Here is a 138,178-nt window from a genome sequence, read left to right on the forward strand (position 1 = left end):
TTCCAAAGAGCTGTGTCGGTTTGGGGGCGGGGGGGGGGCTCTCTACATATGTGATGGTTTTATAATTGCTGTCCTATATAATTTGAGGCTGAGATTTTAAAAGCAGCCTCCAGGAGTTGGATGCTCAATCCAATTAAATGCATGCCTGGACCCCTCAGTGACTTTGGACAAATCCTCCTCCAAAAATTTTTACAATGTTACATTTTTTCCACTTTCTAAAATTAATTTCCCCTTCCCACTGACCGAAACTCTGTGGAGTCGCTCCAGATTCACTGTGGTATCTGTCAGAACGGGACCGGGCCATTCCCCTTACACTGCTGTGTACCAGGAGATCGAGCTGGAGCCAAAGAACAGATGCGGCATGTGTTGCAACAATGCAAACTTCCCCAGCACACTGCCCTGACCCAGGCAGCCATCTTCTAACCAGAAGAGGGAGCGTCAGTCCGTCTCCAGGATCCATTCTGTCCTGTGCCTTCTAGAACTGCCCATTAACTGATTCTTGTTTTGACTGGTAAACTGGAACATCTGATCTGGAGATTATTGGCACAAAATAATGACAGGGAACTTTCCCCATTGTGAGCTTAGTAGGAACATCCAGTTTAGGGTGAATTCTTGAGGATAAAGGTGAGTCACCCGCCAGAATGGGTCAGTCTCCCACGACACAAATTCTGGATTAAGAACTCCCTAGAGCTCCAGATGGGGTTGGTGGTGGGAAAGTCTCAAAAAGCTCAGATGAGCGTGCACAACTGATAAGAGAATATGCCTCCTCACTACAGCAGGTCAGGAAATGTTTTCCCATCCTGAGACTATTTTTGAGATTTCAGATATTTTTCCCAAATCAGGATGAAAAATCAAAATCCCCAAACTTTTGCAAACCAAAAATCATAGAATATCAGGGTTGGAAGGGACCTCAGGAGGTCATCTAGTCCAACCCCCTGCTCAAAGCAGGGCCAATCCCCAATTTTTGCCCCACATCCCAAAATGGCCCCCTCAAGGATTGAATTCACAAGCCTCGGTTTAGCAGGCCAATGCTCAAACCACTGAGCTATCCCTCCCCCCCTTAAATCTGGGGGAGCGGAATTAGTTTGGATCAGTAAAAACATTTCCTTTGGATAATTTCAAAATGTTTCATTTCCATTTTGACCATTTTTTAAATTTCTAAATGAAAAGTCATTTTGAACTGGAACCGTGACATTTTTCATTTCAAACCTGTCAAAATGGCACCTTTTGATCATTTCAGAACTTCTTTTTTTTTTCCAAAATTTTTTTGGGTCTCAGACTTTATAGACTCAGAGACTTTAAGGCCAGAAGAGACCATCATGATAATCTAGTCTGACCTCCTGCACATCGCAGGCCACAGAACCTCTCCCAAATAGACCCCAAACCTCTGGCTGAGTTACTCAAGTCGAGAAATTACTCAAAACCAACCTGTTCTTGCAGAAAGTTTCAGTTTCAATGAATGTGTTGCTTTGATTTAAAAAAAAAAAAATTCTCCAAAAAACCCGACCAGCTCTGCTCCTACGGGCCCCTGAATGTCAAATGCCACCGTTCGGATTTGGTGCTGTTTATACTCATGTAAATGATTGTTCAAGGCTGAAGGCAATGGAGAATCAGGCCTCAAGCAAACAAACTTGCTGAGCTAACACTGTAGGTTAATGCAGGCTGCTACAGCCACTAGAAGGAGACATAATCACCACCACTTAATACGTGCTTTGCACTTTCGTTTCCAGTTCTGGGTGGAGCCAGAAAAGGGGTGGGTGGATGATCAAAAAGCCAATCCTACTCTTCCCTGCCCTTGAGAGAGGCTCCCACGGATGGGATGTTTGACACCTCGGAGTGGTTGGTCTGTAGCTGACCCAAAGCTGGTCCCCCTCATCCCTACTTTGGATCTATCTGTGCATGCTCTCCCATTAGGACATCATGGTGGCTCAGATCTGCCTGGCATGTGAAAAACTCCCTGCACCGTGGAGAGAAAATCAGACGGTTTCCACTAGTCCTCTCAAAGCAGCTGCGCACAATGAGATCCAGATGCCATGCCTGAGCGTGCATGTTGGGAATCGGGTGGGAAAAGGGGGGGAACATATGTGGGGGGGGTCTCCTTTTATCTCCTTCGCTTTGTTTATGAAAAGAGAATTAGCCAGAGGTTGTTAATGATTCATTCTGGCATTGGCCTCACAATTAACAGAGAAGACTGGACTGGCTTGGTTTCATTTCTGGGTTTTTTTGGTTCTGTTCCTGTCTCACAAGATGCTGGGAGCTTCCTGAAAGCTGATAGTAACTGTCCAAGGCTGTTTCCTAACGACAGACTAATATGACACGCTCTTCCCAGCGCAGCTGCAGAGCACAGCTTTGCGTCTGCACTTGGCTGAAGACTAGAGTGTATTCCTAGGACTCCTTGCGTGGCATCAGTTCTCTTTCGTAGCTGAGCTGGAATTTCAGGGCAGGCCTGAAGAACGGCCAGGTGAGATGGTGGAAGAGGTAGGAGTGGATTGGACAACACAAGTTCTGGGTTTGATTCAGAAATTACTGGCTTGAGGGTCTCTGGCCTGTTTTATACAGGAGGCTGGGGAGGTTAACATGATGAGCCATTCTGCCCTTAAAAATCTATGAATAATAAAGGGTAACTCAAGTGGTCTCCATCAGAATCATCCTCCGGTGATCATCTTAGCCTCATTCTAAGATCTGACCATGGAATTCCGAAAGTAGAGATGCTTAGAGCAGTGTGGGGATGGACTTGTGACTAAGGGCTTGTCTACGCTACCAGCTGGTTCGACGGGCAGCGATCGATCCAGTAGGGGTCGATGTATCGTCGATTCCCCTTGCGCTTCTCATTGAGGTGGAGTACCGGAGTCGACGCTAGAGTGATCGGCAGTCGATTTATTGCGTCTATACTAGACACGATAAATCGACCCCCACTGGATCGATCGCTGCCCGTCAACACACTGCAGTGAAGACACTGAGGTAAGTAGATCTAAGTACATTGATTTCAGCTATGTTATTCACAGAGCTGAAGTTGCGTAACGTAGATCAGTCTTCCCCCCACCCCACCCCGTAGGGTAAACCAGCCCTAAAGTTCTGACCTGTGTCTTCAGAGTACTAGCTTCAGTTCCTACTCTGCTATAAGTATCTCGTGGGATCTTGTGAAAATCGCTTGGGCTATGTCTACACTGCACAGTTAGCCTGGGGTGTGAGTGTCCCCATTGCGAAGCCCTACCCAAGTTCCTGGTCCTCACTGTTTCTGAACTCCTCTGCAGGGCATATCCTACGGCTCCTTGTGCTGAGACATTCTATCAATGAAGGGAGCACTTGTCAGCCTTTCGGGGGGAATTGTGGAAAGGCATCAGAAGGCTAGCAACAATCAGGTGTTGCAAAGTGGATGGCCACGTTAAAGCAGAACTCAGGATCTAATCCAGCCCACCAGCTGGGCCAGCTAGCCTGGGCTTAAGGCACCTCCCAATCTGAGCCAGAGGTTTTCTAAGCGGACAGTAGGAGGGTTAACTGTGCCGTGTAACCACACCCACAGGGCATGTCTTCACCGCAGTGTTTGCTCAAGGTATAGCTCAAGTGTTGCCCCTAACTCAACTCCTGTCCATACACAGAAATCTCCAGCTTGAGTTAACCGGCGCTTGAAACCCAAGCCAGCTGGCCCGACAGCGGAGTGGGTTGGCACTTGAGCTAATAATGCAGCGGGAACGCAGCTACAGCACAAGTTAGCACAACTCACCAGCTGCTAATCCCACCAGGGTGCGGCTGAACTGCAATCCATGGCGAGACTGCAGCCCGGGCAGACGCACTCACGTTAGCTTTACCCGTGGCTAAACACAGCAGGGTAGGTGCGGCTGTATGGTGTGACACAAGTACATACCCAGGGTCCCTGACAGGCTTGTACAGCCCATGCGGACGCCCACACTACGACCCTACACTGGTTATGAGCAAAAGACCCACCCTCAAGTAAGTTGGGCAGTGTCCTTTTCCCCTCAGGGTCTGAAGTCCAGCAACCCCAAAGTCTCTTTAACGTGCCCGTCCCTTCTCTTTACCCCACTCACAGTTGCTGTCCTTGGCCAGCGCAGCCCCAGAGTTCAGAGGTTCATCCGCAGAGTTCACCTCCTATCCTGTGCGGAGGGGGGGAGAGGGAAAGGAGGCACCTTACACGCTCCACTGCTCGGGCACCCGTTCATTGCCCCAACAGCCGATTGCCGTGCCTCTCTGCGGGGCTCCACTCTGGCCCTCTCCACCAGCCACCCTGCTGGTGGCTTGGTACACCTCTCCACCAGCTGCCTGGCTGACCACTCACTAAGATGTCTTCAGGGCCTCCCCACTTAACACAGCTCTCAGTAACTTCAGCTGTTAGTAGGGAAGCCTCACTGCTAAGGCACACTGTCCCAAAGCAAGTCTAATACTTAGACCTCTAGATATCAGCTCTGCCGGATGTAACAACACTCTCACTTGAATCCAAATTAGCTCTTTTATTATACCATGGAGAAAGGAAGGACCAAAGAGCATCTAGTACCTTTTAACAGAACACAACTGACCAACCAACTCTCTCAACTCATTAGACTTTAGAACCCATGTCCTCTGCCTAGCGAGTGCCATTACGTTGAGGGTGAGGTATGCCAGGTACAGTTCTGCCACCCTCAGTTCACACAACCAGCTTTATTACTCCTGCCCCAATAACAAGGAGACTGGGGGTCCAACACCATCCACAAGTGATCATTTGGACAAACAATCCCATCATGCTGAGCACCTAGGCGGGGTAGGTGTGTCCATGCAAATGAGATCAGCTTCTGAAGTCTTTTTCCACAGCTCACCACTAGATGTCAGGGGAGAGCTCATTCAGACTCTGCTTACAGGTACAATCAGTGTGAGCCCCCAGGGTTAGCTTCACTAGTGTAATCACGGGGAATCTGGCATTTACACCCTTAGTGCCTGCCACGCCTGCGACACCTCAAAAATTAATTTACCCACTTCTTTTTTTACCACTGCCAGCGACCTTAGCCAAGTCACTTCCCCTCTCTGTATCTGTTTCCCCTCCCCTCCTCTGTCTATCTGGAGTCAATCGCAACTCCTTCAGAACAGAGACTGTCTCTGGCTATATGAATGTGCACTCTGGGATCTCTACGCATTACCATACTGTCATTTTTTTAATGGCAAAGAAATGATGTCCAGTATTGGCTGCATCATATTAGTCAAAGACATCAACGAGCTGGCACCTAGACAGCAGGTGCATGGCAGTGTGCAGGGCCCATCCAGACAAACGCATGGGTCCCATGTGTATTAGCAGCTGTCAGATGCCACTGAAACGGGTTGTCATAAACATACAGCTAAGGGTAGCATAAAATCCCTCCTTTACTCGTAAAGGGTTAAGAAGCTCAGATAACCTGGTTGGTATCTGACCAATAAGGGGAGAAGATACTTTCAAATCTGTGGGGGAAGGTTTTTGTTTTGTGTTTCTTTGTGTTCTCTCCGGAGACAAAGAGAGAGACCACGCAAGTAATCCAGCTCCTACTGAATGATACATCTAAATTTACAGAAATAGTAAGTAACAGCAAGGAAATGCATTAGAGTATCTTTTGTTTTAGCTTGTGAATTTTCCCGGTGGTAAGAGGGAGGTTTATCCTGTTTCTTTGTAACTTTGAAGTTTTGCCTAGGGGGGAATCCTCTATGTTTTAAATCTTATTACCCTGTAAAATTACCTTCCCTCCTTATTTTACAGAGGTGTTTCTTTTACTTTTTTTTCTTAATAATAAAGTTCTGCTTTTTAAGAACCTGATTGGTTTTTAGTGTCCTAAAAACCCAAGGGTCTGGTCTGTGCTCACCTTGTTCACCTATCTGGTTGGTAGATTATTCTCAAGCCTCCTCATGAAAGGGAGTGAAGGGACCTGGGGGGATATTTTGGAGAAACAGGAACTCCAAATGGTCCTTTTCCTGAATCTTTGTCTAACTCACTTGGTGGTGGCAGCAGTACTCATCCAAAGACAGGGAAGGATTTGTGCCTTGGGGAAGTTTTTAACCTAAGTTGATAGAAATAAGCTTATGGGGTCTTTCATGCGCGTCCCCACATCTGTACCCCAGAGTTCAGAGTGGGGAGGGAACCCTGACATGGGACATTGGTCGTGCAGAGCTGGAAACTTACAGTCAAAGATTCTGACCAAAGTCGCTGTCTTCTGAAGCAATGTTAAGGTGGGAGGTACCTATCTATTGGTCTATCAGCACCATGCATACCTGAGCCTGTCTGCCCATCTAATCTATCTATCTTTCTGTCTGCTGGTGAAAAGGGCCAAGGTGAAAGCCCTGGAGAAGAGAGCCAGCCAATGCCCAGCATGGCAGTGGCTTTTCTGAGGTGGACAATGGGAACTGGACCGAGACCCATTTCTCACAGGAGCTCCTACGACCATAGGATGGCCCTGACTTTCAGTCACGGCAGGGCCTGAGTTCTAGACAGAGAACAGGCCTGCCCTGGCAAGCTGCTGAGGGCTCTCAACAGCCACAGGCTGACGTGGGGCTGGAGGACTCTTGGGCCCAGATCCACCAAGGTGCGTAGGCTCCTAACTCCCATTGATTTCAGAATTTCCACTGAGTCAGGACTCAGTTTACCCGTTCATTGTGGCCTCAATTCTTTTCAGGATTCCACAGTAGGTGACTGTACCCACCAGGCCTGAGCAAGACTTACAGGTTTGGTTCATATGGACCACCAGAACCAGAACCTGCATGGTCCATTCACTGCAGGACTAAGCCCAGGAGGTTTCAGCTGATGGTCTGGGTCCAACAAAACATGAGTCCCCAAGGACTTGTATCCCATCTTGCACTCCTAGGGCACCTCTACCTTCTCCTCCGTGGCCACGAATTCCCCCAAAGCTCAGTAATTCCCCACCTTCGCACAGATGATAACAGGAGAAGACCCAATGACCTTCCACCCCAGCTACCACCACATGTCCTGAGATAGGGCGCTCCCGCCTCAGAGCATCCAGCTGGGCCGCTGGCAGTGTGAAGGGGTGACCTGCTCATGGCCACTTCATCCAAATAAAAAAAAAGGGTCTCTAGCATCAGCCCAGATTCAAACCCCTTTACGGCAAGGTTCAGGTTAGGAGGCAGAACCCGAACCCAAACCCCTTCATTAGAGGGGCGGCAGAACCTTTGGCCCATCCTTCACAGCTGCTCCCAGGAGCTGAGAAAGGCGCGACAGGTGGCTAGATGGTGGGGGAAATGATTACAAACCAAAACCACCGAAGCCCCAGGGCCTAGGTTGCGAGCTCAGAAGCCAGGCCCAGGCCCCAGAATGAAAGAGGAGATTAGCGTAACCATTGTTATAGCGCCATCTAATGGGGGCTTGGTGTAACTGTGCCATAAACTTGGAGAGAAAAGCTTGAGAGATTATGGACTGGCTGATAGCAACCCGCTTGCAGCGGTTATGTCTTATTACAAGATAGTTTCATGAAGCCACTTTTCAAGACTTTAAGTGGCTTTGTCTTGGAGCATGAAACAGACAAAAATAGAAGGGTACCTGCCAAAGGCAATGACAATGGGTAGAAGTAAGGACATCATTAGTCCGTTTTGATTGTAATACTTTTTAGGATTTTTTTTATTACCTTGGCACAATGGGGCCCTAGCTGAGTTGGACCATCAGCTTTAGTGTGATAATTAATAACAACACATACGTTCAGACATCGCATAGACATTAACTGATTAATCTCCATGGCACCTCGGAGAGGTAGGGGCATAAGAATTCTTATCCCCATTTGGCAGCTGGGGAAACTGAGCCAGAAAGGGTCCAAGGCCAATCTGCGCATCTGTGGTAGAGCCCAGATTAGAACTAGATTTGCATTTACACTGATGCCCCTTTCTACTCTTCCAGCAGTGTAAGGAGGGGCGGGGGCGGAATTGTGACGGAGAATTGGGCCCCTCAATTTTTGTCTTGATATTGTTGCTCCTAAAAAGGAAAATGATGAGCAACACCTTTCTCGCAATCCAGATGTGCACTGCGGGAGCCAGATATGCCCGCCTTCACCCCTTCCGCCTGCTGCAGCTTTAACAGGATACATTGCACCTTCTGATTCTGCCGGGCAGCTGATTCTGAATCAGAGCCTGTTCGCACCTGTGCTGGTGTAAATCTGGACTAAATGCACTGATGCCCGTGGATTTACACCAGCATAAGAGAGAGCAGGAGCTGGCCTTCTAAATTGGATGAGAACATCTTGAGGCAATTTTGATCTGGAATAAACTCCCTGCATGCCTGCCAAATGGGCAGAGCTCTGCCTCGGGTTGGGAAGGGTGGGAAGGAGTGATCCCAGACCCCTCACCAGGAGCTTTGCTTGCTATTCACCCCTCTTGGGGGGGAAAAGAGGGGGGAATTGCATGGAAATATCATGACAGGTTCATTGTTGCTTCTTTTTCTTCCCCAGCCAAGTGGGGTGGCTTCCAACCAGCCCAGCGGCACCCTGGCAGGTAGGGCTGGCATAAAAACGTAATCTAGATGTGCAGGCAACCCCAAGGGCTAAATTCAGACCTTCCGTAAACAGTCTATGTCACCCACTGACACCCTGAGAGTGGCCCAGCAGCCCTGAGATCATTGCTTCAGACTCCATCATCAGGACCGTCCCATTTGATAACACCTGATCTTCCAGCCCTGGTTCTGCAGCCCAGGCCCGTCTGTTTTGTGCTACGGGGCCACTGGGTTTGCAGGTGATAACAAGAGCTCAGCCTATCTCTCCCATTTCCGTTCCTCAGCCCACCCCCAGACCCACCAAAAGTGTGAATATATTCTTGAATGGGACCCAGCTTTTGATTCATACCACCCGTGTTTCCCCTCATGCCTTCCAGCCCTTCTTACACATTAAAATCCAGATGTTCAGCAGCACCCGATGGGAAAGCTCCCAGCCCGAGCCTATCGCCATAAATTCTTCAGGAGAAGGGGAAAAGGCCATTGTCTTTTGAAGTGGGTGGATCAGAGATGGGCTGAAGGTTTGGCTGGAATCAACTTACGCAAAAGTTAGAACCTTCTAGCAACCTGCTCACTCACCTCCATCTTTCTGCCAGAAAAATCATCTGAGTGCAGTTGTATAGCAAGACCTGGCAGTGTCAGCCAAGATCAGGGCCCTGTTGTGCCAGGAGGTAAGAGACAGTCCCTGCCCCAAAGTCGTAAAAACTCTAAATAAACAAGACAGCAAGAGGGCGTGAGAAGAAACTGAGGTGTCAGCTCCATGTTCTTCTCTCAGTCCAGGATACTCCCCGTGGGAGCTCAACAGGCCACTGTATAGAAAGAGGGGAGGCAATCCCAACCATTCTCCATAGAGCGTTGTCAGTAGGCGTGGGGTGAGCTTTTGTACTGACTTGGAAGGCACCATTGTGCTGAGTCAGCCAAAGCCAATGGCTATTTCCAAAAGCTAACGAACCCTGCAGGAAAAAGGCGACCTTGACCCAGGGCTTGGAGTGAGCAGCAGGAGCATTTGCAAGTTAGGTGCCCAACTCCCATGGGAAGCCCCTGACTATCGACCTCCTTCAGGCCTCTTTGAAAATCACAGCTTTGTGCTTTGCCCAGCTCCAGTCTGCACTGGCAACTTTCCGGGCGGCGACATTTAAACTGAGTCCAACACCTCCACCCCCTCTAGAATCAGGAGGAGAACCCCACGGGTTTGATACCCAGGCACATGCAAGCTCCATCTTGCTGACCCCAGATGGAGCACTGCTCTTCGTGTCGCCGGGCGTCAGTGATGAGCCCGGAGCCTCTGTCAACTGCAGAGAAGGGCATGGACCATTTCATGAGATGCTGGTTGCACCATCTTGCTTGAAATCCTGACCCCTTTGAAGTCAATGGCAAAGCATCCCTTGACTTCAAAGGGGCCAGGCTATTTTCACCCCTCAAGCACAAATAGACCCTCCATACCTGAAAACCAACTGGAAAAGCCCACAGCTTTCTCGTCTTCCACTGAGGTTCCCACAGGACTGGCCCAGCCTTCTCTGCACTCATTCCCCACACTGAGAAGCCCTTAACACTGCCGTGACCGCACTGCCCCAGGAAAGCACTGCAGACTGCCTAGCTCACGTGCGCATGACCAGAAGCGAGCAGGGTCTATCAGTTCCAGTGCCGGCTGGAGAGCCTGCTGGAGAATGAAATGGGTGGGTACCAGGCAGCACGAATGGGCGTTCTGATATGGGGAAGAGTGAGCCGTCTCTCGCTAAGGTTAATCAGGGTAGCCCTCTATGGGCCAGCTGGTGTTCTGCTGTTCCTCCTTTCTCCGTAACGCCAGAGGATTTCTAGGGAAGAAATTCTTCCTCACTCGTGCAGCCATTCTTTTGATATTTTAGACGGCCGTTTGGCATTTGCCGATGCCTTCATCGCCGCTTTATGGGTTCTGTCAGAGGGACGATGCAGCAGCTGCTTTTGCTCAGAATAAAAATAAAGAGCAGCTGGACCCCAAACAAATGACAGGCGGTTCCGGGGCATAAAACAAGTCCCACTGGGCATTAGTCTATTCTTCTGAAGAGACTTGTTTGGTTGGTGAGTGCTTTACATTGAGTTATCGTGTACGAGTGGGTCATGGGAGGAACCCCACGGAGGATGTTTGTGTAACACCGACAGACCTCGGGTCATTGTCGGGTGGGATCGAACCTGGGACCTCTGGAGTAAATGCATGAGTCTCTACTACATGAGCTAAAAGCCCCGTGGCCCTTAGCTAAGGCTGTAGCAGACTCAATCTCTAAGAGGTCTCAGTGCCACTAGGGGGGGAAGAACACCACACCCAGGAGAGGTGTGGGTTACATTTGCCTGGGTGGAGAAGATGGGTCTGATGGGGAATAGATCCAGAATTCCTCTCCGAATACCTAGGTTGCCTATTACAAGCACTCAAGGAGCCCTGCGGCTGCATCTCTACAGGGAGGAATCGTGAACCTTGGTGGAAGCCGAGGTCCCTTCCAACTCTGATATTCTATGAATCTATGAATGTCTTACAGCGGAAAGGTGAACCTGACCCACTGAGGTGCTTCTCAGAGCCAGCTGGTGGCAGCTGATAACAGGGCAGGGGAGGCTCCAGGAAGCTCAGAGTGCACACGATGTCTCTGGTCTTGGTGGATCCCCTGGGAGCCATATGGATTTAGAGGGATCGACTGATTTGGGGGCTCACCCCTCCGTGTGTATGCAGGGAACAGACTTCTGCCGGCATGGAATGATGTCAGGGAAAGAGCATGAGAGAGAGTCTCATGGAGCTCCCAGCCCCCGGGCACAGGCAATTCCTGTGTAGGGGACAATCCAGCCCCATGGGTCAGTTTCACTTGGGCTTGTTAAAGAATTAAAGGGCCCCTCCTGTATCTGCCAGGTTCTCTGAGAGGACCATGCTCAGGGATCCCTTTGCCAGAGCAATAAATACTTTTGATCTCTGATCAAAGGCTGGTTCTCAGCTGGTGAAATTGGAAACCAGATGAGCTGGTGAGGGGGCTGTCGGTTCCAGCAGTTTTATAGAGAATTTCCTCTCCTAGGCCCCATGTTTGTAAATCATTCTCAGCTCAGCTCAGCTTTCTTTCGCAGCAGCTCGGTAGGCCCCGTTCTCTCCCTGGGAAATGCTTGGTTGTGAATTGCAGTGTCCAGCTAACCTCCCTGGGCAAGAGACGTTATCAGTCCCTGCTGCCCCATGCCAGACTTGCTGCCTTGCAGGGTGAACACCAACGATGAGCAATGAGTCGCGCTGCAAGACATTCCCACCAGCTGGACTTGACACTGACGTGTACTGCTCTAATACCCTTCAATACCTGAACACGCTGGAGTAAGTACTGACTGGGCTGTGTGGGAAGGAAGTTCCCTCATTGCCAATGGGAATAGAGCAGCTACATGCCCTACTTTTAGGTACATATACAGCAAGATAGAGGGGTTACTTCCAGGACAAGGGAGTGACAAGCTAGTTGGGCCATTCCATGTTGTGTAGGTTCTAAGGTCAAGCCTTGCCCTCTGTTTGCAAGCAGAGCTCCACATTAAAATCAACAATACCCTCAGTGTTTTGATGCCTCTTTCCAGCGCTACTTCTTGCTGTTCAAGCTGGAGCCAAGCAAGGAAGTCCCTGCAGCTGGGCTGGGCTGTCAGCCCCGCCAGGTATTTAAGGACTGTTACAATTCTATTTACGTTGGAGCCTGACGAGACATCCTGGAGGGTGAAGAATTTCATCACCATGACCCCTACCAAGGCCAGATCTGTCCCAACAGTCGTAAAACGCGGGATTTAGCCATTACCATTGTTGGAGGGGAGCCACGCTCCAGGCAGGCAGAGCTGCCAGCCTGCATTCAAGTCGCTGGTAAGTGCATCGGCAAGTCAAGAGGCTTGCAGAAAAAACAGCAAAGACAAGATAGAGGAAGAAAATGTCTCTTCTGGAGCACATACCCTTTCGAAATCAAAAGAGCCAGGAGTAAAGTGTTTCCCATCAACTGTCTGGACGGCACCAAGGTTCGGAATGGGCCAGACAGCCACTGGATGGAAAGGCACCAGGGATTTTTTTCACTGAGCCTGAATTCAGCAGAATTTCCAGTACCAGCTGTTATCCTCCCATTGGCATTTTGGAGCGGGCCTCTTCCCCTAACTGAATCCTCCTTTCTGGGAGCTGCTAATCTCCAGTGGCCAATGAAAGGTCATCACGGATGATTCAATTATACAGTGTTCCTGTCCCTCCATCTGTGCCCACTCCAACAAAAAAATCCACCCCGCTAGACCCTAAACAGCTGAAAGGACAAGCCCTCCTGATTGTTCTGTTGTGGCTGGACCCCAGATTCCTCCTGGCTCATGCCTGGCCTTTTCCAAACGGATGTTTACCCTGGAACGTGAAGAATGCTGAATGCGTTTCGGTGGAAATCACATGCCCCAGGCCAGATCCCCTCTTCTCATTCTCTGCTATGGGTCTGCCCTGTGACTTACAGTTCCCATGGTGTGTGTGCACGCATGTGGTGCTTGACATCTGAAATAACCATTTGTGATCTCTCTGGTTTATCCCCGCTTGGCTTCCAACCAAGCCAGAAATGATATGCTTAGGATGTTTTCCTCCTTCATTAATCCAAATTGCCTTTGAATCCTCACTGGCGGATGTCCTGGGTTCACCGAAGAAACATTTAGCCTTCCACATGGCAGCCAGAATTCATGCACAGTTCAGGGTTTGTTTTTCCCAGTCAATGTTACAGCTTTTATGGGGCATGTTTTGGTTTCATTGCTCAGCTGTGTCTTGGGCTGTCTCCATTCCTGACTTTAACATACGTTCTTGGGGATCCTGTCATATTTAATAAAACCGTTATTGCATACGCCCCGATGTGCTGTGTAGGCCAAGATGGTGCACTATAAAAATGCTCACTGTGACCCCAAGAGCTCCCCAATGCCGGATGGCACACTGGTGTCATGATATTTACAGGGGATGGATCACCTGATGATGACCTGTTCTGTTCATGCCCTCTGAAGCACCTTGCATTGACCACTGTTGGAAGACAAGATACTGGGCTAGATGGACTTTTGGTCTGACCCAGGATGGCCATTCATATGTTCTTACCCAAAAGGCGGCAGCTCTCCAGCCTAATGCTTATAGGTAGCAGTTCCCCTGGCTGAGCCACAAGGGGGAATTGCCCGGCTGCTTGAGCTTGTCTCATAAGGAAGTTACTGTGGGCACCTTTCAAAAGCCCATAACTACCCATCATGGGTATTTGCACTCTAGAGGAACAGCGACACTGTGGAACTTTTGGCTTCTGATTAAAGCTTTCTTGGGATATTAGCTAACAGCAGATCAGTGAGGATCCTGGTCTAAATGACAGGAGGTTTCCTTCTCCTGTGACATAGCTACTACAGTGAAAGGCACATTAGAAAAACCTTAGAGAGACTAGATTGGGTTCATCCTTAGGAAGGCTCCATGGAACTGCCTACAGGTCTCTTGCTCCTGGGAGGAGTCCCATAGAGAACAGGAGGAGGATAGAAGGGCCTGATCTGGAGCATTTGTTAGCACTTGCAACTCCCTTTGAGGTCAACGGCAAAATTGCCAGCGCCTTGCCTACAAGACTGGCCCTCTTCTGGAGGGATTTGCCCGTCTTGTGTTCATAAAGTGTGACAAAGCTCTGTCCTTGTCTCCCTGGGTCCCACGTTTCCTGGTGGATTTCGCTAGCCTCAGAGGCTCACTGTGACCCTCCACGTAGCCCTTCTCTCTCTAGAGGCAAGGGTCACAGCCTACTGAACCATTTTCATCATAAGCTAGCGAGGGAGGTGGGAAGAAGCCACCCTCCCTTGCATAGTCTCTGTTGTCTCCCAGTCTCAGTGATTCATCAGGGGACAAAAGGGGGAGCCCGGGCCCGCCCTCTACTCCAGACTCCAGCCCAGGGACCCTAATATTATCAGCTATGGTAGCTGACTTTTTAGAAACATGACACGTACAATTCCCTGGGCTACTTCCCCACAGCAGCCCCCACTTCCTCAAGCTCCACTTCACCCTTACCTCAGGGCCTCCTTCCTTGTGCCTGATATGGTGTGTACTGCTCAGTCTCTCCAACAGCGCAACTTCCTCCTATAGCTCCTGACATGCGCGCCCACCTGACTAACTGGGAGGCCTTTTACTAGTTTCAGCCAGCCCCTGATTGGCTTCAGGTGTCCCAATCAAGCTAGCTACCCTCCCTGAATTCTGGAAAGATCTTAATTGGCCCCAGGTGTCTTAATTGACCTGGAGCAGCTGCCATTTGCTTATTCTGGTAACAGGGATTTGTTTAGCCTGTGACTAATATATCTGTCTCCCATTACTTTACTATCGCCATCTGGCCTTGCCCCGTCACAAAAGCTAAAGCTCTTTTATGGATCTCCTGGCCAAAGCCCAATGGGGGCTGTGGCACAGTGTTCCCCATAGACTGTACAGATTCAATTACTCACATGGGCATCTTAATTAACCCAGGATTGGCCTTGCCTGTATCTTCTATTTAATCCAGCCATCTCGCTATGCACAATTTAATTCATTTTAGTATTGTTTCTTTATAATGCAGTAAAGTGTAGGCACCCTCAATCATAGACCATGACTGTTGAGTGAGGTGTCACATGCTAGGGGTAGAAACACTCAGGGTTATTAATTCAACCCTTTCTTTGAACCAAAATCAGACCTGGGGACTACTAAGGTGCCACAACTACTCCTGTTCTTATTACAACAGTGAATGACAGATAGATAGAAAAAGATAAGGCTCACTTACCTTCTCGTGTGTAGGCCGGTCATGATGGATTGCTACTGCAATGGTCCAACATATATATATACATCCATGATGTATAACCATCCAATCAGCATTAAGCGTTGTGTCTTATATAACAATACAATACACAGGTGCAAGCATCCGTTTACATAAATACTGCTGTCCACACTGTGTTTGTGTTGCATGAGTTTTCCGGTTGGGTTATTTCCATTGCTCACGGACAGATCACGCATGCTGACCAGGCCAGGTACCACTTACTCAGTGTAGGGACTTGCTTGCTTTTCCTTGCTTGCCCTCTGGCAGTACATTCAGTGCATCAGTTGTACTGATAACTTCCTCTTACCTGTGTAACCTCCTCCAACTTGGATACATTCTGTGGTCAAAAAGTCCCCGTTATCCTACTCAGCAGTGTAAAGGGCTTCACTCACCCCAGGTGTGCCTCCTTGTGTCAAGGCCTGGGAATTAGCTTTCGCCCCATAGGGCACCTCCTGTCACTGGCAGCTTGCACTGTGGTTCCTCTCCTCTTTTCATGACTCAGCCCTCTGACCAGGTCACTATACAGCCCCCCTTCTGGGTGCTGCCTCAGACCGTATTCTGTTCCACCTCTAGGTCCCGTGCCACTTCCCAGTGAGCAGTGGGGGAACCTGGGCTGCCCACGACTCTGGGTTCTAGCCCAGGGACCCTGTGACTAGCAATCTAAATCTGCTCAGTCCCTCTTGCTGGTTCCCTGGACTCCTTCCCACTCCATCTCCCTATCTCCTGGTCTGTCCTCTGCTCCCCATGGCTACTTCACCCCCTTGGCCTCTTGCCAGACTCCCTAATCCAGGGCAGGAGTCCAGGGCTTACTCTGCTCCTCGACTCCCTCTTTGTCCCTGACCAACTCCCTTTCCCTCTAGAGAGTGCAGTCCCCTTCCCTGCAGCCTCTTCCTGGTCTCACTTCCTGACTTTCGACTCCTAGCCCACCTCCTCCCCCTGCAGAGCTTCATCTGCAATTAGGCCTCACCAAAACCTGGCTCCGCTCCAGGTGCCCCACATAAGGTTAAGTGGCCTCTTCCGACCCCCATTAACGCCCTCAGTGCTGGTGTGGGGCGAACAACTCCTTGGTAAGCAGCTGGACATATCACTGAATATGTTTACATAAGGACAGGTCAGCAAGGCAACCCCGATGCCAGTCAGCTTAGCAGCAATCTGACCCTGGCCTGTCCAAACTTCTTCACTGGACTTGCCCCTTGCTTGGGATGTTCCAATGGGACTCCCTTGTGCTAGGTGCTTACAAACATAGAAAGAAAGATGCTCCCTGCCCCATTGGGCTTCCACTATAAGTAACTGGATAAGGGGCCTGGTTCTCCATGGCCCTGCCCGTTGTGCAGTCAATTGACACCAGGGCGATGCAGGGTATAGTGCCAACAAATTCAAATGAAGGTGTGGAGGGTGAATAGGCAGTGAAGGGGTTAACTAAGAACCAGCATGGTTTCGGATGCCCGACAGTCCATAAGACCTTTTTAGTTAATGCATCTGTCATAAATATAAAGGGAAGGGTAATCACCTTTCTGTATACAGTGCTATAAAATCCCTCCTGGCCAGAGGCAACATCCTGTTACCTGTAAAGGGTTAAGAAGCTCAGCTAACCCGTCTGGCACCTGACCCAAAGGACCAATAAGGGGACAAGATACTTTCAAATCTTGGGGTGGGGGAAGGCTTTTGTTTGTGCTCTTTGTTTATGTGGTTGTTCTCTCTTGGGACTGAGAGAGGCCAGTCAGAAATCCATCTTCTGCAACCCATCCCAATCCAAGTCTCCAATATTGCAACCGGTATAGGTAAGCCAGGCAAGGGGGATTAGTTTATCTTTTGTTTTATGTGAATTTTCCCTGTGTTAAGAGGGAGGTTTATTCCTGTTTTCTGTAACTTTAAGGTTTTGCCCAGAGGGGGATCCTCTGTGTTTTGAATCTGAATACCCTGTAAAGTATTTTCCATCCTAATTTTACAGAGGTGATTCTTTTACCTTTTCTTTAATTAAAATTCTTCTTTTAAGAACCTGATTGATTTTTCATTGTTCTTAAGATCCAAGGGTTTCGGTCTGTGTTCACCTGTACAAATTGCTGAGGATTATTATCAAGCCTTCTCCAGGAAAGGGGGTGTGTAGGGCTTGGTGAGATATTTGGGGAAAGACATCTCCAAGTGGTCTCTTTCCCTGTTCTTTGTTTAAAACGCTTGGCAGTATACTGTTCAAGGACAAGGCAAAGTTTATACCTTGGGGAAGTTTTTAACCTAAGCTGGTAAAAATAAGCTTAGGGGGTCTTTCATGCGGGTCCCCACATCTGTACCCTAGAGTTCAGAGTGGGGAAGGAACCTTGACAGCATCTAGTGAAGATCCTGCAAATTCAGGCCTAACATGGAAGCCACATGGCCCGTGCCCAACCCCTGGGACTTTTGTCCTCCAGACTCCGCAACATTCTTCTGGTGACTCATCCCCCGCGCCAGCGAACTCCTGATTTAGACAGGCCCCCTGTTTACACAGAGCAGCAGTAAGGCACTCGGGGGGTGTTTACGTTCCTTTGTCTGTCCGCACATTCTGAAGGCATGAGCTGTCTCTTCCTTTCCATGCTGCCAGGAGACGTTTCTTTTCTCTGCCATCTGCCTTGTGGCTCTCCACACTCCTTGCAGACACCACACACAACGAAAGGAAAACAAACTGCTCCATCGGGTGGGGAAACCCTCATTCCTTCTGCTGGTTCTCCTCTGCGGGAACTCTAGTCTGTGCTACATAGGTTCTTTCACGGCGCTCATTCTCCTAGTGTCTCCCTGTCCAGTCTAACGGGAAAGACTGTAGCTAGATCAAGCTTCTACAGCAGCTACAAATCATCATCCAAACCTGGCAGAGAAAGGCAGCGTGGCTAGTATCGCACGGCATCACGGCAGACTGCAGGGTGCAATCCGCTCAGCCTGCAAGGGTTCAGGCGCGAGCCACCTTACACCCACCTACAGGAGACTAATGAGGCATGACTCCTCCCTGCTCTCCTGCACGGGCTACCTGCATTGGTGGGCTGTGCACATGGGAGCCCACTGCTCACTCACCTGAACAGAACAGCTGGCATTGCTCAGAGGGGGAAGGTAGCTTCACCAGGTAGAGGACGGGCATAGCATCCTCCCCACACACACCCCTATGGAGCAAGGGGGAAGTGACTCTCTGGACCGCGGTTTGATCCTTGTTCTGCTCATGGAGCGGCAGAGGTACAGGCCGGCCCATGCTCATGGCTCACAGGGGCTCTGGGATCTAGTGCCAGGAAACTAAGGCAGGCTGCAGTGGAGGAGAGAGGAAGACAGAAGAACTGCCCGGGACAAAACAAACGGGTTCCTTCCCCCTGAGAACGGGAGTCACTGGTGGTGTCTCCTCTTGCAAAAGGCAGCTCCCGGGGCCTGCTCATCTGCAGGTCCCTGGCTCATCCCTGACTCCTTTGGCTGGAGCAGAAGGCACAAGTGAAACGTGCTGTGGCAAGATGTACTGTGAGCTGCCCTTAGCAGCATCAGTGGCCTTTGAGGGAGGCAGGGCAGAGGGTGGAGCTGGGAGAGTTGTCTCTGAAGTTAAGGCCTGGGTAGGAGCTGGAGGCAGGGCCTGGAAATAGGGGATAATAGTGCTCTCAATGCATCCCCTCTTCCCTCCCTTGAGCCAGAATCTAGACCGCTCTGTGTGTTCAGAATCCAGACTGGCTCCCAACCTGCATGGAGCGGCCCAGAGCGAGTGCCTGAAATCCAAGCACTCCCAAAATGCAGTGGGAGGCCCTCTCCTTCAAGGATATCCCTGTTTTCCGGGGACAAGCCCTGTATTTCATATGAGGTTCCTGTGTCCCAGGATCTCCCTCTGCAGCAGCCAGACTGTCCTGGTTTTTCATTTCCCCAGCCACAATGCCTGAGTTTGGCTTTTTTAAATAATCACAAAACGTGCACTCCAGGGCGATGGCTGCACCGAGGAGAACGCGCTCTATGCTTGCTAGGGAGAAAGAGCCCGGCGGAGCCAGCGTCTGGCCTGGGTTTGGGAGAAGCAACATGCCGAATGAGCACAGAAATGATCGGTGCCATTCGTTTGCTCAGAGTGAACGTTAATGACACCTGCTCCCTGTTTCCTGATAAAAATCACACAGACCATCAAGGGCTTGTCTACATGGGGAAATTGAGCAGAATAGCTATTGTGGAACAGCACCCCCATGTGGACACTCATTCCTTGTTCTGATTTAGCTCGATCCAATTTGGAAGTGGATTAACTGGAAAAAGGCACTCTGACTTTGGATTAAGTGTGTCCGTAGAGGCAGTTATTCTGAGCTAGTTTATATTGCTTTAACTTCCCCATGTAGACAACCCCTCCATTCCTGGGAAAAAACCCTCCCCTCGCAGAAATACATCCACGTTGCCCTTGAGTCCGAAGCTAGCAGTAGCTACTCCAACACGTGGGGGGTTTTTAAAGTGTACTTTCATAGGATTACGTCACAACCCTGAAAAATGCGACCAGTTTGTGAGTTTGAAAACAGGGTCCCTTCCGCCCACAAGTCTGAAGTATCCTTATTACTGCAGAAATTCCCCATTTCTGGACTAAAGGAAGGTCAGAAGTGGGGGGCGGGAAGCTGAACTGGCCTCAGACATTGCCATGTGGCGATTCCACTGGAATTCCTCTCCTAGCAAATCCGGGGCCAGGCTCTGTTCACTGTTACTCTTGGCTAGGATCTGCAAAGAGGCCAAAGGGATTTAGATGCATAACTCTTGTTGGAATTCACTAGGAGTTGGGAGTCACACCCCCTGAAGTTCCATTGAAAATCCAAGCCTGTGATTTCATAGGGGAGGGTCTGACTAACAGAGAACTGAGTTTCGTTTCCCAGCTTTACTGGTACTTCGTTCCCACTCCTCCAGCTACCAATAGCAATGTGTGACTAAGAACAACCCTAATGTTGCTGGGGTGAGGATTACAGACTTGTCCCTCGCTTCTTTGTAATGTAACCCTTCTCTTGTGTGGGCTGGGTTTCAATCCTGCCTAGGGCCAGGTAGGAAAACCATTCCTTTATCAGCTCTAATTATGACAGCAGCCCACAGACAATGTAGCTGGGTAGATCCATGGTCAGGGGACTGGTGATAGGACTGTCTGTGCCCGCGGAACTCCTTGCTGGAAGAGATCAGGCGGAGCCCAAGAGTGGTGGTGTTCAGATCAAGACACCTGTTTGCTACAGTCGTCCCCCAGGAGCAATGCTATCGTCTCCCCCAACTCACACATGCAAACCCTACACACACAAGTCACACTGCTCTACTCCACGACCTTGGAGGAACACTACTAGGGAAACACCTTGTGGCTCTGGGCTTTTGTGCATCTGAATGTAGGTATTATTGTACTAGATGCTCACTGACACCCCACCCAAATGTCAGGCTGTGATTCATAGCGAAAGGCCTGGCTCTCACTTACACTGAGGCCCCTTTACACTGCCCTGGCCATAAATTACATACACTCGTTTTAAGGTCTCTTTATATTGCCAGAGCAGTGGAAAAGAGCCAGAGGATCTGCCTACATAGGAAAAGCCATGCACAAGCCAGCTTCCTTGAGCTAGACTGAATCCAAGTAGCTGGGTAACACAAGCAGTGAAGATAGGGCAGCAGGGCTAGCGAGAAAAAGACATAACCAGAGCCTTACGAAGCCCCATGCTGCATGGTCTTCTCTGCTAGTGTTTCCCGAGCTAGCTGGATTCAAGCTCACTCGGCAGGGGTAGCCCGTGCATGTGTAAATGGCCCCCTCCAGTGTGAATGGGAATCAGCCCCATCAACTCTTAGGACCGGATCTTCCAAAGAGCCCAGCTGGGAGATGCTGGGAGCTGGCCTCTTTCAGAACCTCACCCTTTCGTTTAGGCACTTACGTGGAAGTTGCAGGGTTCTGCGATCTCTTCATTCCAGCGCCTGCTCCCTCAGTTAATGTTCAGCAGAAGCAGTTTCGAGTTTCCATTTCGTCCAGAAGTGTTTCAGCCAGGGCTAGTCCTGGATAGACCCCACTCAGGGAATTTCGCAAAGACTTATCCAGCCGCATATTAATCTCTGCAAAATAAAATAAAATTAAATAAAATAAAAAATCTTGCTAATGCTGGAAAATGCAGGTCACCGCCAGCCGAGACAGAACAAACTCAAAGAAACTTGCAGCGGAAAAGCAGTGTCTTGCCTTGAATAAGTATCCATAATTTATAGCCACTGGGTCTGCTCTGGGTAGCTACTGGCAGCATACCTACGTCAGTGCCAGAGGATCATCTATGGAGACGCCGGAGATATTTGAATAACACAGACATCCAGGTCTGAAAGCATAAAACCACTTCTAAGGTTAAAACGGAGTTTCAGATTGTCAACTGCAGTCAATCAAAACCAGGTCTAGCTATGCTTTGTATGTGTGGGGTTTTTACATGAATTCTCTACCCAGACAGGGGCCGGATTCGAATCTAATTGGCACCAGTGAAAGGGGCTAGTCCTGCAGCACTGAAGTCTAAGGGAGTTTTGCCAATGTCCACAGCGGGAGCAGAGTCAGGCTCTAAATCAGCTGATTTCAATCAAAGTTACAGGAGTTCAACACTAACGTGACTCCTCTGGGCCCCATTGCTCATTGTCCTGCACCTTGTGTAGTCATTTCCACCCACGCAAAGTGCGTGTGAAAGGCTACCAAAGCAGAATACATTTTACCCTGTTGTAAATAATTGTGCAAGGTGCAGGATGATGGCGAATTGGCCCCACTGGAGTTACATTAGTGTAAAACTTGTATAACTTTTATCAGCATCAGATCCAGGGGCTCTTCGGTTTTCTCTGAAAATTTCTAATTAAAAAAGCGAATCTCATTCTGGGATGTATTAGCAGGAGTGTTGTCAGCAAGACGCGAGAAGTAATTCTTCCTCTCTAATCCCCTCTGATTAGGCCTCAGCTGGAGTGTTGTGTCCAGTTCTGGGCACCACATTTCAGGAAAGATGTGGACAAACTGGAGAAAGTCCAGAGAGGAGCAACAAAAATGATGAAAGGTCTAGAAAACATGAGCTGTGAGGGAAGCTTGAAAAAACTGGGTTTGTTTAGTCTGGAAAAGAGAAGACTGAGAGGGGACATGATAACAATTTTCAAGTACATAAAAGGTTGTTACAAGGAGGAGGGAGAAAAAATTGTTCTTCTTAACCTCTGAGGATAGGACAAGAAGCAATGGGCTTAAATTGCAGCCAGGGAGGTTGAGGCTGGACATTAGGAAAAACTTCCTAACAGTCAGGGTGGTTAAGCACTGGAATAAATTGCCTAGGGAGGTTGTGGAATCTCCATCACTGGGGATTTTTAAGAGCTGGTTAGACAAACACCTGTCAGGGATAGTCTAGATAATACTTAGTCCTGCCAGGAGTGCAGGAAACTGGACTAGAAGACCTCTCGATGTCCCTTCCAGTCCTATGATTCTATAAATAAAACCATCCTTTCATTGCTTGCAATGTGAAGTTTGCATGGTGCATTCTTTAGGATGTTTCTCCTATCTTTTTTGGCCACTGAAGAGGATTTGGTTACTTTGTGAAATGGACAGAGAGCTCTGCGGTAGGAGATATCATTTTACCCTTTTTTAATTATTTATTGTTTAGGGGCCAGATCCTCAGCTGTGAACGCCCCTGACAGCAAATTGGGGCGTGCCAAGTGAGCACCTGTGAACGTCCCTGACTGCAAAAGAATTGTGCCAAGTGACATCAGCCGAGGGCATGGCTCTCCAGCTGGTTAAAATACATCCTGGTCTTTGCTTCAAAGCAGTCTTAAGAAACAGAGCAACTCTTTCGAAGAATCAGCCTTTTTGCTGAATTCATTGTTCAGTTCCTCCCATAAAATACTCACCAAAAGGTCTGCCAGAGCTCTGGGAGTTCCCCATTCCAGTCAGTCCTATACAGTCCTCAGACAGCAAAATCCTTCCGGGTTTCATTTCTTTGAATCATAGCACTTCCATGCCCATGACCTCCACAGGCCTTGAACAGACTTTCCTGCCCATGCCAATAGATCAAAATGGCCTTTTTGTTTGTTTGGTTTTTTGTTTCTTTGGTCCCCTAAGCTAACATGAGCTCTCGTGTAAGTTTAGTCTTTGGGAACTTGATCTAGGCAATTGCTCAAAAAAGTCTAAACAGATACATCAGTAAAGCAAGAACATTCAAACATTACCTGCTCCTTTCACACTGTGAGGATGGTCTCCCCAGACGTAATTTACCCCAGACGTCCTTTTTAGAGACCACTCAAAGGAAACAGACATTTGTTAATGCTTATCCAACAAAAAATTAACTTACCTTTCGTTTCCCCCAGCTTTCTTTGCCCCTTATCTTCAGATCCACTCTGGATTTTGGTTGGTTGGCTGGCTGGCTTTTTTCCTGCCTTACATGCGATGCAACTCACAGTTTTGACAATTCAGGGCAGGCACCAGTCCCTTCCATGACTGCTGAAGCCAGACTAGGATTTAGGGAGACACAGGCAGCAGCAGCTGGGAGCTAGAGACCTGGAGTCAACCAGAAGGTTTCATAGAATCATAGAATCATAGAATATCAGGGTTGGAAGGGACCTCAGGAGGTCATCTAGTCCAACCCCCTGCTCAAAGCAGGACCAATCCCCAACTAAATCATCCCAGCCAGGGCTTTGTCAAGCCTGACCTTAAAAATTTCTAAGGAAGGAGATTCCACCACCTCCCTATGTAACCCATTCCAGTGCTTCACCACCCTCCTAGGGAAAAAGTTTTTCCTAATATCCAACCTAAACCTCCCCCACTGCAACTTGAGACCATTACTCCTCGTTCTGTCACCTGCTACCCCTGAGAACAATCTAGATCCATCCTCTTTGGAACCCCCCTTTCAGGTAGTTGAAAGCAGCTATCAAATGTCTGTGCCCAGCAGCCTCAATGGAAAATAATCCCTCTTTGATTCACTGTGGCTATCCCAAGAGACAGTTGAGCCTTTCCTGGTGCTGATCCTTTTCGGTGCTGGAAGAGTTATTACTGGGAGACGGGGAAAGGGATCTCACCAGACGCGCCAACTTTCTAATGTGCTGGGGGGGTGCTCGACTCCCGCTCTGCTCCAGGCCCTGCCCCAACTCCACCCCTTCCCCCAAGGTCCCACCCCCACCCTGCCTCTTTCTGCCCCCACCTCTTCCTACCCCTGCTCTGGTTACATGTGGGTTTTTCAGATTTATGAAGGTGTGACGGGGTTCTAGGAATGCAGCCTGGACTGTGGGACCACAGAGCCCTCCATCCCACCAACCTGGAGTATCCCTCTCATTCTGTGATGCTGTTTGCAAGCTACAAACCTCTGAGAGGTGCTGCACTTACACAGACATCCACAGGCAGGGACACACTCAACTGAGTTACACGAATGCTTTGCCAGCCACTCATGAACCAACAGGAGAGAGGCTCCAGCCAATTCCCCCCAGCTCTGCAGCCTTGCACCCCAAAACTGTACTGCCTTGCCCTGGTCAGAAGCCTGGCCAGTGTAAGTTCATTACCCAGTCCGCCCCTCCCTCGATGTGGAGAGGACACACACCAGCCTTTGTAATGTGAGCTGAGATTTCCCAAGCACTTCAACCAAAGCACACTGGTTTTGGTAAAATATAAACAGATTTATAAACTACAGAAAGATGGATTTTAAGTGATTATAAGTAGCAAGCATAGAGATCAAAGTTGGTTACCCAAGAAATAAACACAAAGTCACAGTCTGAGTTCTACAAACTAAATAGGATTTGAATCAAGCCATGGTTCACCCTGACAGATAGCACAAACAGGTGACAAGTATCATGGGGTAGACATGTTAGTCTGTATCCACAAAAACAACAAGGAGTCCAGTGGCACCTTAAAGACTAACAGATTTATTTGGACATAAGCTTTCATGGGTAAAAAACCCACTTCTTCAGATGCATGCATCTGTTAGTCTTTAAGGTGCCACCAGACTCCTTGTTGTTTTAAACAGGTGACAGATACTCAATACACAGACTGGAACTGCCTTCCAGCCCGGGACCACCCTCCCCCAGTTCAAAGTCTTTGTCCTCTAGACGTGTTTCCAGGTGTTGAGTTGTGGAGGGAGTGAGGCCAAGTCATGATTCATAGATAGATGCATAGATATTTAGGTCAGAAGGGACCATTATGATCATCTAGTCTGACCTCCTGCACAACGCAGGCCACAGAATTTCACCCACCACTCCTACAAAAAAAAAAAACCTCACACCTATCTCTGTGCTATTGAAGTCCTCAAATTGTAGTTTAAAGACTTCAAGGAGCAGAGAATCCTCCAGCAAGTGACCCGTGCCCCATGCTACAGTGGAAGGCGAAAAACCTCCAGGGCCTTCCAATCTGCCCTGGAGGAAAATTCCTTCCCGACCCCAAATATGGCGATCAGTTAAACCCTGAGCATATGGGCAAGATTCATCAGCCAGATACTACAGAAAATTCTTTCCTGGGTAACTCAGATCTTACCCCATCTAATAACCCATCACAGGCTATTGGGTCTATTTACCATGAATATTTAATTACCAAAACCATGTTATCCCATCATACCATCTCCTCCATAAACTTATCGAGTTTAATCTTAAAGCCAGATAGATCTTTTGCCCCCACTGCTTCCCTTGGAAGGCTATTCCAAAACTTCACTCCTCTGATGGTTAGAAACCTTCGTCTAATTTCTAATCTAAATTTCCTAGTGGCCAGTTTATATCCATTTGTTCTTGTGTCCATATTGGTTTTGAGTTTAAATAATTCCTCTCCCTCTCCGGTATTTATACCTCTGATATATTTATAGAGAGCAATCATATCTCCCCTCAACCTTCTTTTAGTTAGGCTAAACAAGCCAAGCTCCCTGAGTCTCCTTTCATAAGACAAGTTTTCCATTCCTCGGATCATCCTAGTAGCCCTTCTCTGTACCTGTTCCAGTTTAAATTCATCCTTCTTAAACATAGGAGACCAGAACTGCACACAGTATTCCAGGTGAGGTCTCACCAGTGCCTTGTATAACGGTACTAAAACCTCCTTATCCCTACTGGAAATACCTCTCCTGATGCATCCCAAGACCACATTAGCGGCTCATAGTCATCCTATGATCAACCAATACTCCAAGGTCCTTTTCCTCCTCCATTACTTCTAATTGATGCGTCCCTAGCTTATAACTAAAATTCTTGTTATTAATCCCTAAATGCATGACCTTACACTTCTCACTATTAAATTTCATCCTATTACTATTACTCCAGTTTACAAGGTCATCCAGATCCTCCTGTAGGGTCACTTCCCCTCTTTATAGTTTCTTCCAACTTGCTGGAAAGATCTTTTGCTATGACATGAGCCAAGCAGTCTCCATTGTATACATGCTCTCTCTGAGACAGTCGCTGGGAGAGCGGATTCCTTTCAATAGGCCATCAGCACGTCTGGCTCCTCCACTGTTGTATCAGAAAGGCTGGTTGTGGGTGTTCCCAATCTCACAACATATTGCAGTAACACACACACATAGCAAAACTTCAGAACTTCACATACAATGATAGCACATACAATCCCACAGGACATTAATGTTCAATAGATCAAGTCTTTTAAAATGATACCTCACAAGGAATACTTTGTATGAAACATAATTATATGACAGTGGTGAATATGGGGGTTCCAGGGTGCTTTGAGGTACAGAGTGCCATGAAAGGGGAATGTGTTTGAGAACAAAACAACTTTCATCTCAGGGCTAACATGCCTGACTCACCCTCAGCAAGTCACAGGCCTGTTTACACGTCGGTATATTTCTGTGCCACGCGTAGCTATTTTTTAAAATCTAGACAAGTTCTTTTTTAATCTGAATGTTCATCTTGTTTATCTTGCACTTCTCTGCTTAAGTGGCTCTTCCCAGACCTCAGGGAATCATCTCTCCACTTGCCAGCTAAACAAGAGAAAATAATATCCCTTCTCATGTCTCATTCGCACCAGGGATATTCCCAGGGAATTCAAGGACTTCCCGAACTGTGTGGTCACAGGAGGCAGAGGTCTGAGATGGAGCATCATGTATTCTAAACAATCATTGCTGTAATAACAACATTTGCCCCTCAGCCCAGCACAGTGGGGAATTCAGAGTAGCCAAATTAGCAGAAGTCTGCTGGTCTTAGGTAATTATATGACCCCCTTTGTTGCAGTACCTATGTACCTGACAGTCTCTCCCAACACACCTTTGAGGCTATTATCCCCATTTTACAGAAAGGGGACTGAGGCATAAAAAAACTAAGCAACTTGGCCAAAGTCATGCCAGAAGCTCATAGCAAGGCAAGGCCTTGAACCCAAGTCTCCCGCTAGCAGTCTAATCACTGGGCCATTCTTCCACTCTGCAGAAGGGATTAAGTCATAGACTTTGAGGCCAGATGGGAGCATTATGGTCATCTGTTCTTACAACAAGAATTGCGGGATCTTTAATGACCACAAACGGTCAGGACTGTTGGCGTTACATTTCATCGGAAAGACATGACACAGTCACCACACTCATTCCCCTTCAGTGACAACCCTTCTGCCTCAGCTACTTAACTCTTCCCAATACTATGCTACAACCTACACCCGCTAGCCTCCACCAGTGTAACCCACAGCCCAGCGAAACCCACGCAAACTGGTGTGTGGCTCTAGTGTCTGGAAGATTAAGAGTCTGCTATTGCCTCCAAGCTAACAGACCTGATCCTTTAGCTCAGCCAGTAGGAGTTCATGTTCCCTGGTGATCTGGGTTCACCCTGCAGGTGATCAGAGGAGGGGTATCCCAACACTAGTGTCAGGGAAGCAACACCTTTGTTGTTATTACACAACACCTACCAATTTAAGGCATCCAAAGTGGCTTCGACTTTTCAGAATCAAGTCGTTAGTGCTCATCTTATCCTGAGGAATGAGATTTGACTCTGCACCAGCGGACGGAGACATGACCCCCATAATGCACCTGACCAAATACGCAATGTCCTACAAGGAGGGTATGGGGGATGCCTTTCCATAGGTCACTGCACATTAGAGCAAGTGCATTTCGGCCATCGTGTCTCTTACTTCTGCCACCTCAACATGGGTCCTTGTGAGAGGCTGGATACCAGAATTGCTAGACGGATGGTACACTGTAGCAAAACACTATGTCCTAAAGGCACCTGCTTGAATGACAACACCACATGCGTCTAACCATCTGACCTGGCCTCCTTGTTCTTCGGTCGCTCCTGAACTGTGTCCCACCCGGAGCAATTTCCTTCAGTTCTGGATTCAGCGCAGCAGGGAATTCCTCCAGGAGGCTATTTCACACGGTCCTACTGTTTTGGATTAGAACCCAACCGCCTGGTAAGTTATTTAAATTCACAGGCCTGAGAAATGAACTTTCCACTTAGCCAGGCATGATTTAACCACCGCAGAGCATGACAGGAGCTTGGATGGCTTAGGAATGATAAACAGCAAGTGTCAGGAGTGACATCCCATCATAAACATCCCAGGAGCCGGCAGTGTATCCAATTCCATTTCTGGCTAATTAGAAAATTACCTTCTAATTATAAGATGACTTGAAGTTTACCCAGCTCTGCACCCTGGCTGAGCAATAACACATAAGGAGAAGCAAGCCCTGAAACCTAATCTTGCTTACATATGGTGCCCTGTGAAACAAACGCCTGCCTGTGGAAAAACAAACTCCAATCCAATGCCCATTCATTCAGCTTTAAGCTCTCCTTTAAACTGTGAACTCGAGCCAGGAACCCTTTACAACTAATTTGATGTGCTGGTGTTTCATTTAAGATTTTCTGCCTACCAGCAGGGAAATCCATTAGGCACTACTATGCAACCACGAAAACTTATTAGTTTCAGATAAATCCATGCAACCTTCCTTCTCTCTCCCTCCTTCCACCTTGAATATTTAGCTCAGTGCTGCATGGGCTTGAAACAGAAATCTCCTACAATATGTGAAACACCTGACCGAAGAGGTTTTTAATCCTCAGGTATTTTCCACCAGCAAGCTGGGAGGAAACAAGGTTGTTGTTTTTTATTGAGGGGCACAGAGGATTTGTGGCAGTAGATTCCTTTTACAGATGCCGTTTGCAAGAAATGATGGGGCTGCAAAGAGGACCAGCTGGCGTCTCTTTACCGGCAGATGGATCAGACATCCAAACAACCAGGTGCGCTCATGATCACTGACTGGGAATGTAAACTAAGATCTGGCCGTGAAATGGCAGAGGTCGAATGTGATTATGTCTGCTAGGCCGGTCTAAGTGCTTCGATGTCATCTTTCAAACACCACACGAGGTGCCTGGGGAATCTCACTCAGGGGCTGACAACACCCAGGTGTGAGGGCCCTTCGCTGAATTATTAGTAGTCATGATTTAAACAAAACGTAGTGCTGTTGATTGGTGCCATGGCATCACCCCCCAGCAAAGGCCATCCGAACATACACAGTATGGGCAGAGCTTCCCCCCGCCACCAGCCAACCTCACACATACTGCCCCTTGCTAATATGCCTTTAATCCTGAGTGCAGAGACCACCTCTAGGGAGTTTATTTCTCCTGGCCCAGTCATTCCTTAGCCTTGCTGCTGAGGCTGCCCGTAAAAAGGGGCTAGTTGTGTTTGAATATCCATTTTCTATTTGACGTACACTGGTGTGATTATAAAAGTGCTTGGGGCTCTTGGATACTGCCAGGTGTAAATATTGCAAATAGAGGCTAGTCAGGAGGGGTGTAGGACAGCTGCCATTTTGGGTGATGCAAGGATTGCACTGGGACCTGCAGAGTGTTATGTTCACAACACACACCCAGAGAAATTAGATAAAAGCACAAAGACTCTTGTTGGAAGACTGGAACATAACACAACTTCGTTTCTTAGAACGCACAATGATAACACGCAAGAACCCTAAAACAGAGAGAGAGAAAACAGGCTGCTCCTTAAGGCAGCAACACACAACTCAACCCACCTTGCTTTAAGCTGACTCTTTCCAGACTGACTCTGCTCACAAGCTTTGCTACAGAGCCCCCTAACCTGCAAGCAGGGACAGTAAACACAGCCCTCCCCCCCCACCCCCTCACACACATATACCCCTCTCTTAAAGTGATAGCTTGCAATTCCAACCCAGTTCTCAATACACCACAAGGAGTGAAAAGCATAAGCTGCTACAGCTTGAGCTAAAGAATCAAGCCCTTACAAACTGGGTCTGGGCAAAACTTGTAAAACACTTTCACCAATGGGTTACAAATGCTCCACTGCCCTCTACTGGACAGAATCAGAACTACTTGACTGTGTGTCATAGTCTCTGCACTGCTGTCAGAGGTTTTCCATTTGTTCATGTGGCAAGGAGATGATGCCGTTTTCCAGAGAGAGGATCAGAGTTCTCCCCCTGCTGACAAGGTGAAGTTACGAGAGGCTGCAGCTAGCGGCAGTGACACCCGGAAACCCAAGGTTGCTGTGTGTCTGCTACAACAACTTCAAACTAAGGCCCTTGAGATCTTTGTGTAGGTTATTTACAAGCCTGCAGCCCAATGACCTGAGACAGGGAAACTGGCTCTCAGGCAGGATGAGGCAAGGCCAAAAAAACAGCAAGATTCAGTGCCAGAATGGCCACATCTGTGGCGATCAGGGATATCCAGAGTTAGCACAGTTAGGGATAACAACAAGTAAACTTCATGCTTCCGGGCTTAAGCCAATCGCTAATTATTAGAGACCAGGAGAGAGACCCAAAGTAAGGGCCAGATTATCCCCGATCTGATATTTCTCTATAGGACCTGGTGCTAACTACTGTCAGATGCAGAATACTAGGCTCAGTGGACAAGAGGTCTGATCCTGACTCATAATTCGCATGTTGCTAAGGTGCAGAGTGGACGTACAAACCCAGTTGAGCCCCTCTCTTCTATACAGGCTGGAGATAGGGTGTAGCTGTGGGAGCTCACCGGGGTGAGGGTTGCAGGAGTGGTGGGGGGGTTAGGGAAGCCTGCCAGGGTAGTGGCTGGCTACAACAGCTAGCTGGGGTGAAGCAGGGAGTGCTGGAAGCCTGCCATTGTGGAACCTGTGAACAGGGAGGGTTCTGGACAGGAGTCAGGCAGTCGGGGAGCAGGTGCTTAGGGACCCAGTGCCTGCAGATTTGTGTACACATTTTGTGTGCACTATGAATTTTCACCCTGTCACTGTCACATGCCTGGTGGGCAGTGGGGTCAAACACCAGGAGCCAGCCCCCAAAAGATTTTCTTTTTCTAATCTGAGGATTTTTAGGCCACTCTCATGTTTTTTGCTACGACTTGTGATTGCCAAATTTTGGGGGGTTGGCGCTATTGGATTTCATATCTGTCATGAGTTTGCCAGCCTCGCTTGGCTTCTGTGCCGGGAAAGTCCAGCCAGAATGTGCTGCCCCATAAGCCTCTCTCCCAACCCTGCATCAGTTCCATGTGACAGAATGGAGATCACGCCGAGCTAGCAGTCGGCCCGCGGATCTCTAACTACTTCCAGATTGGAGAAGTATGATCAGTTGCTGTGTGTTATTCATAGCGCCTGTGAGGGGGGAAAAAGGGAGTAAATTCCTCCCAGTTCTAGGGCGAGCTTATGGCAGGTGTCCCTGGGAGGATATTGCAGGCTTTGGTTATCCAATTAAAAACTTGTTTGAGGGGATTTTATTTCCAGGTTTGAAGTAGGGAAGAAAGTCAGCTAGGGCCTTCCCAAGGATGCTGGCAGTGGTGTTGATTTACAAGCTGGAGAGTTTGCTTAGAGACTGTCTGTCGGAGCGTGATATTTACCAAGAGAATGAATAACCACAAAGATGTGTTTAAATTCAGGGGTTGGGGCTTGAAACTGACATGTTTGCTGATCGCCCCAATCCCCACCGCTGGTCCTCTCCAGAAGTTCTGGAAAGTTGGAGAGGAAGCTGAGCCCATGATGAGATGCTCTGCCCCATTCACAGGGAGATAGATGCGTTCATCAGGCTGTGACCCGAGGAGGAGAAAGAAATTCAAAACACACCTGCAGGTGCAAGAAGGATAGGCTAGTGGCTAGAGCTTACGCTGGGACTCAGGAGACCTGTGTTCTGTTCCCAGTTTAGCTACAGCTTCTCTGTACAGATTGCAGGGCCAGAAGGGAGCACTGTGATCATCTAGTCTGACCTCCTATAGAACAGTGGTTCTCAAAGCTGGTCCGCTGCATGTTCAGGGAAAGCCCCTGGCAGGCCGGACCGGTTTGTTTACCTGCCGCGTCCGCAGGTTCGGCCGATCACGGATCCCACTGGCCGTGGTTCACTGCTCTAGGCCAATGGGGGCTGCGGGAAGGGTGGTCAGCACTTCCCTTGTCCTGCGCCACTTCCCGCAGCTCCCATTGGCCTGGAGCGGCGAACCACAGCCAGTGGGAGCCATGATCAGCCAAATCTGTGGATGCGACAGGTGAACAAACTGGTCCAGCCCGCAAGGGTCTTTCCCTGAACAAGCGGCGGACCGGCTTTGAGAACCACTGCTATAGAACACAGGCCAGGGAATGTCCCCAAAATAATTCCCAGAGCAGATCTTTTAGAAGAACATCCAATCTTGATTTAAAAATGGTCCGTGATCGAGAATCCACCGCAACCCTTGGTAAATTGTTCCAATGGTTAATTACCCTCATCACTAAAATGTACATCTTATTTCCAGTCTGAATTTGTCTAGCTTCAACTTCCAGCCATTGGAAAGTATTAGACCTTTCTGTGCTAGATTGAAGAGTGCATTGGTAAATATTTGTTCCCCATGTAGATACTTATAGAATGTAACCAGGTCACCCCTTAACCTTCTCTTTGTTAAGCTAAATAGACTGAGCTCTTTGAGTCTGTCACTAGAGGGCAGGTTTTCTAATCCTTTAATCATTCTCGTGGCTCTTCTTTGAACCATCTCCAGTTTATCAACATCCTTCTTGAATTGTGGGCACCAGAACTGGACACAGTATTCTGGCAGCTCTCGCACCAGGGCCAATGTAGAGGTAAGATAACCTCTCTGCTCCTCCTCAAGACTCCCCTGTTCATGCCTCCCCGGATAGAGTCCCCATCCTGAAAGTACAGCCCACAGTCTTTGTCCCTAGACGTATACATTTAAATTTAACCATATTAAAATGCATATTGTTTGCTTGCGTCCAGTTTACCAACCAATTCGGATCACTCTGAATCAGTGACCTGCCATCTTCATTATTTACCCCTCCCCCAAGTTTTGTGCCATCTGCAAACGTTATCAGTGACGATTTTGTATTTTCTCCCAGGTCGTTGATAAAAAGGTTAAATAGGGGAGAGCCGAGAACCAATCCCTGTGGGACCCCCCTCAAAACACACCTGTTCAGTGAGGATTTCCCATTTAAAGTTACATTTTGAGACCTGTCAGTTAGCCAGAATCCATTTAATGTGTGCTGTGTTTGTGATATATCGTTCTCAGTTTTTAAGCAAAATATGACTCTGGGCAAGTCACTACCAATCAATATGAGTAATAAATATCCTCTGACCCAAAGGTCTCCTTTGATAAAGGCTTATGTGTCCTTTCCCTTGGTTCCTTGGTGTTTAGCTGCTTTCAAGAAGTGACTGACAAACTCGAACTTACATTAATAGCGTTTGGAAATATAGACTGGCTTCCTGACTATTTGCTCATGGCCAAACTCTGCCCTCACTCACCCTGGTGTTAATACAAGCTAGCTTTGCTGATGTTGGAGGAGTTACCTTGGATTTACTCAGAATCTGTGCATCTGTCTCCTCCCCCTTTCTCCCCCATGCAATGGTTTTCTTAGCCTGTAATTTAACCCCACTGTAAATCTGGACCATTGTTCATTGCGTAACCCCCTTTGTGTTTCCGCCAGTGCCGTAAAAGCATCACCCAGGTGAGGAAATGAGGGAAGACAAATATCACAGACAGATGCCTTATTATAACGTGTGAACAGCTTCCAGAAATGACTCTGGACAAGGTGATTACTACTGAGATATTAGGGGCCATGTGTTTTTATCACCACAGTGATGGAGAAGAGGTCTCTGGCCACAAAACTCTGGCGTTAACTCAAAGGAAACCAAAGTTTGGATGGATGGAGGTGGAAGGAACTGCTCTGGGGAACGGGCCAGACCACATTCTCAAATAGCATTGACCCCTGTGCCCCCACACTCCAACACCCTCCCTGACACCCCCTTCCTTTCAACTACCTTCCTCGTTTTCAAAACCTACCAGGGATTTGCTCCAACCTACCTTAGGGGCCACGGGTCCTCTCTCTCCCTGTCTCTTGGGCATCCATTTGCAGCCGTGCAAAGCAGGTGTAAAATCCTCCCCTTCTGACCTGATAGCGTGTGACACTCCCTGTAGACTGTGGTCAGTGCTTAATCTGTCAGCGCTTGCCGGCGCTGAGCCCTGGCACCTCTGGGCCTGGCCGTTCAGAGCCCCCGGCACCTCTGGGCTTGCTGCATCAGTTATGCAGGTACAAAATTTGCTTGAGGCCTACCTCTTCCATTACAAATGAAGCGCTGACTGTTGTAACGGACTGCGCAAGGTGCAGGACGACAGAGAATCAAGCCCCTTCTCGTTCTCTCTTGCTCCTTCCCTCGCCTCTTTCCACACCCGCCTCTGTTCACACAATCCTGCCACTCTCAGGAAAGGCCCATCTGTTCCTTCACTCCTGCCACTGAGGCCTGCGTGCCTGGATCTCTCCACCTCCCTTGCTCTGGAGGAGCAGTCGTTGACGCCAGGACTGCGTTTATTCCACAGTGTTTCATTGAATCATAGAATATCAGGGTTGGAAGGGACCTCAGGAGGTCATCTAGTCAAACCCCCTGCTCAAAGCAGGACCAATCCCCAACTAAATCATCCCAGCCAGGGCTTTGTCAAGCCAGGCCTTAAAAGCCTCTAAGGAAGGAGATTCCACCACCTCCCTAGGTAACCCATTCCAGTGCTTCACCACCCTCCTAGTGAAAAAGTTTTTCCTAATATCCAACCTAAACCTCCCCCACTGCAACTTGAGACCAGGGGGTTGGACTAGATGACCTCCTGAGGTCCCTTCCAGCCCTGATATTCTATGATTCAAAGAGTTGGTGTCTCCCTTCAAGGCGGCTTCATTCTTTTCTTTTGTTTTCAAGGGAGCTTTTTCTCCAAAAAGGTTTGACCCCTGTTTACATCCCAAAGCAATAATATTCCTTTCATGAGGCATGCAAAACAATCCATAAAACATCTCCGCCATCCGATTCTTCTGAATTTATGGCTCTTCCCATGCTCTTAATCCTTCCCGGGTTTGGAGGGGTTTTTTCCCATGTAGAGTCATTCATAAATACCTCACATTGAGTGTGTTTTATGGGCGTTATTAGGATCACTTGAATCTGGAAATGCGTGAAGTTATTATATCACAGACTCCCTTCTAGCAACCGGGATAGCAAGGCATAACGTAACAGTGTCAAGTGCTGGATGGAACAGCTCTCACGGGATCCTCTGGACTCGGCCAAAAGGATAATAAAAAGGCCCGCCGCCTATAAACGTCTCTGTGAATTGAGTCATGGAGAAAGGGTTTCTCAGGGGTGAGTTTTAATTTGCACAGGCTGAAGCAATGTCAGGCCGCATGTGTTGCCAGGTGGTTCGGTGAGCCAGAATTGGGTCCACAGAGCCGGCGATGAGGAGCAAACTTCAGAACACAGAGCTAGCAGCTGGGCACCACCAAACGGAAAAGGAAGCAGCCTTGCTTGGGGCGGGCGGTATTAGGTGACTTTCCAAAGAACTCGCGAGCCAACGGCTTCCACTGAGAACAATGTAATAATCATGACATCAACCCCTCGCTTTTACCTGGCGCTTTTCATCAGGAGATCGCAAGGTGCTTTACCAGGGAGGTCAGCAGCATTATCTCCATTTTACAGATGGGGAAACTGAGGCACAGAGAGGGGACATGACATGCCCAAGGCCATCCAGCAGGCCAGCGGCAGAGCCAGGAATAGAACCCAGGTCTTTTGTCCCAGGCTCTGATTCAGGAAAACAGCCCTAGTCAGGATAGCACGTAAGCCCAGGGCTAAGTACCATTGAAATCAATGGGATGTAAGCAAGTGCTTAAAGTTAAGCACATGGGGCCCAGCTGAGAACAATGGGAGCTGAGCTCTTGAGAAAATATGGCCACTTTGTTCAGGTGCCGAAATGGGATCTGATTGCTTTGCAAAGTCTGTCCAGCGGTGACCCAGCTTCCATTCCCACCTCGGTCCCTGACTTGCTATCTGATCTCATGCAGCATCTGCTATCCAGAGCAGGGTGGAATGGGCAGAGCTGCGGAACAGCACACCGCCAGGACACATGATGCTTTAGGACAGGAAGTGAAGAATACTTGATCTAGTTGAAATGACAGGGGCAGTTTAGAAGGGGGAACTAAACGCCTCTAATGATCGTACCCCACAGTACGGTGGGCGCAGAATGAACATTTTCCCTTTGGATTTTTTCCAATGGATTTCTTCCCAACCTCTGGCTTAGAAGAGCAAGCTACTAAGGCAAGTGTGTTCAAGGATGGGCCTGGAATTCATATGTAAATCCCTGACAGCCAGAGCTTTATTCACAGGAAGAAAGCAGGAAAATGCAGCTATTGAAACATAAGGGACAATGGAAACAGTAATAAATTCTAACACTAGGACTTGGGATACATGGGCGCCATCCCCTCCTCTGCCACAAACTTCCTGCAGGACTTTGAGCCAGTCACTTAGCCTGTCTGGGCATCAGTATTCCCATCTGTGCGATGGGGATAGCAGCCCTGCCCCACAGAGTGTTGTGAGAATAGATACATTAAAGATCGGGGGTACTTTGAGATTTATTGATGGAAAGCAAAGTACAAAAGCCAGGGGTTGTTGTTAGTACTTAGCGATATAGGGCCTTCCATCAAAGGGTCTCCAGGAGGGTGCTTTGCATGCTTAGTGGATTTAGCCTCAGCTCCCTCCAGTGTGAGGCAGGTTGTTGTTGTTACCTGATTTTACAGCTAGGGAAACTGAGGCCCAGAGACTGTAAAGCCAAAAGTCAATGGGAGCTGGGAGCTCAATCCAACTGGACTCCAAACCATGGAGGCCCCTAAAGTCAGTGACCAGGATATGCCTGCATGTGACTTCCCCAAGACCACCCAGGGAGTCTGCAGCACAGCTGGGAACAGAAGCCAGGAGTCCTACCTCCCAGGTCCCTCCTCTGTAAGCCCCATCACTCCCCAGGACCTCAATCTTTTTGTCTTATAAAAAACTCCTAGAGTAACTGCCTTCCCTCTCAAAAGGTGTCTTCCAGGCCACAGAGGTGCAAATATTTATCCATACTTGGAATTGCAAAGTGAAGGCGCCCTAAGTGTTCCCAGACACTTGAAGGCAGTTGTTGTTTCAAAGACCTGGCCTGCAGACACCTGGCTGGAATTAATCAGCAGATGCCAACACTGAGGGTGACTGAAGCCCTTATTAGCCCTTCACACGTGAACGTCAAGGTCACTGCAATGTTTCACTAAGGCACCTTTTAAAAAGGTTTCTGTTAACAGTGGCTGGGAATCCCTGAGTGAGGAATATTTCCCCTGGATAAGGACATCGGCAGGTAGGAGATATTATTCGCTGCTCCTCTGATGTACTAAAGACTTGCTGTGCCCTGATTACTCATCACGATAAATCAAAGTAACAATCACAATATAAAACACTGTGGCCTGATGCAGGAAACCCTTATACACGTGCTCAGAGCTACGCCTTTCAAGAGACTGCAAGGCTTTTCCACGAGAAGTTGTGTGTTACAGAAGCCCTGACACCGCCATTTTCCTGGGTTGGTGTCCAGAGGCAATAATCACAGACCCAAAGCACAAATTTTCCTGTGCAACTCATTCAGTCCCCTACCTAATCGGGAATAAAAGGGATGAAAACAATGACCTTAGCGGCCGCGTGGCTCAGCAGAGCGCTGTAATTGGCTGTTAAGAATTATACTCTGGAAATTGGTGGCAGCCATATGGAGGCCTAGATCCTTAAAGGTATTAGGTGCATGCATCAGCTCAGGGAACAACCATCTCCTGCAGCCTCCTAGATCCTAGAGAGAAAGGGTGGCCTGGAAGCCCTGAGAGAACCTACCACAGGGAAGCTGGCAGCTGATCAAGCAGCTTAGTATGATGGGCTTGCAGGAAGAAGGAGTTCCACCCAGCCAGGGCAGAAGGTGGGGACATAGCCTGCCAGGATCCATAAAAGGTTAGTAAAATGGCAGTGAGGTCTGGAGCCTTTTTAGGCGACGCATCCAGAGACAGGAGGGGACTGGACAGACCTCAGCCTGAGCAAACACTCTGGGTGAATCTTTGGAAGGAGTGGAGTAAGGGTGCCTGGGGGTTGAGACGCATCACTGGAGGGAGGAAAACTGTCCCCCCATTTAAACCTTTGGAAGACTAACAGGGAGTTAGTCTGGGGAGGCCGCTGTTGCTGGGGAAGTTCCAGGATCTGTTACAAGCCAAGCCAGGGAAGAGAGACAACTTCTAACTAGTGAATAATGGTGTCATCAAGGGTGTAGGCAAGTGCCATGAGCACAGCCCTCGACAGCAGACACAGCATTTAAAATGCCAATGGGACCGTCACTTCCTAGTCGTGCCTTTGGGCCTTGAGGGGCACCAGCTACATTTCAGCACATGAGCACTGTCCAGAGTAGCGGAGAATACACAGCGGCATATTTCAACAGTATCCTTAAACATCTCCTTTGGAACAGCTGGCAGGCGTCTAGTGAAAAATCCAAGCAGCAGGGCTTACCGTCACCGCTCGGAAGCGGGTCTGGGCAAAGCGGGAGATAGAATACCTTGGATTCTCGTTGGAAAGAGGAACAATTAGATCACAAATAGGCAAAATGGTAGTAGGGACCAAGATTTAAGACCATGCGACGGAGGGGCCGGCGCTGCTGGGTCTAAGAGGTTGGAATAGGCTGCTGCTTCCTCGTTTTCTTCAACTACAGCATCTCTGACCAATCTGTCTAGAAAGACACGGTAAGTTTATGCTTCAAATGTGTCTCCCCAGATCCGACTTCACTCCCCCAGCCAGCGCTTCAGAGCCCAGGGTCTTATGGAAAGCGTTAAGCAACATTAACTATAGGCACCGCTACCAATGATGCCTGTTATTTATTTATTGTTAATTATTATTATTAATTCATCACATGGATCTTATACAAATATGAACCATTATTGATTAGGAGTAAAAGCCGCCACTAAACCTTCCCAAGCCCCTTCCCTTTAACACTCTACCCCTTATCCCTGTGCAAGGATATCACCTAAATGTTTGGCTCACTGTTTCAGGGGTATCAGAGGCTGGAGAGTGAATTCTGCTTCTACTGGGTTTCTCCCAGGGGTCGGGAGCCAAATAAGTGAGCACTTCAGGAAGATCCAACTGAGCATGTGTAGACAGCCACGGAGTATAGTCATGGCCTGTGCTCTCCCTTGGAAACCCCATCTTGCAGCCCTCAGCTGTTTGGCTGAGGAGAAGCGGGCAGGACATCTTTCAGAATCCGCTGTTCCTTAAATGTCTAGAGAGATCATTTGAGAGTTACTAATTCTATGTTATGTACTTATCTGGTCCCTGTTACCATAGTATCTGAGCACCTCATAACCTTTAATGTATTTACCCTCACACCACCCTAGCCCCATTTTACAGATCGGTCACTGAGGCTCTCACAGAAAGTCTACAGTGGAGTATCAAACTGAATGGAGGTCTAACACCCTAACCATGGGATCCTCTTTTCCTCCCCCAGGGCTAAGCCTGCTACCTGCACAGTAATACCTGGGCCAGGGACTGGAGACCAAGGCAGGAGAAGGGGTAGAAGGCAGCATATGGAAAAAGGAAGGGAAGAGAGTGGAGGAAGCGGAAAGGGATGGAGAACTGGAAGTGGCCTAGGTGAAGGGCTGGGGTGACATGCGCTGTTTGGCGTCTGATCTCCTGTGCCTGTGTGTTGTTACTGCCTGTCCCTGAGGCGGTGGCAGGTTGCTACGGAGACCTCTGTCCTTTGTCACCTTTCTCCCAGGGTCCGGCATGGTCACACCTACCTTCTCAGCTAGGGAGACCTGCCAGGAGCTGTCCTGCTAACTAAACCTCTGGGTCTCTCCCTCCAGCTCCACTCCTCAGCCGATTGCAGGGAGGCCAAGCCAAAGGCAAAGACAGGAAACCCCACTAGGTCTTGGGAGGGTAAAATCCTAGGAATCTCCGATGACTGTAACAAGAACCAGTCGCCAGCCAGCCGAGTACAGACCAGGCCAGATCCACGATGCCTTGCGGCACACAGCCACTTCTGCCCAGAACCTACGATCCCCACTCAGCCAAGGCCAGGAGAGAACTCTACAATGTCCACGCTTTGGAAAGAAATGGCCAATGCAGCCCCATCCCTCTTGCTGTATATTTTCTTACTCAGGGAACACAAACAGGCAGCAATCAGGGGACGGACAGGGGGCTGCTGCTAATCACCTGACCGGAGGGAGCGGCTGGGGCTAGTCCAGTTGTTTATGAGACATAACCAGCCATGTGACACAGGTTGGGCCATGCAGGGTCATGAGCCATTTAGCTTGGTATAAACAACAGAAACCAGGCCAGGGCTGTAATCTCTCCCAGATGCCTTTGCTCCTTTGCCATGTGCCGAGCGGAAGGATCCGAATCTTATCAGGGGAAAATCCTTCTCTGCGCAACCTCCTCCCCTGGAATTTCTGAACCCACCAGGGCTTACTCACGTAACGGCTCAGATGGGGAGGGACACAGAGCCCCTTTGATGGGGGCACCTGGCTCCCTATTGCCCTGTGTCGTCATTTACATCCATGCACAATAAGTGAAAAAGAGGCATAAATCATGGCCTTTGGGCTCTGGTAGCACTTTAAACCCTGTCTGCACTGGGGCAATTGACAATACAAAGTGCAGGGCAACAGGGAACTGGGACTCAGAGGGCAGGACAGTGGGTAAGTAGGGCCCAGGGGGGAGGACCATGGGCAATGGGGCCCTAGCGGTGGGGTTTCATCCTGTTGCTTGTTTATTCCACCCTGTCTAGCAGGTTCCCCCCGGCCCCAGCTCTGGGCATTCTAGCTGGACACACTATTGTCTGTGGAAGGCAGATGCTGCGCAATGAGTGTTTACACTGGATTCATCAGCATCTTGGTCCTGGAGACTGGGGGCTCCCTCAGGATGCCTCGTAGGAGTCAGAGCAGGGAAAGGAATTAGAGCTAAAGCCAGAGACAGACTCCGGGTTTCTGCTGAGCCAGTCTTGGCACAGTCCTGATCCTGCACCTGGTGTGGGAGGTATGCCGTGGGCTTCTGTGGGGGCAGGATTGGCCCATGAACCATTTGGAACCAGTTTCCTTTAGTGATCAACCCAGCCTGGCCTACCCACTCCATGCAGAGCTCCAATTTTTCCGGTCTAAATGGTTTTCCTGGGCCAGACCCTCCCCCAGATGCACTCACCCAGCTCCAGTAGATTGGGGGTCTCACACCGAGATTTCTCCACCTGCAGCGATTGTTAAGATGAAACTCTTGACCTATCACCTGGGCATCAAACTGGAGCGATGCCTCCATCAAAAATCCTCAGCCTCTTGCTGTAAAATGGTCCACGTGGCAACAGGCACAGTGCAAGGTCTTCGGGGAATCGTTTGGGGGGCCCAGCTGCACCCCAGCACCAGGAGGAATTCAGGATCAGCACATTTTGGGTGCATCTACACTAAAGATTCACCTCAGATGCCAAGGCCCAAAGGGACCTAGAGCATAGCACAGGCCAAAGAACAGCTCCACAATAATTCTCTCGTGCCTTGGCCTAGGACAAGGCTGCGAGGCCGCTCTGCAAGGGGCTGCATTGCGTGCCACGGGCTGCCTTCCTCCAGCTCCCCCCTATGGGGAAGCCCATTCAAATTCCTCTGGGGAGACACGTCTGAGACCCCTTGGGAAGGTTCCTGCACATCAATCCCCCAGGGCTGTCTCCAGTCAGAGCGCTGAGCGATTCATTTCCAGTTTGAAACTCAGTTTTACAAACAGAAGGGAGTCCCCGTACTGTGGAAAGGCCCCATTTGCTAGGTTCATCGGCCTTTAAAAGAAGGATCAGGATTTCAGGAGAAAAACACCGGCCTCTCCCTCGGGCCTCTGTTTATGCTACAGTATAAATATCTCGTGCGACTCTCTCCAACTTTCCACTCCTCGGCCTTCCCAAGAAGCTGTTGAGTGGGAGGCTTCTGAGAATCATGGCCTGGGATCACGAGGGCCGGGTTGTGGAGGGCACGCTGCGGGTGTTGAGAAGCCATAGGCTTTTCACGAGGGAGAGAGAGAGACGGAGTCAGGGCTGTGGTGTCCCCTGGCCTCACAGCTCGCTCCCTCATCCCACACGCATTCCGTGTGGTTCCGCTGCGTTTATCGCCCTAAAGCCTCGGTGGAGAGGTTTTTAATATCCATGAGAGGTGAGGGGGCCCATCAGAAAGCTACTGGGTCCAGGCCATGCATTCCTCAGAAGCAGCTCTGGCCGACCCGACAACTCCCTCCAGCTCTTTCCCTGGGGCCTCACGGTTGTGCCGTTGATTAGACTTGGAGCGACTTCGGCCCAGGGCAGACCCAGCCTGCTCCTGATTGCTTGTTGTTTCTAATCAGGAAACCTGAGGCTACAGGAAATGCTCTGGAAAGAACTCCTCCACACACGCACACACACCCCCCACTTCTTTGTTCTGAGCTCCCCACCCAGCTGGCTGATGCAGGTATTGGTCTAACCCAGACATTACAGCTCCCACTCTGGGCCGATGCACGAAGATTTGTACAGTCCCCAGCCAGGGAGACCTTTGCTCATTAGCTCCAGTCGCTCGTGCATTTAGCGCTGGAGTTCCCCAGCTCAGTCCCTGGGAGGGGGGCCATCCCGTGAGGGTATAAGGAGGATAGAGGTGCAGAGACAGGGAGGGAAAAGAAGTGGATAGGGCTCCCAGATGCCTACTCACGGGCCGGCTGAGGGTGGGTGGCAGCATGTCAAGAACGAAGGAACAGAGTGTAAAGTGGCCCTTCCCCTACCCACAGTCAGCACCCACCCCAGGCTGACTCAGGTGCCTTTGAAGATCCCAGCCTCTATTAACAAATGATCACCCCTGTGCCTTGGCAGCTGTGAGAGCCCGAGGCTCCCAGAAATAGGGAACCGGGCCACTTTCTAGGATAAAGACCCCTGAGACCCCACCACCGCCTTTCACAGCGGCGCCCAAGCAGGCTGCAGCTGGTAACGGCTTTCAGTTCCCACCCCCCGGGCTGGAAACAGCACCGCTGTCCACTTAAAAACCTCACCCAACCCTGCAGGAAAGAAACCTCCCAAGATGAAGGGGAAGGCTCTGTCTCGAGATGGGTACAAGGCTTCCCACATGTTTATTCTGTGGTTTCAAGAGCTGCCAAGGGCAAACGGGGATGCATGGAGGCAGGCATATATTAATTACATGCCCAGCAGCACCACCCATGTTTGTTTATTGACATCTAACATCATAACACATCCCAGATGTTACCTTGCCAGCATCAATCTCCTATCAGCCCCTCATTAGTCAGCGACAACAACTGTTCGTGTCCAGTAACATTGCATTATAACACTGAGCCACACTGTTTGTCCCCCTCGAGTTTATGTCTGGTCATGGCTGCATATTGCTGGGGATCTGTGAACAAACTCCCGTTCCCCCAGCCACGCACGCTCGCCCCCCCTTTGCTCTTGGGTAAAATGTGCTTGGCCTGCTTTTTTACGAGGGTATTTCACCCTGCTCCTTATGCATCATACACAATCTCGGTACAGAAAACAATATCCCCAAGTAATGTTCCCTCTAATTTTTGACAGGCTGTGTGCACAAAAAATTTCTTCTGTGCAAATTGTTGTGCTTTGTGCAAATTTTTGTGCGTGCAGTGTTTTGCTGTGTGCGCAGGGTTTAGGATCTGTGTGCGCATGCATACCTTAGAGGGAACAGTGCCCCCAAGCCAGCTTCCTAAACAAGGGTATGTCGGGGGTGGGGGGGAATAATAATAGCTAAACATGGACCAAATCTTCCCAGATTCACCACCACACAACAGTCACAATTTACATACAAGTAGCTTCATGAGGGGAATTCAGAGCTGCAACAAATTCATCTTCTACCAGCAGCATTCGGTTTGGGCCCATCCCTTCCGAAAAGGCTACTGTGTACGGGGGATCCGCTCCGGCCCCTGGTCTGAGAACTCGGAGAGAAGTGGTTTTCCCAGCCCACGTAAATTTGAGATCGAGATTTGTCTTCATCCAAAAAAAATATATATATCAAACCCTGGGACGGGGTGGGGGGAGAAGGAATCGAAAAAAAGATTTCAGTTGAAGTCAATTGAAACATTCCGTTTGGATAATTCCAATGTGTTTCATTTTGATCTTTATCTTTTTTAAAAAAAATGATTTTTAAACTATAATTATCTTAAATTACAAGGCAAAAAAAAAAAGCCATTTCAAACCAGAAGACTGGAATTTTTTGTTTTAAAAATGTCAAAAGATGGGCTATTTTGAATATTTGAATATTTGTTTTCATATCAAATAACTTGTAAAAACCAGCTCTTCTCCTCCAGCCCTCACACAGCTTTGGTTTCAATACGCCTGCAGCTCCCGACAAAGAAAAACTAGTATTGAAAAGTTCCCAGCTAGTTCTACTCAGGGAAATTCTCCCATTTCCCCTTTTCTAGCAGCTGCCACACTCGGTGCAGCAATGCAGGGACAGACAACAGGGAAGTGATGGAAAGATTCTGCAGCCGCTTTCATCAAGCCATCAGTCAGGCTACAGGGAGTCATTGCAGTGTTGCTAACTCATAAGACTTGTGATAATATCCCAAGGGGGCAGGGGATCTATTAGGTTCCTGTTATGGTTTTTGCCTACCAGGTTAAAAACAGAACATCTCCTATTTTGGAATGCATGGTAGGGTTCACAGTGTTGCCAATCGCTGTGATGTTTACCATGAGTCTCATGATAGCTGGTGTTTTAACGCCCCAGCTCCTGGAGTCATGTGAATATGCAAGGATCTCAGCTTGCATTTTGAATGAAGGTTCTATCCCTCGTAGCCACAGAGAAGGGCTTGAAAACATGACCAGAGTGCACCTTCTTGGGTCATGATTTTTTGGCACGCTTGTCTTCCTCTCCTCATTTCCTGCTCTGTGCTAATCAGACCAAAGGCCCCTGTTGAGCTGGTTGGGGGGGGTGGGAAGCCTAGTATTTTTTGTGGGAAATTTTGAAAAATGTTTGAGGCTTTTTCAGGGGGGAGGGAAGTTCCCCAAATTTTCCTGTGAACATTTGATTTGGAGGGTGTCCAGTTGCTGGGCCACCTTCACAACAAAGGCCACTAGGAAGGGGAGCTGTTTGGGCATGGAGGATAAACATGCACCCCTTACATTCAGAACTGTCCACCTGCCCCAAACTTCAGGATGCTGCTCCAAGCCCCATTTGTTTGCCCCCCGTCCCCAAATTGTTAGAAGAGCCATTTAAAATAACCTGAAAGTCACCAGGACTCACCACCCAGTGGGCCAGGCCATAAAGGGTATGTCTACACTACAGCTATACACCCACAGCTGGCCCACGTCAGCTGACTATAAAATTGCCATGTAGATGTTGGAGCTCAGGTTGGAGCCCAGGCTCTGGGATCCTCCCCAGCTCCCGGGACTCAGAGCCCAGGCCCCCCTGACATCTACACTGCAATGGTCTAGCCCTGCAGCTGAAGCTTGAACCAGCTGACAGGTGTTTTATTACAGTGTAGACAAATCCTTAGAGAATCAGCTGAGGGATCATGTTTGAAACGTTGACAGCTATGATCTCCTGGTGCAGCGTGACCCCTTCAGGCAGATTCATGGATAAGCAATTTTGGCCAAGAAGGGGGAGGGACGGGGGGCGTTTTAAAATGAGTCCTTTTCCAAAATTGATTTGAATTAGGGCACACTGACCTCTGTTGGCTAAGTGCAAAACCTTGAGAGACTCCATGCATTTGTCAGCATTTCAGAATCATATTGTGAGTCCGCCACTGAGTCCAGGACAAAGGGAATTGCTTTAAAACATGCAAAAATTCAATAAAAGCCATTTGTTATATCTCCATCATAAAGACTAAAAGTTGCATCTCTGTCCAGGACAGAACAGAGGCAACATCTTTAAGAGCGTCATTGAGAATACTGAGTATTCAGTATTGCTCCTCAGAATATTCAACCGCTCATACAGAACAGAAATTCTAATCCTTCAAAAGCAATTGATGGAGACTAAATAAACTTGCCCTTAATCAGACATGGAGAGAACCCATTAGAGAGATCAGTTTTAGCTGTTTGTGCAAAAAGAAAAATCTATACACTCTGTTACCAGGGTATCTGAGCACCTCACAGTCTTTAAGGCCCTTACCTTCACAAACTCCCTGTGAGATGGGCAGTGCCACAGAGGGGAAACTGAGGCAGAGACTAGGGACCAGATTTTTTTTTTAAAAAAGGTTTTGCTTCTTCCAGTGACAAACCCAATACAGAGGTTGCTGACCACCATCTTCCACAGCCATGACAGTAGTAAAACTTCCATGCTCCTTTAGAGACCAGTCCATCTGACCATATTTCCAATATAACTGTCTCTCTCTTCCTCTGCCTGGTTCACGCACGATCTTGCCTGATTGCAGAGCAACTTGCTCCCAGCGCTCCTACTATCAGTGAGCTTTGTGTCCCAGAAAGATGCTATTTATGCTCCTAAATAATAATAATTCCTATAAGTATTGTTATCCTATATAGTGCTTTTTACCAGCAGATCGCAACATGCTCCACAACATCCCTTCGAAGCAGGGAAGCACTAATATTTCCATTTTACCAAGGCACAGGTAGGCTAAGTGACTTGCCCAGGATCATACAGGAAGTCTGTGGCAGAGCAGGAAATGGTACCTAGGGAATGTTCTTCCAAGTCTCAGGCTAGCACCTGAACCAGGCTTTTTCTTTGGTGACCAAAATGGGGTGTGGGATGTGTGCAGAGCTCTGAAATGCAAGATTTCCTGGGATTTCCATTTTGTGGGAAATTTTGCTCTTTCAAAGTTTTCTGCAAAGCAGAAAATCCCCCCCAAAATTTGCTTCAGAACCAGCAATGTGTCCAAAACAAGCTAGGCTGTGAATGGCAGGGTGCTTGGAAGCCAGGAGAGCCCCAGTTTAAGCCAGCGTTCAAGGCTTCGAGGCTCCCTGCTGCAGACCCAGGAGTGGAGCCCCAGTTAATCACCAACACTCCCAGGTTTCTGAGGCTCCAGGCTCAGTGCTGGGGAACCCCTGGCATAACTGTGTGACCTTGGGCACATCACGTAGGCCTGCCTACGCACAAGAGTTATACAGTTTTAACTCTACTAGTATAGCTAAAGCAGTACAATCCCCCAGTGTGGACACAGTTATACTGGTATAAAGGTGCTTACACCAGTTGTGAACTGGTGGATTCTCACCAGCCCCAGGGAGTTTGGCAGACGATCGCTAATTAGATATCTTGGCCCTGTGGCTAAGCCCTAGATCCCACCACACTGAGTTTCACCAAGCTGAGCTGACCACCTCAGAAGAAATACGGAAGCCGGTGAGAACGTGGGAGTACTTACAAGAGGGATGTATCAGTGTCACGGGTGAGACTGGCCCTTTTGAAGGGGCAAGGCCAGAGTGCCTGGGACTCACCAGCTCACTCCACCTGGGCTTAAAAGCAGGCACCAGGGCTGCAGAGGGGAGACAGTCCTAGAATTCAGACAGGGAGACAGTCCAGAGTCCCAAGAGCAGAGAGAGCTCAGAAGAGCTGGGCTGAGAGCATCAGGGAGGGGATGCCCTCAGAGGAGGAAGCGGTCAGATCTCCAGCGAGTAGTGGACCCACATCAGTCTCGTGAAAGCGGCAGGCAGTCGGGGTCAGGGTCACCCACAGACTTCCCCAGGCCAGAGAGGGCTGACGGCTGGCAGCTGCAGAGACAGATGCCTGCTGGCTCTCTGGGCCAGAAAGCCGATGCCAGAGAGGGCTGAAGTCTAGGGAATGATGGAGGGGTGAGTGCTAGAGGCACACCTGCAAAGGAAACAGGGTAGAGAAGTACCCCCAGCTGGAAGAAGGCACCAGAGCCGTACCTGAGAGCCAGAGGCATAGGGAGAGATGCTGGAGCCTTACTTGGTGTTAGGCCTTGAAAGAATGACTGTACAGGTTGGACTGTGCTGGGGAGATCAGGACTACAGTTGTGGGGGGACTTATAGGATAACCCCACAAAGAGCTAGTTATGCTTGGAAACTTGCTGGAGATACTGGGAACTCCAGAACAAGAGAGAAAACTGAGGTAGGCTCATGATAGAGAAGGCATGCAGGTGATCAGCCCTGGCAAGCGCCCAGGAGAGGTAAATCGAGGCAGGGGACCATTTGCAGGTCACCTGAGGCCACCCTTACAATCAATCAATCAGCATCTACACCCAAAGCCTTTAGTCCCATTTCCACATAAGTTCTCTTACTTCTCAGGCAAGTCCAAAACTTCCCAGAGAGGCTATGCCCAACTTTCCCCAGATCCAGTACATTTCCCCACAGGTAATTGCCTGGCCTCCTGCCCCTTTCTGGAGCTGTTGTCCTCCAGCCTTCTTAGTATCACTCCCTCCTCCCAAGCTGGAATGATCAAGGTCTGGCTTATATAGAACCCAGGCTCCTCCCACTCCCAGCAGCCTCTGAGAGGACTGGTTAATGGCAGTCAGCTGCTTGGAGGGTCCGGGGGGGGGGGGTCCTCTCCCCATATGACAGTTCACGCTGTCACACCACGTAATGGGGCTCAGACTCACCCAGCGGCATCTCCTGCTGTGCTGGTCATCCAGGAATGAGCTCTTTTTACTAGCTCCAGAGCACCCTCTGCTGGTGTCTCACTGGCCCCTGTGTCCCTCCTGGACCCCGGTGCCCTATTTACCCAGTGCCACCCCTCCAAGCAATACCCCACAGATCTGGGTCTCCCCTCCCCAGGGAACCCCCATCCCCACCTTGCCTCAGTCTGTGGGCTACTGCCAGTCACCATCTAGCCCCCTTTCACTGGGGCCGACTGCAGACTGTATAAGCCAGTCATCATAGACAAGGGGGTTTAGACCTGCTGCCTTCGCTTACCCTTGGGCTGCCCCCTGCAACCCCAGTACCCTGCCTTAGACCATCTGCCAGGCCTGCAGCCTGGGGCTTTTCCAGTCTGGAGCCTCCCAGCTCCTCTAGCCTTCCCCAGCCTTGCTTCACCCCAGGTCCCCTGATACATCTCCCTTGACAGCTAGAGAAGATACTATCTGCTCCTAGCCCACTGCCCTCTTATAAGGGCCAGCTGGGCCCTGATGAAGCCAAGTGCGGCCTGACTGGGGCATGGCCCCCAGCTGAGGCTGCTTCTCCCAATCAGCCCTGCTTTTCCTTCCCTGCCACAGCCCTCTCCCCGGGCGGTCTTAAGCCTTTTAAGGCAGGAGCGGGTGACCACCCCGCTACACACCCGTATAACTTATTCCTCCAAAGGAAGCGGAACAAGCTATATCTGTATAAGGCCCTTTTATACCAGTATAACTGCGTCCACATTAGCGGTTGTAGTGGTATATCAGGAAAAAAATCACAGTCTTAATTGACATCATTTTACCAATATAAAATCAGTGCTTCTGTGTAAGGAGAAGAATAGTGCTGCACTACCTCCCGGGGTGTCGTGAGACTAAAGAGTGTGAGATGCTCAGATACTATGGTGATGGAGGCGGGATAAGTACTTGAGACAGTGAGATGGAAATTAACAAACCCCTGTTCGCCAATTCTCAGCTATACTAACGCCCTGATCCTGCAAACACAGGTGCATGTATGGAACACTACTCACAGGAGTCGTCTCATGAAGATCCATGGGGCTAGTCATGGGAGTTAAAGGTAAGCACTTGCATAAGCATCTGCAGAATCAGGGTCTGAAATAACGACCAGGTGAAATAAAAATGCTGAAAAGAAAATTGATCAATATTTTTTTAACGCACAACAACATGAAAAGAGAATGAATACGTCGTCTCAGCAAAGAAGGGATTTAAAATATTTTGGCACAGCAAACAAGGTGGGAGTGATTAAATCCAGGATCACATATTTTTAGCAAATGACCAGACTGAGATAGCTCAGTGGTTTGAGCATTGGCCTGCTAAACCCAGGGTTGTGAGTTTAATCCTTGAGGGGGCCATTTAGGGATCTGGGGCAAATATTGGGGATTGGTCCTGCTTTGAGCAGGGGGTTGGACTAGATGACCTCCTGAGGTCCCTACCAACCCTGATATTCTATGATCCTAAGAAGCAGAACAGAGCCAAGAGTTAAGTGAGCAAGAGCCAGTAGGTGGCATTCATAAGCTTTGCATGAGGTGTCAATTGCTGCAAAAGAGGAAAATGTTTCTTGTGCAAAAACAAAACAGAAGAAAACACTGAAATGTTCCTCTCGGCTGGATATTCCCACACCACTTTGATCAGCAATATCTGAGCTGTCATGTTCTAAAGTGACCCTTCGTCTCATTGTCCCAGATTGGTCTTGGGAAAGTGTAGTGCCTAGGAATTGGGTAGTTTGCCTTTAAATAGTGTGTGAGCTTCCTGGTCTTCTCCTGCAGAAGCCACCAAAACCTTACAGGGCAAGGGTGCGTATGTGTAACGGGGGTTTGTATGTTTGTATATACTGCAGTTAGTGTTTGTAGTTGGAACCCAGCTCTGCCGTAGTTAAGGTTTATGCTTAATGTTGTGTAAAGAGCAAAGACACATCAGATGGACTCCTACTTCGCAAGTGACCAGCCACTCCCTCCTGCTCCTCCCTCACTTTGCTCTTCAAGACACGCTCCTCCTGAAAAGCCTTTCAGTCATGATCGCTGGCAAGATTCCTGCCCCAAAGCCTCCAACTCATCCTGGCAACTCTCCCATCAGCAGGTGAAATGCAACCATCAGCAGAAGGGTAGCTGGGATCCAGCAGGACCAGCGTGGACTTCAGGGCTGTGCATGATGGGGCTGGCACCAAACCAGCGCAAAGAGACGGAGGGACATGGGTATGGCTAAGAAATGCGGAACCCTGCCCAACCCGTCTTTGGCATGCCACCCCAGTGACCCCTCCTAGTGGAACCCTGACCATTCAGCTGCTCCTCGGACCTTGTATGCATGTGCAAGGATGGGGCTGGAGGACCAGATTTGCTCAGTAGTTCCATCAGCATAGTATAGCATCTAGCTAGAGGATTCAGTAAGGAATAGGGGCAGGACGCATGATCTCAGAGACTATAGCTTGACTTGATGTGCTGGATGCAGGCAGCTGGGAGCCAGTCCGTTAGCTGTGGGGCAGGGACCACCTTCTTGTCCTGTGCCTTTACAACCCCTCGCGCAGGGGGCCCTGCTGCGTGTCTGGGGCTCCTAGGCCCTACGGTGATACAAATCATCAATAATAATTAATTAATCAACGGACGTGTGCACCTCAGCAGTAACACCTGGCATTCAAAACAGCATTTTCCTGGAAGCCCAAGGAAAGTTTCCAAAAAGCTGGCTGAAACAGAAGCAGGGATTTTCATAGGCGCCTAAGGGAATCGGGCACCTGCTTCCCATTGACAGTGGGGTTTGGACACCCTAGACCCCTTTGTTAACCCCCACCCCAGCCTAAATCTTCAGCTGGTGCCATTTCCACTTGCCATCTGCTCTGGGCTGCATCTGCACAGACCTGCGTTCCATCCTCCCCGTTCCTTAGAGCCGATTCTTTTCAGCTCCCTCAAAGCCCTCTGGAGGTCCGCACTACCCCAGTGGCCCTCCTAGCCACCCCCACTCCAGCTCCCAGCAGCAAGAAGAGCCCCTCTGTTCCACGTGCAGAGAGATGCTGAGGGGAAGAGGGCGCACTGTGAGACTGGGGACAGAGAACCTGCTTTGGACCACTCCGCCTTTGGCTTTCCTTAGCCAATGATGCTCTACTTTAAACAGCTTTTCCCCCGCCCCTCTCTTCCTGGGCCGGATCCTGCCAGGGGCTGGGGGTGCTTAGGATGCCAAGGGAGAGGCTGTGGAGACATTTGCTGTCATCTATCCAATCAGAGGAGCCGCGGCACTGAAAAGGGGGGTGCTTTATGCTGCTAGCTCTCCACACCCCCACACCCCTCCCCTTCCTTCCCAGCACACAAAAGCAGTGCAATTAGCTGTCTTAAGGGAGCTGGGGCTTAGCCAGCTGTGAGCTGCAAATAATCAAATACCTCCGAGGCAGCCCCCGGGCAGAGCAAGCAGCGGTGGCTGCGGCCGTGTTAAGAGAATACAAATAACTGCCATCCATTTCCAAAGCAAAAGGCCAGCTCCTGCACTGAAGGCCAGCACTGATGCAGCTCCTTGTTCCCCAGCTGCGACAGCCTTTCCCAGCGGTATTTTTATTCCAATCCTGGACGTCCTAAGGAGCCCCCTGCTACCGAAGGAGGAATGCCCAGCTGGAATACAGGAGAGAGCTTCTTTGTTCCTCAGTAGCAAGAAGAGACCCTCAGAGGGTAAGTACAAGATGCCCTCCGTGCTTCCCTTCTGCTGGGGAAAGGGTTGATGATGGAGACCCCAGGTCCAGCTCCTGGGGTGTTTTTTCCTCCATCCTGCTTTGAAGGGGTTGGGGAAGGGGGATTAGAGCTCTGGGATCTGCATGGGCGCTGGGGCATGGCTGGTTCCTACATGCTAGGAAATCATCCGTTAGCACAAATACGCTCCTTTCCCAAGCAGCGCATCCGGCAATGCACCAGGATAAAGACAAATATGTAATGCAGGAAGCACTGCACAGAGGGAGGGAGGGTGGGGAGAAGGCAGTAACCCTTCGCCACACAGCTCTCCGCCAGCCTCCTCCGGGGCTGGCTCCCACCTCTGACAATGCCCACAGTAAATCCGAATACCGGATTTCCTTGGTGATCCATAGAGCTTCACCCCCTTAAAGCAGCAGGCAGACAGAACTGCATTCCCACTCATCCATCATCATGGAGGCCCCCTTTAGAAAGGACACCAGAACCGCACTGGCTCTCACAAACAGCATCGAGTGGGCCAGAGGAGCAACACTGGCTTTAGTGGGGTCACTCAGGCTTGACGCTGATGTAACTGAGCCTGGGATCTGGCCGGTTGTATTAAAAATACATTCCTATTTGGCCAACCCCTAAATACGCAGACACCTCATGTATATTGGATCCTTTGGATTGAGCCTGAACATTCATGTACCTTTCATGCTGACCGTGCTTATGTGCAGGTGTGTCATGTCAGTTATTCAGCTCCGGCAGTGGGCTTGATCCTGCTCCCTTTAACTTCAGCTGCTATTGAGATCAATGGGAATGGAATCCGGTCAAGAGAGGAGTATATGGGGCCTTGCTAAAGGATCTGACAACATGCAGTCCTGATCCTGAATCCTTGCACACTCTGAATTCCTACTGACTTCATTTCGAGCTTTAAGTGGGCCAGGAATATAGGGTCAGACCCGAGATAGGACGGGCACGATTCTCATGGACCGGCAGTGTAAAGGGGTCACAAAGCAAGAGTGAGCTACAGTCACTCTGAGACCCCTTCACACTGCCAGAGGCCTGAATGTAAATGAGAACTAGGCCCGGGGGTCCTGGTTCTGCCTTCCCTTGCACTAGCGTGGCTCAGGAGTGACTGCACGGAAGGGAACGGAGTTACATCAGTATAAACCACATGGAAGTGGGCACAGAGCCAAGGCCCCTACGCAGACATGTCCCTGTATGGTTTGACATACGGTTTTATAAAAATGGGACCCAGGACAAGTGATGAATGCCACAAGGCTACCGGGTGTATCTCCTGAGTGAAGAAGAGCCAGCGTCTTCCTCACAGGAGGCCTTCCTCCTAGGCCCCTCTCTTCCTCTCTCAGTGCTGGGGGCTTAGTTGAGTTGCAAACACAGAACATCACCCAGAAATTGCTCTGTGCAACAGAAGAGATTCACATCCACAGGAGACAGCCAAATGGAAACCGGTGTCACTGGCACACAACCTGAAACCGATCTTGTATTGTTGTCCTTTAAACCTGTATTGCATTTCCATTGGCGATCGTGCTGTTAACGTCAATATTAGCAGTACGGCAGAATAAAATCGGAAAGGTGAGCCTATACCCCACAGAACGGAGCGTGTTGGGTCCCTGCGGATCCCTTCAATGGCTCTGCTCAGAACTAGCATCTCAAAGGGCGATCGATAAGTAGTTTGCTGTGGTCGCGTTTTATACAGAGCCTATGCTCCAGGACCAGCTGATTTGTTTTTATCAGGGGGGTCAGTAGCCCCAAAATACCATGCCCCGGGGCTCGCTGGCTCATAGAATCATAGAATATCAGGGTTGGAAGGGACCCCAGAAGGTCATCTAGTCCAACCCCCTGCTCGAAGCAGGACCAATTCCCAGTTAAATCATCCCAGCCAGGGCTTTGTCAAGCCTGACCTTAAAAACCTCTAAGGAAGGAGATTCTACCACCTCCCTAGGTAACGCATTCCGGCGTTTCACCACCCTCTTAGTGACAAAGTTTTTCCTAATATCCAATCTAAACCTCCCCCACTGCAACTTGGCTCATGCTTTTATAAAGCCATCGTGTTTTCTGTAGAAAGTCGATGCAGTCACGTCAGATCTGAACATTCCCCCACCCCGACCCATGTCTGGAGCTAAATTTTCCAAATGGCTTCTGATGTTGGAACAGACCAGAATCAAAACCCTGGACTCCCATGCTCCTGAACCATGAGGGGGCTGAGGGTGGGCTGCAGTTCCTGAAGGGTGTAGCTTTATGCTCAGCATTCAGCTTGTTGCCCATGCTGCCATGTCTCCTATTCCAGACCGAGCCCCTCGGCAGGTGAAGCCCAGTGCGGCCAGAGTCTCTCCCCAAGCGCGATGGGCACCACCGAAGCCACGCTGCGGATGGAGAATGTGGAGGTGAAGGAGGAGTGGCAAGACGAGGACTTCCCCAGGTCTGTTCTGGCAGAGCTGCAGCTAGAGGCCAGGGAGAATTATACTAGAGAGCAATAGGACACCTGGGTCTGACAAGCAGGTTCTTGCAAAGCTCAGGCAAACCATCATTCAGAGAGCAGCGATTTTGCAAGGATGGCTCACAGCCCTTTTTGAAATGTTTGCGGGGCAAGAATCTTGCAACACACTTACACCTCTTGGACACTCAGATATCAGGGTGAGGGGCACAGTGGTCATGTGATTGTTAGCAAGCTGGACATGCCTCCTTCTCTTGTCTAACGTGCCGGGAGTATCTCCTCAAAGAAAGCAATTCTGCACGTACTTACTCAAGCGAGCAGCCCCAATGAGGCGATTGAAGTCAATGGGACTATTTGTGTGAGTAACTGCTACGCGATGCTATAATGAGTTGTAGAATCAGGTCCCAACTGATCCCCCACCGGGGCTGTCAGACAGCCATGTAGAGAAAGACGGAGTTGCATCTGCTCGCATCCAATCCGAATTTTTGCCTCTGGCCCCTAGCACAGAACCCATCTCTCCCAGCTCCAGTCTTCGGCTTGAACCCAGCACCTGGCTACACCCATGCGTATCACTCGGGACACACCATGCAGCTGGCGCTGATGAATGGGGTGGAGCGGCGCGGCCTGAATGCTGTGGGGATGCCTTTCAAGTAGCGATCCTCTCTTCCCAGCTGCAGCGGAATTGCTACTGCCAGGGCTTCAGCCACCCTCTGTTCATAGGACAGTGGGCCCGCTGTGTAATTCGGCCTGTTAAGTGCAGTACCCTGGCAAGGCCAACCACTGTAGTCAGAGGTCTCCTGTCCTCCTTGTTGTTAGATGATTAGCTTAGTTCTGTTCATGCAAGTCCCAGCTGCAGGGCTAATCTAAGCACCTCTGTCTGCAGCCCACGGTACCCCGCTCGTTTTTGTTCACTCGTCGTCCTCCCCATGCACAAGAATGAGACTCAGCCAGGCCTTTGTGTTGCTAGAAGATGGGAACAGCCCTCGCTTATTTCAGGGAGGGGCAGGGGGCCCCAAGCTAGCAAAGAGCTCCTGAGAAAGCAAGTTAGCCCTGAGCCGGAGATCTGCTGCAAGACCGGACGGCAGTCGTAACTCCCCCAAATGTTGTCGTTATTTCTATTACAGAAGCATCTAGAGGAACTAGGATCCCAACTGAGCTCAGAAACCATCCCCCTGCATTGTGTTTGGTGCTGTACAAACACAATGGCCAACAGGCCCACGTCTCCTGAGTCCCGAGCCAGTGCACTAGCCACTAGGTCACACTGCTATGATGATGCAGGAGCCACAAAGCTCCATTTTTTCCAGCTGTGGCAAATCCGCTCTCTTGTCATAGTAACGTAGCACTTCTCTTAGGTTTCACCCCTCGATCTCAAGGTGGGTCGATAGCCTTTGTTCCCATTTTGCAGAATAGGAAAACCGAAGCACAAAGAGCTTAGGTGACATACCCAAGGCCACGCAGCAAATCAGGGGCGGCATTGTGAACTGAGCCCCAGTGTCTGGAATACCAGGCCCCCTGGCCGAGCTGCCAGACCACACTCCCGCCTACTGCATAGGGATTAAACAGGGAAAGAGGTTAACCTTTAATGTAAATAAAACCTAACCAAGCCTGTCAGCTGACACATGAGCCCCTGCTGGACTGGCAGAATTTAGCTGGCGTTGGAGAATTGAGTTAAAGATATTTTCACACTCCAATCACAGAGACTGTCCCTTCCGGCTTGCCTTGGAGCCCGGATGATGTGCTGAGCAACTGTATTTGCTTAGCGGCCATTAGCCCCTCTGGCTACAAAGGTGCAGGCGGTCCCTACAAAGATCCCCGCTGGGCGAAGTGAATTCAGCGCCTGACAAAGGGCGGAATGTGAACGTTCCCCGTAGCCAGCCGGTTCTTGGGGTGAATTTCCTGTTCCCTGGTAGCAAAGGGGTGGTGTCCACTGCTACACAACTGGGCTGAGCTCTGTCACCCAGGCTGAGAATGACCTAAGTGGCACCAGCAAGGAAAGACTGCTCCCTGAAGGTTTAATCTCCTGGCTACAGTATGTCTCAGCTGTTTGTGTGACTGCAGTGATGCTGTAGTGATGCTAGAGGGTGGATGCAGGAGCATGCTCACTGTGTCACTAGCATCCATCTAATCCACAGCAGGGGCACAGGGGAGCAGGTGCCTTATATGGTGAAATTGGCCATCAGCTGATCAGTACAGAGCAAAATGGTGGCCCATGACCCTTAGAAAAGCTGCTTTATTCAGGAAACTCTGGAAAAGGGGAAAGATTCTTCAGCTAGCTGTGTGGGAAGGAAAACCCAAGGGCAGACTTACCCTAGGAAGTGGGAGACAGCAGTCTAAGCATCCTTTGGAAAGGTAAGGAAGACCCCGTACTTCTGACTTTTAGACAGATTCTATTGCTAAATTAAAAGGATCTGAAATCCCCCATCAGCTTCATAAACCCCTGAGCCTCACGGCAGCAGGTATTTTGATACGCCCACGCCAGATGGCTTTTTTTTTTTTTTTTGACAGTGCATCACCCAACCGTCAAGCATCAGAGGGTCAGATCACAGTCACAGAACCAACCAGGGAAAGAGAGAGAGAGAAAGACAGACAGACAGAAAGTGTGTGTGTGTGTGTGTCCATCCACACGCATACATGTGTGTGTGTGTCCGGTAGATCTTTTGCACTGATCTAGGAATATTCTTATTTCTTACCAGTTTAGGGTACAGCTGTCTGCTGGGCTCTGGGCTGGACCTTAGAAACAGGGCCAGTGTGCCTTTAATCAGAACTCGTACACTCGTTAATATACAACAACCTGGCTCCAAGGGGATGATCCCTTCGTCTGAATGTTTATACAGTTTAATTTGATGGCTGTGGTGGTGTGTCAGTTTAAAAGGCAGTCTCCGTAGTTCTATAGGGCAGTCTATCCCCCTTGCTTGAACGTACCAGGTAAAACAAGCATATGGGTTGCTCTGAGACTGGCCTGTTCTGTGGGGCTCTGTCCCTGAACTCGCAAATCTTCACCCCACAGCCCCTCGCAGGCACTGGGCAGTGGAACACAAATTCTAGTTCGGGTTATTAGGCGCCAGGCAGAAGGAACACAGCCTGGTGTTTTGCCCAGTGTGCTGCGCTTCAGAACACCATACATCATTCATGCGCCCGCGAGAGCCTGCGTAGCTCAGCCGGGCAGACTACAAGGGGACGTGGCGAGACGTGCTGCTTAACATATGCAACGCGTGGGCCAGATTCTGATCTCATTTACACCCGGGTAGATCCACTGGCTTCCTTGAAATGATGCAGGACTCGCACCAGTGTGACTGAGTGCAGACTCTGGCTCTGGCATCTAAAAGCAAAGCTTTCTGTTACGTTGGCATGGCTGAACCTCCTGCTAGTGGCGACCATCTTGCAGAAAAGGGAGGTTTACGGTGCAAGCTGAAAGTCAGAATCTGCCTCTGGAGCTGTGACCCGGGGCTGCTGTATTGCTCAGTGCTCCCCGAGACATGGCTGTAAATTCCTGGGTAGGGAAATGATATGGCGTGCCTGGGTCCTATTTGCCTGTATTACAAACCACTGCACCTTTTGTGGGGGGAGGAGGGGGCTCATCAGTTTCTGCACAAGGAAGGGCCAGGATAGAAATGGGGGAGTCTTGAGCCAGAGCATAGCATGGAGGTGCCGAGTTCTCCTGAGTTTTAAGGCCACTGAAAGAAAAGGAGTACTTGTGGCACCTTAGAGACTAACCAATTTATCTGAGCATAAGCTTTCGTGAGCTACAGCTCACTTCATCGGATGCATACTGTGGAAAGTGTAGAAGATCTTTTTATACACACAAAGCATGAAAAAATACCTCCCCCCACCCCACTCTCCTGCTGGTAATAGCTTATCTAAAGTGATCACTCTCCTTACAATGTGTATGATAATCAAGGTGGGCCATTTCCAGCACAAATCCAGGGTTTAACAAGAACGTCTGAGGGGGGGCGGGGTAGGAAGAAACAAGGGGAAATAGGTTACCTTGCAACCAGTCGGAGAACACTTCAATCTCTCTGGTCACGCAATTACAGACATGAAAGTTGCGATATTACAACAAAAAAACTTCAAATCCAGACTCCAGCGAGAAACTGTTGAATTGGAATTCATTTGCAAATTGGATACAATTAACTTAGGCTTGAATAGAGACTGGGAGTGGCTAAGTCATTATGCAAGGTAACCTATTTCCCCTTGTTTTTTCCTGCCCCCCCCCCCCAGACGTTCTTGTTAAACCCTGGATTTGTGCTGGAAATGGCCCACCTTGATTATCATACACATTGTAAGGAGAGTGATCACTTTAGATAAGCTATTACCAGCAGGAGAGTGGGGTGGGGGGAGGTATTTTTTCATGCTTTGTGTGTATAAAAAGATCTTCTACACTTTCCACAGTATGCATCCGATGAAGTGAGCTGTAGCTCACGAAAGCTTATGCTCAAATAAATTGGTTAGTCTCTAAGGTGCCACAAGTCCTCCTTTTCTTTTTGCGAATACAGACTAACACGGCTGCTACTCTGAAACCTGTCTTTAAGGCCACTGACTCCCTGGGCCCCAGTCACCTAATCTCTTGGCATCAGGTTCCCCACCCAGATAAAGGCCACAATCATACAGGAAGGGTTCATTAGTTAGTCTCTGCAAGGTGCCTTGACAGGGTGGGGTGGGTATAATAGGCCGGGGGGGCTGTGCTTCCCCTGGTCCTACCCCCAGTTGTGGGGTTTTGGGGGGGGAAGTTTTTGATTTATTATGCCCCAGGCAGGTTCCAGGGCGGCTGAGGAGGTGGTATGTGCTATTCAGCTTCCTGGGTTCCTCTCTGGACGGAGTCGCAAATACCGCCTCCTCAGCCGCCCCAGAACCTGCATGGGGCATAGCAAAAGCTTCTTCCAGACCAGAGATGCTTTCCCCCGGGCGGCTTGGGGTCTGGGGAGGGGCGACCCAGCGTGGCTGCAGCGGGCCCGGGACTCTTCTGGGCAGGTGCGGGGTCCGGCTCGGGGCTTCGGCCAGACCGGGGCTCCTCCGGCCGAGGGATTCAGGGCTCCTCTGGGCACAGCGGGGATGGGGCTCTGGCTGCGAGGGGGGGCAGGCAGAAGGGACGGAGCCAGGGCTAGCCTGCCCAAAGGGGGACTCTACCCACCACCCCGGGCCTTGAAGAGAATGAGTGAAAGGCAGTTGCCGGGGTATGGTTCAGGTTAGGGCTGTGGTGTAGCTCGCAGCGTTGTGGGTAGAAAAATTGCAAAGTGATGTAATGGGCCAAATTTTCCCCCCCCCCATCTTCCTTGGGCAGAAGTATAAAGTCAGGCCGCAAATAACCGGCCCAGGGTGGGTGCTGACGTGCCCAGAGTGTCTGTTCACTTTACACTCCAAGGCTTCCTTCTTGGCAGGACACTTGCTGTTTGGGGGGCCCTTCAGGGAAGGCCGGGGCGGGGGCTGTGGCTCAGTGAATGCAGCAGCCAAATCCACCTGCTCTGAGTGGCTGAGCTCCCAGGCTTCTGCGTGGCATCATCTTTAGTCCATTTCCCCGTCCGGCTGTCAAGGGGCCCACACAAGGCCGTGCTGTCTGGGCTGCAAATGCAGCCAGGGAAGGGTTAAATCCAAACCAGGAACTTTAAATGAAAACCCAGGAGAACATTGCAATGCGTAAAACTTGACAACAGCCCGGCTGCTGCTGTGCTAAGACCACAACCTATCATGCTGGTCTCATTGTTTCCTCGTGCGCCTCCATCGGACTGTCCCCATCTGCTGTGTCTTGTCTTACACTTTGATTGGAAGCTCCTTGGGGCAGGGACCATCTCTTTGTTCTGTGTTTGCCTAGCACAATGGGGCCCTGGCCCATGACTGGGTCTCTTATGTGAATACTTTGTTATTATTATTAGATTCGGGGAGGAGCCTCATCTGGGTGGGCAAGGAAACAAGGGTGTAAGGCACTGTGCAAGAGTGAGAATGACTAAACAATACCTCCCTACAAGAATCCACCAAGCAGAGGAGTGAACAGGTCTTCCAGGTTCAGCAGCTCTGCTAGAATCTCCTGTCCGTCAACATCCCATCTTTAAGGTTGGCAAAGGGGAACTTTCAGTGGAGGGTTAACACAGCAGCCATCAAATATTTCAGAGACTCCTTCTGCAGAAGCTAAGCGTTCCCCAGACCTTAGTTCCTGAAGGAGCCTCCTCCATTAATAGATATGACATGGACAGACACTATTTCGTTGGTGTTGGTCCTGCTTTGAGCAGGGGGTTGGACTAGATGACCTCCTGAGGTCCCTTCCAACCCTGATATTCAATGATTCTATGCAGATGATGAATGACGGCTTCCTACTAGGTATGTTCCTCACGTGTATCGCAGGGTTAATTCACACACTGCTGGGGGCTTTAATTTAGTATCTGAAACATCAAACTTAGAATCTATAGATTCCCCAGTGCCACGAACTCAAATCCCTGTAGGTTTGACGCAACCCTTCATCCTTCACAGGACATGAACGTGGGTTTCATGCAGTTTAATAAGGGAGAGTGAGGATGTCTCTTGGCACTTTTGGGGGGTGAAAGAGAGTTTGCTCTAGTCCATTGGCTAAAATGTCCACTCTCCTTGCTGGGTGGCAGCTGGGTGTCTGGCTGCTGCCTCGCACCCCAGAAGTGGCTGCATTTCAGTGGGGATGCGATGTGTGTGTGTGTTCATATAGATAGCTCCTAAAGCACCTTGGGATGCAAAATGCTATAAAAATAAATGGCAGTTGATTAGGTTGTTCCCAGTCTATTCCAGATGGGATGGACCCAACTCAACTATTGTGTCTGGTTGAAATGTATGTGGCTCAAAGGTGTAGAACTTGCACATTTTCCCCAGTGCTCTCCAGTGCATCAACAATGGAAAGACCTGCTATCGATCTCTCACTCCATTGTGGGTGGCACCGTCTGCCATGCGTATAAGGTCAGGGACGTAAAGCCAGCTGAGCCATAGCTTCGTAGCTCAGTATCAAGTATTAGCTTCTAAAGCTCCTCATACTCTGAGCTGAAGGCCTCTTCTGACCCTACATCCCAGCCCAGCAGTTAGGGTTGGCCAAGGTAGATCTATTGTTCTCCATCCCTAGATTTACATTGAACCAGTCTTGGGCAAGGTCTTTCTCAATCCAGAGCTCTTTGCATTGAGACTCTCTTCACTGGGATCCTTCTCTGGCTACTTATTTTGGATACATGGCAGGTCCTATCTTCTTTGGCTGGTCTTTTCTTGTCCATTTTTGGCTCGCTTCAGAGCTTTTTGCACCTATGACCCATTTTCCCCTCTACTCCTTTGCATTCATTGGGAATTGATCTCTTTTGCTGGGGAGCTAGGTAGGAGGAGGCATTGACTTGAAGATAACTGGTCCTGTCCTATTTGGTATTAGGGTGGGGGACTTCTTCCTGATGGATTTTTAAATGATGTTGTACCTTGAACTTGATAAATACTATGGGCCTAATATACTTATAGATAGTCGTTACGAAGCGCAAGGAGCTGGGATGAACGGACTTTAATAGTGGCATCTCCTGCTAATTATGCTCTCTTTGCCTCCTGGACCCTTTGCTTTGGCTGGTTTGCAGACCCCTCCCAGAAGAGACAGGAATGGACTCCCTGGGCAGACCCGCAGATGAGAACACATCCTGTAAGTATCAGCCTTGCCTTGTTGGGCTTCGAAGAGGGTATTTTGCTGAGCCCAGTGGGCAGCAGGCCATGGTTAGAGAAGAGAGAGAACAAATTTCCCTCAAGTCTCAGCAAAAAATCTTGCGTGTGGATCAAAACTAAGAACCATTTGAGTGTGTTACAGATTCACAACAAGTGGGGGAAACAGGCATTGTCACAGTGCTGAGCACTCCCATGGACTCCTACTGGAGTTGTGGGTGCTCAGCCCCTTCGAATTATGTCCCACCCCTCTCAATTTCCTTGAATGGGATGCCCCATGGCTTCCATCCATCTGGCAGCCGGCCGGGGACACAGCTGTGCCCGCAGCCTCGGTGAGTTGCTGCAAAGCAGTAGGAAGAGTTTGAAAAGCCAGATGCTCATTGATAAGCTGAGCAATTGCTGCCATAATCCACTTTGCTCAGAACAGAGTTCAGACCGGAACGCTCATTGCAGTTATTTGATTGAGCTTTGCCATGCACCTGGACGCCGACAGAATAGAGCAGATACCACAGCTACATACGCCCCACGAACAGAGCCAGAATATTATTTAGCACTTGTTTAATAGGGAGAGGAGAGGAACCCTAAGGATCAATCCTTATTAATATCTATTGCTGTGGCAGCTAGGAGCCCCAGTCCTGGGCCAGGACTGGGTGCTATACATCGTGCTAGGCGCTGCACAAAGACAGTTGCATTAGTGGCCCCAGACCTCTTTGTTCCCTCGCTTTATTTTATCCGGTTAGTTTATCCTTTAAGTAAAAGTTGTTCTGTTCACCCCCCTGTGCTTTGAGCTCTGCAGCTTTCGTTGTGGTTGGCTATGGATAGTAGACGTCCCCTAAGATAAGAGAAGCATGTTTAGCATCATAGACAGGACTTGAGAGAACAAGTGACTGAGCTAAGGCCCTACCTGGAAGTCAGTGGCAGAGCCAGAATGAGAACTCAGGAATTCCTTCATCGCAGCCATATATTTAATTCACTGTACCATGCTGCCTCCTCTGTGATGTCAGCAAACCACCATCACCAATCAGCCATAGCAAGGGTTCCAGAGACCAAACCATGAAAACAATTATCAGGCTCTTAACTAGGCTCAAATACTGGTTCGAGCATCATTAGGCCCCAAATTGGTCTATTCTTATGGTTATTTATATTTTTCAGCCACACAGTTTCCTGCTTGGTGTAGACAGGGCCTCTGTGCCTCAGTTTTCCCATCCATAAGATGGCAATAATGATTCTGACCTGTCTCGTGGGGGCTTGTGAAGATCACTTAGTTAGCACTATATTAATGCTAAGTGTTATTAACGGAACAGAGACTCTGGACCCAGAGAAAGTTCAGTCTCAGTAATTTGCCCAGCTCAGCAAGGAATGACTTTGTGAGCACTTCAAAAGTGGGGCTGTATTTTGTAATGTGCAGGGACCTCATTAGAACAGAGAGCTGAGAGTCAGGACACCTGCCTTCCACTCCTGACTCTTGCCACTGACTCACTCTCTTGGCCTGGACAGGTGCTTAACATTTCTGTGCCTCAGTTTAACCCCCCTTTAAAATGGCGATAAAACAACTCACTGCACAGGGGTGTAAGGCTGCTGCACAGATGCAAGGATCTGGCAGGGCAAAGTCTTGGTGCAAGGGTGGATGATCAGGACAAGCTGCCGCTTACTTTCCTCTTTCCTTGCAGCTCCCCCTAACACTTTGAACTTTAACGGGGCTCATCGGAAGCGCAAGACGCTCATAGCCCCTGAAATCAACATTTCCCTGGACCAAAGTGAGGGTTCCATGCTGTCCGATGACTTCCTGGACACGCCCGACGACCTGGACATTAATGTAGATGACATCGAAACCCCGGATGAGACGGACTCCCTGGAGTTCCTGGGCAATGGGAATGAACTGGAATGGGAAGGTAAAAAAGACCAACGTGGGGTGGATTTCTCTAGGACTTGGTGCTTGTCTTGGATTAACTTTAACCCTTTTTCTTTTGACTCTGCTTTGGTGTTCCCCAGCTGTGACACATAGCTCCGTCGTGTACCGTTTGTCCTCAGGACGTTCACAGCTGACGGTATGACACAGGTTCAGCTGTTGTTAATTGTCGTAGCAACGATGAAGTCAATGGAACGACGAGAATTGAGACCAGCTGAAGATCATAGAATCAGAATCATAAAATCTTAGGACTGGAAGGGACCTCAGGAGGTCATCTTGTCCAGTCCCCTGCGAAGATCTGCCCCCACAGCTCCAGGGAGGGGTGGGGGGTGGTGATTCAGAAGTTCTCTCCCCCCGAGTCAGTCCTGTGCTAATCCCCCAGCATGCTGTTCCACAGCAGAGGCTCCATCTCTCAGGTGAGGTGCAATACCGAGGAACTGACTACTTGAGCTCAATAAAGAGTCTGTGTCACTTCTCACAAGAGCCAGGGCACTGACCTCAGGCCAGATTCCAACACAGATCATTACATTCTGCCTCCCTCGAGTGCCCCTCCAAATGTAAGAACAGGAACATCAGAAAGACCACACTGGGTCAGACCGACCGTCCATGGAACCCAGTATCCTGTCTTCTGACAGTGACTGGCACCAGTTCATTCAGAGGCAATGAGCAGAACAGGGCAATTATCGAGTGACCCATCCCCTGTCATCCATTCCCAACTTCCGGCAGTTGGGGCGTTTAGGGACACACAGAACATCCCTGACCATCTTGGCTAATAAGTCCATCAATGGCTATCCTCCATGAACTTATCTAATTCTTTTTTGAACCCAGTTATACTTTTGGCCTTCACAACATCCCCAGGCAACGAGTTCCACAGGTTGACTGAGCATTGTTTGAAGTAGTACTTCCTTAGGTTTATTTTAAACCAGCTGCCTATTAATGTTATTGGGTGACCCCTAGTACTTGAAGGAGTAAATAACGCTTCCTTATTCACTTTCTCCACACCAGTCGTGATTTTATAGACTTCTCTCATATGCCCCTCTTAGCTGTCTCTCTTCAAAACTGAACGGTCCCATTCTTTTTAGTCTCTCCTCATATGGAAGCTGTTCCATAACCTTAATCATTTTTGTTGCCCTTCTCTGGACTTTTTCCAATTCTAATATATCTTTTTAGAGATGAGGTGACCAGAACTGCACTTGGTATTCAAGGTGTGGGGGTACCATGGATTTATATAGTGGCATTATGATATTTTACATCTTCTTATCTAGCCCTTTCCTAATGGTTCCTAACATTGTGTTAGATTTTTTGACTGCTGCTGCACATTGCGGGGATGTTTTCAGAGAACTATCCACAATGACTCCAAGATCTCTTTCTCAAGTGGAAACAACTAGTTTAGACCACATCATTTTGTATGTAAAGTTGGGACTATGTTTTCTTATATGCATTACTTTGTAATTGTCAACACTGAATTTCACCTGCCAGTCACCCAGTTTTGTGAGATCCTTTTGTAACTCTTCATAGTTAGCTTTGGACTTAACTATCTTGAGTAGTTTTGTATAGTCTGAAAACTTTGCCACCTCACTGTTTGCCCCTTTTTCCAGATCATTTATTAATAAGATGAACAACATTGGTCCCAATACAGGTCCTTTGGGACCCCACTGTTTACTTCTCTCTATTGTGAAAACTGACCATTTATTCCTACCCTTTGTTTCCTATCTTTTAACCAGTTACTGATCCATGAGAGGACCTTCCCTCTTATCCCATGACAGCTTACTTTGCTTAAGAGCTGTTGGTGAGGGACCTTGTCAAAGGCTTTCTGGAAGTCCAAATACACCGTATCCACTGGATCAGCCTGGTCCACACGTTCATTGACCCCCTCAAAGAATTCTAGTAGATTGGTGAGGCACGATTTCCCTTTACAAAAACCATGTTGCCTCTTCCCACAACAAATCATGTTCATCTATGTGTCTGTGATGGGCTTCACTCACCTCGCTAGTGCCCCCTGCTGGCTGTCTCTGGGATTAGCTCGGCAAGGCGGTGCGCTTTCTTCTGGTGATGTCTTGCCTCTGTCACTTCTGCTCGTGGACCCGTCTCGTTCCAAGGACCATGGCGTCCTCTTCAGGACACAGCCCTCCAGCTGTGCCATACTCTGTGCTCCCCACCACCGTCCCGCTCCTGGTGGGGGAGGTACCACAGTCCGATCGTCCAGCCGTTTCCTCAGAGGTGAGTGGAGGTGAGGGGGGACCCAGGCCTGCCCGCTACTCCAGGTCCCAGCCCAGGGACCCTGTAGGCAGCAGCCATGCGCTGCGTCCCCTCCAACCTCTCAGTCTACTTCCCTGGGCCGCTTCCCCACAACCCCAGCACCTTCTCCTGTCTTGTCTCAGGGCCTCAGCATGCCAGTTTTATCAGTCAGCTAGGAGCTCGCCCTCACTCCCCTGATCCCACCCTGCACTGCTCTGTCCGAGGTGCTAGCTTTCCTCCTCCTGCAAGGCAGCCAGGCCTCCCTCCTGGAGCTCCAGGGAGCAACTGAATTTGCTCTGACCTGCAACTCTTCTTATATGGGCCTGATTGGCTGCTCCTTGCAGCCCCTCTCCTATTGGCTGCTTTCTGCACAGCCTTCCTAGGGCTCAGTTAACCCCTTACCGGCCAGTGTGGGGCAGGTGCCCCATCACAGTGTTTGACAATTTTGTTCTTTACTATAGTTGGAACCAATTTGTCTGTTACTGAAGTTAGGCTTACCCACCTGTAATTGCCAGGATCGCCTCTGGAGCCTTTTTTAAAAGTTGGCTTACATTAGCTATCAGCCAGTCATCTGGTACAGAGGCTGATTTAAGCGATAGGTTACATACCACGGTTCGTAGCTCTGTATTTCATATTTGAGTTCCTTCAGAACTCTTGGGTGAATCTCATCTGGTCCTGGTCACTTATTACTGTTTAATTAATCAATTTGTTCCAAAACCTCCTCTCATGACACCTCAATCTGGGACAGTTCCTCAGATTTGTCACCTAAAAAGAATAGCTCAGGTTTGGGAATCTCCCTCGCATTCTCTGTAGTGAAGACTGATGCAAAGAATTCATTTAGCTTCTCTGCAATGGTCTTGTCTTCCCTGAGTGCTCCTTTAGCACCTCGATTGTCCAGCGGTCCCACTGCTTGTTTGACAGGCTTCCTGCTTCTGATGTACTTAACAAAATTTTTTTTGCTTTTAGTTTCTGTATCTTTTGCCTGTTGTTCTTCAAATTCTTTTTTGGCCTGCCTTATTAACTTTTGCACTTGACTTGCCAGAGATTAGGTTTCTTTCTATTTTCCTCAGTAGAATTTGACTTCCAATTTTTAAAAGATCTCTTTTTTTCTCTAACTGCCTCTTCTACTGTGTTGTTTAGCCATGGTGTCACTTTTTGGTCCTTTTGCTGCTTTATGTTTTTTTTTAATTTTGGGGCAGACATATAGTTTGAGCCTCTGTTATGGTGCTTTTTAAAAGTTTCCATGCAGCTTGCAGGCATTTCATTCTTGTGGCTGTTCCTTTTAATTTCCATTAAACTAGCCTTCTCATTTTTGTGTAGTTCCCTGTTTTGAAGTTAAAAGCTTCTGTGGTGGGTTTCTTTGGTCTTTTCCCCCCTACAAGGGTTTTTAATTTCATTACATAATCGACTCTATTACTGAGTGGTTCAGCTATATTCACCTCTTGGACCAGATCCTGTTCACCACTTAGGACTAAAGCAAGAATTGCCTCTCCCATTATGGGTTCCAGGATTAGCTGCTTCAATGGACAGTCATTAATGGTGAGAGAAATTTTATCTCTGCATCCCACCCTGAGGTGACAGGTTCTCAGTCTGTGGTTGTTGCGGTCTCTTATTGCCCTGCATGGAGAGCAGACTGAGACTCCAGTTTGTATTCTTAATGCATGCATTCTGAATCTGGATCTCAGGGTGTGTCTACACTTAAAATGCTACAGCAGCATAGCTGCACCTGCACCACTGTAACGCTTCAGTGTAGACACTCACTACAGTCTTCCGTCGACCTAGCACTGTCTGCACCATGGGTTAGGTCATCTGAACTGTGTTGCTATGGGGAAGGGGGGATTTTTCACACCCAGAGAGACATAGCTATGCCAATGTACGTTTTCAGTGTAGACGCCTAGATAAGCACCTTAGACCTCTATCCAGTCTCAAGGAGAAGCTCACCAGAGTTCTCGCTTTCCCTCTTCCAGATGATACACCTGTGGCCACAGCCAAGAACATGCCCGGGAACAGCGCAGACCTCTTTGGGGATGGGGTGGTAGAAGACAGCAGCGCTACCAATGGGAGACTATGGAGGACAGTTATCATTGGGGAGCAGGAACACCGCATTGATCTGCAGATGATCAAACCCTACATGAAGGTGGTGACACATGGAGGTGAGGTTTAGGAAGACCATGGTGTCTCAGAAATGCACTGGCCTGCCGGCCTTTCTTATAGTTGCTTCTTGGGAAGGTGGGGCTGGAAGAGATGTAGCAACTGCATGGGCGGCGGGTGAACCACAGGCTCAGGGAGGCTAACTCCGGCCTGACTCTCCCCTTGTGGCCAAGGCCCTGCCCCTCTTCCCTCCTTTCCCCCGTCAGAGCCCAGAGCCCCCCCAGCACCAAGCAGGCAGCGCGGCCCCCAGTGCCCCCAGCCCCAGAGTACCGGGCGGGCATGTGGTGTGGCCAGGGATGGAGAATGGGCAGGGCCACGCAAGGCTGTTTGGGGAGGCTCAGCCTCCCCCGGCCTTTGATACCCACCGCCCATGAGCAACTGGTTGTCTTGCCCATCAGTAAGGAGAGCCAGTTCCCCATATCGTACGAGGCAGCTATCCCACTCAGCATGGCACCATTCACATCACTAAAGCCGGTTGGGATTATTTCGACTAAACTTTTTTCTGACGACACTTTGCAGGACAGGGCCAGTTTCAATGCACGGCCTGTTTGGAAAAATGTTTGGGGAAAAAAGTTTTGAAATTGTCAAACCATCCTGTTTTGACTTTTGCAAAGCGAAAAGTTCCCCTCGTTTGGTCCAAAACGACTTTTTTGTTTCAAAATTTAAGTTAATTCGTAGTTCAATGTAAAACAAATTTTTAAAAGGTTGAAACCGAATGTTTTGGTGGACCTGAACTGGATGTCTTGTAGATTTTTCATTTGCAAAAAATTTAAATATTTTGACTTTTCGTCCCAGGACAGGATAAAATATCAAAAATCTTCCAGGGATGGGGAAACCATTTTCTACCCAGCTCTGTATATCACCCTAAAAAACCTAGCTACATAATAGAAAGCATACAGGAGCTGATGGCAGCAATAGGGTCTGGTCCCCCTCAGAGGTGCGGGACACCCCCAACTAACACGGAAGTCAACTGGAGCTGCAGGAGCTAAGCAGCTCTGAAAACCAGGCCCTGGTGTCTCAGGTTGGACACGTAGGCACTAAGGCACCAGACATAGTGGTCACTTCTGAAAATTCGTGGCTAGCAATGAGTCAATGGTACAGCCAGGAATAGTGCTCCTACTCCTGTGCCTTGACAGCAGACTATATTTTCCCCGAATACAAAGACTGGTTTATATCCAACGACTGAATAATGAGCTGACCATTCTGAATAAGGGGCCTAACAGAGCATGTTAAGATCCAATGGGAAGCCGTTGTTGTTCGTCCCCTGGGTAAAAGTTTCCAGGACTGGATCATAAGTTGGGCTCTCTCAGTCGATGGCCTCTACCTCTGGAATCCAACTTCCTTGGGAATTTGCCAAAATCCTCATGGGCACAACTTTGTGGCACACTGCAAGCCATAGTGATTTTCAAGTAAGCCCTGAGCTGCTCCAGCAACAGGAGCTTCATAAAGTAATACAACAAAGCAAACATCGCATTGCATCTCTCCCGGGCTGTGATCCTGCATAGTTCCTCTTGCATGGAGGTCAGTGGGAGTTCTGCGCAGGGTCAGGACACCTCTCTGTGGATGGGGCCATGTCCCACAACACAGCATAAGCACAGGCCTGGCTGCAGAAGCACTTAGTTGTTTTCCGTTTTGACCTCCTGCCTCTGTCTCACTCAAGTGGCCATGCTGTCCATCTCTTTCTCTATTAGGGTACTACGGAGAAGGTCTCAATGCTATCATTGTCTTTGCTGCCTGCTATCTCCCAGACAGTAATCTAGCTGATTACCATTACATCATGGAGAACCTCTTCTTGTAAGTGACAACGCCAAGTTGCATGATGGAGGGGAGGCAAGAAGTGTCCCGGGTCCCCAGGTAACCTCAGTATCTGTGCCACTCACTGGGACTTTACATGGAGCACCTCATCTGGGAGACTAGGCAAGGTGGAATCCATGCCAGCTGTACAGGGTGCTGCTGTGTATCTGGCTGAATACTGCTGGATGACCTGTTGTCCACAGTGTCCTCCTACCTGCCCAATGATCCAAATTCTGACCCAACACCGATACCTCAAAGCAGCTTCACATATAGCATTGATGTGCGCCCATATGCTGGCCAGCAATAAATGCCTGCCCAGAGTAGGAATTATCCATCTGAGACTATTGCTGTGCAAAGGAACTTATGGACATAAATGTATGGACCACTGTACTTGATCTCTAGGCCCCACCTAAACACACCCCTTCATGGCTCCTGCAAAGGTGCCTCACGGTGGATTTGAAACATCTTCTCCAAATCCCACAACCCACAAAGACAGACAGGTCAGATTTTCAGTTGCAATGTTCCTTTGAACCTTCTTGTGGCCAAATACAGTGACCTGAGTCACAATACGGAGTCAGAATAGATTGGAGAATGATCAGCATGGTGGGGCTGGGAGAGAGGGTGTACACAAATAAATACAGAAACCCCGCAGTATGTATTGAAGCTTCAATCCCTGCAATCCCACTCCATGGCGGCTTTGGATTTCCACCTGATAGGTACGTGATCAGTAGCTTGGAGCTGCTGGTGGCCGAGGACTACATGATCGTGTACCTGAATGGAGCCACACCACGTCGGAGGATGCCAGGCCTGGGCTGGCTGAAGAAATGCTACCAGATGATAGACAGAAGGTGAGGAATGCCCTCTACGGGCAGGTTATTTCCCTGATCATCCACTGCACTATACACCCAGCTTAAGGCACCACCAAAACAATGCAAAGGAGCCTTAGTGTAAATGTGACTCAGTCCCACAGCTGTAAAGCTGAGTTTGGCTCCTATGCACCCACGTAAGGTATGTTAGGACTGGATGCATACAGAGGATGGGGGAGGGATAGCTCAGTGGTTTGAGCATTGGCCTGCTAAACCCAGGGTTGTGAGTTCCTTGAGAGGGCCATTTAGGGATCTGGGGCAAAAATTGGGGATTGGTCCTGCATTGTGCAGGGGGTTGGACTAGATGACCTCCTGAGGTCCCTTCCAACCCTGATATTCTATGATTCTATGACCCCACCTATAGGGGGTGGTACTTGAACACTACAGGTCCCGGGGGCATGACTCCATCCCTCCTAGCAAAAAGGGGACAAAGTCAGCAGAATTGTTTCTCACCTGGTATCATTCCACATCTCCCATGCGGCAGCAGGGACTCTTGCAAAGTGATGCACTGGGAAAGCCAGCCTGCAGCATTAAATGGGCACCAGTGGGAGGAACTGTCGGGCCTGCTTCCTCCTTACACTCACTGGGTTGTTCATTCCTGATTACCGGGTTCACACTTCACAACCCAAGACAAGGGTGCAGCATATACAGACCGCGGGGTCCATAAACAAGAAAATGAGGATCATTTTCACATTAGACTTTGATGCTATTTCGTCCCTTCTATTGGTTATATTTCACAGGAGTATTAAATACAAGCATGTATACCTGTAGTAACAGAGAGACACACCTCGGTCAAAGTCAATTTGATGCAAAGGAACTAAAGAGTATTTTACTAACGCTCTGTACTATAAAAAGTATTGTTTCCTCAGGCTCCCCCATCTCTCTTCCCCTGGTGTCTATTGTCTCATACTTAGATTGTAAACTCTGGGGCGGGGACTCTCTTTGTGTTCTGTGTTTGCACAGCACCTAGCACAAAGGGGATACTAATAATGGGTGTCTCCTTGGAAGAAGTAAGTAAAAAGAGAATTTCTTAGTCACGCTATTTTAATCTATATTGTAGAAGCCAGATCCCTGGCTGGTGTAGATCAGCATAGCTCTGTTGAGTTCAGGTTTGGGGATGCTGCAGACAGCTGATCAGTTGGGGTGTCTCCATTTTCAGGTGTCCCTGGTGTCTAAATAATGGAAGAATCATTGAGCCAGAGAGAACAAGCAGGCATGAGAATGACTCTGTAGCCTGGTGGTTAGCACGCTCCCCTGGGGGGTAGAAGATCCAGGCCCCCTGCACCCATGTCGTTTTTTAATTTAGTCAGAGTAGAACAACTTCAATAGGAGGGATTCCCCACAGCAGAGTATCCCATAGGCCAGCGGTTAGGGTGCTCACCTGCACAGGTGGAGGGGAGGGCAAGGAAGGGTGTTTCCCCCCTCAAACTGCAAGCCTCAGGGGCAGGCAGTCTGAGTATGGGATGCAATGAGTTCTGCAGAGATGGGAGAGGTGCTGCTCCCTGTTTGCACTCTTGAGGCAGCCCGTCAGAATTGTGTTTATAAACAGAGTGATTAGCAGGTAATTAAGATAAGAAAGGGCTGTTAGGGTGTTTCCTAAAGTTAAATGATCTGCCCCAGCTTGGCGAACTGCAAGTAGCCTAAAGGATAGAAAGTAATTGTAGAATTTTCTACAATAGTTTCAATTCTTGTATTCAATAATAACAAAGTTACTAGGTTTCAGAGTAGCAGCCGTGTTAGTCTGTATTCGCAAAAAGAAAAGGAGGACTTGTGGCACCTTAGAGACTAACCAATTTATTTGAGCAGAAGCTTTCATGAGCTACAGCAAGTGAGCTGTAGCTCACTAAAGCTCATGCTCAAATAAACTGGTTAGTCTCTAAGGTGCCACAAGTCCTCCTTTTCTTTTTAACAAAGTCACTAATATCTTTCTTTGAGAGGAGAACTGATTTTGTAGACAAAGGAAATGCATCCGAGGGGCAGCCGTGTTAGTCTATATCCACAAAAACAACAAGGAGTTCGGTGGAACTTTAAGGAGCCCCTTAAAGACTAACAGATTTATTGGGGCATAACCTTTTGCGGGTAAAAAACCCACTTCTTCAGATGCATGGCATGAAAATTACAGACACAGGCTAAATATACTGGTACATGAAGAGAAGGGAGTCACGGTACAAGAGGAGAACCAGTGTTGACAGGGCCAATTCAGCCAGGGTGGATGTGGTCCACTCCCAATAACTAATGAGGAGGTGTCCATACCAAGAGAAGGAAAATTGCTTTTGTTGTGAGCCAGCCACTCCCAGCCCCTGTTCAAGCCCAAATTAATGGTGTTAAGTTTGCAAATGAATTGTCGCTCTGAAGTTTCTCTTTGAAGTCTGTTTCTGAAGGTTTTTTTGTTGCAGGGTGGCTACTTTTAAATCTGTCATTGAATGTCCAGGGAGATTGAAGTGTTCTCCTACTGGTTTTTGAATGTTATCATTCCTGATGTCTGATTTGTGTCCATTTATTCTTTTACGTAGAGACTGTCCAGTTTGGCCAACGTACATGGCAGAGGGGCATTGCTGGCACATGCTGGCAGATATCACATTGGTAGATATGCAGGTGAATGAGCCCCTGGTGGCATAGACGCCAACTCCATGGGTGCTCCGGGGCTGGAGCACCCACAGGGAAACCTAGTAGGTGCTCTGCACCCACCGGCAGCCAAGCTCCCCTCCCCACTCCACCTCACCTCCTCTGCCTCCCTGCCTGAGTTCGCCATGTCCCGGCTCCTCATCTGATCTCCCAGTGCTTGGCAAAACCAGCTCCAGGAGGGAGGGGGAAGGAGCAGGAACGTGGCACGCTCTGAGGAGGAGGCGGGGAAGAGGCGGGGCTGGGGCAGGGACTTTGGGGAAGGGGTAGGAATGGTGGGGGGCTGGGGGTGGGGAAGGGGTGGAGTCGGGGCGGGGCCGGAGGCAGAGGCGGGGTCAAGCACCCACCAGGGCGAGTAGAAGTTGGCGCCTATGCCTGATGGTGTGGCTGATGTGGCTGGGTCCTCTGATGGTGTCGCTAGAGTAGATATGGGGACAGAGCTGGCAATGGGGTTTCTGACAGGGATTGGTTCCTGGGTTAGTGTTTCTGTGGTGTGGTGGAGTCTCTGTACCTTGAAGTCTTTACACCACGATTTGAGGACTTCAGTAACTCAGCCAGAGACTAGGGGGCTATTACAGGGGTAGGTGGAGGAAGTTCTGTGGCCTGCGAGGTGCAGGAGGTCAGACTAGATGATCACGATGTTCCCTTCTGACTTTAGTAAGAGTATCTGAGAAAGAATAGACATTACCATTTTAAAACTAACCAGTGTCCCATAAGTGACTTGCCACAAGAGGTCAGAACATGTTAGTATTAGAGCTGAGCGAGTCTAATATTTATTTAATTTTCTTTCTTGAGATAGGAATTCGATACTGGGCTCCTATCAGAGATTTCTAAGTTATTATCTGCAAAACCACTAGAGTTTTCAGCTGCCTAAGTAGCCCCTGGAATGACGGTTAAAGTTGTGTCCCCCACCACCACCACCAAATCTGAAATAGCGCCCTTGGGGGCAAGCACGGACTTTGTGAGTCCCCCACCATTCCACGCGTGGCCCTGTTGGCCTGACTGGAGCTGCCCCCACAGATATAGAAGTTAAATTTCGCCTATGCTCACTAGAGAGGTGGCAGATCCCTTCTCCTCCTCCAGTGAAGGGGCACTTGAACCAGGGTCTCCCACATCCCAGCTGAGTATGCTAACCACGGGGTTCAAGGTTATAAGGGAGCCCCCCCACCCCACCCCACCCCACTGGCTTGTTGCTGAGAATCCCTGGCAGAAGGAGGCACCTATCTCCATGAGAGGGGCAGGACAGGGCACCTCCCTCTAGCTAGCTTGGGCAAGGGGCCACCTAGACACTGGCTTTTGTGATTCCCATTCTGAGGCGCCTGTCTCTCCCCATTCATTGTATAGGGAGCCCAGGCCCCAAACTCAGGCTCTGTGAATCCCAGCGATTTTCAAGGCACCTAAACGTTAGAGGACACTGAGCACTGCCTGCCGAAGACCCTTTGTGTGACTAGCCTCTTGCTGCTTTAGGACTAGAACAGATTTTCTCTTTCCTCTTCCAACGGACATGGTGGAAGCCCTGTTATCATCAGAGTGTGTAAAACAAGGCCTGGGTGAGGTGCTGAAGAATATACTGTAGGAACATTCCTACAATAGCTAAAGGCATCAGGACTATGCCCTAGCAGGTCTTCTGCTTCTCTAACTTATGTGATCCTGTGGGCCCAATTCTGCCCCGACAACCAGAGTAAATCTCTGAAATCCACGGAGTCCCACGGGGCCCTCCAGGAGTTTGGAAGCAAGCCCTTTGCATCTAACCTCTCACCTCTGGCCTTTCCACAGGCTACGGAAAAACCTGAAAGCTTTGATAATCGTGCACCCTTCATGGTTCATCCGGACAGTACTGGCTATATCCAGACCCTTCATCAGGTGAACAAAGAACTCTCCCGCATCCCAGTGGGTTTTGGAAAAGCTATTAAACCTCGTGTCAATCTCTACATGTTAGAGAGCAGGGTGAGGGCTACACAACACGAGGGGGATTATCCCACCTACGTCACCCCTTCCTCTGAATCACCTGGGACTGGCCACAGAAGAGAGAGGATACTGAGCTTGCTGGACCTTCTCTCTGATTGAGCCTGGCAAGCCCTGTATTCCTGTTACCCTACTGAGGCAGCCAGAAAGGGAGGCTGGATTTTTGTGGCAGGAAATTTACTCACTGGGAGTGGGGAAAGGTGTCCCAATGCTGCTGGAAGGGGTTTTTTTGTTTGTTTGTTTTTATTTTTATCAAGTTCTTATAACAAATAAAGGAACAATTGGCCAGCTCCTGACTTGGGTTGGGTGGGTGCTCTAGCAAGGAGGACTCTAGACCAAATTCTCTCCCCACAGAAGTTAGTGGTTCTTTGAGAAGTCCCAGATGCCTTAGCCCCAGCCTCTCCCGGTACAGGTCACTGCATAGACTGGTGTAAAAACTCATAGGATTGGCACTCACAGCTCACCCCCAAGCCATCCTCTCTCAGCAAAAGTTACTGTCAAAAGGGTGGAATGAAGTTGGGAGCAGGAGAACCCCACTCTAGGTGTCTGAAGTGTTTGTAGCCTCTGGCTAAAGAGAAGCCTTCGTTTTGGGTCATATCCCAGTTGAATTTAAATCAACAGCAAAACGCCCACAGATTTCGATAGGATCTGGATGTATGTCCCAGATAGTCACTGTTCTATGAAGGGGGAAGTCAGAATAAGCTCTTAAAGGGTGTATGTTCTCTTCCTCTGTCAGTGTGAAGTTTATCAATAAGATCCAGTACGTTCACAGTCTGGAAGAACTGGAGCAGACTATCCCCATGGAGCACGTCCAGATTCCTGACTGCCTCCTACAGTAAGTATCACAGGGACCTCTCACTTGAAAACTTGGCAACTCTGGAGGCCACAGTCCATTAGCTCCTCACCACGTGCACCTCTTTCCGGTGCTTCAGAGAGGAGGGATGGTCCTGTGATCACGGCTTGGCATTCAGGAGGCCTGGCTGTCGTCTAGTCCCAGCTCTGCCACAGACTCATTGCTTGGCTTTGGGCAAGTCCTACCCTCTCTGTGCCTCAAGCTTCCCCATTCCTACCGGCAGAAAATGCAAGAGAGAGAACACATTAACATCTGATGAAGTGAGCTGTAGCTCACGAAAGCTCATGCTCAAATAAATTGGTTAGTCTCTAAGGTGCCACAAGTACTCCTTTTCTTTTTGCGAATACAGACTAACACGGCTGTTCCTCTGAAACCTGACATTAACTCTTTGTATTCTGGAGCCATTGCTTGCCCCAGGCTCTTTCGGCTTCAGAGTGAATGCTGTGTTTTCCTGGCGGTGACATTTAAGGAAATCTATCTTGTTCATTGCAGGTACGAGGAGGAGAGAACCAAAGCCAGGAAAGAAAGGTAAAAATCACCTTTTGGGGGGAATGGGGCTCATATTGTCCTAAAGCTTTCTCCTGTGGGAGTTACAGCCAGTAAATTCTGTGTTCCTCATAATCCAGGCAACCCATTTGGTCTGTATTTGACTTTTACTGATATTCATTCAGAACAGACACAAGATGCAAAGGGAGTAGCTGCTTAAACCCCAGACTTTCCTATAGGTTTTAACTCAACCTGATAACTTGTGTGAAACCTGCCAACTGCCGAGTCCCCACTAGGATTTTACCTTTGTTTAGCTAACTTGAGTTAACAATGTACCACTTTCACTAGTGAAGATGCCCTCTGTGGTAAATTCAACCCCCACCTTCCATCCATAGGAAGAACCTGTCCCCCAACTCTGCACAGAAACAGTCCCCCAGAATAAACCTGCAGGGGAACTATTGAGCCCGATTCTCATCTGGGAAAGGGCTTGTCTACACAAGGAGTTGTTCCTGCTTAACTGTCCCTGACTAATTCTGTGTGTGGATGCTCTTATTCTGGAATGCCACACGTGGAGTTAATCAGGAACCACTTCCTGTCCAGAAAAGCCCTAAAGCCTCTTTAAGGCTGTTTCACCTCACCACGGTGGTGTAAAGTGGCAGGAAAGGTAATTTATGCGCTCTTTAAGGCTAGAGAGGTGTAAAAGGGCCTTACTATAAATGAGAATTGGGCCCATTATAGCCTAGTTTGTTTTATTTCCATGTTTTAAGCCATCCCATCCGATAAAAAAAAATACTGAATTAGGATATATTGCCACAACTAATGATAAGAGCATACATTATCATTACAGTACCCTATACTAAAAGCAGAGGGGGGTATGGGAAGGAAGCAAAGCTAGCTGAGTTAGCATGCATCCAGTGAGGTTTATTAAAACAAAATGCCTCATCATGCCGGGGAACCTACGTGGGACTCACTACCACAGACAGAACAAATCAAATGTTAACAACCTGGGAGGAGGAGCTCTTGCCATGGGCCCGAGCCACGGTGACCATTCCGGATCAAAAGCACAACCCAAGTCAGAACTGTGCCCCCGACTTGCAAACTCTTACACACAAGAAAACTTTGGCACGCAAGTACATCCACTTGGTGCGCCCAAGTAACTTTATCCATGTGAGTTGTCCAATGAGTTCAGTGGTATTATTCATGTGCACAAAGTTATATGAGTGTCTGCAAAGTGGGGCCTGTGTTAGTCCCCAGTTCAGCAAAGCACGTAACTCCATCCCTGTTCGGGACAGCTCTTGATCACATGCTTAATGCGAAGCACATGATGAAGTCCCTTTGATTTTGATGGCACTTGAGCATGTGCTTTGTGGAACAGGAATGGACTTACAGGTGTGCTTAAAGTTAAGCACACGCTTCGGTTGTCTCTGGCCCCCTTTCGTGTTTGCTTTCAGCAGATATTTTTATTTATTGCAGAAATGTTTCTCTGAATCAGAACATTTGTGGATGGAGGAAGCAGGAGATGTGATATATTCCAACTTTAGTCAGGCTTTTGATACATGACCCTCTCATAAACAAACGAGAGAAATATAACCTAGACAAACCTACTAGAAGGTTGATGCACAACTGATTGGAAACCTGTACTCAGAGAGAAGTTATCAATGGTTCACAGTCTAGCTGGAAGGGCGTATCGAGTGGGGTCCCGCATGGATCTGTACTGGGTCCAGCTCTATTCAATATCTTCATAAATGATTTGGATTATCGCACAGAGTCCATTTTTAAAATTTGGGATGATACCAAACAGGGAGGGGTTGCAAGCACTTTGGGGGACAAGATTAGAATTCAAAATGATCTTGATACATTGGATGGCTCTCTCCCTGTTGGCCACACCCTGCTGCTTGGGGAGAAGGGGCGGGGCCTCAGGAAGAAGGGATGGCCCAGGGGGCAGGACCACGGTTCTGGTGTCGGTCGGCCCCCCCTCACTTTTAGGAGGGGCCACTCACAGCCCTCCAGCCCTTTAAAGCCATGCAGTTCCATGGACCCTTCACAGTTAAGGAGCTATTGAAAAACTGATCAGTGTTTGAAAATGCATGTGACTGCATACTTAAATAAAAGCCTATTTACCTCTCTCAGGGCTTGCCTGCCCCCCAAAATCATATCACTTTCCCTGTACTGCTAAAGTTCAAATCAGTACAACCCCCCTCTAGTGTGGATACAGTTAGACTGGTATGAAAGGGGCTTATACCAGTCTAGCTTATTCCTGTACAGAAAGGGGAATAAGCTAGACCAGTACAAAGCACCTTTATAACCAGTATAACTGCATCCACTCTACAAATGTAACTATTTTGGTTTAAAAAAAATCACCCCCTAATCGAAAGAGTTATATCAGTGCAAAACCTGTGTGTAACCCAAGCCTAAAGGTCAGTTTCTGCCAGGCCTGCATTTCTCTGCACTGGTTTTTGGGGTGAAATCCTGGTCCCACTGACGTCAATAGCAAAACTCCCATTCGGGTCACGGTTTCACCCATGGAGTAAGAGGCTACTCCACAGAAGTAAGGTTGCCAGACTCTAGCCCCAAGTTATTAGAAGTAATTAGTGCGGTATTCCTTTAAATTGCTTGAGCTGATCAAACCAAAAAAAAAAAACCTGCAAGATCCTCTAAAGCCCAAAAACAGCCACAAACGTAAAATTAGAGCAGCCAGCAGTCTCAAAGGGCTAGTCATGGGAGAAAAGATGACTCACTCGAGTAACGGCTGCAAGATCAGGACCATAATGAGCAATATAGGTACATAGCGCTTTACATCTTCAGAACACCATACGTACCATAAAAGCGAGATTGATCTGTAATAAGCGAGGAGAAATGGAAAGGTCTGGATCTCGGTATTTGAATAGAACCATAGATTTCAGGCCAGAAGGAACCATTAGGATCATCTAGTTTGATCTGTTGCATAACAATGGCCCAAAGAACCCCTCCTATTAACTTCTGCAGCAAGCCAAATCCCGTTGGGCGGAGACACAGCATCTCGTTCACAAAGATGTCCGGTCTTGATTTAAAAGCCGCATGAGCTGGAGAATCCAGCGCATCCCTTTCACATTGGCAGCTCCCACTCGGTAGATTTCAAATACATTTTATCATTACAGGGCAGAGGAGAAACAAGAAATGGCAGAGAAAGACAGGTAAATACCCTGCACTTGTCGGTGAGCTGCATGCCATGATGCTGCACCTCAGCACCTGCCTGGTTCATTGTTATCAGTTCTGTTCCATTGAAAACCTGGTGTAATGTTGCCAGTAGTGGTTGAAAATATCGTGATAAAAGCTACCGGGGAAAATCTAGCGAGCAAATCAGCAAGATCTTCAGAAAGAAAAGGAAGGGCACACACTTGGCCATGTCACTTAGCGGGTGCATGCGTCAAGAAGGTTCTAACCCTATTAAAGACCAGTCTGGTCTTAGTATAACCAACAATCCTATTGTGTAGCAGCTCACAAAGTCAATTGCTGCCATCAAACCCCATGCCCCAGTGCTCGTGATTGCTCAACTGTGTGTTCAGGGACCACAGTGAAAAGACAGCATGTTAAAATGCAGATCCCTCCTGAGTCACTGCAGCCAGGGAGCTCTGCCCTAGATAATCCCGGGACTCACCCAGGGACTCGCATATCAAAGGATGTGAAGCCAGGGGCAGAGCGTGTTGTTCTCGGGAACCAAGAGATGTAGGGTTGCCAACTTTCTTTAATTTCTGAAAACCGGACCCTAAAGCAGGAACGCCGGACCCTCTGCCTTGCCCCACCCCCTGCCTCGCCTATTGCCCTGAGGCCCCACCCCCTGCTCCACCTCTTCCCCCGAGGCCCTGCCCCTACTCACTCCTCTCCACCCCTCCCCTGTCACTCACTGCTCTCCCCTCTCCCCCTTCCTCATCACTTGATCCTCTCCACCTCCCTCCCCTCACCAGCTGGCCTCCCTCTGCTCTGGGGCTGGGTCGGGAGCTGCAGTCCCTGACACAGATCCTGCCTGCCCATGAGATGCAGGTAGGAGGCAGTCCTGGCTGAGCAGGGGCTGGCATGGGTTAATGACCCCAATGCCTCCTTCCCCCACGGTAACCAGACTTTTGGTGTCTGGTCAGTACATCTGACCAGACACTGCACAGGTTCCCTTTCGATTGGACCGTCCGGTTGAAACCCGGACACCTGGCAATCCAAGATTTAGTGAGAAAGGAAACGAGGGACTTTTGGAATCCATCCTGTCCCCGCAGAGAAATGAACGTGAGGTGCAGGGTTTTGTTTAAAGCCAGAGATCATTTTGATATTGAACCTGCAGTGCTAAGCGAAAGGAAGCAGGGTCCATGCCCTGGCAAGCCCTGAGCGGGGATAGGAAATTGATTCTACCTTGCTCTTAGCCCAAAGGCAATGAATAAAGGGAAGAGAACTTTACAAAGCTTTATTGCCCCACAGCCATTCAGCCCCCGTTTTGGGTAAGATTGAATTCCTTATGTCAGCCTGGGACTTTGCCTTTGCCAGTCTCTCCCTCCCATTTACACCAGGAAAAACCCCACCCACATGTGTAGGTCAAAATCTTTATAGAGATAAACGTGGCAACAATCTCCTAGAAACAGGAATTTGCAGAGTGGTGCAGCTGACGGGTAGCTCTCTGAAACGCCACCCTCTGAAACTATCAGATGGCCCTTTGGGGAATGACCTCAAAACACAGCTGCGTGATTCCCGGGCATTTTGTAATTGCCCAAGTTAGCGAATTCTCTAAGCCTAGCACCATGCCTTGCTGTGTCACCTCCCCCCAGGTCCCAATTCTGATGAGCCCTACTCCTGTTCTAGAGACTGAAATATTTTCTGTACTGTGGCAGTATAAAGAATACATGGATCAGCTTGATCTTTCGCCATTATTGGTTTTCATCTGTCTGAATAGATTCCTGGCAGTGCTCTTCGACTTCACAGAGCTGGAAACACCCTGTGGTCAGGGACTGGAGCCAGAGAACCACAACGTCACACGGAGTGGTCTCCTGACATTCTGTAGCGATGTTTGTCTTTATATTGCACTGCTGCAAAGGAAAGGGCCAAATTCTGCTGCCAGGGAAAGCTGGGCAACTCCTTTGAACGCCTGGGTGCAGCTCGGAGCAGAATATGACCCTCCAGCATCATCACATGTGAATGCAAAGCAATGACAAATGTCAGCCTGCAGTGTCAAGACCTGATTGTGTGACTGCTTTGGCTCTGACTCTATTTACCAGAGTCTCTCCTTTCTACTCCTGAAGGGGAAGGTGGGTCTTGCTACTATGCCCTCCCCAGGGTAAGATCAAACCTGGGAGAGTCCACTGGAGCTGCCTGCGTCCTTCCAAAAAACCACACGAGACTCTAGGGCTGTTAGTTGAGGATGACAGGCGTGTCGTGCAGATTTGCTTATTCACTGCAATGTTTGTCTCCCAAGCAGGCCTGCGCTGCCGAGGGAGGATCAGGAAACCAGGTTGGAATGAAACCTACTTCTAATTCGGAATTTAAAATTAAGCCGATGTTCGCCGAGTGGGGCCAGGTCTACGCTCAAACGTTGACTCAGCTATGTCGCCCAGGGGTCTGAGAGATCCACACCCCTGCACGATGAAGTTAAGCTGACCTAACCCCTAGTGTAGACGCGCCCTGGCTGGCGTTCCTTAATGCTCCCACCATCCTCAAGCACAGAAACACCTGCTGGAGACACATGCATCTCGTTGATGGAGTTTAACAGCAGAGAATCGTGTGGCCCATTAGGAAGGGTTGGGCTAGCATTAGCGAGTCCTTGAGCTGCTGGGTGGAAACACTGGGCTTTGAATGAGCTTTCGCTGCAGAAAAGTATGTATTATGAGATGCGAAGAGTGGTGAGCCAGGGAACTTTTTATCCTCTCCTGCCCTGCTACCAGAGAGCGAGGCTGGGCCAGTCAGTGTTTGGCCCCGAGTAGCGGCCTGCATTGATTATGTTTAAGGACTGTCCCCCAAAAATTACTGTAACCAGTTAGAAATGCTCATTAACATCAAGGATAATACAACCGGTCAAAGGAAACAAACATCAACCCCTAAAAGTCTACTGGACAACATGCATAATGTTTAAAAAGTGGAATAGCTGTAATTTACAGCGCATAAGGGAACGTATAGATCACAGCATAGGAAATACCTAGCATTCTTAAGGGCCACGTTAAATGTGACCATGCCACCCTTTGACATCAATGGACTACATGCATGAATAAGCACAACTTTGAGCAAATAAAACTTTGCAGTTTTGGACCCTCAGTCCTTATTCAGGCAAAATGCCCATTGAAGTGAATAGGAGTTTTGGAAAAGGAATACCGTGATGAGATGGCCTGACGTGTTTGGCTTGCAGAATTTTATGGAGGATTAAACTCACATGTATCCATATTCTTTGGGATGCTTAGCTATTTGGCTTTCAAGGCATAAGATTTATTACAGTTTTCCCTCTAAAAATGTCCCTGTCTTTCTCTCTCCTCCTAGCATGTCATGAATAGAAATAACGAGGAATGAATGGAACCGGAGAATGATGCAACCTGGCAGTCACCCACTGTAAATGCCCTTCCTGGTACAAGATCTTGTCATCTTCTCATTCCAACTCCTGTAAGATCAAGGAACCTGCCTCCCCCGTCTCAGAGATGCAAAGTCCTTTAAAGCTTCTGGAAACATTTTATTTAAAGAAAGAATAATCCAATAATAGCACTTTCTAGGACAGGATGGTTTGTGGCGAGAGATAAGCAGTGCAAACGTATACAATATTTCCTCTTAGCACGTAAACATCACCCCGTAGTCCATTACAGCCACCAGCTCAAAGAAGAGGTCTATTTTTTTTAATGCATAAACCCCTTCCCTAACTTGCTGCTGGCCAGCACTGTGCAATTTTGCTTTCAATTGTTCGTCAGTTTCCTCCAGGTAGCGATTCCGATGGCCGTGGGCCTATGTTCGCTAACGCAGGAACTGGGAAGAGCAAGTTTTCCTCCCTTACAGATACGGGGTATGTTTCTTCCAGTAGATGTTACGTATCCACCAAGCCTTTGGCCAACACATTTCCCCCATCCCTGGCTCCCGCACCTCGGGATATCCTTGCTGGTCCAGCTCTCTAGCTAACTCATGGTGAAACTTATCTATGAGTGAGTGCGATGATGTTTAATTTGTCCTGTCCCTCTTCATAAGGCTCATGCAGATAAAAGACTATACTCTGAAAGAAGGCTCCTCTACCTCGGATGCCACCTTAGCCAGAATCCTTCTATACGCACCTTCTCACATCATGGCACAAAGAAAGACCTATTCTTATGAAGGAACCTTATGGACTGGGAAGTTTTTCACACCTCTTCTTTACATAGATGATGACACTGGACAGTCATCCACTCTTTATACCTCCTATTGCAAAAAGAAGCTGCTAAATGTTCCTACATTCTCTTCCTGGGTGGTGAGAGTCTTGTCCGAGCAAAGGGCGGATTGCAGCGTGACCAGCACAAACCTAGGTTGGGAAATCTTGCAAATACGAAGACGGGGAATTGTATGGACATGCAGGCGCTCAGCTCAAAAACAATGCAGACATGGTATCGGGACTTTAACACGTGGTTTGGGGGCTCATGAAGATTTCTGAGCAGAGGAGAGAAGAATTTGAACAAGCATAAATCGGGCAACCTAATTTGTAAACCCCTGTCTTAGCCCAGGGTCAGCCTATGCAAACAATGTCACACGTGCACAAGGTAAAACCCCTTATGGATGAGTTCTGAAGCTGAAGAATTATCTGAGAATCTCAGTGGTCAAGAGACATTTTATAACTGGTGTCCCAGGTGGATCTTATGTACAGAGCCCCAACAGTCCAGCTATTCATTACCATTTGAAATTAATGCCACTTCACTCTGCTGTAAAACCCCACAGGAGGGCAATACTGGCAAAGCAAGATTTTCTGAACAGAGGAATCAGCTTTCTGTAAAATGCAGAGCGTTGCTTTTTATACTTTCCTATCATTAACAATGGCAGAGGAGCAGAGAGTATGCTAGCTAACCATATACTTGCCAATGTTCTTATCTTCTCATGTTCTGCATGTTTCTCCTATATTGTGGGCAGAAGGTTTTCAGTGGGATGCATGACTCTTCAGTCATGGATTTATTTACTGAGCAGACGTATGCATGGAAGGAGAGGAGAACTGCACTGATATCATGAACCACAGAAGAAGAAGATCTTGATGCTTTCTCTTGCAGGCATGTTAAAAAGAAGTAACAATTCATTTGCCGAGCATTCATGAAGCCACCTGGCTTCCTGGAAATTTCACTCTTAGCCAATTGCTGGCGTGGAGGTCAGATTTCTGTGCTACAAGCAAAAGAAAGCAGCACTTCAGGGTTTTTGGAATTTGAGTTTTACACTAAATAAGACAAAAAAAAAGAACATTTTGCACTAAGAATTCCAAAAACTCGGCAGTCACTTGGTTTCAAGGCAAGAAGCAGTCATCAGAATATGGGAGGGTTAAGCTGGTCCACAAAGCAATGTGCACTCTCACAAACAGACTGATCCAAAACCCATTGGGGTGCATAAAAAAACTCCCCCTGACATCAAAGAACTTTGGAACAGACTCAGAATAAATCATTACAGATCTTGCTGTAGTACAGAACATGTGAATTCCCCATTCCCATCAGAAATTCAAGGGCCTAGACTTTTATTTTCATTCTGAGAACACTTTCCTGCATTTCAGTGGAAGTCAAGAATGCAATAAACTGTATGATATTGAAGGATGGAAGGGAGTTGTAAAGTCATACCATGGGCAGTTGGGTAGAAAATTAAAGAGATGTTTGAAATCCAACCCCAGAAACCTCCACCACATCTGTAGTAACTCCAACACTTCAGCAGAAATGTTCACAACATCCCAGTCAGTGGACTAACACTGTTCTGGCACACCTTCTGCTGGGGGGGAAAAACACCCACAGATTTATCTTCCATCTTGGGACCTTGAGAACTAAAACGTTGATCGTGAATAGTAACCACAATAGGTGACCTTTTTGAAACACCATCATTTGCAGCGTTAGCAGAGAAACCACAGAAAGGATGGACCTGGAGATTGAAGTATTAGCACCTTATGAGGTAGGTCCTCCAGACTGGGGTTGAGGTTTCAGGATATTAAAATGTACATCATCTATTTCATTTGCACAGAGAGGGAAGGTAATTCGTTGAAATGGAGAACGTCAACTTGACTTTCGTAAAACGAGCTAATTTTTTTTAAAAAATACACTTTCTGGTAGAGTGATCTTTAAACAGGATATCCTAGATCTTGTTTTAAAATGTGTCGAGAGATTTTCCTGCTTCCCAGCTGATGTCTATATAAGGATCTTTTCAATATGAAAGAAACCGACTGTACAGGAGAAAAAGTGAAACAGACGATACACACAGTGCTGTCAAATGCACAAAGTAAATTTAAAAAAAGAGACAAAAAAGTGTCAATCACTTCTTTCAGCTGTCCCGATTTTAGGTATTATTTGTAACCCTAGTAGCTACAAAAGTCTGAGATGGAAACGTGCCATTCAAGTTGGCAGTATCCCTTTACCAAGATATGCAGCCACATATCTAAGACTGGTATTGACTGCCTTGTGCGATTTTAAAATGTTTTCATACATCAATATAATATAAGATCCCTAGACTGTAAAAATACTCCACACAAAATGGCTGCATTTGTTTTAAAAAGAGCATAATGGGCTGGATTCGACTCTCAATGAAGACAATAGAAAGACTCAGTGAATTTCAAGGAGGGTTGGATTTGGCCCGCCAAAAGAGAGAATCGGAATGGCAGACAAAGTTTCAGAGAGCGCAGGGATCTGGTATAACCGCATAGGCCTGGAGTCCTCAACCAGTTGTTTAAAAACTACAACAAAACATGCTTTAGTAATAACACTTCACGAAGTGCCGTCATACTGGACAGCTCTACTTCTTCGGTAGTTGAAGGCATTTAACATACCTGGGCCTCACAGCAGAACTAAGATGTGCAGGTATCTGCTGTAAGTTACAAATTGTCACGTGGCATCACGTAATGCCATGTCAGAAGTCTGGTGGCATTACTCAAGCTCCACTCTTGATGTTAACGATGTCCTTAGAAGCCTTTGGTGTATTTATTTCCGTGCATCTTCACTATTACTCTCTGCTGGAGAAATCTATCGATGTTGATAACAATATTACTTTCCGAGGCAAAATGGATCTGCCATTCAAAACGGTTACACCTGGATGTGATGCTGCTATATAGAATACCAACTGAAAAGAGTGCTGGAGGTAGGGCAAGAGATTTCCTTGCCATTGACTGAAAGAGACCTGACAGTGAGGACTTTAGTGCCTTGCCTATACTAGAAAGGGTTTAATGGGATAGCTACACGGGTATAGTTACACTAGCAAAAAACTCTCGTGTTCCTGCAGTTTTTCAATCAGGTCCCCAAACAAAATCAGCTAGACCAGCAGAAGCAGCAACTGGCGGTTTAACTGCATCTACTTTAGGGCTTTTGCGGGTCTAAAAATGTAAAAATTGCATGATTACTATACCAGAAACACGTCTAGTGTAGACCTGGTCTTATTCCTGCCTTGTAAAGAACCTCTGAAGAGTAGCTGTTTTGACTTACGAATGCTCTGTATGATACCAAGTAACAGGTGTTATCAAACACATTTTCCTGGGTGAGGCAACTCCTGGACTTGTGTGCATTAGTTCCAATATTGAGTCCATCCAGAGCACCATTTTTGACGGAGGGAAAGGGTATCTTACATCTGTGGCACCAGCTCCAAGAACAACAAGAAGGTATTGCGCTCACAGCTACTAGTGGTTGAATTCTACCATCCATGTCATGGAAAACCATAAACTAAAATAATCAGATTCTGGTCTTTATATCGAGATAGTTAAAGGGCAGAGTCTAAAACATCCTAATTCAATTTTTAATGTATTCATGCATACTCCCTAAGAGCCTGCTCCAAAGTCTATTAAAGTCAATGGGGCTCTTTCCTTTGACTTCAGTAAACTTTGGATATGGGCCATAGTGAAGGAAACTTTTTTGTTTGTTCGTTTAACAGCTTCAGTGATTTCTCTCCAATCTACTTGTTGTTCTGCTGTATTTTACTGACAGCCCAACGAAATCAGTAGAATGAGGTAGACATGATCAGTCCTTCTGAACTGCAGATATTTTTTCCAGGGTTAACCAGCAGTCATCAACAGGGTTATGCAATCAACCTACTGTGTCCTGGCATTGTTTGAATGTCTCTAAATTCAGGACTATCCAATAGTTTTTGTTTTGGTCCACAAGACACAGGACCCAAAATGGACAGAATCTGGGATCTAATCAGGTTAGAAAACGAATTCAATTTCTTCTCTACAGTCCTGTGTAAATCTGAGCATCCGTTTAGAGCATACCTCATGGCAATTTTTCCATCTACTTTTTCCAAAGACTCTTTGCTTACAAATGTGTCTACATGTTGGTAGAGAAAAACAATATTCCTAAGTGTTCAACATTCTTAAAAGCAACACTCATCTATTTCACCGTCCCGGCTAGGGAAAAAGAACAGAGTTAATACAAGAATGGTTGCTTTAAACTGATATGGGCTTGACAGCAGGAGAAATAAACAGGCAAGATTGCTTTAAAAATGCAGACACACGTTTTCTTTTGTATTTCCATACTAACTGGCAATCAAAAATATAGCATGCTACTGTGAAAGTGAATTTTGAAGCCACCATAAGAGGGGGTTATAATCAATCTCAGTTTTCTTCCTTTGCAGTGCGCCCTCCCGCCCATACCTATGTGTAAAAATGTGTGAACTGTCATTTTTCTAAAGTGTTTGAATTTAGGTGGTTTATGCTAGAAGACCTAGACGATTGTTAACTATGTATTATTATTATTTTTTGCTTTGTATTCTGCCATACAAATCTGTGGATATTTAATTAAAATCAGAATGACCCTTAAAGGAAAATGCCTCTCCTACATTTTGAGTGCATCTAATTTCACTGTTACATGTTTTGATGACAATGTGGCCTTAAATGTAAAACCCGGAGAAGAATCTCAGTTTCTTTGGATTAAGGACCATTTTCTCCTATAAAACAAGTCACAAGGTGCCAGATTTCTAATGCTGAGGCTGCAAGGTGAATCTCTCAAAATGCTCTCACTAAAAATATAGTAACTTTCCTTTACTATATCAATAACACTTTGCTTCAGAAGCGGCTCATGGAAACACTGTCCCATTAGCTTCGCGTCACCTACTCTGTGAAGAACCATACTCTGCCACGAAAACTAAAATTTGAGAAGACCTGTTCTTTGTATATTTCATTTGCAGCCTAATTGACATAAATGCTTCACCATTCAGTCACAAGAGAGTCTGTTATAAACCAGCATATATATCTAAGATGTCAGGATCCTAATTTGAATGCCAAAAATATTTTTAAATTAGATATTTGCATGAACATAAAATGGAAATTAATATCGTCGTAAACCAAACATTGTTGGATGTATGTTGTGAAAAACTTACCATGAAATCCATAGCATTTAATGTGGGTACAAGCTACTATGGCTACATTTGGGTTACACGGGAGCAGAAATGGAGAGCAGAATTTGAGCAGAATGGGATCCATTTTTTTTTTAATATTGATTTACAGAGCGTCTATCACTGTAACCGCTCTATATAACAACTAACATTCTTCTGATAATTTGTCTGATCCCATCTCTGATTTTAAATTCTATTTCTCTCCAGAGAGCTGGTACGAGCAGATGAAATACTGCGCTTAGAGAGTGGTGTTTTAAAGCTGAAGGCAAGTTGGAGTTGGAAGTAATAGTGTACAAACTTCTTGTTTTGTCTATTTCCAGAGACGTAACCACGGTATGCTGATTGAAGTAATGTTGTGTAACATGCTGTCTGAGACAAAACCACTGCCTCAGGGGCAGGGTCACATGTTACTAGGATCTGAATCACTTCTAAAACATTTCAAGTGGCCCTTCACCAGATTGTTACTAACCTCACTGTTTTGCCAGCAGAAGAATTTGGGTCAGTAGTGACAAAAAAGGAGGCCAGGAATCCTGGGTAAGTATGCTAATCACACATCCTGACAGCAAGGAATGTGACCAGCGCAACAGATAAAGTTCGAAAGCTCCCCTACATTATGACTACACAGTGCAGCTGAAACAGGATTAACTGCTACTCTACTGAAGAAACAAAGTGTTGCAATCAGAAGGCAAAATGTCCTTTCTCGGAAAAACACACACGGTTTGCGCAATCTTTGCTGTATTTTTCCATAAACGACACTGATTTCTTCTATGCAGCAGACTGCTTTAGCGAGTTTATATTCTTGTTTAGTATTTATTAAGCACTGCCAGTATTCTCTGCACCAGAACTAAAAAGATGACCATCTCTGGGACAAAAAACGTAGTCTGAAAACTGGCGCACAGAAGAGGAGATTCACTGGAAAGCTCAGAAACCCTGTGGGGATATTGAATTGTACTGGGATTTAGGGGGGAATTAGGTTGCTCATTTCACTTAACCTGGGAAATACTGGGAAACACGATACTGGGATTGTGAAACAGATGACTTTGCTAATATTTTCCTTAGGTGCACATTTGCAGGCCATCACTCCCTTCCTACATAAAAAGACATAGGTCGACATAGCTATGGCACTCCGGGGTGTGAAAAATTCATACCCTTGAGTGCCAAAGTTAATCTAAGCAAACCCACGTGTAGCGGGGTGGTCACCCCACGCCGGCTCTGACGGGGTTAAAAGCAGCCCTGGAGAGGGCTGTGGCTGGGAACAGCTAGGCTGATGGGGGGAAGCAGCCACAGTGGGGGCCACGTCCCAGTCAGGGCCCAGCTGGCCCTGATAAGAGGGCTGGGGTCCAGAAACTGAAGGAGTCTCACTCCAGCCCTGGAGTGGGAAGGGCTGCTGCCTGGGAGCAAGGTACCTGAAGTGGAGAAGTGCTGGAGAAGGGCAAAGGGAGCTGGGGCGCTCCAGCCTGGTAAATCCCCAGGCTGCAGGCCTTGTTAAAGGCCCAAAAGCTACTGGGGCTGCAGAGGGGCAGCCCGGGGATAGGCAAAGGCAGCAGATCCTAACCCCTTGCCAGGGATGAGTGGCCCTTACAGACTGCAGCCTGCCCCAGCGAGCGGGGGCTAGATGATGACTGGCAGTAGCCACTGAGGCAAGGTGGGTTTAGAGGGTTGGGGGTTCCCCTGGGAGGGGAGACTCAGAGTGAGGGGGTTCTGCTGGGGAACCCCAAGGGAAAAAGGACACCGGGGTCCAGAAGGGACACGGGGACAGCAAGACGCTGGCCTGAAGAGGGCGCTCCAGGCTGGAAGAGCTAATTCCCAAGATGACCAGCAGGAGGTCGTCGCAGCGCTTCACCGCGGTGTAGACATGGTTGGAGGTTGATGGAAGGATTTGGGCTACCATCATTTGGGAAGATGGATGTCCTGCATCAACAGAACAACCCCGTCCAGTGCTGTGTGAAGCGTCTATGCTATGGCAGCATAACTTCCGCGCTGGCGTAGTGCCCCTAACGTAGACGTGGCCTCAGGGACAGTAAAAGACTAAATCTTAATGAGAAGGCCACAAAAGGAAATTAAGTCCAAGTCAGTAAGCTCCTTCCGGTCATGTGTCCATCTTGACCCTAGAAGTAATACCCCATGGGGGGCGGGTCTTAGGGTGACAGGTGCGTGGGACCTGACAGGTCAGGGACGGGGCCAACGTTTGATTGATGGTAAGCCCCTTATACTACTAAGCTCTGCCATAATCAGCACTTGCCAAAGCACTGTAGGAAACAATCCTGCCAGGCTCTGGGATAGACTAGATGACTTAAAAGTAATCTTAGACAGATTAGATTTTTATGGGTAAATGTTGGAAAACGTCCATTTCACCGTATACACACAAACCGGTGAAAAATATTTCCATTGATGAGGATTGAAATGTAGAGACAGGCAAGATAAGAAAAATGCTAAGGACATTTACTTAGTATATTTGGACATGTGATGTTGACTCCCCCTTATTCCCAATTTCATGTAACCGTGAACATTTAAATTGATAAAAATTGGAGGGAAAAATGCTTAAAAATAAACATATTATCCATCAAAATTACAACAAAATAAAAATCAAGTTCTGCCAATCCTACCTAAAAGATTGTGTCTGTCGCTAAGGTCTATGAACCGGCCCACATGGGGTAGATGAAAGGTTTGAGTCCCTCCTTTCCTTCTCAATCAAAAGTCACTTATTGTGGTTTTGCCTTCTGCCTGTTTAGAGAGAGCATGGAGTTGGACATTTAAAACAGGCATCTCTGGTGGAGGCATTAATGAGACGTAGAAGAATGGCACGTCCTATTATAGCTCAAATCCAAATCTGCCATTTTAACCCAAAACTACACTGTGTGGCAAATCTTGCTCAGTTTAGTTTCATTAAAAGGGAAGCAAGTCCACAGACATCTATAACTTTAAGCATGAAAAATATCACGCCAGACCATCCGAAAATTCATAAAGCATGATAAAAACAAAGCTTTGCCCCCCAAAACATATACCAACTACTATAGAAATCATTTCATTCTCAAGCCTTAAAGTGACACTTCAACATTTCCCATAATCTTCGAGGAGTTTTGAAACCCTTTCTACCCAAATTCCCACAAGAAAAGAGCTAAGTTCCACCCCAACCACCACCACTGAAAATTCACCTTCACCCCACCTGTTTTATGTCAATATTGTTTATTTTAAAATTAAGGTAGCCCAGGAATGAAGCAACATGTTTGATGATGTACATTATTATCAGATATATGTCATGATAGATGTTTTCAGCCTAACACCCCATGCACAAGACAAGATTCCCTGCCCCAAAGAGCTTACAATTATACACCGTTAATACCATGAGTAAAGAAAATTTCAACACTAGGGGAGATTAATGAAGTGACAATGCAAATGGAGAGAGGGAAAGCCTTCAACGGAGTGTTTTATGTTTATTTTTGGTGCGTCACATACTGGAACTTTGGGCTGTGCTCGTTAGCTTCTTGGGGTATTTGCGACATTTTGTGTATTTGACTTTTAGTCCTACTATAGGCAAGAGCAGTCAGGGGCCCTGGGAAGCATGAGAGTGGAGATTCGTGAAAGAACACTGACTACAGAAGAGAGTTTTGAGAAGGGATCCAAAGGAGGAGAACAAGCTAACACGTTGTTGTTACAAAATTCATCGTTGGGTTATTTTCCTTTTTAGTTCCTTGGAAAAAGCACCACGTTCTATATAAAATGATCTGCTTTCACATACAATTCAAACCAGTTCCAAAACTTTAACTATCAAAATATTTGAACCCCCTTAACTATTTGTAAACATTCTTAATACGCAAGTAACATAAGGAGAGGTAACATATTCCTTATCTGTGTGAGGAGAGTTGGTGGGAGATATTTGTAGGAATAAAGTGTCAGTAAATAGACAATTTACACACAGGGAAGAAAAAGGAAGTTTCAGATGATCCAGCAAATAATGATACATTGAGAAATGTCATTAGTGACGTTTTAATTAAAACTTTTCATGTGTTATGTTTGAAATACGACTATGCAAACACCAGATTACACCAAACTAATGCACTACATTGGTATTTTTATCTCTGGCACAGCTTCCCAGCCCAGGGGTGCAGGGCAGAGGACAGGTGCAGTGAGCGTGGGAAAAGCTACATGACCCTAGATCCAATTTTGGGGGAGATCCTCAGCAGGTCATAGCTTCTACTCCACTGAAATGGGACTATGACGATTCACCCAAGTGGAGGATCTGCCCCCTTGACTCCCCACTGCAAGTGTTGTGCTGTGCTTAAAGTGATGGGAGTACGTTGGGAAACACTGATCTAGGCCTATGGGTGACATGTGCAAACCACTCAACCTGCGCATGTTGTTTGCGACCGTCCATAGACGTATATCATTGGGATGGGCAGACCTCCTGTTCACAGTGGCTCAGATTCTGAGTGTGTTTGTATTGCCCGGTGATTCTCTAGAAGACGCAGTACACAAAATACTACGCAACCAGATGCTACAATAATTAGTGCCGTGTAAAAGCCCAGCAAGAATCCTTCTCTTCCCTCTTCTCCAAGCTGCAGAGTTAATTACAACCCTGCCAAATTCTTGAGGAAGGCACACGCCCAGTTGGATTTTAGGACATGGTTTATTAGGTGGCCATCTTGGTCTGGATAAGAACAAGGAGACCTCCATGTTGTGACAGTTTCTTGTTCCCCTATTCTGGGCAAAAGGCAGGAAAGTGAAAAGAGTGGGAATAAGTTGTTGCTAAATAACTGGTTTCTATATAAACAAACGAAGGGAGGGGCCAGGGACTCTTGAGTGCTGGAATCTTTGGGGCTCAGGTGTCTAAAAGTTCTCTCTCTGTGGGGTGGTACACCCTCCCACATTGGTTACTGGCCTGCAGTAGGTCCCGAGAGACTTTGATGCATGCATGCCCTCTGCTGGAAGGGGAAACTATAGTGACCTGGCCGGACCTGGAGGCCAAGCCACGAAGCATTATATCATAAGGACAGACAAACTGGGTCAGACCAATGGTCCGTTTAACCCAGTATCCTGTCTTCCAGTGGGCAGTGCCAGATGCTTCAAAGGGAATGAACAGAACAAGAAATCATTGAGTGATCCATCCCCTGGTGTCCAGTCCCAGCTTCTAGCCATACAAAATTATTAGAAATCTAAAAGAGATCATTAAATCCTTAACAAGATGTCACCCAAAATGCCCCAAATAGTGGTTAAAATGTGGTTCTCCAAAGACCTCCAGCAGAACGGGATCTGGTAACATCTCCCTCCTCACACCAAGCATAGAGCCCCTTGTAATAATAGGGTCTACAAATTTACCCTGATGAATGAATTTAACCTACGACTGACCCGTGCCAGCTGACTGGGGCTCGCACTGTGGGGCTGTTTCATCGCTCTGTAGGCTTCCAGGCTGGGGCTGGAGCCCGAGCTCTGGGACCGGAGCCCGAGCTCTGGGACCCTCCCACCTTGCAGGTCCTTCAGCCCAAGCCCAAATATCTACACTGCAAATACGAGCCAAGTCCGGTTTTTACTCACAGTGTAGACACAACTTCGGAGTCCTTTTCCCAGCCCTGAAGAGAAGCTCTGTGGTGGCTCTCTCACCAACAGACGTTGTCCAGTAAAAGAGGTTACCGCACCCGGCTTGTCCCTTTATACGGGGGTAATTAATGGCTTTACTGCACAGCTGCCCTAGAGCGTGAACTCGCTGCTTTCAGGCCGTCCACACTCATTTAAACACAAACCCTCCCTCCTATCCGAGCTAATTCTTCATAGGAGACGTGACAGCATCGATCTCACTCAATCCCACGATCGACACTTACAAGGCCGTCGCTGAGTCAGGGCTCCCAGCTGTACCTCGGTCACGCGCGGTCAGATGGAAGCGGGTCCTATAGGCACCGCAACATGGGTTCAATCAAATCACGAGGGGCAAAACAAACACACACGAGATCCAGGACTATAACACACGAGCTCACCCCAGACCCTGCCTGGGCCGTTCTCCCTCGGACATCCCCAGGGTTCAGGTCAAAGCAGCTAGAGCATCAGCATCAGACCCCTTGGCCTGAGGATGGTCTTAGGGGGTTATTTCCTCCCCTCCGCCCCCCAGCAACTTTGGGGGTTGGGGCACTCAGGCCTGCGGAGATTCAGACTCTGAAGCCCCAGCACTCTGCTGATGGAGGTGCTTTTCATCCCCTTGCTGAAGCAGGTCATGCTGTGGGGCGAGGGCGAGGGAGGGCAGGCGGGGGGGGGAGGGGAAGGAACCTGCTATTAATAGCAGCAGGGAGTTGCATTCTTCTTTCTACCCAACTTTGGTTAAAGCTTTCAGAGGCTGGCACAGCGTCAGAGGTGGCCGATCTTATCCAGCTCAGCTCTGCCCGACCTAGCCAGTGAAAGAGCTACGTGCTTCCCTGCCATGCTCCTTTCCCAGCCCCTCCCATCACAATATGTTCCCAGGATCCGGGGGTCTCGGATACCCGGGTGATGGCCCCAGTGTAAGAATCTAACTAGAATAGGACAGAGCACAAGTAAGATGTGCCTGAGAGGTGACAACCCTCCCTTGCCACCCCCTTAGGTGTGTGAATCGCCTGGCTCCCTGCCCAGCCCCATATGTTCTAGTTATTATGAAGAATGTACCTGGACCCACAAAGGCTTGGAGAGCATTTGGACCCAGGAGTTTAGTTAGGGGCACAGCAAAGAGATGGAGGCCAGGTGGAAAATTCAGACCTAGATCCAAATTCTGACCTACCTCCATCCCCGAAAGCTTGGGTCTATTCAGACCAGGGGGTTGGTTCAAGTCAGCCTCAGATGATGATGATTAGGAAGGAGATTCCCTACAGACAGGATCCCCTGTAACAAGATCCCTTTGCTCATGAAGATCAAGAGTTGTCACACTATCCTGACGACCAGGGAGTTAACAATCCTTAGCTCTGTTAACTCACAGACCTCACAACAGCCCTGGGCATGGCGGTCCCATTTCACAGACTGGGAACCAGCTGGCCTGGTTCTCCTTGCTGGGCACCTAGCATCTTTATGTACAGCAGTGCAGAGCGGGCGGGGAGCGGTGAAATGCTACGGCCAGCATCAGCAGAGGGAGCATTTGCTTTGTGCTAGTGGAAATAACTACACCAGGAGCAGGGCCGTGGAGAACGAGGCCCGGGGTGGAAAAGTGACTTGCCCAAGGGCAACCTAGGTTTGATGCAAAACCCACTGATGTCAACAGACTTTAGTGGGCTTTGGCTCATGCACCTGTGGCAGAGTGGAAATGGGCCCAGGAGTCCTGACACCCAATCCTGAAAGCCCAGTCAGCAAGAGTCTAGTAATAAATAGTCCAGAGGTTCTCCTTTCCCACTAGTTACCTCCTCCACTGTCTGTCTCTCACACACTCATTTAAATCCCTTTCAGACACTAGCCTTTTTACCAATGGCCACGCAGTTGCCTGCCCCCTCCATCCCCTAACAGGAGGGACAGAGCAGCAGCGGGTACCGAGCAGCTGCCCGATGGAACCTGTGGAAGACCCTATGCCACTGGTCCAGCCCCATTCCAAAGCCACCAGGGAAGAGTACATCCCTCGTTTCATGGGCATCTCCAAGGAAACGCGGCGGAGGATGGGGCGAGTACCGTTTATGGGATGGGGTCCGGGGCCAGCAGGGTGGGGACACACACGCACACCTCGGATTTTACGGAGCGGAAGTAAAAGGCCGGCTCCGGCTCCCAGGCAGGTCAATGGCAGTTTGACCCTTTGTGGAGGAAGTCTCTGAAAGCCCCTGCAGAGCGTCCGGCGCCTGAACCGCTGGCAATTAGCAACGGCGGAAGCCAGCTCCGGCAGGCTCCACGGCGCGTCTGGAGGACACCAGGGGGCTTTGGCACGAAGAAGAGGGCAGGACGTCCAAACACTCCACCGGTGTAATCGGGGGGAGTTTTCTCGTTTATGCCCCGCGAGGCCAGCACAGCGCGCTCTGCAAATCCAGCCCTACCTCGGCAGCGACACAGCCTAGAGGCATTTGGCCCCGCGAGGGCAGGAAATGCCCAGTGGGACAGATGGCTGGTCTATGCGACCTCCTGGAGATCAGTTGGATTTGCAGAGAGGAAGAAGGAAACGGAGGCAAACCAGCCTTGGCCTGCTGGAGAGCTTGCGGCTGGGCGATACCAATGGAGGCCGCGCCTTTGGCCCAGCCTGGGGTGCACCCACGTCACCCATCTGGATCTGCCACAGAAGACAGGCCGAGGGGGACTGGTGACCGCAGGATGGAGGAACTAACCATCTGCTTACTTTGCACCAGTGCCCTGCCTCTCTCTCTTACCTCTTGCTGCAGGGGCCACGAACACTGGCGCAATGGGCCACCCGGGCCAGTTTGAAAAGTCTTTCCCCACCTCTTATTCCTGAGCCCAAGAGTGCCAGGAGAGAATGGGAGAGGCACAGAAAATGGCTGCAACTCAGCTCTCTAGCGAACGCCTGGGGACTGCTGTCTCCTCTCTGCCTACCCGGCAGGAGCCCCCAGAGTTGTCCCTCCAGACCAGCCCTGGTCCTAGGCTGAGTCTACACCAAAGAGCATAGTCAACCGAGCTCCATACCCCTGAGTGGCATAGTTAAGCTGACCTGGTGTAGACAGTGCTAGGTGACTGGAAGAATTCTCCCAGCCAGCTCGCTACCACAGCCTGAGGAGGTGGATTAACTCCAGTGATGGGAGAACCCCTCCCGTCGGTGTGGGTAGTGCCGCTCTGCCAGGCTACGTGTAGACACAGCCCTGCCCTCTCTCCAGGGGGAGATCAAAGCCAGGTACTCACTGCCTGCTGGCTGATGTTCGGGTTGAGCCTTTGACCCCTACCCCAGCTATAGTGCAGAGCAGCGTGTGGCTAGAAAGTGAAGGCAGGCTCCAGGGGCAGTCAGGGGGTGCAGGCAGACAAGGCAGCCATTTGATTTGTTCAGCTGGTGTGGGAGTGGGTTTGTGGCATGCGTTGGGCGTGACTTGAGGAAAGGGCAACGTCCCATGAGATTTCCAGGCAAGGCAAAGACAGGGAATGGCTCAGTCTGCCCAGCCTGGCCAAAGAGCTGATTTATGCAGATGGAGAGGAGAGGAGTCAGATGCTCCTTCCTCCTGAAGAAGGGACAGCTTCCCCAGCTAGGATTGTCAGGACCTGGGAGACATTGCACCTTCCCCAACCCACCGTGGGCCAGAATGACTCAGCCCTCTTGACCCAGCTGCCTCGGGATCCCACAACAGAGCTGGCATGGGACAGCTCCTTGCACATGCAGCAGATGTCACTCCTGAAATCTTTAGGCAGCGTGGCCTAGTAGTGTACCGGGCACTGTACCAAGAATTAGCATCCCTGGATTCTCTTCCTGGCTCTGCCACCAAGCTGGTCTGTGACCATAGGCCGGTCACTTGCCCCCGCTGTTCCTGTTTCCACTCCCACCCTGTGGGTATTTCGATTGGAATCTCATTTGGGGGGGGGGGAAGGGGGTCTATACAGCGCCAATCTCAGCTAGGCCCTCCCAGTGCTACTGCGATGTAACTAATCATTTTGGAGGGGCAGCTGCAAACTTCTGCAATCTTCACAAATGCTTTAATTGGGGGAGTCATTAGAATTAAGTGGTTGGGTCCCATTTAAATCCCAAATTTAGGTTTTGTAAAAGAAAAATAAGTTCCCGTTCAGGCACTTGGACCTACCAGGGCAGAGCCCAGCAGCAGTGCAGCACCCCGAGGGACTTGAACCCTGTGGCTCTGAGAGCAAATCCCGCCCTGTGGTTTTAAAACCAAGAACTAATAGGGAAGTTTCTGTGTTTTCCTTCTCCATGGAACCAGGGCTTTGTGTTTTCTTTTAAACTCTGGAGAGATGAAACTAGCATCCATCAAAGGGCAAACATTTCAATGCCAGGTGCCCCAGAGGGAATGAACAGAACAGGGAATCATCAAGTGATCCATTTCCTGTTGCCCATTCCCAGCTCCTGGAAACAAAGGCTAGGGCCACCATCCCTGCCCATCCTGGCTAATAGCCATTGATGGACCTATCCTCCATGAACGTATCTAGTTCATTTTGAACCCTGTTATAGTCTTGGGCTTCACAACAAAGTCTTAGTGTCTCTGTAGAGAGGGAAACTGGGGCACAGCCCTACCCCACAGCAGGGAGATGGGGATAAATACAGATAATAGGGTAGCAGGGCTGTGTAAGGATCATAGATAGATCAGGGTGTTGGTGCAGATGCCTTGGTAGTTATAAGTACCTCCAACCAGTTTAGTTCTAGCCGGTCTGGGCATTGCATCTCCCAGTCAAAAAAAATTAATATCATAACACAAGGAAAATTGCAGTGGATAATTATGGGAAATGCTGCAATCCTTGCCGATTTCTCCGCTGCTACCTAGTGGCTGAATTCTGAAAGGGCCAAAGTCAAAAGTCTGTCAGCTGATCTTTCTCTGGCTATTTCCAAAGGGCAGCACCTGGCAGGCCGGCAGGTAGTTCGGAAAGTGGCAAGAGACTGGAACTTGCTGAACCTCTCAGCTGCCTTATGCCAAAAGGACCCTTGCCGAGGCTGCCCCGTAGCAACGAAACACCTGCTATTAGATTCCAGCCCAGAGCGAGCTGCTGGCCTGCAGGAGGAAAGGGAAGATATGGAGAATGAAAACTCAGCCCTGAATAAAACAGCCTTTGAGCCTCGTGATGAGCTAAATCTTGGCCCCACTGAACAGCATGGGGGCCTGCGGAATGAAGCATCAAGTTAGAACATCCAGCTAGAAAATTCGAACAGTCACAGATTAATTTGGGATTAGACTCACCCAACCCGATTCCCCAGCTGCTTATGCTGGTTTGCAACTTGTGTCCCTTCCATGGAGTTACTCCTGATTGACACCACTGTCCGAGACAGCAGAATCAGGCCCATCTCTACCAAAATTGGATCGAACAAGGTCCCCGAAACCAAACTCCTTTGCGGATCTGGGGCCAAATTCTTCAGGCACAGGCAATGCAAATCAGCCCCTGCAACCCACACCCCGGCAGGGGGCAAACAAAAGGAGTGGCTTGTTTAAGTCTGGGGCACTGGGCACCAGCAACAGCCCATCTGCACATCCCAACCAGGGAGGGAACACACTGGTCAGATTCAGACGCCCAGCCGGGGTTACTCAGCTGGGGGGGGGCCTGGCCAGTTAGCGAGGGGAAGCAGGAAGAGGTGCTGTGATAGGGAAGATAGAGGTTTTTCCATCCCTGGGCAGGAGACAACTGGAATGAGTCACGCTTGCCTCCCATGTACTTCAAGGCAGGATATTACCCTCCTCGTCCCCCACCCCCGCTCTGGCCTATGCTACTGCAGCCCTTAGGGAAGGGGCCCAGGACGCAGCCCTCCCCACTTGCAGGAGGTGAGGCCAAGCCACGCAGCCACAGGTCTCACCCCAGCACCAGGGCAGGCAGGTACCAGGGTAAGACCGAAAACCAGGGCAGCAGCCTGGAGGCAAAGCCTGGGGCCTTGTCTTTAAGAAAGGGAGACCAGTGCCCTCTAGTGGCAGCTGGCCTCTGTTACACACTGCACGCCCCCAGCTTGCTCCACGGCCAGCTCTTAGGGGATTTAAGCAGCTCGTCACAAGACAGACCTCGGAGCTGCTTGGTAACAGCCTCATCAAACTCTCCCCTGGCCTAGGGCCCGGCCCCCATCTCATACTCATCTAACACCTCGACAGGCCCCGCTGCTCTCAGGACCCACCCGCAGGCCCAGGGTAGAGGAGTGTGGAGTAAGCAACTCCCCCACCCCCTTTTTCAAACGGCTCTGGGAGGTGGGGCTTTGGCAGCACCCTGGCTGCCTCCTTGCAACAGAGGAAGCAAAGGCAGAGCAGGTTAATACAGGCCCTGGGTATAAATGGTGACGATCTAGGGGCAGCATGGTGTGGGGGAGGGGGGGAAGAAGAGAAATCGATCCCAGGCACAGGTAGGTATGAAGGGGTGTTTCCCCTCTTAGCACTCCCACCTGAGCATCGCTCATGCGGCAGAGGAAAGTTTTCCGCTGCTGGGGGTCCTGCAGGCTGCCCGCTCCCTGCTTCGGGGCTGCCAAAAGCAATGGCTGCAGAAGCTGCTGCACAGGGGGAGAGATCAGGAGCTTCAGCACCAAGGGCAGAGTTTTCTGCCCCTGAAGCTGCATGGGCATGAGTTGGTTGCCATCCTACATGGGCAGCCCCTGCAGGCACAGGGGCACACGTGCTTAGGGCATTACACTGGCCTAGCTGGGGTAAGTTTGTTTTCCTGTTAGATCAGGGGCAGGGAGGAGGACACCGACGCCTTTAACTCAACCGGCAAAGTACAGAGCCTGCCCAGGGAATTGCATTGAAGGGCAGAGAGCTCCTGCCACAGGGAATCCAGATGAGGCATTTCAAGTGGTATGAATTTAGCGCACGGAAAAGATAGCTGGCCTCCTAGCCCTGGAGAAGAAAGGCCAGTGTTTAGCCACAGGACAGTGCCCGGCCCCTGTGGGGCATGGCGAGGGGGAAGCAGGGTAGGGTTTGCAATCACATGGACATGACGACGTGGACTCTATGCAGGGCACCCTCATGGTGATCTACCATTAAGCAGCTTTGCTAACCCTCTCCTCTGGCTGGATTCGAACCAGCGCCTTGGAGGCGAGAGGCACATAGCGAGTTTACCAATATAAGCTCACCCTGCTGAGGCTACCTTGTCCCCTCTCCCACCCACGTCAAAACAAAAGCCAATGCCGCAGCCCGTTGCTACAGAAATCTTTATTCCTTTCAAATAAAGACAGGCTCGTATAACCTATCGGTACTGGCCTGTGCGTGTCACAGAGCAGAGGAGTGCATGGGTTCACTCGTTCCTAATAAAAACGGACCTACACCAAGGTTAATTCATCTCCCTGCCACACCGGCACTAGGACATGGCACAGAACACGCCACCCATGAGCCCAGACAGCCAGGTGGGCGAACCACGAAAGAGGGCTCAGACCCTGTCTACATTCATAACAATGAGAGTCAGTGATTGGCCAACCCCGACTCCTTTCAGGCAAAGCTGAACACTGACTGGCTGCTGGTTGTTGCTGCGGAGCTGTACTACAGCCCGCCTTCCAACACATGCTTCAGGAAAGGAGCTAGAGGCACCATCTGCCTTTCAACCCTAGGCTCCGATACAAACCAACCAACCCCAGGCCCCGAGCAACGGCAGAGCCGCTGGTCCCCAGAGACCTCTCTTAGCCTTTCCGTTGGGGACCCTACGTCAAGTGGAGACTTGCTCTGGGAGTGGACCAGGGGCTAGTGGCTCTCACACAGAAGGAGTTTCTATCCACCCCCACTGCCATGTTCATGACAAGCGGCGGGATTCCCCAAGATCCAGCCCATGCTTGTCTCCCTCCTCAAGGCCCTGTGTTGTGTTGACATCTGCTTACAGCTTCGGGGACTGGCTAAGGACTTTCCCTGGATGGGAAGTGAAGCTGATCCTTGCTCAAGGACAGCAAAGGATTGCCAAAGTGCAACACACTCGAGCACACCAGAAGGCTCCCAACTAATCCAAGCAGCTCGAGACCAGACCGTGGACAAACCTCACATCTCACCTGGTAGTTCACACCTGCCTCCCCTCATCTATTTAATCCCGCACCGGCACCTGGGGGTAAAGGTATTCAAAAACCAGGAACATACAGGAGTGGCTGCGAGGTTCCCTCCTACAGCCCCTTGGAACGCCCAGCAGATTGGTACGGAAAGGACACTTGGAGATCACACATCACAGCCAAGGAAGAAGCCAGGAAAACACATGTTTTCTGCAGATCTGGTACCAGCTTGGCAACCAACATCTCTTTGTTGAGCATCTCGTTTCTCTGATCCGCTGTGTATCCAACCAAGCCTAGAGATCAACCTGTCCAGGTCCCAGTACCGGTCCCTCCCTCATTTTACACAGACATTTCCATGCTCCTAGAACAAGTTCGCTTGAAAGCACCCTCTGGACGGCATCCACTTCATTACGGAAGTTAGGTGCTGGGTTACGGCATGTGCACTGGTGCTTTCGACTGGGATTGGCACAAACGCACGGGTCTGTTTAATCTCCGAGTGGCCCCGGGGGCCCGACAGCTCAGAGTTCAAGAGGTACATGACAGCCCTCAATGCTGCAGCTTACGCAGGCATGGGGCTGCCTTTCGAATCCATGACCTTTGGAGCTATGGCACAGGAGAAAAGGGTAATACAGTCGGAACGGGAGAAGGGCAAACATCGCCTCTTGCACAGGAAGAGACCATAGCAATATTCTCCGCTAGGCATTTCCTTGTTCTTTCAGTTTACAGTATGGAGCCCAAATCCATTAGCTGGGTAAAGAGAACGTTGGAGAGATTTCTAGGCGTAGCTGCTGTCCTATCCGACCACACCCAGGATACATCCTTGAACCCCGACTGCCGGGGTCCTACTCCCTCTCTGGTTACGTAGCCTGGCAACAAGTGACATGAGCGCAGAGTAGCAGTTACACTCCCTGCAGACATGGGGCCCGATCCTGGGAAGTGACAAGCAATCCTTTATTCCTAGTGAAATCCACAGGACTGGAGTGTATCTGGCAACTGCAAGGATTGGGCCCCTGTGAGATTCAAAGTCTTTGGTCACAGATTGTCTCCTCCGTTAAGCAGAGACACACGGAAGAAAGAAGGGGTTGAGAGAGACCAGCTGAAAAGGGATTCTCAAGCCACACAGTCACTAGCCAGCTTGGCTTTTCAATGTGGAAGCATTGAACTGTAAAGCAACAAATTCCTTGCTGCTACCTCCCTGGAGGGATCAATGAGGAAGAGTTAGCACAAAAGCCAGGAAAATCCAGGGCATTCTTCCACTCCTGACATTAGAGTCCACAGACCAGAAGAGGCCAAACGAGCCGCACATGCCATGTTTGCATCCTGATTATTGTTTTCCAGCTTGAGAGACTGTTTCTTCCCCCACCACTGCCGATCTGTATGCAGACTCTTTCTTGCACTGGATGGTTGTATAGAGCAAATTCCAGGCTAGGGCAGATGGGAGGGAAGCCAAGAAAGGAAACTGATTGGACCTGGGGTTGAAGACAGCATGTGGCTATAAGGGTCAAAGTTAGGGAAACTGAAATTCAAGGTACACTACAGACTCGAACAGTTGCCTTGAACTATCAAAGCAGCTGTCAGTACAATGTAGCAAGGGGGCAGCATCAAGGCAGTGAATGTTTTACCGACGACGAAATACAAAAGTTGACTGGGTAACAGGCCATAGAGCAGCCGTAAATGGATATGGGTGGTGGAGGTAGAAATGTGGTTTAGCTCGCAGGCAAGAGGATTGGCTAGTGGGTCGAGGTGGGGATGGAAGGCAGGACTCCTGGGTTCTGTTCCCACGGGTCAGTGACTGGACCGTGCAATTCAGTTCACCTCTAAAAACGTAGGCGGATTCTGACCACAGAGTCAATGGAGGTTCAGGTGGTGTCTGCAAAGCACTCCGAGGTCCCTGGGTGGAAGGCGGTAGGGGAATAACTACACGGAAGTGACAAATCAAGTACCACAGACGGTGGGCTCTGATCTGGCACATGCTGGCAACATGCAGGGAAATGAGAAGTGCACAGAGGCCAGTCAACGCCCAAAGGCGGGGCAGGGGAGAAGAGGGACAAGCATTGAGAAGTGGCTTCTGCATGTGACTAACATAAGGAGAGGACTGGGGAGAAAAGTCCAAGGGAATTAGGCCCTAGAGGGCCAAACACTGAATCAGGCCACTAGGGCAGGAGAGAAACTGAAGATCTGGCCAGTGACAAATAGCGGTTAGGAACATGCAGAACAAGGAGCAGGAGTCAGGAGAAACCCTTATGACCCTGCTGTGGCCAGCAAATCCAGTCTGGAGTACTGGGCACAATGCCAGGCAGCCTGGAAGAGAATCAGGGAAGAGGCAGAAGAGACAGCAAAGGGAACAGCAAGGAAGGACCTGCATTGCGTTAGCCAACTCCATGTGCCTGCTAGTTGATCTTTCCCATCTCTAGCTTCCACGATGCTGGTATTCCTACTGTACAAAGAAGAAAGAGGTTGATAGAAAAAGGCTGCACAAACCCCTACAAGGTCTCAGGGCCGAGCGGCACCAAGGTCCAAGGGGAGGGAAAACAGAAGCCACGTGACAGGCAGAGACTGAAGCTGGGAGGTATCCAGCTGCTTTGGGAGTGGGAGACGACGAGCAATTCACAGATGAAAAAGGCTCCGAGAAGCAGCAGGAACAGCCCCAGCCAAGAGGGCTCCAGAGAAACATCCAGGCCAGGAGGTGCAGAAAAGGAGATGCAGGCACCAGGCACGGGGAGTTGACATGGGCAGGTATGTTCATGGCAGCCCCTGCTGCCATCAGAGCCACAGCATCCCCAGTGTATCTTGGGAAGACGCCTGCCTGGGTTCGGGATCCTAGACTCCCGGTGCTCTCCTGCCTTGGATAAAGCTGGGTCTTTGATATGCAGGCCAGCAGGGAAGAAGCATGGCAGGAGAAGACCAAACCCTGCCCTCATTAGGACAAAAGGACTCAATTCTCCAACCCAGCACTGGCTCAGGAGAGCTCAGCCGGTCTCTTCCGCAGCCAAGATTGAGGGAGGTGCAAATTAAACCCTGGGAAAGGGCAAGGATCATTGAGAGGAGGCCCTAGCATTACAGAGACCTTCCAGAGCATCCTGTGCAGCTGGGAATGGTGCCCAGAAGCCCTAAAGCAAGCCCAAGCCCCACAGGCCAACAGATAACTAGTAACTGCTGGATGGGAGGCAGCTCTAGTCTCAATGGTTAGGATTATCGCAGGGTGATCAGTTCTCCGCCCAGAATGGTAAGAAAATGTATTTCCAACAGCAAAGTGGCTTGGAGAGTTTAAAAAGAAATTAAAGCCCTCCCCCAACTTGGGTCACTGAGGGACAAAGGCAGTTCCCGAGAAGGAAAGAAGGTCACGCTGCTGAAACAACAGCTCTTGAGGAGACTGCAAATCAGTGAGAGAGATTCTACTGGCAAGAGTACCGACAGGCCGCCACTGTGCAAGCCGGCTGAGGAGGTCGGCTAAGGTGAGTTGCTCAGGTCAGGAGAACTCGACAGCCGGGTTATGGACTGGCCAGTTAGAAGCCCCTTTTTCCAAAGGGTTTGGCTCTTCCCTCTCCAAACGCGTCAGGAGCTATCAAGAGTCTGTACAATGCACAGATCAGAGGCCCCTCCCTGAGCCATTCAGCTGTGCCCCACGGAACTAGTTTATCTGGGAACACTTGCTGATCTCTCTCCCCAGAAAGGCAAGAGTCTTATGAACTTGCAAGAGCAGCTCCCGCTGTCGGGATGCTCTAGAAGTCCAAGCAACTGCAGTACCCAGGTCAGGATCATCACAGCCATGGCTGCAGGGAGTTAGAAGACAAGTCACAGCTTCACTGCTGGTGGTCAGAGTACGAGGGGGAAGAGAGATGGAACATTAAGAAAGCTCAGCAAGGGATTTCGTTAATTTCAGAGTAAGAAACAGCCCAAGTCCTTGGACAAGGACTGGACCCACTCGCAAGTGATTAAGAGCTGCCATTGCCAATATACCCTCAAAACAGGGGGCTGGCCAGAGACCAGCCCATAAATAGTGCAGCCTTCTACTTCAATATAGCGGGGCAATTAGGGGAAGGCTACAGATCCCAGCATGCAGTGGGCTCAGCAGACTACAGTTTGGATCAAAAGCATTGCATGATGGGAGTTGTAGTTTCTAGGCTGTCATACTTAGATACTACACGCTGCAGCAATCTACTCTGGTTTTATGCCATTAAGGTAGAGTCTCTCGGGCTCCTGGTGAATAGATGAAGCTCAAGTGGGCACAGATTGGGTGTCTCCCCTATACAGGCCGTGGCAAAGGTATTCTCCCCACCACCGTGTCCTCCTCCCCAGCCCCACAAGCTCAGAGGATGAAGGCTAGCGGATGCTGCAGTCCCCCTCTCCAACCTGCAGCTTCTCCTGCTCCATTGACCACACCAGCTCCTGCACAAACTTCATCTCTGAGGCCACCTGCTTGGCCAGAGCTTCATAGCGGTTCTCCAACTTCCGGTAGCGCCGTTTAAGCCCATTGGCCACCAGGAGGGTGCTCTTGGTCTCCTCCTGGGTCTGCTTTTTCAGGGCCTCTGTCTTCTGCAGCTCCTGCCGGATCTGGCGCAGGTCCTGGCTGATGCTCTCATTCTCCTCCTTGTACCAGGACTCCTTCTCCTCGTAGATGGAGCGCAAGGCTTCGATGTCCTCCCGGAAGGACTTCTTGTTCCTCTCCATCTCCCGGAGGCTCTCCTCAGCCGCAGCCACCTCCTCCAGGACCTTGGAGAAGCGCTCAAAGTTGATGTAGGTGTTGTTGGGGGGCATGCTGGAGTGGGACTTGATGGTGTACTCCTTGAGCCGAGTGGTCTTGAGACGCCGCCTCTCCGGCTTCTTGCCGTTGTCTTCGTTGCGGACGTTCCTCCTCTTGATCACCTGCAAGGAGAAGGGAAAACTCAGCTCTCGGGTACCATCCAGCATCAATGACTCTCCCCTTCCACCTCCAGGCTGTGCATTTAAACAGCCTAACAGCAAGCCCTGCAGTTGCATTCACACCATATCCTTCACAGCATGGTTCACAGCCAGCCCACACACAGTGCCGTTCCCCTACCTCCATGGTGCAAGCCAATATTGATGGAGACATGGCCTCCGGTCCCCCACTTCCCTGCCTGTAGAGAATTCCACATTGTTTTGCCCCCACCCCTGCTTCAAGGTTGGCCAGGAATCAGCTCCCTCTAGACCAAGTCAGCACAGCTGCTAGATCTCTCCAGGCTGGTGGAGCAAATGAGAAGCAAAAGCCCCCTGCTTAAAGGGTGATGCCAAGTGTAATTTAAAGACAACACGATGAATGGCCGGATTCTCCAGAGGAGGCTGAGTGCGCGCCGTTCCCATCCATAGGAGTTGAGCTGTTCGGTACCTTTGGCAAACGGAGCCAGGCCACAAGAATTTATGGATTTTTACCTTAATCCAGGGATGCTCCAAGCTCTGGGCAATTGTCATCCGCTTCCTGCAATGACATTAGGTCTGATTGTTCGAGGCTACAGCAGCTGGACCGAGCTTTTGGCCCGCTCAGGTCACTAGTTTTCAGATGAAACCCACATGCAGAGAGAGCTGGGCCAGTTATTCTCAGTCTCTGCTTTAATCCCACCAAGTGCCAGCTGTCAAATCAGCAGCAGCTTCCCAAACACAGGCTGTACTGTAATTATTTGCCTTCCTGCCCTGTGGACCCAACCGCTGCCCAAGGCGAACTAGCTTCTCTGCTAAGTGAGGGATCCCTTTTAGAGGGGAGCTGGCTGTCAGAGGTGCTGCAACAGCAGTCTGGTAACAGACTATCGTCCTGAAGAGACGAGAGCCAGTCTAACAGCTCCCATTAAACCTGCACACCTGGAGCAGCAGGTATTTTGGCTTTGAGGATATTGTGCAAACCTGGACCTGTTGATGGCAGATAATAAGCAGCTGTCGGAGGCTATGGACGTGAGAAAACAGCACTTCTAGCTGATTTATGGCCTAAGACAGGGGCAGTCGCCTGCCATTCCGCTTACACGGAGTGTGCTCTGGGGTGACAACAAGCAACAGGTTAGCCAAGCTCATCCACTGCACAATGGCAGCAAGAGGGAGGCTGGGGCTTTTAGAGGCTGCTGGCAGGGGGCAGTACTGGGCACACAGCAGACCATCCCCACGCTCGCTCCCCACAGTTTGTTTCAACCAACTGGTCTCGTACTTGGGATCCTTGACAAGCAGGCGCCGGATGAAGTCCTTGGCCAGCTCGCTGGTGTTGCTGAAATACTCCTCGTCGAAGTCATAGTTCACGGCGGAGATGTTCGTCAGGGTCTCCTGCTTCGTTTCGCCCAGGAACGGAGAGGCGCCACTTAGACTGCAGGGAGAGATCAGACCCCGCTCTGTGCCAAAAGCACCAAGCCCTGCCGCTCGCTCCCAAACTCCAGCTCTGCAGGACTCATGCAGCCCCCAGGAGGAACTAACATTACTTTGGTTCCTCTGACCTTGGTTACATTTGGGGGGTGGGGGGAGGGACACACTGATGGACTCACCCCAGGTCAGGCAGTGACTCAGTGGCAGAGCTGGGTGTAGGACCCAGGAGTCCTGAATCCCAGCCCTTGACAACACAGTCTCCTCAGGCACAGAAGAGCATATTCTTACCCAGAGAGAAGAATTGTCTTTATACTCACAGAATGTATGTGATGACCCCGATGCTCCTAGGGGGGAGAGAGAGAGGATATAAGATCACTGCATTGTAGATCAGTTTTTAGTCAGGTCTTTCCTCACTCCAGCCTCAAGTCTTTTAGGTTTTCCAACAGAGGGCACAGGTTAGTGACAGATCGGTCCATCCTGCAGTCAGCTTTCCCCAAGATTTCACCTTTCCCTTAGCACAGACGTTTTCTAGGTCTAGGACAAGGTTCCCTGTTAGCGTCCCAAGTTAAAGATCAAAGCTCAGGTCAGGGAATCCAGGGTTGGGTTACTTCATTAGAAACATCCAGGATGCGCAAGCCACCCAAATCCCACTCAGCCTCCAGTGATTACAGGCCTATCCCGAGCCCTGGCCCACAAGCCCAACACCCACCCACCCCCACCCCAGAGCTAGATTTAGCAGCATTCAAAGAGACTAGTCTGTCTGAAAGACGGATTGGTGGGGCCCACCAGGAATTAAGGGACTGTCCTCTTCAGAGAGAGAGGTACCACAGAACCAGGTATCGACCTGGGACAATAGATGAAGCACAGGAACAGGAGTGAGGGACAAAAATATATAAAAGCAGGGAATTAGATGGGGACACTGAGCAGACAGCAACGGGGTCAGCAGACCCCAGCCAGAACACTGCCTGGATACGCAAGACAACCAAGGGACAGAAACAAGCCCCACAAATGCAGAATCCCCTCCTCCCAGACTGATTGCCAGTGCCAGGCTGACAGCCCCACAGACTGAAGCAACCCATTTACCTACAAGAATGTGCCACATACATATTAGCACTACAAGCTAGTCTATGGGCCAAGACAGCACATGGCCTGCTAGCTAACATATCAGCTGGTATGAGCCGCTTCCCTCACATTGCCCACATTGAGCACCCCTCAAGCACGGCTTAGAGGGACTCCCCTCCAGCAACAAGACGACGGTTCAGTCTCCAGGTGCATTTAATTCTTGGCCTCTGTAAGGAAGCTGCCAGCTGGTGTCCACCACAGAGAGGGTACAAACACCTGCTCACTAAGAACTGGGCCGAAGCCACCCACATCAGATGTTCTACAACGGGCCTGTGGTTATGATGGAGCGTCATGGCATACTCACCACATGTCAGCCTCCAGCCCCAAGGGCTCGTAGTTCACGATTTCAGGGGCTTTAGAAGGAGAGAGACAGACAAAGTTATGCTGCAGGGAAAATCCATTGCAAGCAGCTTCAGCCATCTCGTGCAACGACTCAAACCCTCACCCAACTGTACGTAGCCAAAGCTTTGGTGATACTTTGACGTCCCCAGGCAAAAAGAGCTGTAGTAAGGGTACCCAAATCTCACCCAGTCCAGGGCTGCACTGGCAGCTTCCTCAGACTCAGGGCGGTCCTGGCTACACAGCTGATAGAGCGAAGGGAGGCCGTTGTGGGCTCTGATACACAGGGGCAGCATGCAGGAATACAACTCCCAACCAGCCACCCTGGCTCTCCTTCACTGCGAAGTCACAGGGCATCTTTCCCAGATTCAAACAAGCCTCCGGAACCCCGCGAGCCGCCACTGTCCCACTTCCCCTCCTACCTACGAACTCCGGGGTCCCAAAGATGTTTTTGAACTCGTTCCCTGCTTCGATTTTGTGAGCAATGCCGAAGTCGATGAGTTTGATGCGGGGGTTTGGCACGTTCTTGTCCAGCAGCATGATGTTCTCAGGCTGGAGAGAAGCAAAAGTAGCAGGGCTTTTTCATATTGGCTTCCAGCAACGCTCACTAAGATCCCCATACCTTTGAGCGCAACTCTATACTGGAAAGAGACATCCTGTGATTCCCTAACCCCCTTTCCCCCCCTCAGGCTTGGTCTAGCTCTATACTACAGAGTTAGGTCAACGTAAGGCAGCTTATGGTGGTGCCAGGGCTGGGGGCCCCAGCTGTCAGTTCCCCCTACCCAGTTAAATCAGTGAAAGTGCTCCTGGAGAGGGTGCGACAGCCAACAGAGGGGGCATTGCATGGACACGAACCACCAACCTAGCTTAGGTCAAATTAATTTTTTATCATAGGTCAGGCTTCAGCCGTCTCTGCTCAGAATACGGCTTTCCAAGCTGCCAGCCCAGCAGACTCTGCCTGGGATCTGAAAGGCAGCTTGCTCTCCCGCAGCTGCCGAGGGGAGTTAAAAATGCACGCAGCAGGAAGTAGAGACTAAGCAGCACACGAAGCAAGTGTGGCTGGTGTGGAACCAGTTCTACATGGTTATTTCAAACCTCCACTCAGAATGCCACAGATAAGCCTCAGCTGCAGCTGAGACCCTGGACTCAACGCTCAGTGACTTTACACAAGCACTGCGTGCATTTTGCTACTGTGGTTTGTTTACTGTCTCTCAAGAGCCCTTCACTGCCTGTCCCAGCTTCACCTGCCCAGGTGAAGCACAGGGTATCCGATCTGGATTCAGTGTTTTGCATCTGTGCTTACACGCTTCGGTTTGACTCCAAAGCAACAGGCCAGAGTCTGATCACGGACATGCCAGCAAACACCCAGAGTACTCCACCAGAGTAAACGATTTGGCACCAGTGCAAACGAGAGCAGACTTCAGCCCATGTGTTTGGGTTCAGAGGGCTTGGGAAGTGTAGACAAAAGCAAGTCCTGATTGCTTGGTCTATGCCTCACCTCGAAAAGCACACCTCATTTCCCATCCCCCGTGGCACCACACCACACCCAAGAAAAAAAGAGCGCCAACTACTGGACCATGAACGATTTCCCGCAGCAGCCCTTGGAGCCGACCGGCTTTGTTCTCATTTAGCTGAGGAAAAAAAATCTAATGATATCAACGCACAAGATGGAGCCGGCCTCACAGCCAACAAGTCCGTCCACACTGACTCCTCTGCATCTAGCAGGCAAGGGCCCTGGGCTTCATAGGCCGAAACTTACCTTCAGGTCGAAGTGCGCTATGCGCTTGGAATGCAAGTAGTGGACCCCATCCAGGATCTGTTTGAGGAACTGGGTGGCCTCTTCCTCCGTCAGAGACTCCTTCTCAGCCAGGAAGTCAAAGAGCTCGCCCCCCGAGACCAGCTCCAGGATCAGCACCACGTCCGTCTTGTTCTCGAAGATGTCGTGGAGCGTGATGATGTTGGGGTGCTGGATCTCCCGCAGGATGTCCACCTCCCTCTCGATCTCCTCCCGGCTCACGCCCCGCCGGCTGGACGACAGGCGCCGCTTCTTGATGAACTTGGCTGCATACTCCAGGCCGCTTTTCTTCTCCCGGCACTTCCGCACAATGGCGAACTGGCCACTGCATGGGGAGAGGGGACGCAGCAGTTAATAAGACGTCTCCTCACTGGCACCTGCCTGGAGGAATCGGTGACTGCAGTGGGGCAGCTACAGTCTGCTATGTTCTAAAGAGATCTCCCATTGGTGCATTTCCTCACTGAGAAGGGTACAACTCCTGACAAACCCGCTGGGGCCACAGCGCTTCCATGGGCAGCAGGTAAAGCCCTTCCACTCGACTCCAGGTCTAAGCGTCTGCCTTCTCCATGCACCACTTGGCCAGCTCAGGGATGGTGGCATCATGGACAAAGCTGAGCACCAAGGCAGAATAAAAGCCCCTTTCTTGGAGAGCACACTTCAGCCGCCTGTGGAGTACAAACAGACCGAATTGCTGCCAAGCCAGGACAGATCAATAGCTCAGCTCATCCCCTCTGGTTGTCAATATGTGATGCATCAGATGCAGGATTGGAATAAACCGATACCGCCACTATGTGCTGCTGTGCTGGGTAGGATGAAGGAAGGAAGGAACGAACTTCCCTTGAATGCAGCTAGCATTCAGTTAACATCCTAGAGCGTGAGGATTGATGGCCCATGCTGGTTTTATCCTAAGTACGTCACTGCAGATGCTATTCTGATTCATACAAATCTCTGGCCCTTCCTTGAAACGTATTAATCTACCCAGGTATCAGGAAGCGTATCATGGTAACAATGTGATTATGCTGCTTCGGCATTTGTACAATATCCTGCTGAAACATAGCCCTGTAACTTGCGGTTCAGTGCTGGAATCAGGCAGAGTTCCCGTGTTCTGATGATCACAATGGTCCCTTCCGGCCTTCAGATTTATGAAACTGGCAGCTCAAGAGTTCCAACCACCATTCCAGAGCACCCCGAGATGTCAATTTCATCGTGAGGAGCATTTGGGGAGAAGGGTGCCTGTGCAACTGACCCAGGCTGTAACGCTCGGCGCTTACAGCGCTCTTTAGATTTGCAAGTGCTTTGTGAATACTAATTTGTAACACATGCTCCCTGCCATGGTCTACATCAGTGACACCCCCATTTTACAAGCAGGAAAAGCGAGACTCAGAGGGGATGTTACTGACACACAGGGGGTCAGCGACAGAGTCAAAAAACAGAACCCAGGGAATCCTGACCCCACCCAGTCCCTTGATCTACCCACTAAACCTCTGAAAGTTACATGCCCAGATTTAGGTGCATTTCTTCTTCTTCCTGGGAGGATCAAAATTAACTGCCCCTGCGTTAGGGTGACCAGATACCAAGTGTGAAAAATTGGGACTGGCGGTGGGGAGTAATAGGCGCTTATAAAAGAGAGACAGTCCTGATAAAATAGGGACATCTGGTCACCCTACCCTGCATCGTCGTCCTCCTCATTACACTGCCAGCATTTCCGCCTCCAATGGGGTTATTTACATTTTTAAACAGTGACATCAAGGCTCGCTTCATTGGTTGGCAGCTGCTGGGCCTGAACTTTCCATAAAAGGCTGCACTCGGACAGGAAACAGTCAGAGCTGATCAAATGCTAAAGGCTTCCCAGACTCCCACCAGCAAAATCCAGCAGTCTGGCTGGAGGAGAGAGTGCTGCGCAGGGGAGGAAGAAGCGGGGTTACGAAGCATGAAATGTCTAACAAACCAACGTCTTCTAGGAAATGCAGAAATAAGGAGGTCACCTTGCCCTTAACTCTCCCTGTTGGGACAGAGAAGTGATGAAATATTCACACACCAAAGGAGAGAGACCGCCAGAACAGTAAAGACCTAGTGATTCCCTGGATTCCTTCTCCAGGGAGCACGAGGCACACCCTTTTTAAGATGCTCACCCCTTTATAAACACATTAGTCAAACCCAAAGCACAGAGGAAGGGGGAACCACTTGCCTCCTTTAAAAATCTTGTTCCCCGTCCCCCCCCCCCCCCCAGCACCCATCTCTCTTCACTGCCACAGTGGTCAACCTTCCAGCTGCCTGAACAAGAGGGAACAAGAGGAATTCATGCTGCTCCTTGCTCAGCTGGACAGGTTGGTGACACAAAACTCCTTCCCAAGGGGCTGGGGAGCCCAGAGATTAGAGGAACCCATGAAACAAACCTTTGTCTGCTGCTCAAGAAAGCAGAACTACAGCACCAGCAGGCTGGTCCAGCAGACTTGAAAAGAGAATTCAACTAAAGGTCAACAGGCCCAGGAATGTAACCTTAAAAGCCTCTCGAAGAGCTCACCTGAAGAGTTGCCAGCTCTTATGCCAGGCAATGGAGAAGACCAATTACCATCTCAAGGTAAACAGAAGGATGTACCTATGCACTGCAGCATGGGCCAAACCCACAAAGCCCCACGCCAATACCCCTGCCCGGGTAACACTCCCTGCCTGTCCACCTTCCAGGAGCGGAGGGAGGATTGCTTGGAAAACGTTTTGAGCCTGTGCAGGGTTCTAACAAGCGTCATTCTTATTTAAACACCAACAGGGCCACCTGTGCGGTTACAGCCCTCAAAAGGAAAATACTGTCCCTAAGGAACTCCCGAGTGATATTCCCATACACAACACCACTTAGCTAGCAGCGGAGGATGCCGAAGAACATCTAACGTTGCACGTTATTTAAACCAGAGACACCATGGCAATCACCAGCTAGGTTTAGATGCCGAAGTCTAATGCCAAACTTAAACGCCATTCACACACACACATGGATCAGAATTTTTCTGGGCTTGCTACACCCGAACCACTTTAACTCTGCTTCTACAGTTCAGACTTAGAATGCAGACTTCTTCAAGGGACACCACCAACTTCAGTTTGATTCAGAAGATTAATTTGGTGGGGAAAGGTTTTCTAAAAAGCCTAAGATCATCAGAAATGTTCCCACCAAAGGATTTTTCCATGTTTACAAGCAAGCGTTCCCCTACAGAGTCAAACTCCAGCAGCACTCAGACCTCAGTGGTTCAGGAGTCAAATTAGCCATCAGCGTTACCCAAAAGAGCCACAGGCAGGTGAATTCATTGTTTCGTTTCCTATTTGTATAGATTATTCTCACAGCAAAATGACTGACCAAGTATTATCATCTTACCAACTACAACTGGTTAATAACATAGTAAAGGCACCCTGATTGGTTAATAATTCAATCACACAGTGTTTTAATATCGTGTGTTGCAAAGAGCCGCGGGAGACATGTTAAAGAGCCACTGGCGGCTCACGAGTCTGTCTGAATATCACTGTGCTAGGCCATAAGCCCTTTGGAACAGGAGCCGCATCTTCCTATGGGTTTATATAGCACCTGGAGCAAAGGCCTACACCGAGTGGGAGCTTTGGGCACTGCTGTAACAAACAGCAGCTCAATCATCAACCCCAAAAGCTTGGGGAGAGTTTATTTTTATGCTAAGGCATGGAACCCAGCTAAGATCCACAAAGGTTTTGCATCCAGCATGAATAAGCCCAGTTTGTACGCAACACAATAACCTCCTCTTCCCGTGTTCTAAAGACGGCCTAGCTTCTGCCGAAAGGCAAAGATGATTCATACCAGAAACGTGCCCCAAACATGCAGAGCGACTGAGACACCAACAAAGAATGCTAAGCAACCCACAGTCATCTGTTCGAGGCAGGGCAGAGCCAGCCAAACAGGGACATGAGGTGAGCTTAAGGGGAAAAAAAGAGCCATAGCACCACTAAAAAAAGGAGTGAATTGTGAATAAAAATGCTTGGCCCTTCTAGGAGGGCCTGTCACCGTATGGTCTCTCTCATTGGCCTAATGAATATTTAATTATTTACACAAATGGAACGACTCCAGCAGGAGAGATTGAGTCCTCCCCCCCACTCCCACCCCCATCGGGCTGGCTGGAGCTCTGTTGAAACTCCACCCTGAACGGGAGAAACTTTCCCCAACTGAAGCAGAATCGAAACTGGCCCATTCCCATAAAAAGTTTGTTTCAATGAATGAACTTTATCCAGCCAAAAAAAAAAAAAAGCGGTGTAAAAACAAATCCCCAACCAGCTCAAGTTTTAAATATTCATTAACCCTCATGCGACCCACGCCGGGAGGTGGATAAGGGATATAAACAGATTTCTTAACCTACCACTGAACTAGAGCTGGCTCTGGAGAAAGACACAGCAGCTGAACAGCAGAACTGCCCAACACTTTGAAACAGCAAGCCGTAGAGAATCCCACACCTGACTGAACATACAGAGCGGGAACATGGAAACAGGGTGTCGTGACCAGAAATGGAATTTGACTAAGGTAGCAAAAGAAACGCTATGGGTTTATTTAATGACTAGAAATGGTCAGGCTCTTGGCTTTATGGCTAGGAGACGGCACCACCCACAGCAGAGCAGGCCCCCTAGTTAGCACACTCACCTGCCCAGCTCTTCTCCCATCTCATAATGGTCCTCCACATTCTCCTGCCTGAAGGTGGACATGGCTGCCAGACCAAAAGGAGCCCGGCCCACACTTCGGAGAGCCAAAGTTTCCCCTGCTCCACGTGCAGACAGCACGTTTCAACTCTGGAAGGAGACAAGGGAAACGGGAGAGAATTGTTATGCCCCAGTCAGCCAAAGACATCCCAGCGCTGTGGAATGAGCAACAGAACCTCTGCATGACACAGCGGCACCTGCTCTAAACTGGATACAAGAGATGAATGAGCCCCGCACTTATGTTGCGTCTATTTCTCGTTCATTCGCACCCAGCCAAGGCAGGACTGATCCCTGCAGTCTGCTCTCCAGGGTTATGATTCAGTGTCCCCACACAGCTCGTGGGAAGATATTTCAGTCTAGCAGATTATTAAGTAGACCCTAGAAGCTACCAGCAGAACCCCATGGTGCTGGGTGCTGTAGAGACACATAGCAAGAGACTGTCCCTGCCCAAGGACTGGCCCATAATCACAGAGGGAGTCTGTGGCACAGCCAGGAATTAAACCCACATCTCGTGAGTCCTAGTCCACTGCTATGACCCCGAAACCATCATTCTTTGTCCCTCAGCCACCCTCCTTCCCACATTTTGGTTCAGCTTCCCCAACACCCTCTGCTAAGGGAGAGGAAGGATCACCCTCCCCTACTCAGCCCCATGACAGCACTGGGGAAGACCCACAAATAAGCCGCCTGGCCCTGGATGGAGGCCACGAGTGGCTCAATCAGCACATTGATTTTATAAAATCTGAAAGAGGAGGAAGCAAAGCTAAGCTTGTTACGATGTCTCCACTCTGCCCACTGGGGTGCACTGGAGGAGAGAGAGATCTACACAAAGGAACTTCAGCCTTCTCTTTAATCCCCCCCCCCACACACACACACACACAAGCAAGCCTCACCCTCTCACCACACTCCAACAACAATACAAGAATCACTGTCCCCATGGGTGCAGGAACAATGTGTATACTGGGGGTAATGAGAGCCATCGAACCAAACTGTAAACCCTATATGTGATGGCAACCACTTCAGGCCAGGAGGTGCGGCAGTAGCCCTAATTCCAGCACCTATGAATGTCCCCAAGTTACATCTGCCTGGAGCGCCACACAACCCTCCCCCCCTAACCCCCGCTCTACTCCTCGGCCCAACACAGTCCCCTACCTTGACCCCTAACTCCCACACAGCCCCCTGCCACACTCCCTACCTACACAGAGCCCCCACTCCCTATGGCCCACCCCCACACAACCCCCTGCCCCACTCGCTATGGCCCACCCCAACACAGCCTCCTAGCCCACCCACAGCCCTCCACCTTGCCCCCATCCCCCCCACAATCCCCTGCCCCACTCCCAACCCACAAATAGCCCCCCCATGGGCCGCCCCCACACAGCCCCCTGCCCTGCCCCCTATCCCCCACACATCCCCCTGCCCCCCTCACACACTGCCCCCCCATGGCCGCCCCCACACAGCCCCCTGCCCTGCCCCCTATCCCCCACACATCCCCCTGCCCCCCTCACACACTGCCTCCACATGGCCCGCCCCCACACAGCCCCCTGCCCCACTCACACACTGCCCCCCTCACACACTGCCCCCACATGGCCCGCCCCCACACAGCCCCCTGCCCCACTCACACACTGCCCCCCCATGGCCCGCCCCCACACAGCCCCCTGCCCTGCCCCCTATCCCCCACACATCCCCCTGCCCCCCTCACACACTGCCCCCACATGGCCCGCCCCCACACAGCCCCCTGCCCCACTCACACACTGCCCCCCCATGGCCCGCCCCCACACAGCCCCCTGCCCTGCCCCCTATCCCCCACACATCCCCCTGCCCCACTCACACACTGCCCCCCATGGCCCGCCCCCACACAGCCCCCTGCCCTGCCCCCTATCCCCCACACATCCCCCTGCCCCACTCACACACTGCCCCCACATGGCCCGTCCCCACACAGCCCCCTGCCCCCCTCACACACTGCCCCCCCATGGCCCGCCCCCACACAGCCCCCTGCCCTGCCCCCTATCCCCCACACATCCCCCTGCCCCCCTCACACACTGCCCCCACATGGCCCGCCCCCACACATCCCCCTGCCCCACTCACACACTGCCCCCCTCACACACTGCCCCCCATGGCCCGCCCCCACACAGCCCCCGCCCTGCCCCACTCCCTACGGCCCGCCCCCACACAGCCCCCCGCCTCACTCCCCGTCCCCACAGAGCCGCCCCGAGCCCCGCCGCACCCCACAGAGCCCCCACCCCCCAGCGGCCGCAGCCGGCCGACCCCGGCCCCGCTCCGGGCCCCGCTCCGGACCCCGCACCTGGGCCCGCGGCCGCCGCATTCCGACGCTCCCGGCTCCTTCCCCTCGCCCCGCGCCCACCATTGGCTGAGCCGCGGCGCCTACGTCACCGCAGCCAGCCCGGCCCCATGCGCGCCATTGGCCGAGCCGGCAGCGCATCAGCCTGGCCCGGGGCGGGGGCGGGGCTGCAGCTCGGAGCCACGCCGGGATTCCCGGGAGGCGGGGCTCCCCCGGCCCCGCCCCCTCCGGACGGTGAGCGCCCCCTGGCCCCGCCCACCCCCCCTCCGGGCGGCGAGCTCCCCTATGTATGTATGGACCCCCGTCCTATCCCTGCCCCATCCCACAGGCGGTGGGGCTCCCCCATGGCCCCTCCCCCCTGGCGGAGAGCTCCCCTATGGACCCCCGTCCTATCCCTGCCCCATCCCACAGGCGGTGGGGCTCCCCCATGGCCCCTCCCCCCGGGCGGAGAGCTCCCCTATGAACCCCCGTCCTATCCCTGCCCCATCCCACAGGCGGTGGGGCTCCCCCATGGCCCCTCCCCCCGGGCGGAGAGCTCCCCTATGGACCCCCGTCCTATCCCTGCCCCATCCCACAGGCGGTGGGGCTCCCCCATGGCCCCACCCCCCGGGCGGAGAGCTCCCCTATGTATGGACCCCCGTCCTATCCCTGCCCCATCCCACAGGCGATGGGGCTCCCCCATGGCCCCTCCCCCCGGGCGGAGAGCTCCCCTATGTATGGACCCCCGTCCTATCCCTGCCCCATCCCACAGGCGATGGGGCTCCCCCATGGCCCCTCCCCCCGGGCGGAGAGCTCCCCTATGTATGGACCCCCGTCCTATCCCTGCCCCATCCCACAGGCGGTGGGGCTCCCCCATGGCCCCTCCCCCCGGGCGGAGAGCTCCCCTATGGACCCCCGTCCTATCCCTGCCCCATCCCACAGGCGGTGGGGCTCCCCCATGGCCCCTCCCCCCGGGCGGAGAGCTCCCCTATGGACCCCCGTCCTATCCCTGCCCCACCCCGCCAGGCAGCAGGACTCCCCTATGCCCCCCCCCACTCTACCACGCCCTGTCCCCAGGGTTCCTAGTGCCCCCTGTGGCCCGGCTCCTGCCCCATCTCCAGAGTTTCCTCTGCCCTGCCCACCCCACCCCAGTTCTACTGCTGCTCACATCCCTTCCTTCCTTGTCCCTCGTCATGTGCTGACGTGGCCCAGCCCTAGAGAGATTCCCCCCCACCCCGTACCACACCCCCCTTCTCCAGGGGAGGGGAGGTGGGCTCCCCTCCACCTCTGTACCACCACCCCCCTTCTCCAGGGGAGCGGAGGGGGGCTCCCCTCCAGCCCTGTACCACCACCCCCCTTCTCCAGGGGAGCGGAGGGGGGCTCCCCTCCAGCCCTGTACCACCACCCCCCCTTCTGCAGGGGACCCAGCTGCAGAAAACACGCAGGAGGTGGACTTGCTTCTGTCTGTTTTAACCCTTGCAAACAGACACGCTCCTCCATGCGCCAGGCTGCAGTGGGGCTGGACTCCCAGCCTCCACTGGGCGTTTTAGGCACAGTTCAATGCGTGCTGTGTATCCGTGTCTAACAGCTGCCGAGCCGGGAGATCGGAGTAGTCCCTCCCTGCCTTTCCACACCCACAATGTTCCAGGGCGGCGGAGCCAGCGACATGTCGGTTGTCAGTCACAGCGGTGTGGATTTTAAAACCATTATTTATAACTATACAATTTAAGAACAGAGGCCCTGTCTGCACTGCTTGGGTGAACCCATGGCACTTACTGTATGGGTCCTTCAATCTCCCCCTCCTACATTTTGGTGTAACCTTTTATGTCCTATCCTCCATGGAAGAGGTGGCTGCACTGGCTTGGAAGCTGTTTGGGGCAGGGACCATCTTGAAAGATACATGTAATTTTAACACTTTCACCTTTTGGTGCTTTTCATCCATAGATTTCCAAGTCCTTTCCAATGGTATTGTGCTGGCAAGTGTCCTTTGCTGCAGGTGTGTCAATTTATTGAGAGTCTTTGGGCTCAACATGAGGGCCCCTGGACTCTTCATTCCCCACATTTAATATTATGCTCCCAAGGTGGGCAGAAAAGACCACTCACCCTTGCACGGTGCTTTGTGAAGAATGCAGCAGACAGAGCTGTGGCTGCTCTTTCTTCAAACACCTCTCTGTGCTGGGCTGACAGAGCAATGTTTGAACAGACCGTGTTTCTCAAATGCCAAAAAAACCTGATACCTCCTGACATTTCTGAGCCAAATCCCACATTTTATTTAACAGCACTGAAGCCGTTTTCTTGAAGGTGACTGCCCTCCTCCTTTCTTGTAGAGTTGTGCTAAGAGGCAGCTGGCTAACAGCTCTCAGGAGCAGAGCAGGGAGCCCAAACATCTACACTGCAGTCTTACGCGCCCCAGCCCAAGTCAGCGGACACAGGCCAGCTCTGTTTTATTGCAATGTAGGCATGCTATGAACATTCAAACTTAAGAGTAAGAGCTGCTCCTTTGCCTTTAGATGTGGGACTTGGCTTCACTCCACCCGTGGCATCACTTGAGTGGTGGTGGAGGGGTGGGCAGACCGCAAAACACCGATTGGATGGGTAGGAGATAAGTTGTAACTCAAGCTACTGCACCCACACCATGGAACTAGGTGGACCACCAGCAGCTGTTGAACTTAAGCCGCGCTGATGGGCCAGTTAGCTGGAGCTTAAGGCATCCTTAGTTTGCGCTAGAGGTGAGCATGGAGGGCCATCATGCTACAGACAAAACTCTCATTGTAGTTTAGTTCACGCTAACAGCACAGTGAAGATAAGCCCAGGGAGAAGCTGGTAAGCACCATGTGAGTTCAGTACACCACCAACAGCTAGCAGTAGGAGCTGCATCAGTAGGGATGACATAGGCAAGGCAGGTGAGGTAATATTGGACCAGCTGTTAGTAAGAGAGAGACAAGCTTTCCAAGCTCTTTTTCAGGTCTGGAAAAGATCTTCCATTCAAGGCAGAGTGGCCTGTTAACACCACTGCAGTCATAGGACAAAAAAATGGGAGTTGTGGGTTACACAGATTGTTGTAATAAGCAATAAAGCCAGTGTCTGGTCAGTGCATGATTTTTAGTCTAGCAAAGGAACGAATTTAAGCTCCCAGGCTTGTCTTTTGAAAGGATTGTGCAGGCTTCTAGCTGGATGAGGACTGAAAGGTCAGAGATTGCTTTGTAGGGAAAAGCGTTCACCCATACATAAGGTTAGGATTTAGTCATGGCTATTTTTAGTAAAAGTCGGTGACAGGTCATGGGCTATAAACATGGAAGCCTATGACCTGTCCCTGACTTTGACTAAAAATACCCAGCAGGGGGGATGAACAGAGCACTGCTGGGCTTGCAGATGCTCCATCCCCATCACTGCTCCTGCACAAGGGGCTGACTACTCCTGCGCTAACCCCAGCCACTGCTCTGGCAGACCAGGAGCCACTGCTCCAGTGGACTCAAGGCTGGCTGCCAGTGAGTTCTTTAAAACTGCCGAGCTTGGCCCCCTGCTCTGTGGCTGACTGCTGCTCCAGCCCTGCCCAAAAAGATGACACAGAGGTCCCAAAAAGTCACCAACTCTGTCACAGAATCAGATCCTTAACCATAGGTGATGAGGTGTTTTTGTCTTGTTTTCCTATGGGAGTTCATTCAAGAGCATAGTGATTGTCTGGGTTCAGCTACCTAGCATTATTGAGGCATTTGGCACACTGAATGAGGTATACCACCTATTGTGATGGGCATGTGTAAGATCCATTGACCTTGAAAGGTTTCAGAGTAACAGCCGTGTTAGTCTGTATTTGCAAAAAGAAAAGGACTTGTGGCACCTTAGAGACTAACCAATTTATCTGAGCATAAGCTTTTGTGAGCTACAGCTCACTTCATTGGATGCAGTGAAACCTTGAAAGCTTTGTTGAACATTGTAGCAGTGCAGATGTCTGCAGATTTTGCATCTGTACTTCTGGCAGGGTCTGGTGCTACTTTGTGTCCCGGTCAGTGGGGAGCTTGCTTTGGATAAGTTTGAAAGGAGAGGGTGGGGGGGGAATATCTGAAGGCCAGAAGTGGTGGGTTCAGAAAAGATTTTTCAGAATGTTTAAAGGCCACATCATCTTGAATGGTCCCTTCTGGGTGCTTTAGGCTAATCTGTCTGTTCCACCTTGCATTTTGCTGCACCAGTGGGAGTATGTTTCCCAGAAGAGCTTGGTGTGGCTCAAAAGCTTATCATCAGAAGGTGGTCTAATAAAAGACATTACGTTATTCACTGTCTTTAAGATCCTGAGACCAACGTGGCTACAACTTCACCCCACACACACAGCAGACAGTTCTGCACACTTAACTAAGGACTTGGCTACAAGGAAAGCTGCAGCCATTTCAATTTTAAACTGGTGCAGCTTTTTGTACAGAAGAGTCCTAAAGCCTGTACGTCAGGATTAAATAGCTATACAAGGCTAGCAGCCAATCCATGAATTGTATACAGCATGAAAGGGATGTACCTCTTGACAACCATGGCAGAAACAAACCGTTCAGGTTGGACCACACAGTGCTACATTACTGGATCCACACCACCTTTGCCGTACAGAGTTCTTGCTACCATGAATTACAGGCCAGGTTTGATTAGCTTTTCTAAGTGAGCCATTGAACTGTGCATTCTTGTACTTGAAGTTAAAAGATTAACATTTGTTCTAGTCCTGTAACTACCGATTTGTCCAGTCTTCAAGTACTTTCCTGATGGAGAGGCCTGATAACCATGAGGCCCAAGCAGACCTGTCATGCAATAATTACGCAGATTTCTCTACCAGTGCCAGTCTTTTTCCATGGCCCATTCTGTACAAGCAGTTATGATTGGGGACATCTCTCCCCCAGGAATCAGAGCAGGATGATGCTACTTGCCTTAAGACACTCTAGGCCAGCAGCTCTGAATCATTAATGAAGGGGAGCTAGAAGGTTTCCTTTTTGCTGGACTATGCCTGGAATGAAGTGAAACTGAACAAGAATCCAGCTGAATACTCATCACCATATCAAATTTATTATTCCAGTGGCACTAATACATTTGTTGATGTTCATGATGACAATCACACTGCACAAGATCTTCCTGCCTTTGAGTTTCTGCCCAACTAGACGTCCCCTTACACATCCCCCTCCCCTAGACAAAAAAAAGCACACACTAGAGGCCATTAACTCAAGCAAACCCTCTTCTTACCACACTGTTTTGCTTGGTTTGCAAGCTGTTGGGTATTATATTTTCCCCCTTTGAAGAGTCAGGTGCCCTCTTACCCCCACCATGCCCCTTTTGCCCAATCCCTGCAGAGAGGAAAGCATCTTTCCCCATGTGTCAAATAAATATGGAACCAGGCAACTTGAGTTGCATCAAGTGGAAATGTTTTTAAGTTACAATGGCACCAAGTGGGGCCCCAATGAGTCATGTGCAACACAGAAACCTATAAGGCTGAATATCAATGTGGTTTTTCTGAAAGTCTCAAAATTGCTATGAAACTGATTAAGTATAATGCAAAGAGATGGTCACTGCAGTCTACAGTTGCCTGCTGCATTTGATGTTATGCTAGTTAGTTTATTCAGAGTCCAACGACAGTGATTTTAAACTGGTGTTGGGGGTAGCTTTTACAATTTGTCCAGGAAGTTGTCTAGTGCCGGGATGCCTTCCTTCAGCCCTTTGCGTTTGCGGGTCTCAGCAACGACCTGGCAAGGACGGCTAGTGTTGTCAAAGGGGTCCCCAGGCAGGATCTGCCAGTGGTCGAACACACACTGGGGAAAAGCCTGGCCACCTGTGTTGGATCTCAAGTCAGCTGTAAAACCTATGGAGGAAAAAGTCCATTGGGATAAGAGTTGAGAGAAGCACACATCTGAGTATGAGGTTCTGTTCCTATCTCAGTCACCAAGAGCAAAACCAAATACTTAAATACCATGCACTCTAATTTCTCTTAAGTCCCAAGAAACCCCTGTTGTATTCCAATCACTTGAGGGAGGAGAGAGAGTTCAGGATCAAAAGAAGAAGAGGTTAAGGGAAGAATGTAACTATTAGGCCCATGCACCATGACCCTGTGAAGGAAGTAATCAGCTGGGAGGACCTCTCTCTAAACATTCTAAAGGTCAGTGCAAGCTCCATGGAGCTCTAACAGAAGTTCTTAGGCTTGTAGAAGGAATCAGATGGAGCAAGAACAATGTGAAGGTCACTTACCAAAAGACTCGTTGACGGGCAGGTAGGCCTTAACAACAAACATGGGAGTGCCTGCCACCTGGGACTCCTCAAAGACATGGCCACGCTTCCTGTTCAGGACACCATAGATACCGCCAACTACTTGTTCTGGACACTGGTACACAAAGTTTGTATTACAGGCATTGCTTTCCATCTTAAGCTTAAAAAGTCAGTCCTTTAATTGTAGAGCTGTTTGCAGCTTGAAGAACTGCAAATGTTAGATCTAAAGCTAAGCAAAGTGTAAGTACCTGGATCTCTACAAGGTAGATGGGCTCCATAAGCCGTGGCTGAGCAGTGAGCACACAGGCATACAGGCACCTCCTGGCAGTGGGGATGATCTGCCCACCGCCACGGTGAATGGCATCAGCGTGCAGGGTCACGTCATGCACATCAAAGCGGACTCCACGCATGTTCTCCTCACACAGAGCTCCCTGAAAGAGCAAAACCCAGATATCAGCCACCAGCGGAGATTCCCCGGGCCCTTCACTAGGTGCCACCTTTTGTTGGACAGGTCCCAAACACAGGACAGTGCCAACCAAGTCCTGCAGAGCTTTGCAAACTGTTCTCTAGCAGGGGCATGCTAGGTGACAACTGTATTAACAGCAGTGAGCTAGAAACAGATGCCACCACTCCGGCTCAGAGTCAGTGTCTCATACTGGGCAGACATTTGCCTATGGAACATTCTGTACATCCAAATGCCAAAGCAAGATACTCCCAAGAGTTACTGGTGGCCTGGCATATCAGAACCCTTGTTAAATGGAGAGAGAGTCTCCTCTATTTTATGGGATAAATGAAAGGCAATTTTAGCAGCTGCATCAAGATATGCCAGTCAATGCTAGTGCACCATATTGCAGTCCTCCCACAGGCAACTGCCCTACTGGTGTTCCACCTAGGATGGGGGTGGGGGGAGGAGGAGGAGAGAAAGAAGGGGAGGCAGGAAGGAACAGGAATGTGTTATCACCTACCTCCTTAGTAGCCCACTGGAAGCCAGCCACAACACTGTCCTTGATTTCATTCAGGTACTGCACTCCCTTGGTGATATCTGTCAGGATGTTGGGGCCAGTGCCATCTGGACCAAAGCACCAAATTTTACGGGCCTCAGTGACATCCCACTCGTACTTCTCAGCTAGGTAGCGTGCACGCTGCTTCAGCTCCTGACGGGAAGAGACGTCGCCTTTGTCGATATCCTCAGCCAATCCATCTGGGAAAGGTCGGGCCTTCATGTACAGCCTATTGTGCTTGTTGGGGGACTTGGAAAGGCACAGCACGTTGGATTCCTCACTGACTGTCTCACGATAAGACACGACAGGGTCAGATTTCTGCAGACAACCAGTCACCAGTTAGTTCCAGAGGATTTGGAAAAGTAATACTGTCACTGAACTGAGCTATGAAGCCTATTTTACACCCACAAACCACATAAGAGGCCTTTGAAGTGTAAGACTGGATGTCCTGCTAATCTGTGCTTGATACAATCAGCATTAATATGCCAGAAACACAAGACAACTGTTACTACTCTGAAGTGTTTGCTGCACTAGACATCAGCTACCCTTTGTAGGAGACTTACTCCGTACACAACATTTTAGGCATCCATCCCCATTTTATCGACTTGTATATACACCTAATGAAAGTAGAATTAGGAGAAGTCAGTGGCTCAGCTGGGTTAGAAACTCCCGACTCTCAGCTATGGTCAGTCCATGTGCTGGAGATAAGGTATTCCACACCTTGCTGCAGCCTCATGATCTGCTACCTACAGAGCTACTATGTGTTTTCCCACTATGAAAACAGCTTCAGTAGTTGTACCTGTTCCCAGTAATCCAGGAGTTCGCAGACTGACTAGATCTGCAGCCATTTCACCCACTCAGCCTTCAGTTGAGTTCTTCTGAGCTTAGTTTAAGACGGAAGATGTGACAGATTTACCTTAATTGGAATACATGCATGGTCCTCTTCCAGATCCTTCAGGCAGATCTCCAAATGCAGCTCTCCTGCACCAGCAATAATGTGCTCTCCAGACTCTTCAATGATGCACTGAAAGAGACCAGTCATGCAATGGGGGGGGTGGGGAGGGAGGAGGAGAGAGAGAGAAAAGACTCCTTACTAGAACTCCATTAAAGCATCAGTGTGTACTGGTCTATATTGTTAAAGGTCACTTGAGATGTTGGATCTTTACACATACAGCTTGCAGTTGATCCCAACCCAGGGGCAGTCAATAGGCAGACCATGGGCCAAATCCAATGGATGGGTACTTTTGAATGTACTGCAAATTTGTTATTTTTTTATTTTCTCTAGAGCGGGGGGGGGGGGGGGGGGCGCAAACTACAGCCCACAGGCCAGATCTGGCTCTCAAGCTCCCACTGGGGAGCGGGGTTTGCGGCTTGCCCTGCTCTGGTGCTGCGGCCAGGTTGGGGGCTCATCCATGTGGCTCCTGGAAGCAGTGGCATGACCCACCCCTCCTACACATGGGGACAGCCAGGGGTTTCCACTCTGCACACTGCCCCAAGCACTGCCCCCGCAGCTCCCATTGGCTGTGGTTCCCAGCCAATGGGAGCTGCAAGGACAGTGCCTGTGGACAGGGCAGCCTGGCTGCGTAGGAGCCAGAGAAGGAAGATGCTGCTGCTTCCAGGAGCTGCTTCAGGTAAGCGCTGCTCAGAGCCTGTGCATGAGCCTCCCCCTGTGCCCCAACACTGATCCCCCTCCCACCATCTGAACCCCTCAGTCCCAGCCCAGAGCATCCTCCTGCACCCTAAACTCATCCCCAGCCCCACCCACCCCAATTTTGGCAGCATTCATGGCCTGCCATACAATTTCTATTCCCAGATGTGGCCTTTGGGCCAAAAAATTTGCCCACCCCTGCTCTAGAGTCTGGGCCTTGACCAAAAATAAATGGATCTACATCCCTGTCCCATGCTTTCATGGCATGCTACAGGTTTCATCCAAAGGAAGGCTTTCACTTGGATGAGTTTTGGAAGCTCTGCGCCAGTACTCCCTCAAATATTGCAGCTCGGGGCGATGAGAACACATGGTTCCTCTATGGTACTGGGCTGCATCATTACATGTGCAATTTGTGGACAAGACTGACAGATATCCTAGATCCCCAGGCAACTGCTATTGAAGAGTTGCCTCACAGGTCCCTTACCTGCACCATAGGGTCAGACTTGGCCAAACGCTTCAGTCCTTCTACTAGCTTGGGCAGGTCAGCTGGGTTCTTTGCTTCAACAGCCACACGCACCACAGGGCTAACGCTGAACTTCATCACTCTCATGTTGTGAGCATGCTCAAAGGTGGTGATTGTTCCGGTCTTGACCAGGTACTGGTCAACACCGACCAGCCCAACGATATTACCACAAGGCACGTCCTCAATGGGTTCAACGTAGCGGCCCATCATAAGAATGGTCCTGGGTTAAGAAAAACTTGAGTCAATCTGGATGGTTCCTTAGAAAGGATTTCTGTGGTGGGAAAGGGAGAGTGGATCCCAGCCTAGAAGTGACAAGTTTGCATAGGAAAGCTAAAGGCATGGTCTCTGGACTGACTAGACAAGCAAACATCAGGAAGCTACTAAAACTGTCACTCCAAGTGCTGGGACTGTAGAAGTAAATATGGAACCTGCATCGTAAAAAAAAAAAAAAAAAAAAAATATATATGAGGCATTAAATCTCAACATGGGATCAATCCATATCAGCCCTGCCTTTACTGACCTTTGGATTGGTTTCAGGTAGAGATCTTCCTTCTTGCCAGGAGTGTAGTTTGGTCCCATGATTCTGACTTTCAAGCCAGTAGAGACGAGACCAGAAAAGACACGTCCGAAAGCATAGAAACGCCCTTTGTCTGAGGTTGGCACCATTTTAGAGATGTACATCATCAGGGGCCCTTTGGGGTCACAGTTCTTAATACCTGGGAAAGAAGAAGCCATCAATGCTGACCTTTGGTCCTTTCTTCCACTACCAGAGCTCTTCATTTTGGAGCAAAGTAATCAACTCTAAGACAGAATGCAGCAGTTTGACACTGGCCTGCTGGCTACCATCCAGGTAGTTGGCTAGCCCAACTGGCAAGGAAAAGCCATGTGCCAAGAGATCACTGTAATTAATATAGACTGAGCCTTTAGTATACACTCTGGCTACTATCCAGGTACTTAGCTAGCCCAGCTATCCACAGGAAAGCTGCTCACTAATAAGCTGGTCTGATCCACATTAGAAAGGCTGCAGGTGTGGTAATTACAAGAACTTCAGCCCAGCTGTATACTTGTTGAAAAGCAAACAAGCAGCTCTGGGCATTTTACAGCCTTAATGCAGTTATGCTCCTGCACACTACAAGTGCTTCATACCCATGGCAGCTTCGTCATCAGGGGGGCCCTCGTACAGCAGCTCACAGCGGTATTTCTGAGCTGTGACAGGGGAAGGCAGGTGGATGGTGATCATCTGCAGCAGAGCTTCTCCAGCAGGCAGCCAGCGCCTCATCACAGCCTGAAAAAGCAGATTGGAGGCATGAGACTCAGGCAAACCCATCTGTGCTCATACTACTGCCCCCACTCGTTAGTTTATCATCCAAGTTGTGCAGACAGGTGATCTCCCAACAGGCCAGTGTTGAAAGAGTAGCTTAGCAACCTACTCTGATACAGGCAAAGCTAACTGCAAGGGTCTTCCCAAGGCAATGCCCAGTCAGTTCTTACCTTCAGTAGGGGTTTGCCCTCCTTGTCTTTATCCTCACTGTCAAGTTTGATATCTAGTTTCTCAATCAGTTTAGCAGTCTCCTCTTTCTTGAAGTTCATGATTGCATCAAAGACCTAGAGCAAGAGTTCCAAGTTAGGGGAGAAAGCATCAAGCGACCCAGTTCACAGAGAAAGCAGCTCACACTCATTCTCCAGGGAGAGCCAGTAAATGGCAGTTGAACTGTCTTATTAACAGCAACCCTTGTATCTGCCAATTAGTAGGTCAGCTGATTAGACAAGAAGCTGTTTATAAACCTTCATGTATCTGGAGAGCACTAACTCTCCCAACTTCCCTTACTGCACAGGTCAGCTGTGCTTGTCAGATATTTAAAATTTCTTCAAACAAAAGTCAGGTCAAAGTGAAGAAATTTTGCCATCATCATGCACAGACCACTGCCAGTTAAGAGGAGACTGAGTACCATGGTAGTTACCTTGAAGATGGGGTCTAGGATCAGCTGGCAGAAAGTCCTGGGCAGTTTCTTTCCATCAGGGTTGGTAGCAGATTTGCTGAACTTGCCGGAAGCAGGATCAAAATATCTAGAAAAATCAAATCAGAGGGCACTGTGGTGCAGTTTCTCCATCTTGTTTAATTAAGACTGCTTATTCTGCTGGCCTTTCAGGATGGAGGGAAGGATTTATCAAGTCAAAGACCTGTTTTGAGATGAGCTTACATCTACTTCCCGAGATTTGATGCACTTTCAGTCACTTGCTTCCAAAGCAAAATGGAGATACATCTGCCTGTATGGTGTATTCCTGTTCCTATCCCCTAATATTTGTCTGCTTGTATCTAGATTAAAGTCCCTCCCATGAACGATTTGCGAAGCAGTCGTCACAATAAGCCATCTACCCTAATTAGGATTCCTTCCTTTGGGTGCTACCATACTTTTGCTTCCTCACTCCCAGCCCAGGAGAGTTCAAGTCTTCCCCCTTTCTGGAGATCTACAGCTGTGTTATATGGGTACTCCCTACCACTGCCTGATCTGAGTTTAGAGACCACCTCTGTGCTCTGCCAACTCTTGTTATGGAGGTCACTGCTCCAGGGAGCAGTTTCAAGGTGTAGCCCAGGTAATACTCGATAGGGCAAGACCAGGCTCAAATCAGCAGCACTAGAGCCAGGAGCTCCAGTCACTTACCTGTCTCCCCACAGCTTCTTCATCATGTCCTCTACCTTCTTGGCACGCTCAGCAGCACTCAGTTGCCCATCACCCTTTGCGGCAAACTTCGCAACATACATCTCAGCAAACTGTTTCAGAGTGAAAGCCCAGCCGTGCAAACCAGAACCAAAGCCAACAGTACCTAGCACAGGATCAATCTGAAAGAGGTCAGACGAGTGGCGCTCAGGTGAAGTTTGTATTGACCCCCCCCCCCCCTCCAACTGTAGCAGCTCCACTGATAAGCAAATCCTGCCTTCCATAGTGCTGCAACCGTTAACTAATCACCACCTCAATTTCAGCTTTAGTACTGAGAATCGGATAGCAAAAAACACTAGTTAACTGAATGTCTTCAGGCCTTCACCAGCTACCTGCACTGATTAGTGATCCAGAGATGTTGCATGACTAGACGTATGCCTATGCTGAGTGATTTGATTAGGGTACCTTCCCAGTGGATGAATAGCAGGCAACCCAGCTCCACTACACACTTCCGAGTATGGTTTCATTAAGCAAAGGGAAGGTGAAGTGCTTTGGGTGCAAGAGGTAGACTTGGCCAAACAAAAGCTACTGGCTATTAACTGGTTGCAAGGCCTCATGACTGACTGCTGAGAAGAATACTTGAGACCCAGATTGGAAGGGGCTCCTAGCAAATTGATAAAAAATTTGCTACATGAATGCATACTAGTCCATTCAAAGGGGATGCAATTCCTATAATTGTTTATGGATCCATGGTATCACCCTCCAAGGCATAGTTGAGGAACCAGAGTGCCTAGAAGAACGTTCTACTCTAAAGAGGAGAGTCCACCTATACCAGCATAGGTAGAAGAAGCATGAGATACAAGACCTGATCAAGTGGAAGAGGGTAGCTGGTGAGGGTTTCAGTTTGACCAGGAATTTGAGGGGTGGTTTGACACTAAGTAGGTCAGATAGCAGTACAATTAAACCTGTAATTCAGTGCATCCAAACCGAAGCATGACTATCATAAGTCAATTGTATTTCAAGCCAACGACCCATACTGTATTATAGTAAACATTCTTCTGGGTCAACAATGCCCGTTTACAATGGAAGTAACCGCCAGAGGAACACAAGACAACTGGTCCTTGCTTCAAAGGAAAAGGACGCCTTTCAAAACACCCGAGGGAAAGCTTTGGGCAGCTGTTCACTTGGAACACATTCCCTTGGTTCTTCTCCTTACCATGATGTTTCCCATGGGGCCACTCTCTCCTTCCCCATAGGTGGAAATGATGACGTTGACATTCTCTACAATACGCTGGAAGGTCTGGTACAGCTCCTCGGGCTCCAACTGAAGCTCCAGCAGAGCTCGGTCCATCTTGTTCATCATCAGGACAGGCTTGATCCTCTCAGCAATGGCCTGTCGCAGCACAGTTTCCGTCTGCACACACACACCTGGAGGGGGCAGAACCGTGGCGATTACTACTGCAGGACTAGCCTGCTGTTTCTATACAACATGCATCTACATGTGGCTACCAGTTCTCACCAGAGACACAGTCCACGACAACCAGGGCACCATCAGTGACACGGAGAGCAGCTGTGACTTCAGAAGAGAAGTCTACGTGTCCAGGAGAGTCAATCAAGTTGATCAGGAAACCAGAACCATCCTTGCTCTGCTTGATAAAGGCCAAGTCATTTTCAGACAGCTCGTAGAACAGAGAGATCGCTCTGAAAAATAAAGATACGTAAGAGAAGTGCTACATGAGAATGCTCATCTTTAAGGCATTCTATTTTTGTCTATGCATTTGTAGCACATTTAGCTCAGGCAGCTCTTCGGCATACTCCAGATAAAAGTTGGAGACCATTAAGTTGCTGGCTAAAGAAATGCAACAACCAACCACTCCAGGGATTCCAGTTAGTACTCCATCTAACTACGTTAACAGGGAACGTTTTAACCTAGAAGTTTTAATTTACTGTTTTGACTACCAAGACAGAGGTACTAATTGATGCACCATGTACAAGCCAATATTCAGTACTCCTACCACATTTAAACACTCACAATGCCCTAGGTTTCAGGGAAGTAAACCTCTGGTGGCAACCAAAGCACTTCATTAAGCAGTTGTTTCTTCTTCCCCCCCCAGCTTAGTATCAGAAACAGAACTAGAACCCAGGAGTTCTTGGGTCCCAGTCCTGTAATCAGACCATGTCTCAAGGAAGAGAAGCAGCTGAACACCAGGATGCTTGAAGGGAAGGAACTTACGTTGACTTGATAGTGATGCACCTTTCCTGCTCATCTTTTCTCGTGTCGGTGAAACGGGTCTCACCAGCACGGGCAGAAGCAATGATACCAGCTTTGCACACCAGGGAGTCAGTCAAGGTGGATTTGCCATGGTCTACATGGGCAATCACAGACATGTTTCGGATATTGGCCTTTTTGTCCATAATGGCCCGAATCTGGTCTACTGTGAAGTTCACCTTGAAGAGAAGGTTATATGATCAGGAGCAAGTTCTTCCAAGAATCCAAACATAGCAGTGCCACGCTGAAATAGATCGCTCGGCAGACATTACAGGGCAACTCAGAGACAGCAGAGTTTTCCAGTGTGCTCTCATCTAGCTGAATGTCCCAACCAGTGGCTTTTACTAATTGCCTTGGGGGAGACAATATCCCTGGAAGCCTAATAGGCTCTTAGGGTCATTAAGTTCCCCTGTATCCCAGTCTTAAGATCACCGTCACTCCTGTTCCTATACCACTCAGAGAGAACCTTCCGCATCAGCTCACTCTTTCGCCACCCAAGCATCCAAGCTAGGATTTTACTCCAGACTGCAGAGTTACATAAAATCGCTACTACCTCTCTGCAGGAAACATTCCCCCGCCCTCCCACCAGGCTGCAGTACCTCCCTTTGGCCAGAGAGGAGAGACCAGAAACATCATCCTGGCACTTGCCTTCCCCCACCCCGCCACATCACTCCTAGCCGCACGGCAGCTTCAGGGCTCCACCAAACCAACCCCTCTGACAGGAGAGCCGGGCTGGGGTGAGCCGGTCTCTCTAGGGCAGAGGCCAACCAGCCTCGCTGGGCCTACCGCTGCAGACTCGGACCCGCTCACGCCTACCACCGCCACTCAGCACAGCACGGAGGCTGGGGAGAGTTAGCAGGCCACAGAGCCTCTTACCCCCTCCCCAATGGCGCAGCCATACGCTGCAGAGGGGGAAGGTCTCTGATCTCCCCCCCCCCGCCCCAAGGGGGAGGCTAGCAGACCCCTCCGAGCAACTGCCCCAAGGCGAGAGGCGACCAGAACTCCCCTGGGGAAGGGGCCTCCTTGAACGGGGGGTCCCCCCATAGGCCACTCCAACAGAGGCCCGGGGCAGATCTCCCCTAGAGAAGAGACATCCCACCCCACCCCATTGCCCCACTTCCCATTAGGGAGCACAGCCCTGGTTGGCACAAGCCACACCCAGGAAAGGGAAGGACACCCTCCTCCCCCCGCCCGGCTCCGGGCCCCACAGTTCCCAGGAGTGTTGGGGGGGGGAAGGAGGAGGAGGGAGTATTTAGGGGTCTAGCCGCCCCACCCCCACTTCCCAGGCCGCCCCACCCCCACTTCCCAGGCCGCCCCACCCCCACTTCCCAGGCCGCCCCGTCGATCGATACCGGCCAGGGGGCGGCCATAACCAGCGGCCCGCCTGGGTCCGGGCCCCCCGCGTCCCCCCAGCCGCCCTCGGGGCGCGGATGGCTCACCATGGTTGCGGATGGCGGCGGATTTTCCGGGAGTGGAGGAAAGGAGGGGACCGGTAATGGCGGCGGCTGCGGCCCTGTCTCGCTGGCGGGGACAGAGCGGGCGGAAGAGAAAGCTGACGTCAACGACCAGCCCTCTTATAGGCCGGAGCCGGCGTAGAGGCGGGGATAGCGGGCTGCCCAAGGCGCATGCGTCAGAGCCTCTCTATTTCCCCCATGCCCTTTAGGACTCTCTATGGTCCGAAGGGCCTTTAACTCTGTAAGAAGGGACATGCTGTAACCACGTGGCTGTACATAGGGGGAGCCCCAGTCGCCAGTCCACTCATGTATCCCACAGGGCAAAGCCCTGGAACTACTACAAACGCTACATAGGCGGAGACTTGGGCTGTTTAATCTTTAACACAAGTTATATAATTCCACTGATGATTCAAAGCAATACAACAGGGAATAACCAGCTCTCCACTTTTAAAATTAAAGTAAACGAAAAATAAAACGTGGGGAAGATTTAGGAAGGATGGTATTAGATATTGTGGGTTTGATGCATATACATAAGTAACGCATTTCATATTTGCAAGCTCTTTGGGGAACTGGGAGTCCCTTAATACTTGTCCCTAAAGTATCCTACTCTGTGGGTGAAATCAACTTCATTTTTAGTGCAGGGTGGTATGCAGAGTTGTGATCTGAGTCACACTCACAACCTAGGGCTAAGGTGCAAAGCTGGAACACAGATCCTCTGCAGTTGACCCTCTAGTTATGGGTCACAGATATATGATCCCTCAAAGGGCCCTGCCTGGTGTTCGACTGAAATCAGTGGGATTCCAGCAAGGCATGAGGATCTGTCCACTCAAATCCCTTTTCAGGACTGGGGCCACATTTCATAGGATACATGTAAAATATGTTAGTAAAACCACTACACAGTGAATGAAAGTGCATTCTGCTTAAAACATTTATCAAGAATACAAGCTAGTCCTGGATGTTGGTTCTGTTTGACACACCATGATTAAATGGAATTAAGCAAATGAATATAATCCTCTAAACACATAATGAAAACAAAAGTAATTACCGATGATGTTATCTCTCTATGACTCACTTCACCATGATGATTAGATAGGACTGTAGTAGTTTACATCAGTTAATTTTTGTTCAGACTCTTGTATAATAAATTATAACAAGGGTCAGATACAGCTCTTGTTAAAATCAGTGGAAATTTTGCCATTTGTTTAAACTGGAAGGAGAATTGGGTTCTAAGGAAATTCCCAGAAAACTTTGGTGAAAACAAGTTATGACTACAGCTTCTACACTGGCAATTAACAGCGCTGTATGTTTCTTGCTCAGAGGTGTGAAAAAACACCCCCTTGAGCGCAGCAAGTTGCAGTGCTGTAAAGCGCCAGTGTAAACTGCTGGGAGCTCCCAGCGCTGGTAGCTATGCCCCTCATGGAGGTGGGTTTTTTAGAGCACTGAGCCGCGACCACACAAGGCACATTAAAGCATTAAACATTAAAGTTGTAGAGCTGTCTATGTATCTTGATTCCTACAAAGTACATAACTAAAATGTATGTGTTAAATAAAACAACATAATAAGGAATAAGCAGATTAAAATATCTGCTTTTGCATTCTTTGGGCAGTTCACTTCCTTTCATTAAAAGTGTAGGTAGTAATACCTTCCTTTCCCTAAAGGAAACTGGGATTCTCTGCTCAGTTTCATCAATTTTACAATGGTACCATTGACTTGAGTTACCTCAGCACAAAGCAGATGAGAATCAGGGTCTCTGAATTAATTTGCAAAGTGCACTGCAGTCTGAGATGATTCATAACAGCTCCAGACTATAGACTGTATACATTATGTCTTGCTTTGGCCCTGATCCTGCAATGAGCTCTGCATGGGCAGAGTCCATGTGGAGCCCTGATTAAGACACAAGGTCTCTGCAGAAGCACAGGCTTGCACCTGTGCTTTGCTCATTGCAGGCTCTCTAGTCTTGTTCTTAAAAGCAAGATGCAAATAAGGGTGTTTTTAAAAAAGCGCCACCGTTTCTTGAAGCACTAACCTTTGGCTCACTGTGTTAACGTTTGGTCAGCTGGAAACCCAGGCCTGATCTTGCAATTCCCTAGGCAAGCCAGTAATCCTGTGAGGTGTCCCATTGAAGCCTAAGGAAACAGCTGCGAGAGGGAAGGTTTCCCAGATTGGGCCCCAGCTTGGTCCAGTCCTCCGCTGTAAATCAAAGGAAAAGCCTTTAATTTATCACCCTAAATGTACACCTAAAGAGTTCGTGAAAAGACAGCACTGCCGATTGCTCGGGGTTGCTTTTATTTTGTGGACTGAGTCTTAGAACCCTTATTCTCCTTGAAACCATTGCCCCCTACAGTGCTGCTGTCAGAGCTTTCA

General features: G+C 49.5%; 3 protein-coding genes and 1 non-coding gene across 12 annotated transcripts; 1 reads left to right on the forward strand and 3 right to left on the reverse strand.

The window, feature by feature from the left end:
* Positions 1–51,970: 51,970 nt before the first annotated feature.
* Positions 51,971–90,754, forward strand: ATCAY (ATCAY kinesin light chain interacting caytaxin). Of its 8 annotated transcripts, none has more exons than XM_073323906.2 (13): positions 51,974–52,504; positions 54,810–54,941; positions 62,516–62,577; positions 64,265–64,486; positions 68,709–68,894; positions 70,584–70,686; positions 71,403–71,534; positions 75,951–76,037; positions 76,876–76,974; positions 77,485–77,520; positions 80,616–80,651; positions 82,910–82,945; positions 83,962–89,415. In XM_073323906.2, the coding sequence occupies exons 2-13, from the start codon at positions 54,865–54,867 to the stop codon at positions 83,969–83,971; spliced, it is 1,086 nt and encodes a 361-aa protein (XP_073180007.1). In that variant the 5' UTR covers positions 51,974–52,504; positions 54,810–54,864; the 3' UTR covers positions 83,972–89,415. The 8 variants fall into 8 exon arrangements, 7 of the variants coding, with proteins under 7 accessions (XP_073180010.1, XP_073180007.1, XP_073180009.1 ...); XR_012156159.2 differs by lacking the exons at positions 51,974–52,504; positions 54,810–54,941 and adding exons at positions 57,006–57,305; positions 90,303–90,754 and having other exon boundaries at positions 83,962–86,565; XM_073323909.2 differs by lacking the exon at positions 54,810–54,941 and having other exon boundaries at positions 51,971–52,504.
* An 11,920-nt stretch (positions 90,755–102,674) lies between these two features.
* DAPK3 (death associated protein kinase 3) lies at positions 102,675–120,131 on the reverse strand. 2 transcript variants are annotated; one of them, XM_073323862.2, is made up of 9 exons: positions 120,058–120,131; positions 117,703–117,848; positions 113,025–113,385; positions 111,688–111,817; positions 111,231–111,279; positions 110,122–110,148; positions 109,656–109,808; positions 108,896–108,941; positions 102,675–108,370 (listed from the first exon to the last, which is right to left on the reverse strand). In XM_073323862.2, exons 2-9 carry the CDS (start codon positions 117,762–117,764, stop codon positions 107,828–107,830), a joined length of 1,371 nt encoding a protein of 456 aa, XP_073179963.1. In that variant the 5' UTR covers positions 117,765–117,848; positions 120,058–120,131; the 3' UTR covers positions 102,675–107,827. The 2 variants fall into 2 exon arrangements, with proteins under 2 accessions (XP_073179963.1, XP_073179964.1); XM_073323863.2 differs by lacking the exon at positions 120,058–120,131 and adding an exon at positions 118,649–118,851.
* A 4,907-nt stretch (positions 120,132–125,038) lies between these two features.
* On the reverse strand, positions 125,039–135,933 carry EEF2 (eukaryotic translation elongation factor 2). The gene is made up of 15 exons (XM_073324197.2): positions 135,799–135,933; positions 134,324–134,538; positions 133,610–133,791; positions 133,307–133,518; positions 132,094–132,272; positions 131,392–131,497; positions 130,922–131,035; positions 130,577–130,715; positions 129,951–130,146; positions 129,392–129,650; positions 128,176–128,283; positions 127,224–127,577; positions 126,507–126,689; positions 126,241–126,373; positions 125,039–125,857 (listed from the first exon to the last, which is right to left on the reverse strand). Exons 1-15 carry the CDS (start codon positions 135,799–135,801, stop codon positions 125,664–125,666), a joined length of 2,577 nt encoding a protein of 858 aa, XP_073180298.1. The 5' UTR covers positions 135,802–135,933; the 3' UTR covers positions 125,039–125,663.
* On the reverse strand, positions 131,278–131,344 carry LOC140903427 (small nucleolar RNA SNORD37). Its single transcript, XR_012156245.1, has one exon. It is a non-coding gene; the product is annotated as a small nucleolar RNA SNORD37 (small nucleolar RNA).
* Positions 135,934–138,178: the final 2,245 nt, after the last annotated feature.

The sequence above is a fragment of the Lepidochelys kempii genome, chromosome 25 (genome assembly GCF_965140285.1).
Source record: "Lepidochelys kempii isolate rLepKem1 chromosome 25, rLepKem1.hap1, whole genome shotgun sequence".
Lineage (NCBI taxonomy): Eukaryota > Metazoa > Chordata > Testudines > Cheloniidae > Lepidochelys > Lepidochelys kempii.

Bases quoted from the DNA above. Each gene is read 5' to 3' on its own strand.
- DAPK3 (XM_073323862.2), bottom strand. From the start codon at position 117,764: ATGTCCACCTTCAGGCAGGAGAATGTGGAGGACCATTATGAGATGGGA. The intron at 113,386-117,702 runs GTGAGTGTGCTA...CTCCCCATGCAG, and splicing joins ATGGGAGAAGAGCTGGGCAG to TGGCCAGTTCGCCATTGTGC. The intron at 111,818-113,024 runs GTAAGTTTCGGC...GCTTCTCTCCAG, and splicing joins TAGCGCACTTCGACCTGAAG to CCTGAGAACATCATGCTGCT.
- ATCAY (XM_073323903.2), top strand. From the start codon at position 57,166: ATGACCCTTAGAAAAGCTGCTTTATTCAGGAAACTCTGGAAAAGGGGA. The intron at 64,487-68,708 runs GTAAAAAAGACC...TCCCTCTTCCAG, and splicing joins GAATGAACTGGAATGGGAAG to ATGATACACCTGTGGCCACA. The intron at 76,975-77,484 runs GTAAGTATCACA...TGTTCATTGCAG, and splicing joins ATTCCTGACTGCCTCCTACA to GTACGAGGAGGAGAGAACCA.
- EEF2 (XM_073324197.2), bottom strand. The intron at 129,651-129,950 runs GTCAGTAAAGGC...TTCTTAACCCAG, and splicing joins TACCTGAAACCAATCCAAAG to GACCATTCTTATGATGGGCC. The intron at 125,858-126,240 runs GTAAGTGACCTT...TTTCCTCCATAG, and splicing joins GCCCGTCAACGAGTCTTTTG to GTTTTACAGCTGACTTGAGA.